The sequence below is a fragment of the Saccopteryx leptura genome, chromosome 1 (genome assembly GCF_036850995.1).
Source record: "Saccopteryx leptura isolate mSacLep1 chromosome 1, mSacLep1_pri_phased_curated, whole genome shotgun sequence".
NCBI classification, from domain to species: Eukaryota; Metazoa; Chordata; class Mammalia; order Chiroptera; family Emballonuridae; genus Saccopteryx; species Saccopteryx leptura.
In genome coordinates, this window is record NC_089503.1 from 34303333 (window position 1) to 34447511 (window position 144179).

General features: G+C 38.5%; 2 protein-coding genes and 1 pseudogene across 4 annotated transcripts; all 3 read right to left on the bottom strand.

Annotated features, from left to right (window-relative positions):
• Positions 1-7685: 7685 nt before the first annotated feature.
• On the bottom strand, positions 7686-71895 carry BBOX1 (gamma-butyrobetaine hydroxylase 1). Of its 3 annotated transcripts, none has more exons than XM_066360550.1 (8): positions 71757-71895; positions 61630-61883; positions 59977-60091; positions 34453-34651; positions 19324-19429; positions 13620-13816; positions 9602-9768; positions 7686-8252 (listed from the first exon to the last, which is right to left on the bottom strand). In XM_066360550.1, exons 2-8 carry the CDS (start codon positions 61846-61848, stop codon positions 8092-8094), a joined length of 1164 nt encoding a protein of 387 aa, XP_066216647.1. In that variant the 5' UTR covers positions 61849-61883; positions 71757-71895; the 3' UTR covers positions 7686-8091. The 3 variants fall into 3 exon arrangements, with proteins under 3 accessions (XP_066216647.1, XP_066216646.1, XP_066216645.1); XM_066360549.1 differs by lacking the exon at positions 71757-71895 and adding an exon at positions 71312-71423; XM_066360548.1 differs by lacking the exon at positions 71757-71895 and having other exon boundaries at positions 61630-62006.
• Positions 71896-117960: 46065 nt separating this feature from the next.
• On the bottom strand, positions 117961-120236 carry FIBIN (fin bud initiation factor homolog). The gene has a single exon (XM_066364155.1). The coding sequence runs from the start codon at positions 119777-119779 to the stop codon at positions 119144-119146; it is 636 nt and encodes a 211-aa protein (XP_066220252.1). The 5' UTR covers positions 119780-120236; the 3' UTR covers positions 117961-119143.
• Positions 120237-121897: 1661 nt separating this feature from the next.
• Positions 121898-121998, bottom strand: LOC136390314 (U6 spliceosomal RNA; annotated as a pseudogene).
• Between the last annotated feature and the right edge of the window lie 22181 nt (positions 121999-144179).

Genomic DNA, 144179 nt, shown 5'->3' on the forward strand with positions numbered 1-144179 from the left:
TTTTCTCTGTAAGCTACAGCTTTTTTTGCAATTCAAGATTTTAGGTTTTCGGCCTGACCTGTGGTGGCGCAGTGGATAAAGCGTCAACCTGGAAATGCTGAGGTTGCTGGTTCGAAACCCTGGGCTTGCCTGGTCAAGGCACATATGGGAGTTGATGCTTCCAGCTCCTCCCCCCTTCTCTCTGTCTCTCTCTCCTCTCTCTCTGTCTCTCTCACTCTCCTCTCTAAAAATGAATAAATAAAATAAAATAAAAAAGATTTTAGGTTTTCATCTTATTGTAAAATTTTCAACATTTAGTTTAACATAATGAAATAGAATGTCTTCTTGGGCATCATCTTTGTGAAAAATATAATTTATATAATGCAGTAAATTTACTAATACAATAAAAGATATTGCATCAGAATTTGTATAAATAGAACATATTAAAACACTTATTTTAATCATAAAATTTGCACAAATCATTTAAATTCTATTCAGGTAAAAATTTATGTTTGTAGCTCTTGCGTTTCTGTAATTGTTGAGGACAATCTCGTTTGATGCTCCAGCAGTAGTCTGCTCATCACTAACAGCTCCAAGATTTTTGGGAAACTTATCAAGGTGACTGTTCAGGAAGTGAATCTTAATGCTCATGTCACGGAAAGCCGACAGCATCCTTTGAACCAGAAGTTCATAATTTTTTGCTTTTCTGTTGCCAAGGAAGTTCTTTGTAACTGCCACAAAAGACTGCCATGCTGCTTTCTCCTCCTTATTCATCTTTCTGGCAAATTCTTCATCACATATGAGGGTTTGAATTTGAGGTCCATCGAATACACCTGCTTTTATCTTCTCGAAAGACAAGGCAGGAAAAGCAGAAATATTGATAATATGTTGAAAGCATTCACTTTCTCTATTCAAAGCCTGAACAAACTGCTTCATTAAGCCAAGTTTGATGTGAAGTGGGGGAAAAATGATTCTGTCTTGATTAACTACAGGTTCATTCACAATATTTTGTATCCCTACTTCCAGATCTTCACATTTTGGCCACTCCTTCTGTGTCCAGTGTTTCTCCCGAGCTTAGCTATCCCACAAACACAGAAAGCAAGGATACTTTGTGAAAACTCTCTGTTGTCCTAGAAGGAAATTTACCTTTTTAAGATCCACACAAATGATCCAGTTATGCTTCTCATACTTCAGAAAGTCGAGGACAATTTTTATGTCATTCCTACTAAGTCATTCAATTCAGGTTGGCTAAACTGCTGAGGGGTTAATGACTGCTTGACATCAGAAGAAGACCCTTCAGATTCTACAACCATTTCCTCATGCATCTTATCAAAATACACTTGATCACTATGTTCACTTTCTTTGTCCTTAGAAGAAATAAAACCATTGAAAACTGGAACTGGGAGTATCTCAGAGTGTGGGATAGGTTATATTGCTGAAGGAATATTAGGATATGCGATCATATGCCATTTTTTCTTGTCAATGACCTTTGTATGGATCAGACAGAAATAACAGTCACTGCTGTGGTCCTTAGGTTCACTCCAAACCATGGGAATACCAAAAAGCATTCCTTTGCGTTTTCCTTTTGTCCAGTCATGAAGCATTTCCTCACAATTATGACACACAATATGAGGAGCCCAATTCTTGTCCTGATCACCAAGGGGAACTTGAAAATAGGCAATATATGCACATGTCACAAATGATGAAATATTGCACCTTTGATGTTGAAGTGTGTAACAGCCACATATATAACAGAAGGTGTCAGAACTATTCTTACATTTACACCTACTCAAAGAAGCCATGATTCAATCTTAAAACAATATAAGAGGGTGTTTTATCAGATAATAATTTTTTACATTTAGAAACAACTACAATTATGTAAAAGTGATGTTTGTAAAACATTATTTGCCTTGTGGTTATGTTCAATCCAAAAGTCGTTGCCCTTTAACTCCAATTTAAAAACCAATGCATCCCATTAACTGTAACAAAAAAATTAAAATTGCATAAAAACTAGAGCATGCACCAAAAAACAGATTTCAGATTTGGAATCAGTGATGCAGAAATATATAGAAACAGTTCTACAACCTCATGCAACAGAAAATGAAAGAAAAATTGTTCCCCAGTGATTTGAGAACTTTTGCGCTGATTTAGATTTTCATGTTTATTAGACATCCAAAGGACTTTTGTGCCCTTTTCTTTTTCCCTGAATCAATTCTGGGATCTCTTTACAGGGAAATCAAAGTACAGCCATTGGTCAGAAATTTGGAAGCAGCCGGGAGCCACACATAATTCTGCATGAAATTAGAATCCTCACAGTGTGGAAAAGTAGAAACAAAGAGAACTGTACTGAAAACTAAAACTCATGTTTGCATTTTGGCTCTGTCACTCACTCTACATGGCCATGGGAAGTAACCTCTCCTCTCTCATTCTGTTTGCTTGTTCATAAAAGGATATGCATTTTCTAAACTTCAGAGTACCACCTTCAAAATAGTATCACCTGTACTATAGAAACATTTTTCTTTCAACAGTTACTTAAGTTTAATGTGGAAAGAATCTTTATATCATTAGCACCAATGAAAACCAAACCATCACTTAATATAAATAGAAAGTCATAAATATAAAATATATAAAAATTAAAAAGTTTATCCCTGATACTCCAAAATTCAATTCCTTGTATATTGCGTTCTGTATTTTGTCTTTTTTCTTTTCATTTTACAATCTTGGAAATTTCTATTTTTATTTTCTCAAGCTCAGAAATTCTTTCATTAGCTATATTTACTCTACCAATGAGCCCATCAGAGACATTATTCATTTCTGTTATAGTGTTTTTGATCTCTTGAATTTATTTTTGATTCTTTCTTAGAATTCTCATCTCTCTGCTCATATTATCCAGCTGTTCTTGCATGTTGTCTACTTTTTTCATTAAAGCCCTTAGCTATGAATCACAGTGGGTTTTTTTTTGTGTGTGTGTGTATGTGTATGTGTTTTTCTGAAGTTAGAAATAGGGAGGCAGTCAGACAGACTCCTGCATGCGCCTGACCGGGATCCACCCGGCATGCCCACCAGGGGGCGATGCTCTGCCCATCTGGGGCGTTGCTCTTTTGCAGCCAGAGCCATTCTAGCGCCTGAGGCAGAGACCATGGAGCCATCCTCAGCACCCAGGCCAACTTTGCTCCAATGGAGCCTTGGCTGAGGGAGGGGAAGAGAGAGACAGAGAAAAAGGAGAGGGAGAGGGGTGGAGAAGCAGATGGGTGCTTCTCCTGTGTGCCCTGGCCGGGAATCAAACCCAGGACTTCCACACGCCAAGCTGATATTCTACTGCTGAGCCAACCGTCCAGGGCTGAATCACAGTTTTTATAAAAAATTATTATTATCATTCTTTAAATTTATTGGTCTGATAATTCCAACATACCTGCCTTATCTGGCTGGTTCTGAAGCTAGTTCAGGCCCTTCAAACTGTTTTTTGTCTTTTAGTATGCCTTGTAATTTCTTTGTTAAAATGTGGGCATGTTGCATTAGGTAAATAGGTCTTTAATGATGTAGTGGTAAGATGTGGGAGGAAGGGGGAGTATTCTCTGGTGCTATGATGAAGTCTCAGTCTTACAGTGAACCTGTGTCTCTGGGCTGTGAACTTGCCCAGAGCATCTCAGTTTCACCCCCTTAGGTGAGAAAGGGTGGCTGGAGGGGTTTGGAGTTGGGTATTTTTCTACTTCCAGGCAGGATAGCCTCTGATAAAATAGTTTCTGCTGGGAACAGGCCTTAATAAAAACAGAATAATCTGGCGCATTTCAAATGGTCTCTCTTCCCCTTCCCTTGCTGGAAACGCAAGAGATTTTTCCTCTGATATTCACTATGAGGACTTGTTAGAGTTCCTGGAGATAAAACACAAAAATGTGAAGGCCTCCCTGAAACAGGCCCCCTGGACTTTTAATCTTTTAGGCTCACCCACACTGAGCCATTAGCGATTTGTCAGTTATTGATCAGGTTTCCCTACCTGGTGCTGGTTCCTATGGAGATTTCTGCTCTGGGAAGTTGTGATTCTCTGTGTTTGCCTGTTTGTCTCTAGAGTTTGGGGGTGGCGCTTTGCCCTGAGAGCTCACTTGTCTGATGAATCTGAGAAGAGTTACTGACTTTGCAGTTTGTTCAGTGTTTTACTTGTTCTCAGGATGGATTGAAGACTTTGAAGCTCCTTACATTGAAGGTCTGCAAACCAAAGGTTTCTTGCTAAAGGATAAAGACTACCTCCTCAGCTTGAGGGTGTATCCTGACTCCTCTAAGTTAAGCACACAAATCCATTTCCTATAACCATAATTTGTTTATAAGAGCGTATTTGATACAATGCTGGTTGAGGAGGCGTTAGAGAAAGCCATAGGGTTTAAAAGAAGGTTTCTCTGCTTTTAAGAAAGACACAAGAAAGGTAAGTCTTTATTTTATCTGTTTTATCAGTTTGAGAATAAAGCACTTACATAAAGGAAGACAGACCCAAGAACCCTATGGGGATGTGGCACTGGGGACATACAATGTGAGGAGATGGCATGTATTCTGGACTTTGTTTTGCAAGAGAAAAGATTTCCTTATTGTTAGATTCAGAGTTTCTGTTAATGGAAGCCAAAAATATCATTATCGTATATCACCTCTCATCAAACAACTCAAAAGTCACTTCCCTGAGCCCCACTCGCCCGAGATTAGTCCTGTCTTCTTATTTGGTGATCTTGCAGCTTCTTGGACTTTTCAACGGTTAAATTTACCACAGTTAGCAATTTATTGCTGTAATCATTCTATCCGTGCCCGATATTCCTACCAGACCATTAGTGTTACGAAGTCCCTCAAGTCTGCCTCCCACTCCGGAGTCCTGAACAGTGTCTGGCACATGGCAGGTATGCATGGGTATTGCTAGAATGAATGGATAAATATAAAAATGCATATGTAAGGCTCATGGAAAGCCTGAGGAAAGGGTGCTTAAGCCTGGGAGTACCAGGGAAGGATTCACAGGGGAGATGAAACTTAAGCTGAATATTGAAGGAAGAGAAGGAGTTTTCCAGGCAGCTGGAAAAATATATGCGGAGACCCAGAGGTATGCTCTAAGCCATTTAGTCCAACCAAATCTCATTTTTATTGCAAGAGCTTACAGTTCAAATTTACTCTTAAATGATATATATTTTTTTGAGGATGACAGAAAGGGGTATTTTTATTTATAAAATGTCTCCTGTTTCTTAGTTTAAATTCCTGGGAAGAACAATGGTCCTCAGGGTCATTCAGTTTTTCCATAGAATTCCATCTGTTGCATAAAGTCACTCTACCTACCTAACAGATATTTATTTATTCACTGTTAAACTGGTCAGCCAAGGGGAGAAATAGAGACCAATGAAGATAACTTGTGACATGTCATTCTGGTGACCTGTGGAGTTCTTCCAATTAAACAGCCAAGAAGTTAAAATGCTCCAAAGCAAATCAGAGAAATGGAACAGACAGTGAGTCCACACTGCCAAATAGGGGTAAATTCTAATCCAAGTTACATCAGATCTATTACGAGTTTAGGAGAAAGTCAAATCTTTAGACTATTATATCCAGGAAACCTAATCGTGCTTAGTCCCCACCAGCTGTCGTAGCCCATAATATGTCATGTACTATACAACACTCCAGAAACTGTTGCAACTGTATCCAATCCCTCTGTCATTCCTTTCCAGGGCAGAAATCATTTTCAACAGAGAAGGAAACAGTCAGTCCATGGGGTGCTGGCTTGGGATGCTGTCTTCTAATGACAAAATATTATACAATGTATGAGAGGTCTAGCTGATTTTGAATGTAAGCCACTGCTGATTCTTTATGTATAGAGTGTAACTGATTCCGCAAAATAGGCCAATATAATTAGCTTATCACCATACCATGAAGCTTATAACCTTGGTCACAATCAGAAAGTGTCTCCAGGAAAGCAATTAATGATTTCATCCATCTACACACTTTCCAACCAGACATCTCTAATCCAGGTCTTTGTCCTGGAGTGTATATATATCCAACTGCCAAATGAAATAGCTCAGAGGCAATGCAAGTTCAGTCTATTCAAAACTGGATTCGTTTTGTTGCCCACAGGCTTGCGTCTGCTATTGTGGTTTCTTTCCTTGGGCATGGAATCATCGTTAATTTTTCCTAACTAGGAACCTGGGAAACATCCTAGACATCTCTCTTCTTCACGTGCAATGGGTCATCAGGTCTTCCAGATTTAGCTTTCAAAATATCTCTCCATTCCCTTTCCCAGCATTCTAAATTCAATCTTCTTAATTCTTTACCTGGCTTTCTGCAGTAGATTTATAACCTCATAAGTGGATTTATGGCCTCTAGTCTTTCTCATTTATAATTCCCTCCACAATAATGTAGCCAGATGGATCTTTTAAAAATGAATATCTGATCAAGGCGCTTTCTTGCTTGAAAACTTTTAAATGGCTCCTCATTGCTTTCAAGATTAAATATCAACTCTTTAGTGCAACACGCATTTCAACATTTCACGACTTGGCTCCCACCTCTGTCTCCAGCTCTGTGTATCTCAGCTTACCTTAATCCACTCTCTCGCCCTGCAACCTCTGTTGTTACAGCTAATAATATTAACATCTATTGAGCACTTACCCTAAGTTGAGAACAACACAAAAGGCTTTAAATTAATATTTTTTAAAGCTCTCTGATGATATGTATCATCTGGGAAGCTTGCTAAAAATACAATTCCTGATTCCTCTTCCAGATCCATTGAATCATTATGTTCAGGGAATGGGCCTGGGAAGTTGTAATGAAAAGAAACACACAAACAAAAACATCACGGTGACTCTTGTTATTTGAGAAGTTTGCTTCAACAATGCTTTACATAAAGTTTTCATCTAATTCTCATAAAGTTTAATGAGATAAGAATGGTTATCAGTCTCGTTTACAGATAGAAAAACTGAGGCTTAAGGGGACAGGTAATTTATCCAAAGACAGATAGTTAACTGATTGTCGTTATTATGACTTGAACCTAGGTATCCAGTTCCAGAATTTATGCCACTGTTAAAGTCTACTCTCTCACTTGTGTGTCAACATTTGTGCTGTGTTAACTCAATTCTCTGTGCCTCTTCTACCCTTTGATTTGGAAAGCCATTTTTTCATCTTTTCTGGGAAAACTATTATTATAAACCTTTATTCAACTCAGTTTTCAGTATCCTCCCCAGTCTGGCTTGGCTGTTTTCCTATGAACTCTTCTGTTGATATAACTTATTATCTGTATCCTTATCTGTTTCCCTACCAGACTATAAGCAGGCACATCTGAAGTCTTTCTGTGTCCTTGGTCTAGCAGAGTACCTGACATATGCCAGGTGTGATAAATATCTGCTGAATGAATAAAAAAGTATAATAAGTCACTTTAGCTTGGGGTCACTAAGTATTTGGGGTTTAGATGCTGTGAATTGGTGGGGCTAGAGTCACTCCAGAAAAGGGTTTGTTTCTAGTTATTGAATGGTGCCTCTTAGAACAAATCTCTATTGGGTTTGGAGTCATAATTTATGTTTGAAGGAAATGTTGAGATCACCAGATCCATGAGGTCTGGAAATTTAGGTAATAGAATTCTTTTACAAAAGTGAATAAAATAAATCTCTGAAACTATGGAACCTTTTCTCAGGCATGCTAAAGGTGGTCATGTGCAGTCATGAAAAATGAGACCCTATAGACAATGAAGCAAAAACATGTTTTTTTTTTTTTTTTTTATGAGATAAGTTTTATTTGAAACAAAAGCTTTATTTGAAGCAAAACCTTTCTTTAAAAAAGGTGTTATTTGGAGAAAGGCTTTATTTGATACAAAACTATTTGTAGGCATTCTGGAGACTCATATATGGGTAAAAGAAATTAGATCATACATGTGCTAGAACAGAAGGAATGCTTTGTTTGGAAGAGAGAACCCTGCTATGAACATCTAAAGAGTTGGCATTAGAGATGATTACAAAGAAAAGCAACCTCTTATGAGAAAGGTGACACATTCAATGTTAAAGAAGTTAATACGTAAATGACATGGATTGTGGTCTGTGAAGGCAAAATCCTTACCATGCCTTACCATATACCCTCATTGGAATCTTACTGAAATTACAGATGGAAGATTCAGTTTCTATTCTGGACACTCTGCCTTAAGATGCGAAGCCTTGACATTACCACATCCCAATCGGCATAAGCTCCTTCTAGGTGGCGGGATATCTCCGTTCCTGCTTCGTAGCTACATCGGCCATGAAGTAAGCGCCAGTTATCAAAAGTAATCACATCGCCTGGATAAAAGATTTTGTTCCATATGAATAATAATGTTTTTAATATTTGAAGATCTACAAAATGCAAAATATCCTTGCTGCTTAGTTCACATCAAGATACAGCATGCTGATTTCTTTACACAAAACCTGTACATTCTCTTTTCACACAAATCAGGTCACTGGGTGCAGACAGCTCTAGACACTTTGACATTTAAACTGCATAGCGTGGCAGGCTCTTGTAGACACTTTTATAGTTCTTACTTAAACTATAATCTCTGTGTAAAACTTTTTAATTGTTCTTCCAGATTGTTACCTACCTCTTACCTGGAAATGTTTATTTCCAGTTTAATGGCATCAAATAATTATAAAGATAGTGATGTTCTGAGTTTGTCTTCTCTGTTTTTTGTATTTGATGCCCATTATTTCTAAGCCTTATAAAATTCTAAGAAGAGAGTCATCTCATCTTTTCATACATACAAAAAACAGGCTCCAAGAAATTGAGGAATTTACCCGAAGCTATGGTGCCGTTAAATGGTAAAGCGTGGATTCCAACTCCTATATATTTTGTATTTTTTTCCCATGGTATTTCCATTTTACATATTACTGCTCTTAAAATCAGGCTGGCATGACTGTATAACTGTGGGTTTATGGAGATTTCTAGCATTACTTTATTACACCGTGATCAATTCAAAAACAATCACAAGTGAAAAGAATCTTCCACTTAGTCAAATCACTGGCAGAGGGAAATTATGCTTTTTATTTTAAATGTCAAAAGCTTCCATTTTGATGTCACTTGACTGAGTCAAGAAGGTCCAGGAGAAACACAATGCTTTCTGCTCCTTTATTTCAACTAGCTGCAATACTTCAGACACCGCTTTAGTTCAGGTAGCTCTGCAGTCTGCCAGATCAGATAAGCTTCATGACTAAACATTACTCTACAGTATAGAGTGAGAATCATGAGGGGAATTTTATTTGTTTACCAGGATAGAAGAATTAAGTACAAGCCTCAGTTTATATGGATTGGCTATCAGGATAGAAAATATAAGTCATCAATCTTGATATCAGACATGTGATTTCATTTGGCCAACAGCTTGTCTTTCAAGTATCTTTTAGGTAGGAGGTTATTAGATCTTGGTGTGCTTTACAAATACCTAGGAATTTGTTAAAAATGAATATTTTAAAGTCTGGAGAGTCAACACAGCAGGAGTGGGGGCTGGGAGACTGCTCTTTAAGCACGTTGGCTGCTCACCAAGATTCTACTGTAAGGGTTCCACATTCCATGCTTGAGAAAACTCTTATGTATTGCTCTTAATGGTTAAGGTTGAAGAAAATACATCCTTTCAGTTGTTTGAGAAAACATGTTCACTGACCTGGATTCATCTTAAAAGTAAACTTGGATTCTTTAGAGTTCATGAGGTCAACAAACTCCTTCAGAGCAGCATAAAAAGGCTGAACTTTCTCAACAGGTACATCGAATATCGTGTCTCTTGTTGCATTATTGAAGTTGATGCGAACCACTTGGCCTTTATCATCTAATCTATATTTTAAAAGAGAAAAAGTAAAATATATAAATCATCACAAAGTATCTATTTACATTTCTAAGGGTCTATTTGCCTTGGAAGATATTTCTGAAATACGGTATTAAAGAAGCCAAACACATGTACGGAAGATATTAATGTTGTCTGTGGTACAATGTGTTTATTTCTTTTTCCATTTATTCATTTAGTAGGTAGTTTTAAAATCTTACCTCCTAAGTGCCAGAATGCTTCAAATTAATTTAAAATAAACATCACTGAAGACCCCAGTTAAAAATGTTTAGAAAAAAATGCATTTATTTTTCATTCCTTAAAATACAGTGGCACCTCGACACATGAGTTTATTCATTTCATGACTGAGCTCGTGACTCAATTTGCTCGTGTGTCAAATTGAATTTCCCCATTTAAATTAATGGGAATGCAATTAATCTGTTCCAGCCTCCAAAAACCACATGAATTTTTTGTTTTACATACTTTTAAATAAGAAAATGTACTTATAAATAACAAATACATACATATATATATGCACATAATAAGAGAGAATGTAAAGAAATAAACTAGTTTATGAACTGTACAGTATTTACCTTCAAGGTCAGGCAAAGATGCTGGAGAGGGAGAGGATACATTAGCATAACAATGGCCCTTCCCAAGCAGGAAGGTAATTAGCAATTTCACAGACAGCTGCCCAGTATCATTTTTAACAATAAAAGTGAGCAAACTCAAAAAACACAAATTTTACAAACTCATTTGACCAACACTCATGATTCAAATATCCGCTCCTGACTTAAAGCAAAAAATCTCATGAGTGACTGCTCATCTCTCAAATTGCTCATGATTTAAAGTGCTCATGTGTCAAGGTACCATTGTAGTAGCTTTTACATAGGAAAGTATTTTTACCTGATAAGTTTATAAGGATTTTAAAGTATGATTTTATTGGAGCATTATTGAAAAGAAAGATCAGTTTTTTTAAAAAGTCTGAAATATACTTTTCTAATACAACTCCTAGTTGACAGATGGAAAAACTGAAACATGGAAATAAGAAGTGTCTAGCCTGAGGGACATTCTTTGGATTTTTCTGGCTATGATACACTTTGTGCCATTCTCCATGTTACTGATGAGGATGTCCTGACTTTGGAACTTCTTGGGGGTCTTTCATGTCAGCCACCCTGGCAATCAGTTCTTTTTTCACTAACATCGTAATTCCTTGATGAGAAGGGTTATGCTAGTTATGAGCTCTCTCTTTTAGAATTCATGCGTGTATCCTCATATATCCATGAAACAAACTTTGCGATTCATTAATGTAATGAAATCAGAATTGTGTGTCTCATGGTACATTGTATTAAGTTTTTATTTCCAAGAGTTCACCTATATAAGGAAAAATAATTTTCTGTGTGTGTGTATAACATGGTCTCTGTCTCTTTTCACCTGGTATTTACTTCCTATCTGAGAAAACAAAAGACAAATTCAATATTTAGCAATCTTAACAATGATGTGAGGGGAAATAGAAAGGAAATTAGTTGTAATGCCCAGAGAAGACATTTTGATGATTGAAAAGTGTCAGAGGAAATGACTGGCCAGCATCTTGAAGAGCAACCTAACATTCAAAATTGAATCTTTGTAAGAAGGAAATTGTATGTGCGACAACAGAATGAAAGGAAGGTCCCCTGCAGGGTTACATGCTGATGAAAGGTAAAAAGCCCTGTTTCTTTAAGAGGGAAAGCCAATGGCTTAACAATGAGTAACCAGACTCTACATGAACTTACCCCCCACTTGCCTGTCTGTCTTAATACTCTGCGTTCCCCTGGCCCTTTGCTTCCTTGGTTACCAGATGTGTTCTGAAGCCTTCATAGGTCCTTTGCTCTAGCTGTTTCAGGAAACTGATTATCTTCTGGGCAATCTTCTCATCCCTTTAAGTTTTTGCTCAAAGGTCACCTACTCAGTAAAGCTTTTCCTTGCCACATTATTTTTTTTAATTTTTATTTATTGATTTTAGATTGATTTTAGTGAGAGAAGAGAGAGAGTGTAAGAGAGAGAGTAAGAGAGAGAGAGATAGGAACATCAACCTGTTCCTGTACGTGCTCTGACCAGGAATTGAACTGGCAACCACTGTGCTTCAGGATGATGTTCTAACCCAGGGGTCCCCAAACTACAGCCCACGGGCTGCAAACTACAGCCCACGGGCTGCATGCGGCCCCCTGAGGCCATTTATCCGGCCCCGTCGCACTCCCGAAAAGGGCACCTCTTTCATCGGTGGTCAGTGAGAGGAGCACATTGACCATCTCATTAACCAAAAGCAGGCCCATAATTCCCATTGAAATACTGGTCAGTTTGTTGATTTAAATTTACTTGTTCTTTATTTTAAATATTGTATTTGTTCCCGTTTTGTTTTTTTACTTTAAAATAAGATATGTGCAGTGTGCATAGGGATTTGTTCATAGTTATTTTTATAGTCCGGCCCTCCAATGGTCTGAGGGATAGTGAACTGGCCCCCTGTGTAAAAAGTTTGGGGACCCCTGTTCTAACCAATTGAGCTACCTGGCCAGGGCTTCCACATTATTTAATGATGAAAGTTCTATTCTTCTTAAGTCTTTGGTCCTACAGATTCTCCTTATCTTGCCCTACCTTTTTTTTTCTCGAGTACTTAAAAATATTTTAATGTTCGTTGTCATTTACTCATTTGTTTTAAAATGTTTAATTCTCCTTTTTCCTGTTAGACTGTATGCTACATGGGGGCAAGGATCTTGGTTTCGTTCACTAATGTCTACCAAACATCAAGAAGAGTAGCTGGCCTCAATAAATATTTGTTGATTGAGGAGATGAAGTCTCTATTTGTATATCAGACAGCTAAGCTAGTATAGTGGACATTTGATTATTTATTAAATGAGTTTATTTCACATTATTTGGCTATTTCTCATAAAAAATATAAACTCAATTTTAAAATTGGAAATACCTAAAACTTCATCATTGAGATCTGATTAAATGAACCATGTCCTAGAAACACAATATAAGATAATTTTCAAATAAAATGAATTTGTGGTCTTGGTAGACACTTAAAAACTTATGCTCAAATAATGTCAAATGAAAAGAGAACACAAAATATTCTATGCAGGAGACATAAGATTTTTGTTGGCATCAATTTGGGGAGCCATCCTTATTTCATTCTTAGCCCATGTGGTGTTTAGATGAGGTTGTCCTTGCTCGAGAGATGGATGGATATGTGACCCAGGAATGGCTAATCAGAATTGCTTAAATTTCTGTCCATGGTGACTGCTTGAAGGATATTTGGACACAAATTGGGCAGTGAGTCATTTAGCTTTGTTGTAGCTATTGGGAAATAAGAGCTTTCTCTGTGCTGTGATTACCAGCTCTAAGGATAATGAAAACTTGGAACTTCCACTGATTATCTTTGAAAATGAAGCCAACACAAAGGATGGCAAAACTAAGAGGTGAAGAAAAAAGAGATCACTTTCAGATTAATACTGTTTAACTGCTGGGTCTATCGAATGCATTAGATTCTTTTCCTTTTGGCTGAAAGTGTTCTGACTAGTGCAATCATACTGATTATAAGTATGTAGGACTTATGTTTTAAAAGGTAAGTAAAAATTATGTGAACACAAGTCGTAGTTATTTCTCTTATATTATGTACAGAAATTTTATAAAATTTGATTAAAAATTTTTTTTATGATGGATTCTTTCTCCTGCATCTTTCCTTCTAAAATTGGATTAAGAAGTTAATAAAAGGGAAAGCCCTGGAGTTAACTGAAGCTTTCTGCTGTTTAATTAAGCCTTAGATTAACAAAGCCTTTGCTGCCAGCGGTTTTATTGCGATGCGAAAATTGTAGGTAATACTTACTCAATAATTTTGTGCTTGGATTGTACAGAGAAATCGCAGTAGTCCACGCCGATGTCTGTGAAGTCCACAAAGGTGGAGGACAGAATCTCAAACGCCCGAGGGTCTTTTTCCTTGAGCTTGTGGCATACATTAAATCCATCTACAATTTCCGTATCACCCCCAGTGACTGTTTGTTTTATGCAGTGCAAAATCTGAACCTATAAGAAGAAATAGAGAAATACGCTTTAAAATAATATGTGCTTACATATTTTGACATTGTATTAAAGAAAGCTACTGAAAGACACACACACACACACACACACTAAAATCAACATTTTTTATCTGTCTTTGTGTCAGCAGAGAAAAACTTGCTTGCTTGCCATCAATATTTTATAGTTCAAACAACATTACAGGTGAAGACATGGACACAGGCACATTAATGTTCATTGGTAAACAAAAGGCACTGATGATAACAGCTGCAGGAAGCTAGTGCTTTATGTTGGAGTGTTTATGCATGTTATGTTGGCTTTACAAAAAAGGTGGGATTTGATCTTGATCTGGGTTAAGGAGGATGGATAAAACTTTGAATATGTAGAATAGAATGGAGAGGGAGAATCAGATGCCAGTGATGGTGGGTATTCAAAACATGCACACTTTACTTGTCTGCAGTAGAGGGTCATAACTGGAAATAGTAGATAGAGTTGGAAGGTTAATTTGGAGCCTCATCATGGACAGTCTTGAATGTTAGATGAAGGATATTGGACTTTGTATTGGCTCAGAGGAGAATCATTGAAGGCTTTTGAATATGGAAGTAAAGACTGAATTGAGGAAAGCAGTCCAATGGTGTTACATGGTATACATTATTTAAGGTGGGAACTAGTGAGAGAGTTCACGTGTAAGGATAAGTGAGCCATGAGGCAGCTGGGGCTATGAGGATGGATAAACCCAAGAAACATTGGGAATGAGATTTCAAAAAGATAGTATTAGTTATTTTTACTAAAATTTAGAAGAAAACCTTTCACATTATTTCATTCTGAAAAGCAAAACAGTAAAATATTAAAACTACTTTTTTTTGTTTGTGTAGAGTTTCTTTTTTGGGGGAGGGGGTTATGTGACTCCTTTTGGAGCATGGGTGGGTTATTTTTATTACCTAAATTTAGACCCTGAATTTCTGCTTAGTGAAACTAACATTATTCAGCTGTTAAAATTTTATTCTTACTGAATGGGATAAAAATAAAAACCGGCCCTGGCCAGATGGCTCAGTGGTAGAGCGTCGGCCTGGCGTGCAGGAGTCCCGGGTTCAATTCCCGGCCAGGGCACACAGGAGAAGCACTCACTTGCTTCTCCACCTCTCCCCCTCTTCTTCCTCTCTTTCTCTCTCTTCCCCTCCCATAGCCAAGGCTCCATTGGAGCAAAGTTGGCCCGGGTGCTGAGGATGACTCTATGGCCTCTGCCTCAGGCGCTAGAATGGCTCTGGTTGCAACAGAGCGAAGCTCCAGATGGGCAGAGCATCGCCCCCTGGTGGGCATGCCGGGTGGATCCTGGTCAGGCGCATGCAGGAGTCTGTCAGACTGCCTCCCCGTTTCCAACTTCAGAAAAATACAAAAATAAAATAAAATAAAATAAAAACCAATGTCTAACATTTTTTATAGGAAGAAAGACGCAAATAGGATCAAATACCCAGACCAGGGGTATACAGTTATGACTGGGAAAAATATCTTAGCTAGCTTATCTCCATAGGTTGCTTAGAATAGTGCTGTCCATTTGAACTTTCTATATTCATGGAAACACAGTCACTGGTCCCACATGGCTACTATGTACTTGAGATGGGGTTAGTATGACCAGAGAGCTGAATTTTAGATTTTTATTTAATCTTAATTAATTTGTTATTTATTTCTTATTTTTCTTTTTTTTTTACTCTAGTTTATACTAAAATTTAAAGATTCATTTGTGGCCTGTGACTGCTCTATGAAATAGTTCACAAATCCTGCCACTCTCCTAAAATTGCATGCCTTTTCCCAATGTTTTAAATCTGATACATACTTGCTCTCACATTATGACTGTGTAATTTACATTTATTAAGTCCTCACTATAGTTTTTAGAATTTTATACTTTCAGCTCCATTTTATAGGTGAAGAAACTGACACCCAGAGCTGAAAAAAAATGAGCCAGCGAGGAAACCTCAGTGAAAACATGGTGACACTGGGATTCACACTTGGATCTATTTGCCTCAAAATCCTCACATAGCAAATTCCGTTCCTACAAAGAGAGAAATATCTTTCCAGCACTCCTAATCATTCAATATCTTGTGGTGTGTGTCTATGTGCTTTTCAGTCTTAAACTTCCATTTTAGATAGATGATGCCTTATTTCAGCGGGTCTCAACCTGTAGGTCGTGACCCCGGCGGGGGTCGAACGAACAAAACACAGGGGTCGCCTAAAGCCATTGGAAATATATATAGAACTGGTCTAAATGAATAATAGTTCAGTCTTTAAATTGATGCCTTTTTTTGTTTGCTTTTAAATTAAAAAGATCTTGTGCCTATGCTGACCAAGTCATTGTAGAAAAGCATCTCTCATCACCAGGCCAATGAGGGGTGAAGCAGCATGATTAGAAAGCACATGAGGAGGTGGCGGAGGGGAACAAAGAAGGACAAGCAGGTGGTGAGAGAGAGGGATTGGACTCCGGGTGATGGGCACACACTACATTCAAGAGTTCAGATGCTGTAGGAGATGTTTATCTGAAACATGTACTCTTACTGATCAATGTCACCTTGTTACTAAATAAAAAAGAAAGAAAGAAAGAAAGAAAGAAAGAAAGAAAGAAAGAAAGAAAGAAAGATGAAATGAAAATCTCAACTTCAAATCTCCCAAACTCCAAGAAGGCAAAACAATAGTATAACTTTGAGAAAATCAGAGGGTTCTTTAAATCCTTTTAGAGTTTGCCATAATGAAGTCATAGAATATTTCAAATATAAATCTTGAAAAAAAGGTCAACTGATGTCTTTTACATATGGCAAAGCCAAGTAATAATATACTCTTCTGGAATGTTTACATTTTAATATCATCTTATGAAAGAAAAAAGCGATGGAGCCAGACAACACTTCCACTGTTAATTTAAAAAGAAAATATACACCTGATGTGTATAAAACTCAATTTCAGTCAGAACCAAAAAACATTTCCTTTCTAAATGTTACTTTAGGGTAGCGTGTGACTTCTGGACCAGACAAGGAAGTCCATGAAACAACATCTGTGTTTCATTAAAGCTGTGTCTCCTTGTCCCAGCCCGGTATGACCCAAATTGATCAATCTGAATTCTCAACAGGTAACTAATCCAGATCATGTCATCTATATTAAAATAATGTTGACTGATTCTGTTTGTCATAAAAAACACTTGAACACAGGGACAAAAAACCCTCAGTGATTCAAAATGGAAACTTACACAGTGTCTATATTTTAATTCTTCTTCTACTGGAATCTAGATATTTCAGGAATCATCTTTTATTTTTAAAAATATCCTATTGGGTCATTTAACTTTGAGTGTTTTATTTGCTGATGGACACAAGTACAACTTTGTGGCATTTCTTTGCTTCTTTAAAGTCTCTATTGCATAAAAGGTGCTGGGTTAAGTCTTGAGATATAGAGAAGCCTAAGATTAAGTTTCTGTATTTAAAGAGTTTATAATGTATAAAAATATCTATAAATTATCATCACATTTTACAGGTTATGAAAATGAGAAAGTTCAACTCGAGAGCCATATGGTGCAGTGAAAGATGAAGGGCAGAGCTCAAGTGTAAGTTCTCTATTAATCAGATGTCACCCTGTGAAAGTATTTAACCTTGCTGTGTGTCATTTCCTCATCTGACATAAAAAGCACATGGTCCATACTGTCTACCTTACAGGAACCTACCAGATAAAGTAATATAAGAAAAAGATGCTTTGAAAGAATATAAAATGCTATGGAAATGTCAAGCATTATATTATACTTTAGGAATATTTATGATGTCATTTAATCACTTTTCCATAGGCTTTTTATTTTAACCCAGAAACAAAACCTAAACTCATAAAAAAAAAACAGCAGATAATTTAAAAATTCAAATAGAAGCTTTAGTTTTCTAGTCTAATTTTTTAAAACTTTATTCCATCTAACTTCTCCAACTTATCTTGAGCAGATGTACTGAGCTGATTAGTTTGGCTTTTAACTCAAGTGTTTTAGAAAATTTTTGGACCGCAATGAAAACAAATCACAGTGTGTGTCTCTTCCTGTCTCCAAAACCCCACCCGAAAAGGTGACCATAGTGGTCATTTCAGTATCATTTAGTCCAAAGAAATCATGTGGTGTTTTACAATCAACCAAAGAGCTTAAAATGTGAAGTCATTTTCTAGACTAGCTTAGTTAATACTGGTGAGGACAAAAAGTAACAATAAGGGCACAGAGAAAGTGTGTTCTGTCAACATGATGAAAAAACGTACTCATATTGATTTTCACTCATGTTACCTTCATTAACTAAGAGGCTGCTCCAAATTTCTACTTCCATTTGCCTTTAAAGAAATAGATTTCTTTGTAATAGCTTATTTAGTACCATTTAGCTAAAAAAATTGGAACAAAATATTTGTGCAAAAGTAGTTTCCTGATCATTTATCTCTTGGTTTAGCAACATAATGCTTTTGTAAAAATATGACTCATTTAGTAAAGTGACAATTTAGTAATAATATAGTGCAAAAGGGTCCCAGACATTTTCCTGGGGGATTTGCGGCTCCATGCTGAACATCTCCCTCCTGGATGAGGAATGTGATAGAGGGAAGGGCAGATGGTTTCTAAAACTAGTCAAGGTTATTCTGCTCCTGGCATTTACACCCCTTGGTACTCTATCCTTGCAACTTCTCCCATAAAATGTAAACTTTACTTCTTCACCTCTTGAACCTGGGCTAAAGTTATGATTTGCTTTAACCAAAAAGCTTTGCAGAAGAGCCATTGTGTTGGCCGAAGTCTTGAGAGGCCTTGTGTATTTTGGCTTGCTTTCTGGAAACTCTACCCGCTGCCATGTGCATAAGCCTGGGCCAGCCAGCTGGAGAATGATATGATAGAGCAAGTGGAGCAGGAGCAGACCATCTCAACCACCACCTCGGTCAACCACCCCAGCCGAGTCAGCAGCAACGGAACTGCCCAGATGAACACAGTCCAAACTATAAAGGCAAGAACTGTCCAGACGAATGCAGCACAAATTATAAAAACATGACCTAATACGTGGCTATTCTTTAAAGCCACTAGGTTATGAAGTGAGTCTTTTTGTGTGGGTTTTTTTTTTTTTTTTTTTTTTTGTGATAGCTAACTAATATGAATAATGGCCAAATGACTTTGTGGGGGAAACCCTACAATATGTTCACCCATTTTATTTTTTCTTTGAACTCTCTTGGGAATGGTAAATGTATAAAAAGACCCCAAGATGTACTGCAGTGGGAAAATGTCTTGGCAAAGCAAAAAAAAAAAAAAAAAAAAAGCTAATAGTTTCAGGAAGAATCAAAAAAAACTGTTAAAAAATATAGATAAAATCTTTTATCTCTTAGGAATGTGAAGGTATTCAGGACTTAAGTGCAGAGATTTTATGAGTTTGGAGAAAGAAGATTTACATAAGACAGACCGGTTATATATCACAATCATCTGGGCTCAGAATAGAGGAGGTTGGTCGTCGGCCTCCTTGTGGACATGTTGAGGCTCACCTTACCCCAGGTGGGTGACGGAGGGCTGGGTAATCAGTGTGAAAGCTCAGCTTCCCAGTTGTGTAAGCCACATTGTTTGCGTTGATTTTGTCTTGCACCTGCCAAGTATGTCTGTAAAATTCAAGAAACATGTTAAACGGGCTATCACTAAACCAGGGGAAATGTATTCAAATGGACTTGAGACATGGGGGAAAGGGACATTTTTCATTTTATTAAATATTAACCAAAATGATGATGAGCAAGGAAAGAGAGTTTGACCTTTCTTTGTCTAAAGAAACCATTGCTGAACTACCATCTCCTCACTGCTCTTCTCCTCTCCAAAGTAAGAGTACATTTGCCTATTCTACAGAATTTATAAAGAGGTATATGTGGAATTTAAGGGTGTTTTTAATAGCTTTGTGCTTTTTTAATAAATGATTTATTGATGTAAAATTGACATAACATAGAACAAACCATTTTAAAGTGAACAATTCAGTGGCATTTAATAGCTTTATAATGTTGGTGACCACCACCTGTATCTATCAATATCTAGTTTCAAAAACATTTCCGTCATTCTAAACTCTAAACTAAACATTAAGAAGTGCCTTCTCATCCTGCATGGTAGAGTTCAACACATTCCCCTGTCCTTCGTGTTTCTGGAGAATTGGCAGCTAAATGCAGAGGCTTGGACAGACACCATATTTTCTCTTTGGCAAGACTCTAGATGGCTTCATCTTCTTTTATTACAAGAACCAGAATGTCTAGATGTCTTTCTTTTTGTAACGTTTGTACACTTTTAATAAGATTCATCTTTTTCTCCACTACTATTTGGTTATCCCATATAATAGCTTATATAAGGATGAGAAAAATGTTTGATTCTTTCCCTTTATTTACCATTTTGCAATATAAAGAATTCGTTTTCTACCAATTGAAGATGAATAATTACTTTTTGTAAAATAACATCATTGATAAACTGTATTAAAACTAAATAGAGGTAATGGTTTTACAATATTGTCAATGTACTAAATGGCACAGAATTGTACATGCTAAAATGGTTAATTTTATGTTATGTCAACTTTACCTCTATTACCAAAAAAATAGCTGGGCTAAAAGTAAAAAAAAAAAAAAAAGGCGTTAATAGAAAAACTAGGAATTAATTACTTGCAACCCTGTGACAAGAAAATAAAGCATTATTTAGATTTTGTAAAGCTTTTCCCTCAGAAGATTAAGACAATGGGTAATTGGAAGGAAACAATGCTCCTAAATGACCCCAAGGTAGTATGAAAAAATGTCACTGTGTACGCATGTCATTTTATTGCTGTTTCCATGTCTATTTGATTTACATTCACATTTACTAAATCATTCTTCAATCAATATATTTTGAACACCTATTCTATTCCAGGCATTGTTTTACAATAGAGGAACAACAAGGACAAACAAATGACCGAACATACTATCACACAGAATTGTGATAGAAAAATAAAGCAAGGTGAGGGGACAAGGGCTGAGGGCCGGAAGAATGTCAGAGCAGAAATGATGCTCTGGGAAGTGTTCCAGGAAAAGCTAGAATTTTTCACGGAAATCTTAATAAAATCAGGGAAGGAGGAGTATAAATTTTTGAAAACACAGGAATCTGAAAGGGAAAGGTTAGGTTTTCTCCTCATTCTCTAGGGTTGAAAATAAAGCTACTTAGTTTGCTCCTTTTTTTCTCATTTAAAACCAGGTTGGAAAGACTGGTATATCTTTCAGTCAAGGTTAAAGGACTATCTATCCACTTGTGGCCATGAGCTGCAAAGAGACCTATTGAAAAGTGGAGGAGTATATAAAGTCCTCTGCAATTTCTTTCAGATATAAGTCAAGCAATCCATTATATACATGTTCTTTATGAAATTCATGCCACTGCATGACCCCTATATAATACAGATTCAAGATATTGACGACATCAACTTTGCAAAAATTATCAACATGTAGGAAACAGATTTAAGGAGACAAAAAAACTGATTTCATCAAGTTACAGAATATATAATATCTCCTAAGAAGATGATGCTGTTGACACTGTCAGTGGGAAATGACTATATTCAAATTTTCTTTATTTTCTTTTTAGAAGTGATGATAGTTTTGCATTGATCCACACCTACATTGTCTTTCTTGGTTCTTCCTATGATCAAGGATAAACTAACTGAGTTTTGCTGCGGCCAAGTGCTGGCTGAGATTCAAGGTGCAAGCTTTAGCCAGGGAACAACTCTCTTCTTTGTTTGACATTAACTGGCTTCCACAGGGAAAGGGCCTGTGACTTGGCTTCATTAGAGCAATTCTCCAACCCTCTGAGCTAACTGGCAGGGGATGATAAACATTTTTTAGCCCTAAAGTTTCTTAGACACAGTATTGGATACGTAGTCTCAAAGTCTGTGCTCATACATAATGATACATCCTGGGAAAGGAGCTCGCTGATTCCAATCACAAAGCATTCTCCTAATGGGTTTAGCAAAAGTCTGGAGAGATCCTAGAAATGTCCTTTGGTCTACCTTTCCTTGTAGAACTGAATCATGCCAAGAAGGCTGCTGCTGATTGTCTATGACTCTCAGCTTTCACTTATTCTTTTCAAATCCACATCTCCAATGAAACACAGCAGAAAGAAATGCAAACACAATCCATCAGCCTGTGTAGAAACAATATTTTAGAGGTCCACGTGTGGAGCTTAAGCGACAGGAGGGTGTCTTTACACACACTTTCTATTAGAGACATATTCTAAGTTCCAAGTAAGGCAACAACTCTAGCACATTATCAAGAATTCTCATGACTAAAGTAGAGGTGCAGAGCTACTGTGTTCCCCCATGTATAAGACGACTTTAATTTGGGGACCCGAAATTTGGAAAAAAAATGTATCACATAAAGTTATTGCACTCAAGTTTTATTCATCATAAAATTCATACAACTCCTCATCACTGTCAAAATTCCCATCCATTAGCTTGTCCTCATCTGTGTCTGATGACGAATCACTGTCTTCAACAATGAGCGCAAAAACAAGCGTGAAAAAGCAGGAAATGCAAGTAAAAAAATCTGCAACCACTGTATAAGACACACCCAGTTTTTAGACCCTAAATTTTTTGAAAAATAGTGCATCTTATACATGGGAAAATATGGTAGATTCTTCTGAAACTGAAGAGATGAGATCAGCATAGCATCTCCAACCAATGGTATAGATTTGCTTGGTATTGTGTTACAAATAATTCTGAGTTTGCCAAAGATGCTGTTTTAAACAAAGCTAAACAAACAAAGGTGCTATTTTAAACCACTGAGCTAAAAGTATAAGGTGTGAATTCTCAAAATTTGATTAGAATGTTTTCTTATATTTTTCTCTTTTTGAAATTTTTATTAAAATAATTATTTTTGGAGAATATTTCATGAGCTTGGTATAAAAGCTAATTTACTAGATCCATCCTAATCCAGATGGCCAGTCATAGATATCATAATATTTCATAATATTAATAGTGTTTGATGACAAATTTAAAAGCTTCAGTTTATAAGACGCTTAAATATTGTTTTTGTTAGATTTGTCCTTTATAACCTTGATGATAGATTTTATGCTCTTTTGGTTAGTAGCTCACTTTTGGAAAATTATGCTGGATTTATTTGCAATCTTTTTTTCATTTTTAAAGTACTACATATTTTGTTTAAGTCTTTATTTTCAGATGTTATTTATTGATTTTTAAGGAGAGGGAAGAGTGGGGAGAAGCAGGAAGTATCAACTCATAGTAGTTGCTTTCGGCAAACCTAGGGGTTTAAACCAGCAAGCTCAGCATTTGAGGTCAACACTTTATCCATTGTGCCATCACAGGTCAGGCTTAAAGTACTACTTATGTGAAAAGATTTTTTACCCCTGCCACCTGGATTTATTATCACCATCAGCTACCCAGTGCTGACCTGCTGCAAGCTCTTCTTGTCTGGTTATGGAAGAATACTGTCTTTTGAGTATCATTATTCCAATGGATTAAAAACATAACGTTTATATATTATTTTTATTTTTAAAAATTTAACATGCATAACAATCTTCTGGCTAAAATAAAAAAATTATAGTTACTTATCCAAAAGAATATCATATTGTGTATTATTTGTAAATATGGTTGTGATACTTCCACATACAACTTCTCAGATACAGTCACTCATTAGAACTCCATATATTTATTTGTTCATTATTATTTATTAGAAACATACTATGGGCCAGGAACTGAGAGTACAGAAGAGAAGAGAATAAACATGTACCTCATGAAACTTATGATCTATGAGGAAGACAAATTAGTATGACTTATTTTTTCAAAGCTAAAGTACAAGGTGTTATGAGAGTAAAGATTAAATAGAGAACTGAATATTGAAGAGGATTTGCTTAGAAGAGTAAAGGTCATTGCAGGCAGAAGAAATAGCTTGTCAGAAGGCCCAAGGAAGGACAGAACGTGGTCCCACAGAAAGAGTGAAAGAAAGTCAGTCTGGGCTGGAGTGGAGGAGGTTTGCTATATGTCTGCTCTTGGTTCCCCTTCAGATTTCTGCTTCCCTTATTGTCCCATGGCATTACAGAAAATATCTCATTACACTAGGGAACTGAGCCCAAACATATTCTTTATCTGATAGCAATTAACCCTCTATCAAAAGTGGTTTTTGAATGATAATACGGACTCTATAATAGGAAGTTGTGTTATTTTTTTGATGATCTGACTTTCATCCTGGCATGAGCTCTGTATTTTAGATCTCCTTCAGTCATGACTACTTTAGCCATCCATTAGGTTTGTGTTACTTCTAGGGGACGAGATATGTGTAAGGCCAGTCGTTGCGGCCATCGCCACCACCAGGCAGGTGCCCGTTCCCATTGAATTCAGATAGATGGTAATGAAACTGTGGAGCCAATAATTGGTGGGCCATTCCTTTATTCTAGCCTCGCACCTGGCAGGTGAGTAAAAACACACAAGGCTCCAACCCACTCATTCAGTGCTTATAAAGCTACTATTATATCCGAGTTTTCCTAGAATTAAAGGCCCCCCCATCAGTCTTAGTCACCTCTGGTTCCCCATCTGCACATCTTCTCCCTTCTTATCTCTGAACAAACTGGCTTCTCTTTCAGCACCCTGCCATCTTGGCTGCTTCTTCTTCTCCTTCTTCCTTCCTCACAAACTTTTCTTGTTGCAAAAACCCCTCCTCCAGCAACATTAGAATAACAATGGTTCTTCCCAAGCAGGAAGGTAATTAGCAGTTTCACCTAGCAGCGCCATTCACCTGGGCAGCAGCCATTTTTAACAACAAAAGTGAGCAAACTTAGAAAATACAGATTTTAAAAACTCATTTGCCCAACAGTATGGTTATTTGTAAACAATCCCTGGCAAAATTCCTAAGGTTGTGTTTAAAACGTCATTATCTTTTATTTCTACTTGTATTATGGACCTACATCGACACTGCATTTATTCTTAAATAAGAAGTTCATACTGTTTTTAGCTGAGAATTAATATTCCTAGACACAAACTAGAAAGGCAGAAGTAACATTTCTTATATGTTCCTACTCAATCCATTAAAGTAATATGGAAATCTCCATGAGATATAAAAACATCAGGTAAACAGGGAATATTCCAAGGTTATGATGCTGACATAGTTTGTAATTTCTCTGATTTCTTCCTGCAAGACATCGGAAGTACAGATACAAGAACTCAGGTACAATATCTAATCAAAATTAGGTGACAAGATATATCCATGATCCCTCCTATATCACACACAAAAAATGAGCCAGTATAGCTAGACCTTCCAAAGTCATAATACATGGTATCAGCTGTGTAGGAGAAAGCAGAGGGAAGCAATTAGGTGCTTGCTGGAGCTGAAACATTTCCAAATTGCTTGCAGGTATTTATTGGAAAGTGCAACAGGGCAATTTGGAGTTGCAGTTAAATCTGAGAGGTGATTTTCACATTCCAATGGAGCTGAGTATAGGAAGTTTATCGGAAGGAACTGGAATAGTCTGGATCCCATAAACTCTTACAAATTTCCCTGAAAAACTCCCTTCCATGATTATGTGTCCTTCTGAGGAAAAAAAATCCCCCCCAAAATTCCAAATTGATCATTATAGAGAAAAAGAATAAGAAGGTCCAGATGAAAGTGAAGAAGAGGAACCAGGAAGTCAAAAATGTTATCAGCCAAAGCTCTGAAATAAAGCTTAGAGCCATACGTTACAAAAGGTTTATGAATTATTTTTTCCTTTAATAGGAAAACAAATTTCACATAAAAATCAGCTACATAAAATGATCAAGGTTTAGCTTTATGGTTATTTAAAGAATAAATAGCAAAACAACATGCCTACAAACAAAATATGCCAGAAAATGAGCTCCTAAAAGATAATATATATATATATTTCTAAGTTGTTTCTTATTTATAGCTACATCTAATGAACCAAAAGATTTTAATAAATGATACAATATAGGAAAAAAATAATCTATATGAGAATTAGAAACTCATAATAGGGTGACATATTTAGGACAATATTTTTTTTAAATCATTAAAAAATAAAGACTAAACTAGAAGGGATGCAAGCTGAAATAAGCATAACAGAGGGTGCCTTTAGATATCTGGGAGATAAAAGGGAGAAAAATTTAAATGTCTCCAAAAAGAAGAGATAAGAAGGATTTTGAGGAAGTAACAGGCAAATAGGCAAAGATGATTTTATGTATGTACTTTAGGAGTCCTTAAAAGAAGAGGCACATGGCGAAGAACAGAATAAAGACTAGAAATTGCAATTAAAATATTCTTAAAATGAAACAAGAAAAAAGATTTGAAATTGCATACTTAAAGACCAAATTATATGCTCTCTTAAAAGTCACCCCAGAACAATCAACAAAATATAGTCTGTAAAATTATAGGTCTTTAAAAAAAAAAAAATATATATATATATTTTGGTCATCCAGGTAAAAAATATCAAATTACTTAAAAGGAAAAGAAAACTAAGTAACCAATAAAACCACAGTGCATATTAAAGATGTTGTGAGCCAAGAATTTTATATTTAGCTAACTTGATTTTCAAGTCTAAAGGCCTTAAACTGCTGTCAACATGCAAGAATTCAGAGAATATTGTTCCCATGAGTCCTTCCTGAGGAATTTCCAAGAGAATGAGTTTCAGACAAGGAAAGTGTGTAGTGATACACAGACATAGCACTGGTGCTGATTACTAAATTTGTACTTACTAATGGAACTAATTGTAGAAAAGAAGAAAAACAGATACCAAAAGACTGAAAAGTTGGGCAACCACACTGTATTGCTAAGTGACGCACACTTGGATGATGAAACTTGAAACAAGCAGCCTGACCAGGCAGTGGCACAGCGAATAGAGCATGAGACTGAGACACAGAGGACTTAGGTTTGAAACCCAGAGGTTGCCGGCTAGAGCACGGGCCCATCAGCTTGAGCGCGAGGTCACTGGCTTGAGTGTGGGATCATAAACATGACATTATGGTTTCTGGTTTGAGCCCACAGGTTGCTGGCTTGAAGCCCAAGCTTGCTGGCTGGGGCCCAAGGTCCCCGACTTGAGCAAGGTGCCACTCGCTCTGCTGGAGCCCCTCTCCCCCATCAAGGCACATGTGAGAAAAAAAATCAAAGAACTAAGTGATGTAATTCAGAATTGATGCTTCTCATCTCTTCCTTCTTGCCTGTCCGTCCCTATCTGCCCCCTCTCTGTCTCTCTCTGTCTCTGTCACAAAAAAAAGAAAGAAAGAAAGAAAGAAAAGAAACTTTAAACAAACAAAAATAAGGTGAATAATATAACATTCAGAAGAGCCATGACATTTGGGGACAAAAGAAAGGTTTGTGACTGGTGAGATATTGGGTGGGTCTGGAGTGGCTGGCAGTGTTCCCTTTCTTGTCCTGTATGGTACTCAAAAGCATTTGTCCTGCTATAAGTTATTGAGCTACAATTTGTTTTATGTGATTTTTATATATCTGTATTATATTTCACCATGAGAAGTGTTTTTAAAGTGTATTTTTAAATGTTAATGATACTCCCAATAATGACAATAAAGATAGGTAATTATAGAAAGATAACAACCCCTAAAAACATAAAGAAAAATGTTATATAACAAATAGCTTCAAGTCCCAAAGGCCTGCATTATGAAACTTAGAATGCAGTGCATTGCAAAAATAATTATATGAACATTCCACATTAAGTATATTTAGTAGTATTTTGGGAGAGTGGGAGATCAAATTGTGCTTAATTTATTTCATCTGAACAAGAATTGGATACTAGTTTAGATTACTGATGTAAAAGATTGAAGTATAAACTTTTCTCTTATGACAAATTAGCTGATTCTTTGTCAATTGTCATTTTCCCTTGCCATAGACATTTGGCTATAATTGAACTTAATAGAGAGGAAGGGAATTAATATCCTGGTATTGTTATAATTAAGTTTACAAAATTTGTATATAATCCGGTCAAATTATTCCCTAGCATCTAAGTTATACATGAGAAGATGCCACATTTGATAGTCAACAGTATAATGGCATTAGGAACTACAGGGAAAATGTTAGACCACAACAAACTGCTACAGTATTATAATGCAAAGGGATGTTGCAGACTTCTGAGTCAAGTAAACCTGGGTTTGCAGCCTCATTGTTCTGCCTCAGTTTCCTTATCTTTAAAATTGGGATAATGATTCTTATAAGAATCATGAAGATTGAAGATAACGACAGTAAAACCTTTAGCTCAATATTTAGCACATAAAAAGTGCTAATGAAAAACATTGTTTCCCCATCCCAAGAATCACAGCTGCTTGCCCTCGCTACGCAGGATAAAAGCAAGGAGGCAATGAAGTTCAGAAGGCTTGTGGAGAAGCAACGGCCTTATTCAAGTATCTTATAAATTTTCTCTAATGATTTCTAGAGGAGCATGAGATGCAGAAATTATTTTTCCTTTCATTCATGAGATGACCTCATATTCAAGTGGTTTTGTTGGCAGCAGCTTTAATTACTACGAAACCTAATATTACAAAGGGAACCCCAGGGACTGGCTCTTGGCTGATAACATCAGCTGGGGTTCACAATGGCCCAAAGAACATAGCTGGTAATTCTGCTTAGGAAACCCTAATACTCAGAAGAATACACATTTTAAAGACCCCTGCCCCAAGTCAAACACTATGGTTAGCACTAAATCTTAAAACAACTCATTAAGAAATCCCAGTGTGACTTTTGTACAAAGTAGGATGGAATTACAACTAAATTCAGAACTCAGACAAGTTTTCTTTGCTTTCTTCCCAAGTCTGAATTGCTTTTAGGTTGTTTTATTTTTTTCCATTGCTCAGAAGCCATTTTTATTCAAGATGAGTTGTGTGGTTTTCTCAAGCAAGTTCTTGGCTAGAGCTTCAACAAAATGGGTAGACTTGTTTTGTTTTGTTTTTCTTTCCCTGTTCAGTCCCCACACTTCACAACTGTTTTCTGGTAACATGTATACCAAGAAAGGAGCTGCTTCAGAGTCAGCCTGGGAGGCAGTGTGAATGGCAGTAGCAATTTCTGAGGGGCTGGATGCCAAGGAATAATAATATTTTTCACTCGCACACTCTCCGTCTCTAATCTGACCTAATGTGTGAAAAGCTGCTGGCCTGGCTTGCACAAACGCCAGCAGAAATTGAGTGAATGACGCAAAGGAAGTATACTTGAACTCCTCAGAAGCCGGTCAATTTTGTTAATTTTTAACCAGCCTGGCTGGGGTATTTGACATAGAGCTCGGTATAAATATTTCCAGCTTGACAATACTTTATTAATTGCACAGAGCCTGTGTACAAGGCACTCATGTGGATGCAAAGCTGGGCAATAGTAGCAGAAATTTTTATTTTTATGTTTCCAGCAAATTTTTATCCAAAGGCCTCAAAGGGCATGGCAGGTATTCAAGCACTCTTATAGAAAGAGACCAGCAAGTGCTCAGTTGAGGAGAGTCAGAGAGTTCCGGGAAATTAAGTGAAAAGTTTGGATCAACTTCTCACTTACAAATAGCCAATGGTGAAGCCATGATTAAGCTCTGTTTCCGTTGATCCTATGGGCATTCAGTAGTGGTGCAGGGACACTTTGGGACATGGGTCCTCAATTCTTTTTGAAACTAAGTGTTCCACAGTATGTATAAAATATTTATATTTTGTCTACAATTTGTAGCCTTAGACATTTTATTCAGAAATTATACAGCTTCCATGCTTGTTTCCACAAGATAAAATTTAATTATCACCAGATCCATAAATTCCTTTTCTTTTACCCCTTTTCCTCATCATTTTTAATATCCATATATTCCCGGTACTAGTGTTTCAGAAAAACATACTTTTTTACATTTTCACCTCATTATTCTTATTATTCTTATCATTGCTATACGTATGTTAAGGCAACTTGCTCATGCCAGAAAATATAACGTTCTTAGAAAGAACCTCTGGGCTCCATTCTGGAAAGAAGCCAGTCCAGCTAGCTAAGGCCGGAGTCTGTCATCTCTTCTGACTGACTTTCTAATGAAGGGTGACTCAGCGTTGGTCATGAGGTTAATTTTCTAACTAAGGACTGGTAAATATCAATGATGCTAAGGAAAAATTTTTGATGTTCAGACCAATGGAAGAAAGTCCTCAATATCTTAGGATACTTTCCTTTTCATTAAAATTTTCTGAGGGATAAGTACGTGTTAGGCACTGAGCTAGTACTGTTTTCAATTGGGATAAATTGTATCATAAGATTCAGATAATTTCTTCAATACAGAAATCTATTTTTATTGATTTTTTTTTTTTGATGAGGGTCACAGACATGAAATGAGACATTTGGCTCCATTCTATAAAAACTACATTGCTCTATATCAAAGGTTTAAATCCCTCTAAAGTAGTTACCATTTTACATACTGTTTTACAAGTGTATATATTTGATAACATTGACAATGGAAGTTTCTTTACCAACGCTTATACTTTTCTCCCAAGAATGCTTTCATTGTCAAAGAATTAGGTAACTGAGCACTTCAAATGGTGGTGTGAGAGAAGTATGGTCTCGATGTGCACTGACAAAGTGACAAGCATCTGGGGGAACACAGACGTGGATAATGACATGCACTTTTGTCCTCATAGCTATTACCATTTTTTGATTTATTAGTTGAACATAACTTTATAATTATAAAATGCTTTAATAATTATTTCATTCATCTGTTGCTTTATAGTCCTTTAAAAGCATCTAGCCATGAGTTTATTCATTAAACATTTCTCTTTGGCCACTAGATACTGAGACTGCACAGAATGCTAGAACCTACTGTTTTCGTTTATCCAACCAACCATTTAACAATTGAGATGACAGCCAAAAGCCAAAAACAGATACAATACTTCTTATTTTAGACCCATGCAATTTGAATTCTCCAAATACAACCCTATTTGAATGGAAAAGTGCCAGGTGGGTATTAGTTCCAACAGGGCGTGTGTAAGGCAGCACCACACTATTACTGGCCGTGGTATCTAAGCAAGAGTGGAAATGGGGCTTCCTGAGAAATCTCACCCACTTTCCTTTCTCTTTCTCTCTCCTAGTTTTGGCAGTTCCTCTTCTCCATTGTTCATTGCATTCATTATTCATTATGTACCTGCCTCACCAACCAATTATTTTTCAAACAAGAGTAAGACACTTTGCCAGTGGAGAAACAAAGACATGAAAGAGAGGGACCTTAACGAGGCAGCCAGGGGTTCTGTTGTGAAGATAAGTCATGTCCAGGCATTAGCATGTACAGACGAACGTGATAAAGGCCATTTAGTGTGCATAGTTGTGAGACCTCAGAGGCTGTAAAGCACCCAATTTCTTTGCCAGCTGAGACTTGCCTTCTCTTGAAAGACCCCTTCCCCTCAACCAGAGGTTTGTAACCATTGCTGCACATTAGAATCAGCTACAGAGTTTTCCAAAGTCCTGTTACTCGGGCCAAATTCAAGTCCTATTTTAAAAAAAAATCTCTGGAGCCTGACCTGTGGTGACACAGTGGATAAATCCTCGGCCTAGAACACTGAGGTCGCCGGTTCAAAACCCTACACTTGTCTGGTCAAGGCACATATGGGAGTTGATGCTTCCTGCTCCTCCCTCCTTTCTCTCTCTCTCTTTCCCTCCCTTTCCTCACTAAAATGAATAAAAATAAATAAATAAATAAAAATATTTTTAAAAATCCCTGGAGAATGGACCCAAATATCAGTATTTTTAAAAACTGGCTATTCTAATGTGCTGCCTAGATTGACCATTGTTCTAAGTATTCCCTTTTCTTTTAAATCTCATGTCACTCCAACTTTAATATCACTTTCCCACGTTCCCATGAAAAGGAGCCGAAGAGAAAAATAACTTCAGGGAAAATATTCACTTTTCTCATTTTCTTAACAACAATAGAAAAAAATCCACAAATAAGCAAACCAACAAAAAATAAAGCAACGACAGCAAAACTGTCCTCTTCTGAAGTTTATAAGACAAAAAATGAAAACATACTCCCCCCCCCCCCCAGAAAAAGGGAAAGATCTTGATAATCAGTGGTAGGAATAGCAGTAAGGCTGCAAGAAAGGCATTCGTGGCCTGTGGCGTAGTTTGAGAGATCGGGGAAAGAAATGTGATCACATGATGAAGGGGAGACTGGGGTGGGGGGTGTTAATCTTCTCTGGTTGGATGCACAGGTCTTGGACAAAGGTCCAGAATAGTAGTCAGGAGTCTAATTTATTTTGATAATAAATCTTTAGTATTTATTTACTCCAATAAATTTTATATTAGGCAAGGGGCCAAATTATGTTTTTATATACAATTTGTAACAACAGAAAAGAACAAAACGCAAGTCATAAATTAGGACTCTACAACAAAGAGCCCCCATTTGGCCACTGTTAAGAAATTGTGGAATGTGTTGGCATAGATACAAAAAGTCTTCTGTCAGCAAATAAAAGCTAGCAACAATGTGGAAGAGATTTGTTTTGAAATGTTCTGTTTACATCCTGTGTCTAATAGCATCTTTTCCATGGTTTTCCTTTATATTATTGATAGTGACATAGATTAGGAAGCCCAGGGATACAAAAGAGCCAGATTTCAACTCTGATTCTTTTGTTACCTACCCATGGGGATGTGGGTTATTGTTTCATCTATTTCAGAAAGTGGTGAACATGAAATAAATAACAGAGTAATACAGTTGAGGCTCTTAGTATTATTTCAAGGCTTTTCTTCCTTTTTTGTTTGCCTGTTGTAACTTCTGTGATCAGGCCATTCAAATTCTTACAATGTAAGGAAGGTAGGGAAGGTACAAACTGTATATAGCATTCTTAGAGTGAAGGTAGGAGTTGGGTCATCCAAGTCTATATATGACAGCGTCTTCTGCAATGAATTAACTTGCTGAAATCATTGGGGGCAAGTGATTGAATATTTTCAATCCTCCGTTTGTGAACAAATAAAGTCTTGCTTTAGATTAGGGGTGGTGACCCTGGTCAGTTTGCTCAGTGGTGGAGCATCAGCCTGTCATGTGGATGTCCGGGTTTGATTCTCAGTCAGGGTACACAAGAGAAGTGCTCATCTGCTTCTCCATCCCTCCCCTTCTCCCTTCTCTCTTTCTATTGCTCTCTTCCCTTCCTGCAGCCATGACTTGGTTGGAACAAGTTGGCCCTGGTTGCTGAGGATGGTACCATGGTCTCAACTCAGGTGCTAAAATAGCTTGGTTGCTGAGCAACGACTCAAGATGGGCAGAGCATTGCCCCATAGGGGGCTTATGAGATGGATCCTGATCAGGGCACATGTGGGAGTCTGTCTCTCTGTCTCCCTGCTTCTTACTTAAGAAAAAAAATATTAGGGGTTGCAAACTCAAAGACTAGGAGGGCCCTTGTAGGTCTGTGTTGGAAAAGGACTTTGACAAACTGGAGAAGGAGCATATGCTTTTTTCAAGGGGCAGCCTCTACTTTGGTCCAGCAAGTTGTTGGCATTCAGAAATTTAGGTTCAGTTGTTGCCAGATTTGATTTTTCAAGAAAAGTCAGATTTATATTTAATGTAAAGATCTTCCAGGTTTTAAGTACTAATGGTTAATTTCATTTTCTATCAATATCATGTGGGCCAAAAAAACCACATCTGAATGCAGTCATTGTGCTGCCAGATTGCAACTTTTGGATTTTGAAGGTTCTTTTCCCTTCCAATGCCCTGTACTCTATGAGCCCATGAATAATTGTCTGCATTTCGAATGAGAGGCTCACCAGACAAGTTAGAAATAGAGCTATGCCCTCACTTCCAGATCACTGTTTCCTGTCGTTAGTGTTTCGCCATTCATAATTAGTTTTACCTCCCAGGCAATTCTTACGCAAACAGCTTCTTGTTCCAAAGTTAAAATCAATTATATTTCCTTTTACTTGCATAGACTTAATTTTCTGCATGTTAATTTTTATCTTTTAAAAAAAACACATCTGCTGGCTAGTTTCAAAGCCCCGGGGCACAATTTTATTTTTCACCAACTCTTGGGAGATTAAACATTAATGGATTTTAACCTTGGTAAAGCCGGCTGAATATTTTATAGAAATCTTGAAGAAACACAGTCTTCCATCCCACCTTTTCTGCACTGAATTGTGTCCCTCTCAAATTTATACAATGAAGCCTTCACATACCCCTAATGTGACTATATTGGGAGACAGGACCTGTAAGGAGGTACTTAAGATTAAGTCAGAAGTGTGGGACCTATAAGACTGATGAGAAGAGAAAGGGGGAATAAGAGTGTGGGCACACAGAGAAAAGGCCATATAAAGAGACGGTGGTAAAGTAGCCCTCCGCAAGCCAGGACGAGAGGTCTCCTCAGAAACCAACTCCGCCGGGACCTTCATCTTGAACTTCTGGCCCTTTGAACTGTGAAGAAGTAAATTTCAGTGGTTTCAGCCACCCAATCTATGGTATTCTCTGATGGCAGCTCTAGTGAACTAATGCACACCTATAACTAGCCTGATGTCTTTGGGATCTAATAATTTTTGGGCTCTTAACCTTCTAAAAAATTTCAGTCATTCTCAGAGAAATCTCCCTTTTAGACTCATCTTCCCATCTGACTTCTTGTTCAAGATAGTATGGAAATTTCTGTATCTCCAACCAAAAGAGTACCCCTTCTGAGAAATATATTATATTTTATAGATAATGGCAGGACAGAAACCACTTGGTAACTCACCCATAAAATGTGAGATAAAGAAAACCAATCCTTTTCCCCAGTCTTAGGACTTCTCCTCGTTTGTTGGATGCTCCCGTGAGCCGCACTATGCCCACTCTCTTGAGGCTGGAGAGCCACTTGTATGCATGTTCATCATTTCTTAAAACATCTTCAAAGTCCATAGTAGGTAGCTGGAGTTCTGAGCCCCAGTACTGGCATTCTGTGAATTAGAAAATGAAGAAACCAGATGCAATTACATTGTTTCATATAGAGTGATAACCTCAGAGAAGGGACTACCAGTTCTATGAAGTTGACCTTTGACTTATCATGAAATTTATTAAATTTCAGTCATATTATAAATGCCCAAGTTACCAGATTCTTCCCTGGAGCCATGCTAATCCACTTACATGCCTCCTTGTTTACTACTGTGCTTGATCCATGGCAGGTATGTATTATATCACATCTGCTGAGAGAACGTAGCTTAGTTTATGGATAGCTCTTGTTCTGCATGTCCTGAGGGCTCCTCTGCCTGGACACTGCTTAGAAATGACCCTGAACACTATGTGTTTTTACAGCCGAGTCATATTGCTCAACTCCAAATAGACGATAAAATCAGAATGGTGGACTAGAACATCGTATGTCTAATCCTGGGGCGTGAGGGAGTATTTGCCATGGTAGGTACAGTTTCTTCTTTCTTATTTCATCTGATAAGAAGCTTTCGCTGGGGCTGAATGGTGCTTTGGAGTCAGTAAAAGCTGGCCACGGGGAAGAGAAGATGAAAGGTGTGGTCCCAGGGTGCATAAGATAGACACCTTGGGGACAAAGCCAATCGGCTCTCTGATTTGTTTATGATTAAATGCTCATAAAAACGCACACTTGAAGAAAAACAGAGAGGAAAACAAACATAAAAAAATAATTTTGATTGCAAACCAGGATCTTCCAAAGGAGGTGGAACACAGAGGAAATGTTAATTTTGCCAAGGAGAATAACTCAGCTATTACAGCTCTGTTCAGGAAAATCTTAACTCTAGCTAATGCATTTGATTTCTTTCATTTTTGGGAATGCGTTTACCTTAGAAGGGCAAACCTTCCTAACAGGTGACAGATCTCACTGTCATCTAAGCGATGCCTCACTTGTCTAACTGGGAATATGCATCATGTTACAGGAGGCAACCCTAACACCCCTCCCTTCCTATTTAAGAATGAGGAATGAGTCAGTGCCCCCTTATAGTAGTTGGAGAATAGAAATTATTCCCTCTGGTGTCAACATGGCTATTTCTGAAGAAACTGGAATTTCTTAGGAGGCAGATAGTGGCTGTAGTAGTCAAAAGACACAGGCAGGGGCAGGAAGCCACCTCCTGCTCTTCTTACAGCTAGTGGCACAAGGACATTTGCAGAGGAGAGTAGGTGTGTTTATGTGGGAAGACCAATCAGTCTATACATGCATATTTTGCCCAAGTTACTGGGTTATTAAGCATAACAGCTTGCATAATGAGGCAGAACTTTTGGGGCCTAAATTGCAAACTATAAATTAGGCCTTTCTGGTTGCTGAATTAATTCTTTTGCACTACATTAATAAGATTCTTCAATAATTAACACATTCCACAGGCCAAAATGACTTACTGTGCGTTCTCACAAAGTCAGGTTTGCATCCAGCCACTGGTTCCTAATTTCTCCTTTTAACACCTCTCTCTCTTTGGGACTAACCAGAACTGATACAAAACTAAGCAGGAAGAACAACAACAGTATTACCTGTTTGTTTCTTTTTTAAAGCATTGCTTATCAAGTGCTTCTTACATTTGAGAAAAACTTAGAATTTTTTTTTTAAGTGAAAGGAGGAGAGACAGAGAGATAGATTCCTGCACACATCCCCACTGGGATCTACCTGGCAAACCCCCCTACCAGCAATGCTCTGCCCTTCTGAGGCTGTTGCTCAACCGAGCTATTTTTAGCACCTGAGGTGAACGCTCTGCAGAGCCATCCTCATCACCCAGGGCCAAGTTGCTCGAACCAGTTGAGCCATGGCTGCAGGAGGGGAAGAGAGAAAGAGAGAGAGCGAGAAAGAGAGAAAGGGGCGGGGGTGGGTGGAGAAGCAGATGGTCGCTTCTCCTGTGTGCCCTGACTGGAACCTGGGACACCCGTAGGCTGGGCTGATGCTCTACCACTGAACAAACCAGATAAGGCCAAACTTAGAATTGAATGTCAACCAAATCACTTTGGCAAAGCTCAGCACATGGGCCCAAACAAGTAGCTAAAGGAATAACAGACAATGAAGTCTGAAAGTTTTGAGATAATGATCACACTTGTTTTCTTTTTTTTTTGGGGGGGGGGGGAGTTTAACATACAGGTTCTTGGTATTCCCTGATTATATAAGCTACTTGCCAATTGTTTTTTTTTGTTTATCTTTTCAGTAAACCTAATATTTTACCATGTCGCAAGGCCCTGCAATAGGCAGTACGTTTTAAAGACCTCATAGTTTATGGGAGAATTAGACCTGGGAACTGCCAATTGCAACACAATATGATAGATACTATAGCGTTTGGGATACTATGACGGTTTGGGACACTGTGAAGGTATCAGACCTTCTGACCCTTTAGCTTCTGTTCCTTCTAAGGTGCCAGCTACTCTTTTACATGCACGAAATTCCTCAGGTCTGTGTCTCATGCCTCAGCTATGTCTTCTAAAATCAAACTAGTTTTATAGGAAAGAGCCTCTTCTCGAAGGAGTGATCTACATGGCTTTGTTTGGAATGTCCAATTATGTGGTTGTTTGCTTTCCTATCCCAATCGCTCTTTCCATTTAAGATCTTCAGATTGTGATATCTGATACCAATTAAGGAAGTCTGCAGGAAGAAGGTGACAAATGTTATAAATAATGCTTATGGGCGGCCTAACTAGAAAAACCATTTGGCTTCCAGTTAGGAGAAATATTTCCTGGGCAAAATAATCAGTGTCAGGGACATAAATAACAAATCACCACCTCCTCTTTCTAAAGCTTACCCTAAGTAGACTCTATCTAGAAACTTTAAAAAATATTTAAAGCAAACAAAAAGTATTTAAAACAGCTTTAAGCTTACTGACCCCAAATGAAAAAAGCAGAGGCCCATAGGGTGCAGGAGGTGGGTATGATGTTTGAGACTCATCTTCACATTGGCTTTAGGACTTCCCATTGTCATTAGTTCTTCCTGTTGAACAAAAAGATTGTCTAAACTACAACCGAGGATCCTCCTAGTTCTCGGACACTGTGATGACCTGGTTGAGGACCATTTTTTTTTCATTCCTGTACGGACTGATCGATGAATTAGTATTGTCTACATGGCCATATAGCAAATGTGGATCTTCATTACAGAGAGTTAAATTATTTATCGATGAACCTTCAGTGTAATATTTAGAAGAAAATCTTATGTCCTGCTGAGAACAAACCAGCTTGGAGAGGAAAGATGGTTTAGACCAGGGGTCCCCAAACTTTTTACACAGGGGGCCAGTTCACTGTCCCTCAGACCATTGGAGGGCCAGACTATAAAAAAAAACTATGAACAAACCCCTATGCACACTGCACATATCTTATTTTAAAGTAAAAAAAAAACCAAAACGGGAACAAATACAATATTTAAAATAAAGAACAAGTAAATTTAAATCAACAAACTGACCAGTATTTCAATGGGAACTATGCTCCTCTCACTGACCACCAATGAAAGAGGTGCCCCTTCCGGAAGTGCAGCGGGGGCCGGATAAATGGCCTCAGGGGGCCGCATGTGGCCCGCGGGCCATAGTTTGGGGACCCCTGGTTTAGACTGTAGTATTGTCAAATAGACCATCTGGAAGTGGATGGAAATATTCAGTGTCTGGACTCAGAGGCGGATTTAACGGCGGGCTCACTGGGCACGCGCCCTGGGCCCCATCTTCTGAAGGGCCCTGCAAAACCCCAACTTTACACTTTTTTCTAATGAAGGGGCCCAATATTTCCTTCTGTACCCTGGGCCTCTACTGACCTTAATCCGCCCCTGTCTGTACTGTCCAGCACCATGATTACTAGCAACAACACGTGCCTATAGAAACTTGATGTGTGGCAAGTGAAACTAAGGCACTAAATTTTTCATGTAACATTAACTAATTTAAACTTAAATAGTCACATGTGACTGGCACCATAAGAGACAGGACAGGAATACAGTAAAGAGCACCAAGGCAAAGAGGCCTGGGTTTGAATGGTTTCCCTGCACCTTAGTAGTAGTTTCTTGATCTCTTTTCTGAGCCTCTGTCTCATAATTTATAAAATAGCCATAATGATATTTACTTTGCAGGTCTTATATTGACAATGCAGTGCGAATGCCCAAGGAGCCTCTCACAGTGCCTGGCACGTAGTAGACTAACAATGATAACAATAATATTAGCTAATATTTGCTGAGTTCCTTCTAGGTGTCAGGAACGGTGCTAGGTGTCTCCTATGTGTCACTTCTTTCAACACCCACAGTAAATAGATACGATAGATGCTTTCAGTATTTTCATGTTCCGGAGAAGGGAACAAAGATCTGAGTTCTCTAGCTAATGATTTGCAGAGCTAGTTAGTCAAATCCGGGCGACTCATTCCTAAGTCTGTAATTGTAAAAACTACCCATAAAATAAACATTTGATGCCTTGAGACACTGTTATCACATGTATTTTTATGTTCTAGGTCTAGGTCTGAATGTCCATAGCTGATTCTGTCCCTTCTGAAAGAAATCTACTAGATAAATGAGAAAGGAGAGCAAATTGCAATCAGGAATGCTTTGTCTGAACTTGTCCAAGCACGGGTGCTTAAAGATAAGCCTTGGCTACTCATCAGGATTTTAAATGCAGAAAAAACCCCAACAGAGCATTTTAAGTCAGTTCCATTGCACAACCCTCAACATTATTGCTTTTCACCCTTCGTGAAATGCACTGAGCTTTAAAAATCAGCTAGCTTCGCTAATTTATGCCATTACTTTTCTGTGATCCCTGTTGGTTTAGCTTTAACATGAGGCCATTATTACTTTCCAGAGAGTTCTGGTGACTGTGGCAAGGAAATATAATAAAAGGAGACTGAAAAAACATTTTGACTTGATGTAAATGTTTTTCAAACATTGAGTTTGTATTTTGACTACTCGGTGGACTCAAGAAGCATCTGCTTAGGGCCCACACTAAACCCAGCTGTGGACGTTTATAGCAGTGAGTTTGTTTCTACATGAGTCACTTTCCCATTATAGAATAACGCGTGCACACACACAATGTGCTCTCCAGCACGCAAGTGCACACACATAATAAAATACCCTCTGTTTTCAAAATACAGAATGAGTTAGATTCTTCCAATCAATGTCAGAAGCGGATTAAAGTCAGTTGAGGCCCTGGGTGCAGAAGAAAATATTGGGCCCCTTAAGGAAAAGAGAGAGACAGAAAATAAAAAAATACATGTTAACCATATTTTTAAATAAATAAAAAAATATTTTGTGCTATTAATGTTAAAATTGCACATATGAAACCAAACTTGGTGTCATTAGAAAAGAGTGAAGTTGGGGTTTTGTGGGGCCCTTCAGAAGTCGGGGCCCTGGGAGCGCGCCCAGTCGGGTCCCCAGGAGTGCGCCCAGTGTGCCTGCCGGTAAATCCACCTCTGATAAATGTTATACTTTACATGTGTAAAAGTAGCCATATTCACACAAAGACACTCTAATATACAGCAAGGCTAGCAATACCAGAGAGAGCACAGTATGTACTATAAATAATTCATAATCACAGGGTTTTGCTTGTAGACTGCGGTTATGAAGGTTTTTCAGTTCTGCAAAGTTTACAATTTTCTAACAATAGCTTTCATTCTGGTATGCCCTGCCAGGAGCACTGCAGGAATCAGCAACCGAAGGCCATAGCCCACTGCAGAACTTACGTCCTAGTATGAGCCACTCACACTCGGTAATGCTGAGTGTGACTTTCAGAGACAGATCTGTGACTAACCCGTTTCCAAATCTATCATACCTTTCGAATAGAAGCCAGTCTAAATTTCACGAGAGAGCCATTGCATTTTATTAAATTCACCAGTAAAATCGTTTTCGTGATATCTGCACAGAACCCTTAACATGGAAAATATCATTTATTTTCTTATTTATTTATTTATTTACTTATTTATTTATGTATGTGTTATTTTTTAAGTGAGAGGAGGGGAGATAGAGAGACACACTCCCACATATGCCCCAACCAGGATCTACCCTGCAACCCCATCGGGGGCCGACTCTTGAATCAACCAAGCTATCCTCTGCACCTGGGCTGATGCTCAGACCAACCAAACTATCCTTAGTGCCCAGGGCTGAAGCTTGAATGAATAAAGCCACTGGTTGTAAGCAGGGAAGTGAGCAAATCCAGGACTTCCTCACCCCAGGCTGATACTCTATCCACTCAGCCAACCGGCCAGGGCCTGAAAATATAATTTAAAAGCATTTTGTTTTTAAGTCTCCCTCAACCGCAAACCATTAACTACTGAGGACCCAAAAGGAAATGCATTTGACTAGAGTAAATCATTTGTCAGGTAAATACATTAAAAGCAAATTTAAATTTCACACTTGGGTCTGAATACATAAACAGTATGGAAAATGACGGAATATATAAGGCATGAACCTCCCTGTCTAATTTAACTTAGGGCTTCTACTAATAAATACTTCCTTGAACATGTGCTTCACACATCATAAAGTTTAGGAACAGGCTACATGCTGGCTTTCAAGAAACCATTGCTACAAGGTTTCCTTCTTGGCTTTAAGAATCACATTCCTGGATCCTAAGTTGTATTTCAAAAAGGGAAAAGACACAAAGAAGCTCTTTTGTTCCAGATTCATGAGTGGGGCGTGCTGAGTTGCAATGTGTTATTCCAAGAGTTTAGGGCCTTCTGTCCACCTGCACTGAACTGCTGTGTTGGCTCTGAAATAGCTAATTGGATGTGCTGGAGGCCAGCCAATCTCTTACTATCTTTTCCTATAAATACCTCCTAGGTGTCCAGCCAAAAGAAAAAACTAACCCTTAGTAGAGAAAAGACACCTGAGTGGAAATTAGGCTTTGATTCTTTTCTCTGCATGAAGGGGATCTAGCTAGCCCTCTCTGGATGCACTTTTAGTTCTTGTCTAATGAACTCAACGTGTCTTTCAAGATTCTGGTTTGATTCTTGGTTTCAATATTCTAGATTGAGCTTTTCTGACCCTAATTTGATTACTTAAATGCAAGCATTCTATCAAGGAGGTGTACCGGAGGCACTATTAGATGGTGTGGAAGGAGGACGGGGAAGGCAGCCTCTGGAAGGTGTTTTCATGAATGGGTGACTGCTTTTGGCAACAGGGGCTCATGGCAACAGGATAACACGTTCTTCACAGTTGTCCACAGGGGCAAGGAAGTGGAATGCACAGGCCTATCCACATCCCTCACTGGCTAAGGGCTGGTCCTCAGGCATTCACTCAGTCCTGGGTCTTTCTGACCTTCTGTGCGCCCTGGCCAGGTATGCTCCCTCAGGCAGAGAAAGCTCTTCAACGGAGTGGCAATGAGCAAGAGGAAGCTGCTGGCAAGAACGGGCAGAGGGCTGTGTGTGTGTGTGGGGGGGGCTGTAGTAAGGCACCCACAGCTGCTACCTTCAGGAGCTGCAGGATGGGTTAGGCAGCTGTGTTCTCTGGTCTGCCAGCCGGGATACACATAACCCTTACAGCGTTGCCACAATATGCTGAAATGATCTTTCACTTATTCAACACATATTTTTTTAAAGCGTTGCCAGGCAAAAGAGCTCTCATGAGTGCATAAAAATAGATGCGATTGCTGCCCCTTGTGCAGGAAACAGTGAATAAACAAGAAAGGAAACAATCACCCAAAAGTAAACATGGTAGCCAGTGCTGTGGGGGTAACAGAGGGGCTCTATTGATAGATGGTTATAGAAGGACTACTGAAGGGATGCTATTTAAGCCAGACCCTGAGTGGTGAGAGAAGCCAGTCATGCCAAGAGCAAGGGAGCAAGAAGATGAGTGTCTAGGAGGGAGGGACGATGCGAAGAAGGGGAGTCTCTTAGCTTATTGGAGGAACAACTCAGAGTACTGCAGTAGAGCACACAAGAGAACAGGGTTTGGAGCAGATGAAGTGGGAAGGTCAGCAAGAGTGGGTCAGGTAGGACCTCACCTCTTCTTCCCCCGGACTGCAGGCTCTCACACACTGTGGAGCCCTTGCCATTTGACTTTAGCTCCTTGCCGCTATTGCCTGTTTCTCTCCCTCCCCCGGTATCTATCCCAGGGCTGGCACCCAGTGGGCTTTCAGAAGATGAATATTTCCTATATTCTGAGCAAATTTTTGTTTCTTAATGATAGCTAGAGGTCACAAGCAACCCTTGAAATATGAGATTGTATCTGAGCACACTTTAGTATTTTAAAAGATGAAGAAATACAGAAAATCTTTTGTTTGGTGTTAATTCCCACCAAACTTGAAAAGTCTTTCTGAGAATGTATAAAAATTGCTTCTCAACAAGTTTAAGTTGCTTGACAGATGAGAAACACATTTCCATTTTGAACTATTGGATACCCAGTATGTTCTACCTGCTCAGCCCTATGACAAGATGGACCATCTGGCTGGTGAAAACAAGAACCCGTGATACACGATGCGACCCTAAATGGCAGTGTGTGATGAATACTTGGTAAAAGTGAGAGCTAGCCCTGGCCGGTTGGCTCAGTGGTAGAGCGTCGGCCTGACGTGCAAGGGGTCCCGGGTTCGATTCCTGGCCAGGGCACACAGGAGAAGTGCCCATTTGCTTCTCCCCCCCTCCCCCCCTCCTTCCTCTCTGTCTCTCTCTTCCCCTCCCGCAGTGAGGCTCCATTGGAGCAAAGATGGCCCAGGCGCTGGGGATGGCTCCTTGGCCTCTGCCCCAGGCGCTAGAGTGGCTCTGGTCGCAATAGAGCAACGCCCCAGAGGGGCAGAGCGTCGCCCCCTGGTGGGCGTGCCGGGTGGATCCCGGTTGGGCGCATGCGGGAGTCTGTCTGACTGTCTCTCCCCGTTTCCAGCTTCGGAAAAATACCAAAAAAAAAAAAAAAAAAAAAGTGAGAGCTAACATTTATTGAGCACGAAGGCCGCCAGGCATTCTTGTAAGCACTTTATATATAACAGGGGTCAACAACTAAAGTGAAGCAACTACAAGATGACGCTTCTTATCTCTCTCCCCTCCTTTCTGTCCGTCTCTACAATAATTAAAAAAAAATAACAGGTTCTTTTATTGCTACTGTACTATAGATGAGAAGATAGGCACAAAGATATTAGATAATTTGCCCTAATTACACCCGGCTAATACATGTCAGAACTGGGCTACTCACACAAATAATTTGCCTTCACATATTAAAAAAAAAGTTCCTGTTGAAGGAAAAGAAGCACCAAAGGATGTCAGGAAAGGAAATTATTATCTCCGACTTCCTTAGAGTTGGCAGGGAAAACAGAAAATTCAGTTTTACCTTCGGTCTTTACTATAGTTATCCAATGTTATACATGAAAAGGTTACAGAACACCCTCTTGATCACTTTCAATTATGTTTTATTTATTTATTTATTTATTTATTTATTTATTTATTTATTTATTTTGTATTTTTCTGAAGCTGGAAACGGGGAGGCAGTCAGACAGACTCCCGCGTGCGCCCGACCAGGATCCACCCGGCACGCCCACCAAGGGGTGATGCTCTGCCCATCCGGGGCATCACTCTGTGGTGACCAGAGCCACTCTAGCGCCTGAGGCAGAGGCCAAGGAGCCATCCCCAGCGCCCGGGCCATCTTTTGCTCCAATGGAGGGAGGGGAAGAGAGAGACAGAGAGGAAGGAGAGGGGGAGGGGTGGAGAAGCAAATGGGCGCTTCTCCTGTGTGCCCTGGCCAGGAATCGAACCCGGGACCCCTTGCACGCCAGGCCGACGCTCTACCACTGAGCCAACCGGCCAGCGCCCACTTTCAATTATGAATCAGACACAGTTACTACAGGTGAGATCTGCCCCATGCCTGTATCACTACTATATTTTCATTCATGTAGCACAAATGTATGTAATTAACTATTTTCTTGGCAGTCTCAACTCTGTTGACTCATATTAACTTTTCACTCACCCAAGTCTTTGTTTCCAAAGCTAATTCATTGAGAGGGCATCAAACACATACAGAGATGGAGATGTTGGTCCAAACTGGATAAGGACATTGCATCAGTTAGTAACTCCAGATTCGAAGGCAACAGACCTGGATTAAATATGAATTCTGATACTTCTCATCTGCATGACCCTCAGAAAGGGATACATTCTCTCAATACAAATTCTTCATCTGGGAATTACAGGATGAAAACAACATGCAGGGTTGTTGTCAAAGTTAAATGGGATGATATCCATGAAGAACTCACCATACTGTACTTGATTGAATATGCACTTGATCCAGAGCATCTGAACGTGGCTGCAGGAAAACCCACTATGATGACTGACCTTATTGCACGCCTATGAGTCTCTAGTTAACTCTTATACTCCCTGGCTGGCATTCCTCACGTTCTCTATCATCAAATCTCCCACACTTCCTCCTCTGACTCATGCTCAGCTGACAACTTTGCTGCTTATCTTAGTAAAACAAAACAAAACAAAACAAAAAACAAGCTCAGAAAAGAACTTCTATATACCACCACCACCACATTCACCAACCTGCCTGTGTCTGTTTCCTTATCAGCTTTTAATATAGCATAAATATATTTGTAAATTTATTGGTTACTTTCTCTATCAAGATATAAACTCCTTAGGGATCAGGCCTTTCTCTGTTTTGTTTACTAACTTCCTCCCCAGCACCTAGGACAGTGCCCGGCACAGAGCAGACACTCATTAAGTATGTGCTGAATAAATTCATGATGAATGGTAGATGCTCAATAAATGGTTACTAATCTATTTTCCTGGATCCCAACTGCCCGGTGGGGAAGATGGTCAAAGCACAGACATTGACCATTCATTGCCATAACTGCAGTGACATCGAGAGAGGAGCCCACACAAACTGCTGTGACCACACCGGAGAGGGGGAGGATGACTGGTATTTAGTAGAACACATGATCCTTAGTCAAATCTTGGCTCTGCTAGTTCTTGTCTCTTTGATTGTGAACTAATTACTTCATTTCTATCAGCTTCATTTTCCTCATGTATAAATTGTTTGTAATAATAATGCTGCCTTTGCGAAGAAGTTGCTAGGATTAAGTAGAGAAATAAACATTAAGCACTGAGCTCAGTGCTTGGCACATAGCAATTCTTCAAAAAACATAAAGAAGATTGGTGATGGAGTAGGAGAAGAGACAGAGGAAAAAGAGGGCAGATGGTGCTGGTAGTTCAGAGGATTGTGGTGAAGGAAGTGAGACGTGACTGGATTCTGGATTATTTTGATGATAGAGCTAACAGATTTTCTTGAGACATTGGATGTGCAGGGGGATTCAATGCAGCCAGAGAGATGGGGTTGCCATCGACTGAGATGAAACAGATTGAGTGCAGAGCAGGATTATCTAAAACCACTTTCCTCTGTTTTTTTTTCCTTATTGCTCCAAGTAACGTATTTTATAAATCCCCCCCTTTTTTTTGGCTATCCATCATATATTTTGCTTGATCACTTTATTCTAGTTTAGAAATTTCCATTATGCCCTATTGAAGTTTGAGCTTAGAGGCTCTGGTTCCTTCTGGTATGAGCATATTGTTCTCATTAGATACCTCTCCTTTCTCTTCTTTATTGGCATGTGTGGTCATGAGACTGTGCCTAGTTTGGGTCTGAAATTTATTTCATCCCAGTATTTGACTCATACACATAATAATATATCTTCTTATTGCTGGTATTTTTATCTGTAACACAACCGCTGTCTCCCAAGTTTGCTGACCATTCTAAGCTTCAGTAAACATTTCTAAATTGCAGATTGAAATTAGGCTTTTCATTGCTTTATTAAATTCTTAATTCTATTTAAATCAATTTATCTGCCAGGAAGGTAAAATTCTGGCCCAGACTTCAAACCAATGTTTGAATGAGTAAAATCCTTTTCAGGGCAATCTTTCACCTCAGAAATCAGAAATATAACATGATTATTATTCCCATGAGGGAAATTCAAGCATGAGATTCTATCATGCCCCTGCTGTTCCTCTCTCCTCATGTTCTTACCCGAGTACTCTTTACTATGCCTCTGCTCCTACGTTCAAGGCTCTAGAAAATGGAGAGGAAGGCAGAGGGAAAGGACCTAACAAGTTTTGAGTATCTACAGTGTCCAATACTTACATTTCATCTTTTATTATTTACATCATAAATCTGAGAGCATTGCCTCTTTTACATATAGAAAAAGTGAGGCTCAGATCATTTAGGAAACTAAATCAGGTTCACAGAGTAGAGGGTCAAAGCCAGCTGTGCGGACTGCAAAGCCTGTTCTTTCATAACACGGCAATTCCCAGGTGAGGAGCTTTCTGAACATACCACACTCTGTCATTTTCTCTCCTAACGGATGTTAACCATTTCTCTCTCTTTTTTAAAATGTATATGCTTCCATTATTATATTACAGCCTTGCATTTGAGTGTTACCATTGAAATGATGTCTGTTTTCTTGGCTCTCTTGCTTACCTGTAGTTTATGGTTTGGCTCAGGGATACATAAAAGGGTAGAGTCTTTGGGAAGGTGCTTCACTGAGCTGTGAGTTGGACCTTGCAGGATAAACAGGGGAAGTGTGGCCATACAGAAGAAATAGAATAAGGCTTATTCCAATGGAATATCGCTTATTCAATAAGCGATCTGGGAAACAAGGGGAGCTGAAATAATAGTAGGAATTTACATGCTTTGGGGAAGGGGAGGAGTTGCACCAGGTTGTGGGTAGATTGGAAAGCCCCAGCGAAGACTCTGGACTTTATTGTGACAATGAGACACAGAGCAAGGGGGAAGAGAGATGATGGTAGGTGTCAGGAAGATTACCCTACAGAGCTGTGCAAGCTGGGTGTGCACACCTGGGCCATGCTATTTCAGCAACCAGACAGGAGATGAAAAAGGCTCCATCTAAATGGTTAGCAAGAGAGACAACCTACGCAATCTTTTCACCCTATAACTTGCTGAGTATCAGCCTTCTCTGCGCAAACACGATGTGTATGAAATCTTAACAGCCAATGAGAGAAAATGAGAAAGAAATTTTACTAATAGGATTCAGCACTTTTTTTTTTTTATAAACAGATTTACCACTCAAAAGGGTCAAGAAGCCTTGCAGAATTGGCTGGTCTCTATGGTTATTTAGACCTGCCCTCAGGGAAACTCGTAAAGATTAAGTTAATATGAAGAGTGTGACTTTGCTCTTTACTCAACATTACACTACTGGAGAAGATAAGTAGATAGGATTTCTACTTATGATTTGGAGGCATAGAAAGGTTGAATAACTTGCTCAAGATTTACAGACTTAGTAACATCTACTGTCAAGAACACTCTAACTTTCTATGCCACACTGTTCTCTTAAGAGCAAAGTTATAGACTGAGAATAATGTAGAATTTTGTGAAAAACTTCATGCATTGAATAAAACAGAGGTTATTATTTATCTTGTTTGTCCAACTAGAAATAAAGATAGTCAACAGAATGTATAAATAGCAAAAATTTCTTTTTAAATAGAAGGTAGCTTGTCTTAAAGTTTTTTTTTTTTTTAATTCATTGATTTTAGAAAAAGGAAAGGAGAGAGAGAGAGAGAGAGAGAGAGAGAGAGAGAGAGAGAGAGAAACATCGATCTGTTCCTGCATATGTCCTGACTGGGAATTGAACTGGCAACTTCTGTGTATCATCAGGACAATGTTCTAACCACCTGAGCTTTCCAGCCAGGGCAACATCAAAAAAATTTTTTTAATCAATTATTTTGGCCCTGTCTGGGTAGCTCAGTTCCTGATGTGCCAAGGCTGCAGGTTCAATCCCCACTCAGGGCTCATACAAAAATCAACCAATGAAAGCATAAATAAATGGAACAATAAATCAATCTCTCTCTCTCTCTCTCTCTCTCTCTCTCACTCTCTCTCTCTCTCACTCTCTCTCGCTCTATCGCTCTCCCTTGCCACTTGCTCAGTAAAATCAATCAATCAATAAAAAAGTTTAAAAAATTAATTTTTTTTACATGGATAGAAAAAATTTTTATTGAAAAAAAATTTTTTTTATTATTATTATTTTTGCCAGTGGCACCTTTGAAAGTTTGGGACTGAAAATTAAAAAAGAAATTTAAATAGATGAAGATATTTATTTAACCTAAACTAAAGTTGTGTAGTTCTATGTTCCGTCATATTGAAGAAGCAAAGTAAAACCAGAAGTGAGAAGTAATAGTTTTTTAACCAATTGTCCTCTTTTTTATTTTTTTGTCTGATAAATCTCCTGTGTAGGCACTAGCAAAAACGGCAGGCTAAATATACAACGTATGTGTAGGTTTGGTAAAGATGAAGCCAGTGTATAAAGTGATCCAACTTCACTTCTTGAAATTACCACACTTTTGAGTTTTCTAAATTTATAAACGCTAAATTTGGAATCTAACCACCCATGTTATAAAACCAATTTCTGGTCTGCAAGAAAAAGTAAGCCTGGTTTCTGAGAAATTGAAGCTTTTCACTTATGGAAGAAAGCTCATTCTACTTTTACTCTGTTTGGAAAAACATAAAAAAATAACAAAAAAATTACTTTATTGTAACTACAGAAAAATTATTTTTTGAAGAGTAAAAAAAGTTTGCATATTTTTCTTAACTTTTGATGTGTACTGATAAAGAGATGAAAAAAAATGGACTGTCATAATGCTTCCTTGAAATAGATTTTATTTAGATTCTCAAAAATATCCTCAAAGTTTTTCAAGGCTTTTAAACACACCAGCTTTTAAAAACTAAAATTAAAAACACATGTCCAAGGTATTATTTATTTAAATATTTTTATATTAATTTATTATTTTTGAAATTTGAGATAAACTAGGTACATAACATTTTATTAGTTTTAGGTGTAGGGCATAATAATTTGATCTTTGTATATACTACAAAGTGACCACAACAATGAATCTAGTTACCATCCATCACCAAACAATTGACCCCCTTCACTAATTTCTCCCATCCACCATTTCTTATCCCTTTTGACAACCACCAATCTATTCTTTGGATCTATAAATTTTATTTTTCTTATTTATTTATTTTTTAGATTCTACATGTAAGTGAAATGATACAGTACTTGTCTTTCCCTGTCTGACTTATTTCACTTGGCATAATACCCTCTGGGTCCATTCACTTCTTTTTTAGCTGCATAGTTTTCCAGCGTGTGTGTATGTGTGTGTGTGTGTGTGTGTGTGTGTGTGTGTGTGTGTACCACATCTTCTTTATCCATTTATCATCAATGAACACTTATTATTTCCATATCTTGGCTATTATAAATAATATTGCATTAAATATAAGGTTTCATTATATCTTTTTTAAATTAATGTTTTTATTTCTTTTTTGGTAAGAGGAGGGGAGATAGTGAGGCAGACTCCCACATACACCCCAATGTCGATCCACCTGGCAACCCTATCTGGGGTCAATATTCGAATACTGAGCTATTTTTAGCACTTGAGGCTGTCACACTCAGACCAACTAAGGTATTCTCAGCATCTAGGGCCATGCTGGAACCAATTAAGCCACTGACTGTATGAAAGGAAGAGGGAAAGAAAGAGAGTGAGACGAAGAAAGAAGCAGATGGTCACTTCTCCTGTGTGTCCTGATCGGGAATTGAACCTGGATGTCCATATGCTCTATCCACTGAGCCACTGGCCAGAGCTGGTTTTCATTAAAAAAGTGCGAAACTGGAATATCTGGATCATATTGTAGTTACAGTTATAATTTTTTGAGAAAACTTTATACTGTATAAATAGTGGCTGCACTAATTTGCATTCTTACCAAAGGTGTAGGAGAGTTCCTTTTTCTACATATCTTCTCAGAAAAGTATGTGTCCTTTTGATAATAGCCATCCTAACAGGTGTGAGATATCTCACTGTGGTTTTGATTTTCATTTCCCTGATAAATAGTTAAACGTGCCTTTTGGACATCTGTATGTCGTTTTTTGGGGAAAAAAAGCCTATTTAGATCTCTGTCCATTTTTAAATTGGATTATCTTTTATTATTGAGTTGAGTTCTTTATATATTTTGAATATTAACCCTCTGTGAAATATGAGACTTGCAAATATGTTCTTGCATTCAATAGGTTGTCTTTACACTCTAATGATAGTTTCCTTTGCTGTGTAGAGTTTTTTGTTTGATGGAATCCCATTTGCTTATTTTTGCTTTTGTTGCCTTTGCTTTTGCAATCAGATCCAAAAATTTAATAAGACTGATGACAAGAAGCTTACCACCCATATTTTCTACTAGGAATTTTATGGTTTTAGGTCTTACATTCATGTCTTTAGTCAATTTTCCATTAATATTTGTATATGGTTTAATACAGTGGTATAATTTTATTCTTTTCATGTGGTTGTCCAGTTTAAGAAATTATCCTCTTTGCATATTCTTGGTTCCTTTGCCATAAATTAAATTTCCATATTAATGTGGATTTATTTTTGGACTCTCTATTTTGTTCCATTGAACTATATGTCTAATTTTATGTGCATATCATACTATTCTGGTTAATATAACTTTGTTGTGTAGTTTGAAATCTGGGAGCCCTATACCTGCAACTTTGTGCTCAAGAGTGCTTCAGCTATTTGGGCTCCTTGGTGGTTTCATACAAATTTTAAAATTATCTGTTCTAGTTCTGTGAAAAAAATGCCATTGGAATTTTTTATAAAAAAATTTTATTGATTGATTTTAGAGAAATGAGGGGATGGGGAGCGAGAAGCATCAACTCATAGTTGTCTTGACTAGACAAGCCTGGGGGTTTTGAACCAGTGACCTCAGTGTCCCAGGTCAATGCTTTATCTACTGAGCCACCACAGGTCAGGCTCCACTGGAATTTCAATAAGGATTTCATTGAACCTGTAGATTGCTTTACGTAGTATGGACATTTTATAAATATTGGTTCTTCAAATATATAAGCATGGAATATCTTTATTTGTGGATTCTTCAAATTTTTCATCAGTGTCTTACAGTTTTCAATGTACAGGTCTATCACCATCTTGGTTAAATTTATTCCTAGGCATTTTATCTTTTTTTGTAAAATGGGACTGTTTTCTTAACTTCTTTTCAGATAATTCATTATTAGTGTATGAAAATATAACAAATCTCTGTACGTTAATTTTGTATCCTGCAACATTACTGAATTCATTTATTAGTTTAACAGTTTTTTGGTGGAGTCTTTCTATATAGTGTATCATATCATCTGCAAATAGTGACAGTTTTACTTCTTCCTTTCAAATTTGGATATCTTTTATTTCTTCTTTAAAGATTTCTTTTAGTTATTGCTTAATTCCTGTGGTAAGGACTTACTATGTTAAATAGCAGTGGTAACAGTGGGCATCCTTGCCTTATTCCTGATCTTAGAGGAAGAACTGTCAGCCTTTTACTATCTAGTATAACATTAGCTAGGTTTGGCATATATGGACTTTATTTTATATTGAGGTATATTCCCTGTATACTCACTTTTCAAGTATTTTTGTCACAAGTTTATATTGAACTTTGTCAAATGCTCTTTAATTTTTCACATCTAAGATGATCATATGATTTCTGTCTTTCATTTTGTTAAGGTGGTGTGTCATGTTGATTAATTTGTGGATGTTGAACTGTTCTTGCACTCTTAGAATAAATCCCACTTGATCATACTGTATGATACTTTTAATGTAGTATTGAACTTGGGTTGCTAACATTTTGTTGAGGATATTTATATCTAGTTCATCAGAGTGGTTAACATGTAATTTTTTTTGTACTGTCCTTGTCTTGTAATACTGGCTTTGTAAAACAAATTTGGAAGTTTCTCCCTCTTTAATTTTATGAAATAGTTTGTGTAGGATAAGTTTTAAATCATTGAATGTTTGTTAGCATTCACCAATGAAGCCATCTGGTACTGGACTTTTGTTGAAAGTCTTTTGATTAATAATTCAATCTTCTTACTAGTAATTGGTCTAGTAGTCAGATTTTTTATTTATAATTCAGTCTTGATAGGTTGTATGTTTCCATGAATTTATCCATTTCTTCTAGGTGGTCAAGTTGGTAGGTAATTCTGGTGGTCTCTTAGAATCTTTTTTATTTCTTTGGTAACTTTGTATTTCAACTGTATCTTCTCGGTCATTTCTAATTTTATTTATTTGAGTCTTCTTTTTTTTATTGATCTAGGTAAAGGCTTCTTATTTTTGTTTATCTTTTTTAAGAATCAGCTCTTAATTTCATTGACCTTTTATTTTTGTCTCTATTTTATTTATCTCCACTCTGATTTCTATTATTTCTTTTCTTCTACTAATTTTGCACTTTTTTCGTTCTTCTTTTTCTAGTTCCATTTGGTGTAAAGTTAGATTGTTTCTATGTGATTTTTTTTTTGAGGTAGACCTGTATAGTTATGAACTATCCTCTTAAAACTGCTTTTGTTTCATCCTACAGATTTTAGAATGTTGTTTTTCTATTTTCATTTTTCTCAAGGTATTTTTAAAAAATTTCCCTTTGAATTTTTTGTCGACCCATTGGTTGTTTTGTAGAATGCTATTTATCTCCAAATATTTGTGATTTTTCTAGTTTTTCTTCAAAATGATTTCTAGTTTTATGTCATTGTATCAGAAAAGATGCTTGATATGATTTCAGTTTTCTTAAATTTCTTGAGATTTGCTTTGTATTGTAACATGTGATCTATCCTAGAGAATATTCCATGGGCACTCGAGAAGCATGTGTATTCTGCTACTTTTGAATATAACATTCTATATATATATATAACTTCATCTAGTATAATGTGTCAATAAAAGCCACTGTTTTCTTATTGACTTTCTGTCTGGATGACTTGTCCATTGATGCAAGTCATGTATTAAAGTCTCCTACTGTTATATTGCTATTTTCCTTTTAGATCCCTTAATATTTGCTTTATATATTTAGAGGCTCTTAGATACATATAAATATTTATAAATATTGTATCTTCTTGTTGAATTGACATTTTAATCATAATGTAATTCCCTTCTTTGTTTTTTTATTACAGTCTTTGCATACAGTCTACTTTGTGTGAGATCTCCTCGGGGCCTCTAGATGTGTGGTAAACTTAAAGTCTATGCCTCAGACTGATGCTTCAGGGAAAGTAAATAGGCATTTTTATAGGAAAACTGAAGATCTGTTGTCTATGATGTGCCCTGAGGGTAGTAAGCTGCCAAAAACTGTCTCTTTGATTGTTTTATGCTCAGTAACAGTTCTTTCTGGCCAGAGAACCAGCTACTCAAGAGACACCCCCTGTGTGCACTGCACATGCCTGCTGGCTTCAGCAGTGTCACAGGGGATCCCGGGGTCAGTGAAAGCCCAAAGGCTGCAGTGGAACTGTGGGAGAATGCATGGTGGGGTCAGCTGACTGGCTGCAACTGATACAAGAATAGCAGGGGGTTGAGACAAGCCCACCATTGTAATCAAGGTGGAGTAAGAGAGCAAAAATGGTGCCCACCACCACCTCTGTCCTCAGAGAAAGTATCAGTAGACCCCTGTGCCTCTGACAGATGCTTTAAGATTAGCAACTAAATCTCTTCATGGATAGTCCAGGTGGTTTTAAAATTGGTGTTTTTTAAACTGCTGCTTTGGCACTAGGTCCCATGATAAGTCCACAGCTGAGCTCTATAAGAGTGACTTACCATTTCTTACAACTTTTTGAGTCTCCTGGACATAAGTCCAGTTGATTTTCAAGGCCAAATATTGCTGGGGCTTGTCTCTTTGGTGCAGGTCCTAAGGATTAGGGTATCTGGCGTGGAGCACAAATCCCTCATTCATCAGGGAGACTGTCCACATGTGTGAGATCCCTTCTGACTGTGGGTGGCCCCAGGGGGTGGGGATTTTGCCAAGACCATGTCTTTGCCTTTCTTACTTGCCTCCATGTGGTTCTTTCATCCTTTATTGTGGACGAGCTGTTCTGCTAGTTTTCAGGTTCTTTCAGAGGAAACTGATATATGTAGCTATAGATTTTGTGTGCCCGTGGGAGAAGGTGATTCAGGATGTTTCCTTGCTGCTACTTTAAAGCATTAACGTTTTAGAAACACCAACTTTTCAATGTCCTGTTTAGTACTAACATTGGATGAAACTATTATACTTTGTTTTATGAAGGTATTAAGTAAAAGATTTAAAAAAATATATAATCACTTAAGAATTTTTAAAGAATAGAGGTAGTGTATAGTCTTTTTTGTTTTTTGATATTTCTCTAATATATCCTATTGTAAAATAGTCCTATCTTTAGAGTTTATCTTTTATCTGTGACCATGTGGTATCTGTTTTCTAGTTGAAAATATGAATGGTGATAAGAAAGGCAAAAGGAAGAAGATCTTATGTAGAGTTTCCAAGTGAAATCAAACTCTAGACAGATGACTGTTTAGATTAGGTGCACCTGCTAAGGACACTAAAGGACACTACTGGGCAAATCTCAGGCTGGGAATCTTCCATCTTGGGCTACTGACAGAACAAGGGTGGCCCCAACTCATGTAGGGTTATTGAAACTTTTACTATTATGCCCAGGTGTACCAAGTTCAGCGCAGAAATTGAATACAACAATAAATTATGTACAATTTAGAAAAGAACAGGACACATTAGAAGACAACAATATAACCCAGAAGAAAAAGGAAGCAAAATATGCATGTATGAACTCATAGACATTTAAAATACCCATATTCATTTTATCAAAACCTCAAAGATAGTTCCCTGAAAGTTAGCAGGTCCATTTATATATATCAGGCAAAACAGAATAGACTTGTTTCTTAAACACATGAAGACTTTGAGTTGTTCTCCAACCTCTGCATCAGTGGGCGAGCCTGGATGGCTTCAGGGAAGGAATCTTTATTTGGTCCTTCTTTGGGAAGGAAATATATTTGGATATGGGACGTGGTGGTTTGATTGCTCTCATGTAGCTGTTTTAACAGAGCTATTCTGAAGCCATTCTGACCTGGTTGCCTTGATAGAGTTGGGACATTTTAAGGCAGCCTGAAAGAAACAACCTCCTTGGCCTTTATATAATTACCAAGCGATATGTGAAACAAATACCCTCTCCCCATCCCTACCTAACATTGCAGACTCCTGCCTCTGGGGCTTCAAGAATGGGTGAAGCGTAGAACAAGGTTTGCAGATAGGAGTAAACTATCACACAGAAGTTTGGCATATTTATTGTGTATATTACCTGCTAATTAAAACAACAGTGATTTTTGCTTTTCTGCATCAAAATAGCCTCTGCACTGAAACACTCTGTTCTTTGCACTATAATATAAATAACCTTCAAAGAAACACGTGGCCCTCTGCATGATAGGGGAGCTCTGTTAATTTTTTAAATTTATTTAGGTTTTTCACCATGGATGAGCCACAAAGATTTTAGAGGGCTCTGACAGTTATTTCAGAATTTTCACTACCTCTTGTGGCATTAGTCCTTTTGAAACAAAAGAGAGGGAATGGTGGTAATTTGGTGAAACAGACAGGAGAAGATTTGCTCTACTATGTTAGGGCTATTCAGTGCAGTTTTTTTTTTTTTTTCCATTCCAGTCCTATTGATTGCATTACAGGAATTATGGATATTGATGTTACAGAAATTAGTGTGTAATTATCTCAGTTTCACATGGAAGCTAAAATATAATTACCTAAAAAAGAAACTTCACATTTCCAATGTGTTATTGAAGTTTTCAATTTTCATCCATGTGTTTGGACTTGTACACGTTAGTTTTCATCAATCAGTTTTTAACTTGGTAGAGATTAAAGAATGGGGCCACCAACCTCCTAGCCTAAGGGTCAATATATATTTCTCTTGAATACAAATCCTGTCCCCATCCTCTGTGCTACTGCCCTAGTTGAAGCCTTCAATGTCTTTTACTGGATCACTTCTAGGCCATGGTTTAGTCACCCTGCTCCCAGTCACTCCCCACCCTGGGCCACTCAACACAGATGGCAGGACCACGAACTTCCTACAACACAGATCCAATCACAACTCTGTCTTTTGTAAAATATAAACCAACCAAGAACCAAAGTGGTACACTAGAGGAGGGGAGAATGGAGTGAGAGAAAAATGAAGCTAAGGAGACATTTACAAACTTATAGGCATTTGAGAAATTACATGCATTTGGCCAAAATCAGAAAGATACACCTCTGAAATGTAAAACACATTCTAAAAAAACAAAACAAAACAAAGCAGTCTTCTTATTAAATTGATGAAGATCTTAAACTTATTTCTCTGGTTTTCTAGAATAAGCCTGAGAACTAAGGGAAGGGAATATTTGCCTGAGGTCCATGTTGAGAAAACTTCCTTGCCTAAGGCGTTAGGACTGAGACTCTTAGGAGGGCACTAAAGTCACTTCCTGGTTTGGCCCCTTCCTTCTCTGTGGCCTAACAGTTAACTTCACCAGCATTAACCTAAATGAAGGCCTAAACCGGCCCTGTTACTTTACACTTCTGTGACTTTACACGGGCCTTTTTCTCTACCGAGAGTTTCCTTACTTTCAATGTTTGCCTGACAAACTGATTCTTCTAAATCCAGCTCAAGCATGGCCTCCTTTTGGAAGACCATTTCCTCCTTGTATCTTTTGATTCCTTCCTCTGGGTTATAATTAACCTTCTATGCATGCCTTAATGTACTTGAAATATCTGTTATGTGTGTGTGTGTGTGTGTGTGTGTGTGTGTGTATCTGTTTTCATGGCTAATGTACCCTCCTAAACTTGATAAAACCCCGAGGACAGAATTCATGTCTTTTCTGAACTTGGTGTTTTCCTTGAAGAGTTTCCAGCACAAAATAGGTGGCCAATCTATGTGCCACTACCCAGAAAATGATGAGGGAATGATTATTATCCATGCTTTCCTTCCAGCTGTGTCTGTCCCATGTCAAGACCCTTTTCCGGCTGATTATCATCTGTCTCTTCATTTTGGAGTGCAACGTCTAGTGCCAAGGGAAGATCAAGGCAAAGCAGTCTGCATCTTGAGGCCAGATTTTAAAAGGCTTTCTTTCCTCCCTCTTGGGAAAGAGCAGAAGAGGAAAAATTGCCACTGAGGACTAAAAACAAAACACAATCCTTTCACAAACGTAACCAAGTTTGTTGATATGTTCCGGAGCACAAATGTTTTGAAAATATGCACCGGCAGTGAAATAAGGTGTCAAATGCTGCAGGCAAAAGACCATGGAAACAATGTGGCAAAATGGCCCATTAATTTCTTCTTTAACCCACCAACTGCACAGCTTGAGAATATATTTTAAAAATCTGATCTTGTTTGAAACCATTAAAATATTTTCCAGTGTCTGAATAGCAGCCAGTTCTCCTTATATTATTCATGATTGCACTTTGTCAGGGTGACCAGATTTTTCCACTACTTAACTGTAGTATCATTTCCATTTTGCTACTGCCTGATAGTATTGAGCAATGTGAGCCATAAACTGCGCTCCTCAAGAAATATTAAAGGGAGGAGAATGGCTGTATCCTTTTATAATGCTTAAAAGCTTTGCTGTAATAATAAAAGATAGGCTTTTATTCCCTGAAACAGTCAGAAGAAGAGCCCGAAGGAAATGAAAGTAAAATCCAACAGGATTACAAAATTAGGGCAAGTTTAAAGAAAAATATTTTGATTACTAGAAGAAATTTAAAATTAATAAAAAATAATAATAATACATTCGTGATTCTGCTATTTGACCCAGTTGCTACTCAGTTATGTAACCGGAGAGTCCTTGCAGTATCGAGCAACGCACTCACTTGGGGAAGGCAGGAAAAACATACATCCTTGAATACTCATATGGACTCCACCAACCGGCTGGGCTAGAGAAAGAGGGAAATGGATTTCTAGTGGTTTAGGCAGAAGGTGCTAGAATGAAATCTTGCCACTTATTGGAATGGTGAGACTAAGGGAATGGAGGAACTTTGTTCCTGACAAGACTGGCCTCTGCTTGAGCTGAAAGGGGACCGTGTCATACTCTATTGATAACCATTGGATAAGGTGAAGCTGTGTGCTTCAAGTGATTAATTAGTCACATCTCTATTCCAATAAACTGTGACAGTTTAGCATTTAAAACCACAGAGAGTTACCGCACACATTTGGGAATTTCAGAATTAAAAGGAATAAGGTAGTATCTCTATCTTGGGATATGCCCCAAAATGCCAGATGTTAGTAAATATGCAGGAATCATCATGTTTGTAGAAATTGCCTTTGACCCACATAGTCTTATGATACAAACCTTCAAAATACACAAAGGGTGAATTATTAACACTTCCTACTTCTCTCCAGTGCTGTGGCTTGAGCCGTAATCATTGCGCATCTCCTAAAAGTCATACTTTAAAAAGAGCTTTCTACCTATACTAAGTATTTTATTTTATCTCTTTGTCCAAAGATGAAGTCTTTTTTTCCACTGAACCCATTTATTGCAGATTTTCTGTACATTTATGTGGTCACAGATTCCCTTGAGACCCACATAAACTCACCCCAAGAAAATCTGCTGAGCTCACTCACACACACACATGCATATACCTAATGCTATACAGGTATTGATCGAATTATGACCTATGCAACTTACGACTATTCAACTTTACGACCACAATCACTAGCCTCGACTGCTCCATGTCTGGCAGCGCAAGCGTTGCCCAGCCGGGCGTATGACAGTGCTGGCCAATAAAATGTTTCATACATGTTTATATATTTTGATATGTTTTGTAATTGGGAAAATGTTTCCTATGGTATTTTTTACACCTGTATTTTGTATTTTTGTATGCACCTGTATTTTGTAATTTTGTATGTTTTGCAAATATTAAACCAGTTGTACTGGTAATGCAGTGTTTTACTTAAACCTGATGAATGTAAAAATAAAAAATAAAATGGTATAGAGATGATACAAATGGCATAAAATGAACAAAGAAAATTATAATATATAACAATAATGAAAGAACATTATGATAAAATATGACTTAAAGATTTTTATAACATCATTTCACAGTACTGTACATATAGCCTACTCAACTTACGACCAAATCGTGTTACGGCCAGTCTGTCAGAACCAATCATGGTCGTAAGTCAATCACTAGCTGTATGTCACTTCATGGGGTTCATGGATCACACAGTTGAATCTGTGGACACCAAGCTAGGAATTCCTGCTTTGTTGATTTGGTGTTATTCTGGCCTCAGTTCAGATTATTAAGAAGGGCAACTCTGGCTTGTTCCACAACTTTGCAGCAAACACTTTCCACAGTGTCTGTGGTATGTCAGGTTTCATGGTATACGACAAGGATACCAGTTTGTTGTATTTCTTTTCTTCCTGTCTCTTTAGGATGTCTAGAACTGATCTCTATTTCTTTTCATCACTCTTCAAATGATCTGTGTTGGTAAATCATTAAACATTTGACACAAATTACCATACTATTTTAACGAAAGCACAAGGGTTTGAGTTTGCTTCTGAGCAAATTTCTTACTATATGAGTTTTTAAGGACATTGAAGACCATGGCAAAGTTACCTGGCACAAATAATTCTCTTTGGAGTTTTTCTCTGGCCTGCTGTGAAAAGCATCTTTTCTTCAGCCAATCAGTTTCAAATTCACTGCAATGTTCATTTGGCCACGTGATAAGGACCTTATAACACAGAAAGCAAATGTCACCCATGTATATGTTATACTTCTACATATTTCAGTTATGATCATCTTGGGAGGAATATTGATGTCTAACTTCAAGTCGTCCCAGAAAATTTGGAAACCACAGGTTTAGAGAATATAGAACAAGAATGTCAGATCTTGCATCCTTGTCATATACCATGAAACAAGCAGACCACACACACTGTGGAAGTGTTTGCTGCCAATTCGTGGAGCAAGCCAGAGTTGTTCCTCTTAGTTGTTCCTCTTAATAATTAGACCTAAGAATAACACCAAATCAACAAAGCAGGAATTCCTAACTGGCATGCACAGTTACAGTTACCCTGTTTCTGAATGTTAGTTATTTAAGAAAATAAGGAAATCCTTTCTCGCTCTCTCTCTCTATTCTTTTTTTTTTTTTTTTTTTGCCTACATATGCACAGTCATGGAATAAGCTTTTGGAAAACAATGACACTGAAAGTCAAGGGGATCCATCTGAGTTCTGAGGCCCCTTAAACATTACAGAAGTAATAAATAAAACCTGGCTAGATCTGACATTTTTGTTCTATATTCTCTAATCCCGTGGTTTCCAAACTTTATGGGACGACTCGAAGTTAGATATCAATATTCCTCCCAAAATGATCAGAAATAGTAATTATATGACTAGGCAGAGAATAATAGCACAAGAATAACACCATTTTGAGTGCAAATTGTATAATGAGCACTACAAACGTAGCTCATTAGTCCTCATGTAACTCTAAGGAGAAGGTACTACTATCTTTTACATTATTTCAGGGGAGGAATTAAGAGTCAATTCTATTTCTATGGTCACACAGCTAGCAAGCAGTGAGCCCTGGGAATAAAGGCCTCGAGTAGAGATGGAGACAACAGTGGAGAGGGGGTAGCCTTGCTGGTCACAGCTGCTCTTCTGGAAACTGTCCTAGGAAATGTGGAAGAGAGAAACACAGGGTAGTGGCACATCTAGTGTGTGCTTTTGAGAGCTATGCTTTTGGGAATCCCAGAATAAGCCTTGAACTTCTACTTACTAATTTGACTATACACACACACACACACACACACACACACACACACACACACACACACATATATAGTTTGTTTGTTTGAAAGCTTACTATATGCCAAGCACTATAGAAACATTTTACCTGTATTATCTCATTGAATCCATACATTATCTTTCTGAAAATATTCTGTTGGAATTTCTATTTTCAGATGAGTTAACTGAAGCCCAGAAGCATTCTTTTTATTATACATAGAAACAGGTTGATTGTGTCTTCAAGGCTGTCACTCACTGAAGGAATAATGAGCAACACTATAGATTCTATTAAAAATTGTAGCAGTCGTACAAATAGCAGTAATAACAACTGTTCATATCCTGAGCCTACTTAACTTTGCAAGCAAGTACTATACAAAACTGATAGTAAATACGATCAAATGAAAAAACAATTGATTATTTAAATGATTGGAGACTAATCCTTTAAATATCTTAAAAGAAAAGAAAAAAAATAATTTGGAAATAATTACCCGTTTTTTGTCAAACGACAACTCTTTAATGCCAATGTTCACATCAAGTGATTCCAAGAGAAATTTCCGTGCTTTTGCAGAATCCAGGTAGCAGTCGGGGCACTGACAATTGTCCCTCAGCCACACGGCGGGGTAGAATGACTCTGTGCCGTCGTGCCAGAGAATCTGCATGAGGTGAGCCCCATCCAGGATTTCTGCCCTCTGGATGGCACAGTGCATGTTTCTGGTCCTCGCAGGTAAATCTGCTCAGCTACCTGTGATGACAAATCAGTGTTAAAAGGAACCTCAGCTAGATCAGGTCTGAACTTGACCTCTAAGAGTCTGAACAATTCAAGTGGACTCTGGCTTCAGCTGTTTGCCCATCTGCCAGTTTGTGGTTTGACTTACCAAAGCTGGGACCTTTGTTCTGCTGAGAGTATTTCACATGCTGTAAACAGGGACAGGTGACTTAAAGTCAATAAGAGGAACATGCTGCATCAGTATCCAAATGAAAAGAATTCCATGTGTTTCTCACAGACATTTAATTTTTTTTTTTTGTATTTTTCTGAAGTGAGAAGCAGAGAGGCAGAGAGACAGACACCCACACGCGCCCAACTGGGATCCACCTGACATGCCCACCAAGGGGCAATTCTCTGCCCATCTGGGCCATTGCTCTGTTGCAACCAGAGCCATTCCAACGACTGAGGTAGAAGCCATGGAGCTGTCCTCAGCGCCGGGGCAAACTTTGCTCCAGTGGAGCCTTGGCTACAGGAGGGGAAGAGAGAGAGAGAAAGTAGAAGGGGAAGGGTGGAGAAGCAAATGGGCGCTTCTCCTGTGTGCCCGGGCTGGAAATAGAACCCGGGACTTCCACATGGTAGGCCGACGCTTTACAGCTGAGCTAGCTGGCCAGGGCTCTCACAGAAATTTTTGAGAATAAGTTCAGCACCAATGACATGTACATCTTTATAATTATGTTTGTATTAAAACTCTGAAATTCTTTTAACAGAAAAAAATGCTCCACAAATTGAAAGCATAGCAATCATAATAGCTATTTTAACTGATGCCCAATTGCACATGCCTACTGAAAAAAAAAATGTGTCTCTCACACAAAATTATTAAACTTATTCTAAAATGGGGAGTACTAATGCAATATTTTTATTTTAAGAGATACTGTAATCCAGTACATTGTACTATTTCTATTCTATCATTTATTTTTTTACTTAGTAGTGCATTTTCTCAATGTGATACAAAAGTTTCTAGGCTCTGTGAGGAACTTGTTAAGTTTGTTTTCTGAGATTCTTTGTTTTAAGAGAGTGCACCTTGATGTTTTAGTTACTTTAAACCTTTATTGAAGACTTTCAGGACTTAACTTGAGAATGAATCACTTCTTTAAATTAAGAAGCCCAACACAGTGGAAAACAGGCAGTTCCGACAGAACAGGAAGTTAGGTGAAAGAGAGGCTCCAGGGGGTATGGACTGAGCACCTCAGGGTGGATTCTGATTCCAATCATGACTATACAGTTGACCTGCAGAAACTGTATCAATGTCATAAATCTCACTTTCTTTATACAGTATTTTTCAAGACTAAACTTACATGGAAGAAATATAATTTATATGGAAGAAGAACTTCTTAACTTCTTCCACATTATAATTAGCTCAACATTCATAGAAGGTGACATGTATGACCTAGCAATTCCTCTTCTGGGAACTTATCCAAAGAAACCCAAAACACCAATTCAAAAGAATTTGTGCACCCTTCTGTTCATTGCAACAGTGTTTGCTACTGCTAAGATTTGGAAGCAGCGGAAGTGCCTACCAGTTGATAAGTCAATAAAAAGACTGTGGCACATTTACATAATGGTATACTACTCAGCCATAAAAAAGAAGAAAATCTTATTCCTTGCAACAGGTTGGATGGACCTGGAAAATATTATGTTAAGTGAAATAAACAAGTATATGATTTCACTTATATGTGGAATCTAATGAACAAAATGAACTGCCAAACAAATGAGAGACAGACTCATAGATAGAGGAAAAACTGATGGACACAGATGACAGTGTGTTGATTACCCAGGGTGGGGGGAGGAAGGTAGATGAGGTTATGGGAGGTTAAATGGTGATGGATGGAGATTTGACTTGGGAGTGTGAGCACACAACATGGTGTATAGAAGATATAGTGTAGAATTGTGCACCTGAAACCTGTTAACTAGTGTTTCCCCAATAAATTAAATAAAAAAAAGAATATATCATGAAGATCCCCCCAAAAAAACCCCCAAAACAAAACAAATAAGAACAGACAGTAACATGTGACAATGGAAACAAACTTCTATGTACCAGCCACTGTAATTGTCAGTGGAAGTTTCAGGGACAGATAGGACAAATAGCTCTCTTTTTTTTGAACTTATAGATAAGAAAACTTTATACATCATTAAAAGAACTTAAAACAATACTTTCCATAACATTAAAATAAAGCAGCTCTTAGGTGACTGTTTTACATATACTTCCTCAAATCATTAGCGTGAATATGTAGTCAGGTTATAAAACAAAGCCAAGACATAAAAAAGAAAAAGACTGCTATCTTCATTCAGCAAAACCCCTCTAAAGTTATCTAATGATGGAAAGAAAATACAATTTATTACGATTCATGATTATTCTTGGGAACTCCCATCAATTTTCTCTTAATAATTTATATAGCAACATGACAACACTATTACCTAAAAAAATCATCAAAGATATAATTTAGTTCAAACCTGGCTGTTTATCTCTTAGATTCAAAAAGAGGCCCCTGGTCAGTCCATGTATCAATTTCTCCGTGAATGAGTAAGGAATTTAGTTTTCTTGATGGAAGGGGAGTCTGGCAAGTTTTCTCATAAGAATGGGTTCAAAGGACAGTGATGATTCCAGCGAGTCTGGGATAATATAACTAGTTCAGGAAATGACATCTAACACACGTGGACAAAATGGAAAACTGTAGTAAATTTTTATCTAAGTCAGATGTTGGCATATATTTTTGTAGAAGGGCAGATTGTACATATTTCAGGCTTTGCAGGCTACATTCAGTCCCTATTGCATATTCTCATTTTATTTTTCCAACCACTATGAGAATGTAAAAACTATTCTTACCTCCCGCGCTGGAGGAAAAGAGGCTCTAGGCTATCTCTGCTGGTAGGTTCCCTATCCTTGTTCAAGTTATCTAAGTCATGCTCTTACTACAGTGGAATATAACCATACTTAAATATAGCAAAGTGTTCTCTTTTTCTTCCTCATAGATGCAAGGGGAAACTTATTCAAATATATACTAAGTATCTTCTTTGTGTCTACTGCACTAGAGAGTACAGAGATCGCCATAAAGTTTTAGACCTCAGGGAAAAGTAAGATAATTATAAAAGTCAACAAAAAAATTAGACCAGACACAATGGCAGTTTTAGTTGTCTGAGAGGCTCCAGGGTACCTCCTAAGAAAAAAAATGGCTGTTTGAATAAGTCTTAAAGTATCTGTGATCAGTGTTGCTGAATGCATATTAATTCTATCTTATTTTTTCCCCTCATTATTCAATACAGGCATTGTCTAGAGAAATTAGCTATACATCACAGCTTCTTTTGCAGACAAGATTAATGTGTGATATAATACTGGCCAATGAAATCGATTTGGAAGTTGCTGGATGAACACATTTTTTTAAAAGAAGTAGACTTAGGGCCCCATGATGTGTTTGTTGCCTTCTTCCTGCCTAGAATATAGATGTGGTACTGGCAATAGAGCATTCATTTTGCAAACATGAGGCAAGAAGCAGAAGGCTAAAATCTAAAAGTACCCTGGGATCTTCATGGTTCTGTGAAATCATATTACCAATACTGGAAGTCATGTCTGGACTTGTTTTTACACAAGAAAAATAAACTCCATATGTATGCAAACCTCAATATGCCAGCTTTCTCCAGCTTTTCTGGGTACAGATAGGTTGAGTCACAAGCAGAAAAAAATTGTGAAAGTTGTTCCAAGGACAGGGGACAGAATGAGCCAAGGAACTAATTTCAAAGTGTGGAGGTGAACAATAGAAAATATTTGGTTTAGCTGGAGCAAAAGGCTATGAGAGAGAATACAGGTTAAAAGAAATTAGAAGGTATGTTGTTACCAGATCAAGAAGCACTGTGCTCAAAGGAGCTTGGGTTTTACTCTGTTATAAATGGAAAATTTAAAACATTATTTTTTCAGGCAGGAGATTGACAACGGAGATAATTCTGAGAGCGTTACTGTGTATTGGAATTAGGCAGAAACACTAGAGGTAAAGAAAATGAAGATTGTTTTGTATTAGCCAGGTTAAGAGTAAATGAGGATGGTCAAGTGGAAGTGTAGAAGGAATGATGGGGAGAGAGATGTGAACCGTGCTGCAAAGTTATTTTGCATATTGTCCCTCCGTTCTTGTCTCCATAGATTTTTCTTTGGCTCTCTTATTAATAACCATTTCATGAAAGAGAATGACTTTAATTCACTGATTCTACATGAAAACAGTTCTTGTGTGAGCTTGCTTAAAAAGAGCAATTACTATAATCTATTAAAGATGATCAAGAAATGCATACAGAATACAATTGCTCACACGGACAGCCACATGAACATGTGGACATGTTTACCGGGCACGGAGTTATACCAGGAATTCTTCTGGTACAGGGCTGTGCTTCTTCAGTGAGTGGAGAGCAGACACAGAGGGAAGATAAATATCACCGGGGATGATGGAGAACCCAGAGGCAAAGGAGGAATAGAATAAAATTATTTACATATAGACTCTTTGGTTTATGTCATTATTTTTTTAGTACTTGACCTATTTATAAACTGATGATTAATCACTTGATGAAATTACTTGTTCAAAATCAAAGGTAAAAAATATCTCAAAATATCAACCTATGCAAAAGAAACATATGTAGCTTTCAAGCTTACCTTCTTTACTGTATTTACCTTTTAAAGTACATTTTACTAAATAGCAAAGGGGATATGAGGTACAGCATAGGGAATAGTCAGTAATATTGTAAAAACTACATATTACATAGTTATTAGGTGCCAGTGGGTACTGGAAATATTGGGGAACACTTTGTAAAGCATATGACTGTCTAACCACTATACTGTACACCTGAAACTAACACACAACAATATTGAATGTAAACTGTAATTAAAAAATAAAATTTAAAAAACACATTTACAAATTGGTCCTGGCCTGATTTTTCAGTTATTGCAGACTATAATCAACCGCCCTCCCATCCTGTCTCTCTCTAAAGCTACTCAGTTTTTTAGACTATTTTTCATAAAATGCGACATCTAGATTCTGCACCTTTCCACTTTACAAGTGTTTTCAAAATGGGGCGGGCACAGCATTGTATAACATACCACAGATGTAATATTTTTAGTATTAAAAAAACAGAAAAACTAGTACTTTCTATGGAGGAAGAGTAAAGAATATCTAGAAGGTTTTTTGATTATTGATTTTTTTTTATTCTCTGTGTTTTAAAGAATAGTGGTAACTGTTTATGGGATCTTATGAAAGAGCAATTGGTTTGGTTCTAAAATAAGAATATTTGTATTAATCATATTTATAGTAAGGTTCCGGTAATAGTAATAGTAGATGTAGTAATTTACATTTACTGAATGCCATTCATAGTTCTAAATGCTTCATGTACAGTAACTCATTGAATCTTCATTAACCCAATGGAATATCTGCTTCAGTCACCCAGACAAGAAGCAAAGAAAGAGGTTAGGGGATATTAGCATACAGATGATAGTAAAAGCCATCTTAAAATTTTCAAGGAATAAGAAAGTTAAGAAAAAAAAATCCTTCTTATATATTTTTATCATTCAAATTTCACATATACAATATATTGGTGTATATTCTGAACTCAACTCATTTTCAGTACTGTGTTCATTAATAGGTTTGAAAATGTTTTTGGTTGAAGGTATTTTTATAAAACTTGAAATCAGATACATTGATTCTTACTGAATACATATTCAAAAGGCGCATTTGACAGAGAGTCAAAGAGGGGGATAGATAGGGACAGACAGACAGGAAAGGAGAGAGATGAGAAACATCAATCATCAGTTTTCCGTTGTGGCACTTTAGTTGTTCAGTGATTGCTTTCTCATATGTGCCTTGACCATGGGCCTTCAGCAGACCGAGTAACCCCTTGCTCAAGCCAGCAACCTTGGGTCCAAGCTGGTGAGCTTTGCTCAAACCAGATGAGCCCGCACTCAAGCTGGCGACCTCGGGGTCTCAAACCTGGGTCCTCCGCATCCCAGTCCGAGGCTCTATCCACTGCGCCACCGCCTGGTCAGGCTAAAAGGCGCATTTTTCACTACAATAAATATTGTTCTTGAACTTAAAGATGACACTGTGCCCATGTCCTACTAATTGTCGAAGTGATCACACAAACCTATAGACATCTACACCAACAGACACTAAATATAACCCAAACTTCCCATGTAAGCTTTATGTCTCCTTTTTTCTCCTTTTTGTTTTTTCTCCTCTTTCTACCTAGTATTATATATTTGAACTGCAGAGTGAGAAGCACTTTTCCAGACATTAGGGGAACCCAAGACTCTTCCCCCAACCTTCCTGACCATAGATATCCTTAAGAGGGTATTTCAAGACCGGTGGCCTTGTTGGGACTGTGGCTGCTGGGAGGCTGCCTAGGGCACGTGAGAGTGTGGGAGAACTGGAAAGACATGGCTGTTGCTGAAGCTGCTTGTTTGAGTATCTGTAAAGGAACTTGGTGGGTCATTTCTACTCTTGACAATCTCTTTCTCAGCTTTATGACAAATACACATGGCAATCCAAACAAAAGCCTGGAGCAGTAGGAAAACAGTTACCTTCTTAAACTTTTCTTAGCTATGTACAAGTCTATTGGGGCAAATGGGATGAAAATATTTTTAAAAAGTCAAGAATCATCAGCATTTTAAAGCAAATTCTTTCTGAAAATTTATAAGCCTTATATAAGTATAATTTACTAATATCTGTTTTTTTTTAATTTAGTGTACTTGACTTGTTAAAATTGTGCCCTTCTCAAGCATCATAGTCATTTAGTTATTTGATAAACTATTGTATTTCCCTGGAGAAAAACAAAAGAAAAAAGTAAATACCTGTCTTTCTCTCTCTCCCTCCTCCCCTCTGCACGCTATCTATGTGTCTATTGATCTTTCTATATAGGCTTCTACTTACTAAACAATTATAATTTAGTGTATGATATATCATATTGGTTTGGGGGGTGAAAGTAGTTTTTCCTGGCCTGAAAAACAGAGCTTGGATTAGAGGAGGTTTCTGTGTGATGAAATAGAGTTCTTTTTATTTTATCTTACCACTAGGGTGTGTGTGTGTGTGTATTCTCCATTCTCCCCTAGATCATTTACCCTGTTTTTCCCCTTCAGAATTATGGGAGTTTGTTTGGAACTCCTGTTTGGCACTATCGAATTATTTGTTTTAAATATTATCTTACTTCAGCAATGGGTGTGGTCTCTTATCTTTTTTGATATTTTTAAAAATTGTGATGAGTTCAAATTTTGTCACCTGGTTTTCTCCAGCACTATTTGGAAAGTCAAGAAAGTAGCTCTGAGAGTTATTTTGTGCCATAATCTTTGAAATGATAAATAAAAATAAACTTAGAACTCTAGGACCAGAAAGAAACAACCTGCTCTATCACTGGTTCAAGGCAAGGAACATGGAAGCTCAAAGAAGTTGGGTGTGACTTGTCCAAGCGCACACTGCTTGTGAGTGGGAGAGGTTGTCTCAAAACAGGTTTGCCAGTCTAATGTACACATATAAAGTGAATATTTTCTAATTCTAATAAAGAGGAGTGCAGATATTTCTCAAATGCTAATTACAGCTAATTTGAATCATAGGTTTAGATGAGATTCTCAGGAAGTTGATACAAATACTTCATAGTGACTATACACAAAATGAAAGTTAATAGAGACTAGTAATATACACCTGAGAAAGTGACTCACCTAGATTACTCACCACTCAAAGGTTGTTATTTCTTGACTGTGTTTTTAGTGGAAGACAAGAATAAACTCATGTTATCAGATGTCAGTATCATGTTACCAAATGTCAGTTAATTTTCATCTTTCCTTCCTTAGGTAAGTCATCAGATCTGCTATTATACAGCAGGATCCACCTCTAATGTGTTTGACCTTCTGCTTCTAGTTGGTAGGATCAGAAAATGATCAAAATGCAAGAAACAAGCATATTGCATGGGTGTATGTATATAAGGTGTATATATAAAACCATTTACTCAGCACTTATTATGTTCTAGCCACTCTGCTAGTGCTTTCTCCTTGTTAACCTTATTTAATCTTCCTGAAAACCCTATGAGGTTGGTACCATCACTTCCATTTTATTGATAATCTTGAGCTTAAAGAGGTGAAGTAACTGACTCGAAAGCAGTGGAAATTGGAATTCTTGATGACTGCATAGTACTGCATCATGTAGAATCTATGGCTGAGTCATTTTCCAGGTGATAATTTCTATTCCTCAAAAATGGACTATTAAAATAGTAGCTAAAATCTCAAGATTGTTAGCTGTTAGTTGACATCACCGTACTCATCATGGGAGGGAGAAGAGAGAAAGTTGCCTCCTGAACATAACACCAAAAGAACTTAAAACTCTTTTATATTTTAAACTTTAAATCATAAAACAATTAATTTCCACTTGGTAAAGGTTGACCAGATTTAATTAATAGTGTCTCAACTTTAATATCGTTTGAATATATCCACGCTCTATTTATTATGCTTGCTGCATAAGGCCCTTCAATTTTGAGATTGCTTTCTTTCCCAAACTTGATTTAATAAGCAGCTGAGCTACTTAATAATTCACAAATATATTCTCAGGTGAATAATAAGTTTTATAGAGCGATTAGAAAAACCAGTTCATTTTCCTGAGAGAGTTCATTCTACTTGCTATCTTGTTTAAAGTGTCAAATTTTATGCAAGCACTTTCTTCCTAAATTGTAAAATGGAAAGCTGGAGTTTCACTTTGGTGGAATTACCACATTCAGATTGTAAGTCAACTCATCAAGGCATTTGTTTACTGATGTAATGCAGAATACTGATGCTAGATTTTTAAAGAAGATTTCTAATTCTTTGAAACAGAACATATATTCATTATGAGAAAGTTTATATTTTCAATAATGTCAATGCAAAATACTTGTCATATTGTTCCCTGAGCTACATTCAGGGAGCAAAACAGTTAAAAGTGTACACAATAACCTTTCTTGAACCAGTATTCTAAAGATGCTTGTTACACCCAGCTTTTCGGGCTTAACAAAGAACCAAGGTCTAATATGCACTCACCTTCCTTTGGGCTGGTTGTGGATCATTCAATGAACATTCCCAACCAGAACCCTCCCTCCTCTACTACCCAGTCTGCTTCTTAAGACAGTATTTTCTCTGTCCGCTCTGTCTGCTCTCTGGATCAGTTTAGGGATTGCAAGTAATTTGACTGCAAGACTAAGCCAAACGTAGTAATTGGGAAAGAGAAGCTGCCAAGAAGTAATCAGAGCCACCGCCGTCCAAAATCAAGTCCATTCCAAATGCCCGTGGGACCATCCCCACGGCAGCCCACATGGTTATGAGATCTATGTGACTGAATTTCCCATTGGATGCTCCCCCACTGCCAATCCAAAACCTGAATCCACAAGTTCTTCAAATAAAGGAAAGTTGAGCTCAACCATACCTGTATTCAGATGTGCTTTAAGCGCCAAACTACGCACAATATACCAAAGAAAGAGAGGGAGCCTCCTGGTGCCCGTCAAGTCCCAGATGGATCCGCCTGTTCCCCTATGTCTGATGGAATGCTATTACTTGGAAACCTTTCTTTCTGCTCCTGGCAGCCCCGCGGCTGCCCTGCCCCCAGACACAGCTAACATTTGCAAATGAGGAAGGATGTCACAATCTGAAAGTGTAGCAACTCCTGAAAGGAGCATGGTGGTTTAAGTGAGAGAGCGAGTGAGCGAGAGAGAGAGAGATAGAGAAGAGAGAGAGAGAGAGAGAGAGAGAGAGAAGAGAGAAAGAGCTTTTATGGCCTAAAGGGGAAGCAGTTAGGAAGAAAAGAAAATACTTTTGCTATAACTATAAGTGCCTGAAACCACAAAGCTCTGGGACTCAATGAAAAGCATTACCTTGGTTTAGAACCTCTTGAGAGAAGGAAGAGCAGGTCTCGCCTGTCTTGTGTCCTGTCCCTGAGCCAGCAGCAGCAAGAGAAGCAAGTGGAGGAGTTCTGCTGCCTGTCCCACCTGTTTGCAGTGACAGCTCTTTTATTGCAAAACTCACTTGGAGGAAAGGCATTGAGGTGCGCATTTAACAGGGAGGAGCTACCGGCTCTCACCAGAGCATGAGGTGAGGTGGTGTCTACCTGGCCATGGGATATTCCATAGGAGCCCCTGTAGCAGCAGCCTGGTGAGTTGTTGGAGTGGAAGAGGATGGTAGGAAGGCTGAGTCTGATGCCCTCCTTTCCCTGCCACTTTGGCAGTAATAGACAGCAGCTGCTGGAGAGCATTAGACTTTTCTGAAGGCACCTGGTTGCCCAATGATTTGATTCACAAACAACCCTTAAGGCAACAAAAGGGAAAGGCCAGAGTGGGCAGCATGCCAGGGACCCAGAGTCTGGCTGCCAGGCATTCGGGTGAGAAGTACCCAGTGCAAGGGGAGGGCAAGTCTCAAGTCCTGGTTCCTAACAGGGTCCAGATTCCATTTAAAGAAAGTCTGCAGGTGGCAATTGTGTTGCATGAGCCCTCTACCTTCCTCCCACCACCGTCAGAAGCAGCCTCAGCTTGCAACTTGTTGCTTCTTGCCTGAAGGGCATTCAAGGCTGTGAGACTCAGACAGGCAGGGCAGGATCCATAGAGCTGACTGTAGACAGAGAAAGTGCAGCCCAATCTGCAGTGGCCTCCTCTACGGGTTGTTGGTGGCCTCCTCTACGGTTTGTTGGTGGCCTCCTCTATGGTTTGTTGCTCCTACCAACTCTCCCCCTCAAGACTACGGTGTCCCCTCCTCCCCCACTGATGCCCTGTCAGCTTCTTTTACAGTAAAATTTAAATTGTGTCCCTTCCTGAGTGTGGTCTCCTCATCCACCTTCCTCTTTCCTTCCTCCGACTCCAGTTCCAATTACTGATACCCAGTGTCCAGTGACAGTAACAGCAGGTTTCGTTTCCCATGTAGGGCAGGAGGTGTGTGTTTGCGGGGTGCTCTCATAAACACGGGCAGCTTTCTCAACTCCCAGTGACTGAGTGTACAGGTATGCCAGTAGCAAGCAATTAAATATATTCAAACATTCTGATGATATAATAAAAATACATGTGGGTCAAATAAGTTTCTAAATATGATATATAGGTTTGCTCACTTATAGTTTGCATTGGGTGTGGGGGACAGGCTGTAAGCAGGCAGGATGGTTATAGCCTAAGGCTTAGTTTTAAAACTAAGCCTTTCCCACCCTAAGTGACTTTGTATCAGAGACTTCCTTGTTTGTATATTGGATTAAAGGTTTGATTTCTACACTATAAAATGGGGTAGACTGGGAGCTTGCTCCTTCTCAGTTCCTGAGATTAGCATTAGAAAGGAGAGCAGTGGCCCTGGCCAGTTGGCTCAGCGGTAGAGCATTGGCCTGGCGTGTGGGGGACCTGGGTTCGATTCCTGGCCAGGGCACATAGGAGAAGCACCCATTTGCTTCTCCACTCCCCCCTCCTTCCTCTCTGTCTCTCTCTTCCCCTCCTACAGCCAAGGCTCCATTGGAGCAAGAGATGGCCCGGGTGCTGGGGATGGCTCCTTGGCCTCTGCCCCAGGTGCTAGAGTGGCTCTGGTCACGGCAGAGCGACGCCCCGAAGGGGCAGAGCGTCGCCCCTGGTGGGTGTGCCGGGTGGATCCCGGTCGGGCGCATGCGGGAGTCTGTCTGACTGTCTCTCCCAGTTTCCAGCTTCAGAAAAAAAAAAGAAAAAAAAAAAAAAGAAAGGAGAGCAGAGAAAGGCCACGTGGAGGAGAGCAGAAGCAGCCAAGATGCCGGAGTGCTGAAGGAGAAGCCAGTTTGTACAGAGTTTGTGCAGAGAGAAGGAGATGGGGAACAGGGGTGAATAAGGCTGATGAGGTAGAAACCTTTGATTCTAGGAACCTCGGATAAGTCAATGGCTTTGGGAGCCCTGAATGGAAAGGGAAGTGTTTTCCCACTGTGTGTATTTCTTGCCTGCCGGGTGCAAGCTAGGATTAAAAGGTAATGGCCCACCAGTTCTTGGCTTTGTTGTTTCATTACTGTCTGTCCGAATCAAATGTGAACCTGCACAGGCCAGGTGGCTGTGATGGTGGCTGTGGCTACTGGCATTACAATACACTCAACTAATTTTTATTTCACACCTTGTGCTTGGTAGTAATTATTGGGATAAACTGGGTAAATTATGTTCAAGCTTTAAGAAAGTTCTTGAAAAAAATGTGTTGCATATACAAGGTTTCAAAAAGACAAGTAAAATAAAACAAAACAAAAACAAAAACAACAAAAAACAAACCTAGCTGTTTAGCAAATAAGTTTGTAAAATCTGTATTGTCTGGGTTTGCTCACTTTTATTGTTAAAAATGGCCGCCACCCAGGTATGTGATCTGTGAAACTGCTATTTACCTTCCTGCTTGGAAAGGACCATTGTTATGCTAATATTGCTGGAGGAAGGGTTTGTGGCACCAAGAAAAGTTTGTGTAGAAGAAGAAGAAAGAGGAATGAGAAGGCAGCCAAGATGGCAGGGTGCTGAAGGAGAAGCCAGTTTTGCAGAGTAAGAAGCCATGTTGGCAGATGGGCAACCAGAAGTGACTAAGGTTGGTGGGGGCCTTTGATTCTAGGAAAACCAGGATGTGTCAGTAGCTCTGTGAGCCCTGAGTGGGTGGGTTTTGGAGCCCTGTGTGTTTTTACTTGCCTGCTGGGTGCGAGGCTAGAATAAAGGAATGGCCCATCAATTATTGGCTCCACAGTTTCATTACTGTCTGCCCGAATTTAATGGGAACCTGCACGTGCCTGGCTGTGATGACCGCGACTACCGGCCATACACTGGCTATCGTTAAAGTTTAACAACCTGCACATAAAGAATTAATTCCCGCACTGAAAACAAACAGCAAATGAACAAATCCTACTCTGGAGTGTGAGCAGCCTCTTTAAGATTGAAAAAGAAAATAGGAGCAGTTCACTGAAGATTCTCTCTCTCCCGTGTTAACCTTTTAGTCTCTAGCTTGCTTTCTCATCTGGCCTCTCGGTATACTAGCCTGGCAGTAGCAATATTAATATTCTGGATTTCGGATGAAGAAAGTGAGACTGCAGAGGTTCATGAACTACAGAAGATCAGAAAAAGGACCAGAGCAAGAAATGTTGAAATGATGCCCATGTATTCCTTTTTTCTTTTTTAGATTTAAGAAAAGTTTATTCTTAAAATGAATTCCATGTTAAGGACAACTCACTGAACTTAAGGATAGCCAAAGCGTTAGACATTAGAAACGTGTGAAAACTCAAGTGTTCACTTTAAACAGAAATGGAATGATGCCCTCGTTATCAGCGAGCAGTCACGGATGCAAGATGCTATGGATTACTTGAAAGCCTTCTTCCGTAAGATCTGAAGAGCAGGATTTCATGAGATTGAGCAAGATTTTACTCATAGATTTTTAAAAAATTTATTTTAAGATTATATGACATATGATATTGTATTAGTCTCAGGTATACAACATAGTGATTAAACATTTATGTACCTCATGAAGTGATCACTGGGATAAATCTAGTAACCATCTGTCACCCTACACAGTTATTATACTATCGATGATATTTTCTATGCTGTACATGACATCCCAGTGACTAATTTTATGACTGGTGGTTTGTAGCTTTTAATCCCCTCCACCTATTTTGCTCATTCCCCCAGCCCCTTCCCTTCTGGTAACCATCACTTTGTATCTATGAGTTTGTTTCTGTTTTGTTTCGTTTTTTAGATTCCAAGTGTAAGTGAAATCAAAGGGTACTTGCCTTCTCTGTCTGACTTATTTCACTGAGCATGCTATCCTCTAGGTCTATCCATCACTTGGAGATTAGATGGTGGGTGGTGTTTCCTGAAGATGAAGTCATTGGAGCCTGGTGATGTCACTGGCAGCAACCTTATACTGTTATTTTTAGCATATGCCGGTGCTTAGGGAGCTGTCTTCTATATAAGGAAATATTACAGATGGCAGGACGATGGAGCTTCAGTGAAATCTAGTACCTATGAAAAGATTCTGCTGCTTGCACCATTTCCTATTTTGAAGAAGAAAAACTAGTAAGATTTGCCAAGGACACTTCTCATAAAACAGTCAATAGTAGCATTCTTTTTTCTGATTACATTTTGGTAATTTTATAAAGGTTTTAAAAATGTCATAGCATTTAAACACAAAAGTCATTTTAATGACTCTAAAAAGACAATTTGATATATACTTCTATATAAAAAAGAAAACCAAAATGGCCCCTAATCCCACTGCCCTCATATTACTAAGAAAATTATAGAAAGATATTAAAAAATATGTACTTCTTTTTTCCCCTTCTTTTGAATTTCTTTTCCCAAAAGCAATTACTATTAATAACTTTTTTGGCCTCTACTGAAGTATTTACTATACATGTGTGTAACCCAGTGGTGTGCTGGTAAACACCGAACAACCAGCTCTCTGTGCCCATGTGTTTTTAATTCTCAGGTAATAAGGAAAGGGCTTTTATTACTCATGGTGACAGGACCCATGAGCAAGGAAGGAGTCCAGTCCAGAATTTCCAAAAAAGATTCAGCTAGATATGTAGAAAGCACAGTTGGCATGGAGTAGGAGGATATCTTGAGTCTTTCCAATGACAAAAATATTACGATAATGTAAATGTTAGTAATCACTTTACTAACTAAAGTCAATTGCTAAGCTGTGAAGTTTTAGTCATTCAGTCTCCTTGAATTTAGTAATTTCTGAGTAAATAATATGCTATCAATAAATGGTGATTTTGGCCCTGGCCGGTTGGCTCAGTGGTAGAGCGTCGGCCTGGCGTGCAGGAGTCCCGGGTTCGATTCCCGGCCAGGGCACACAGGAGAGGCACTCATTTGCTTCTCCACCCCTCCACCCCTCCCCCTCTCCTTCCTCTCTGTCTCTCTCTTCTCCTCCCGCAGCGAGGCTCCATTGGAGCAGAGATGGCCCGGGCGCTGGGGATGGCTCTGTGGCCTCTGCCTTAGGCGCTAGAATGGCTCTGGATGCAATGGAGCAACGCCCCAGAGAAGCAGGGCATCGCCCCCTGGTGGGCATGCCGGGTGGATCCCGGTTGGGAGCATGCTGGAGTCTGTCTGACTGCCTCCCCGTTTCCAGCTTCGAAAAAATGAAAAAAAAAAAGGTGATTTTTAATATTATTTTACTTGGGCTCAAAAGAGAGTGGTAATAAGCCAGTTTAATCTTGAAAATAATTTGTCTTGGGTATTTAAATATTTAATATATAAACTATTACATCTTCTCTTAGTGGAACATGACTTGCATGAAAGCTTTGGAACTTCTGTATTTAGTCCCATTCTTAGAACAGTCAGTAGAGACCTCTACCTGTTGCCTGTTTTAGGGAGCTGCACTCTAGCCCTCTTTTATCTGGACTGCTTCCCTTAGTGATTTATCTACGTTACCGAGGGACCCACTCAGAGCCTGCATTATCCCCTGCTCTACATAATGCGCTGCCATACAGACCCTGAAATTTCAGACCTTTAAAGACTTGTGTCTGCTTCTAGGTCTGTGAGTTTTTCCTTCTCTTCCTCCAAGTCCCTGAGGTAGCACTGCGCTGCTGTTCTCTATACTCTTGTATACCTCTAGTCCCAAGAGATGGTCCAGGGGCAGCTCTATGTGTATGTGCGTTGCATAGATAGATGAAGCTTAGGAAAATGCTCTGGAGTGCCCAGATGATCTCCCTCTCACTATAGGATGAAACATGAAATGGGACGAAAAGTAGCAAGAGCTGTGGGCCTGAAGCTTCTGAATGGGGGCTAAAGTCTAGGGATTGGTTCTCCTTTTTCTGCCAAATTTTTATATGGGACAACAAGGAACATGGGAATTCTAAATTCAAACTTGATCCTTTAGGATATGATGAAGGTATGTTTTTCAAGGTTGGGTTATAAATTATATTTCACTCAACAGGTTGTTATAAGCAGTGCTGTGTTGCTGGCAGTTGTTTAACAAGAAACTCTCTAAAAAATGACTCAGTTGTAGTGTTTGTTATTGTGACAGTGTAAATGATCCTACCATGGCCAATTTCAGGCTACCAGTGCAACATTGCTGAATGTGAATTTAAGATGAAGTGCATACTGTTGGCTCTCCTGAGCCGACAACAGCTGGATCTAACACATCATTGGTTACAACTTTAAATGCGGTCATGTGCCACTTAACCACTGGGATATGTTCTGAGAAATTATTGTTAAGTGATTGTGCAAGCATCATAGAATGCACTTGCACAAAACTAGTTGACTTAGCCTACAGCACATCTAAACTATATGGTATAGCATTTTGCTCCTAGACTACAAGCCTATACAGCATGTTACTGTGTAAAACAACACAAGATTAAATCAAGTATAAGGGAAAATGATGCAATCAAGAGAGGCAGTAAACAGGAGATGTAGGAGGCTACAGCCAGCATAACCAGCATAGTTTTATAGCAAACTATTTTAATAAGTAGAAAAAGTACACACCCAAGTAACAATAAAAGTATAGTATAGTAAAACCAGTAACATAGTCATTTATTATTTTCAAGTATGCATTTTATGCATTTTTATGAGCTACACTTTCATATGACTGACAGCACAGTAGGTTTGTTTAAACCAGCATCACCATAAACACTTGAGTAATGCATTGTATTATGACATTGTAACAGCTGCGATGTCACTAGGTGACACGTATTTTTTTCATCTCCAATATAATCTTATGGGACCATTATGGTATATGCAGTCTATTGTTGAATGAAACGTTATATGGTGCATGCCTATGTTTAGATGTGATATAGGAGTCTCAATTTGTACTTTCATCCTTGGACTCAAATGTTAATGTTAATGAACCATCCTAGTGCATACGAAAATGCTGATATGTAGTGGACTTTTCACAAATACCTCTTGAATACAAGGCCCTATTATTGTATAACTTTAGGTAAGCCATTCATCTGTAAATTAATCTGTACTTTACAGAGTTATTAATCAAATGACACAGTTCATGTGAAAGCATCTAGCACAATTCTTGGGCACTTTATATACAATCAATAAGTGTGGAAAGAACGAATAACATACATTCAATTAACTCTAATATCTTTTTCATTATCAAATTTTGGGAAAATTCAAGTTTTTTAGTTTAAGCTGTACTTAGGTATTTGCAATTTTTTGCATTTGTCTGTGGGTCAAGACAAATGCCCATTTCTTCTAGGGTTTTTCTTGGAGAACCTTTTGTGACAGACATCTCATTTTCATACAGTTCCCAAGGGAGCAGTGCTCACACAATGTTACTCATTTTAGAAAGTTTGGTCAAATTCCATTTGGCTGCAGGTCTGTTATCTGAGCCCAGGGAAGGAAAGGCAGTGGTTTATGCTCTAATTTTGTTCTCAGCTGTATTTCGTATCCTGAGATAGTGGAGAGAAAATGGCTTTAAATTAGTACTTGAAAATTAGTCATTCCATATGTTACCCTTGGTGAGGAAGGTATTAAGTTATTAATATGAACACATGAGAAAGAGGAAGTACAAATGATTCAGCAGTGGTATTCTTCCTCTCATTTTCTTGGCTAATTCAATAAAGCTTAATGATGAGTGATAATTTCTACTTGGAATAGTTGTCACTCATGAACTGATTTTATTGGTTGGTAATTGATACACTTAGTATAAACATTTTCTTTCTCCAGTAATTCCTCATAGAAGATATTTTACTTCTCCTGTGGATGTTTTCTTCCTTCCAAAGTGTTTCAATGTTGCTACCACGAGCTCAATGACCACTTTTTCCCTCCTCAATATTTTTTCAGTTAGATAGACATTTTTTTCTCTCCACAGTGCCACAAATAGCTTTTAGTTTTCCCTATTTTCTACAAAAAAATAATGTTGTTTGAGCTCTGTTTCTATAAACGCAAAACCCCTAGGAAATAAATCTTTGGTAAGCATAGTAAAGACTTTGGGAATCTTCCTTTATACTATCAAAAAAAAAAAAACAAAACAAAAAAAACAGTTCTTTCTCCAAAAGATCTCCACAAAGGAGTATCCCATATCAGAACACTCAAGTATTGAAAACTCATCTGAACAGGCTGCTGAATGAAAACACAGATTCATCAAAATGAACATCAACTCAATGGCAGAGCTCAGGAAAATCATCAGCAAATGCAAATGTATAACTTATGGTTTGGGAGAAACTTAGATATCTTCTGATTCAACAATCTTATTGTATAGATGTTGAATCTGGAATACTTCCAACAGAAAGAAAAACCAGATACCACCAAGGGACATTCTAGAGATTTTCATGTCTCTATTAGTGAGAATGCACTGGTTTATAGTGTGTAAATATACTGCTTACAAAAATTAGGGGATATTTTATAGCTTTATATTCACTTTTGAAATATTCCCCAATTTTTGTGAGCAGTATAGATAACTGCAAAAGCTTGGTAACTTAAGACGACTGAGGGGTATTTCTTGCACATAGGACACACCATTCATGTGTGGGCAGTGGGATCTGCTCCATGAGCTTGGGGATTAAGACTGATAGAGCTTCTATCACCTGCATCTTCACCCAATGCTGTGCCATAGGGAAATTAAGCATGGCTAATTTAAAGATCCCATCTGCAAGTGTCACATATCACTTCCACTCATTTGATTAGTCAAACAAGTCAAATGGACATGTATTCCTGCAAGGAGGTAAGAAATTGCTGTTCAACTGTGCGCTATTGGAAGGGGAAACTGGAATATTTTTGAATAGTCCCAATGTCTGCAATTCTTTTTTTTCTTTTATTTTTTTTTTATGTCTGCAATTCTTATGACTCTTACTGTCATTGACAATTTTCTAATGTGTGAACTCAGAGACACAGATAGTAAACTTGAAATAGGCTAAGGCATAATAAGACTTTAGAATAAGATGTTTTGAGAGTTCAATGATAGAAAATTCATTCTAGAGAATTATCATGGGATTGAGTGGCTGAAATGTTTCTTTCTTCTCTCACTTGGCTGAATTAGTAAGACCCAAGCCATTACAGGATAAATGATGTTAAGATATATAAGGAAAAGACAGTAAGAAAGCGAGGAAATATTGAAAAACAGGAGTTAGAATAGAAAAGCTGCACCCCTCCATCACCACCCAAGGATTTGGCATACAGATGGCTGATGTATGAGTGTCTACTAGTATGTGTGATTCAATAATGTTAGAGACCCAAAGACAGCTTTGCTTGCTTACAAAGACAGTTTTATGTCAAAAGGCAGCCTCAGTAAGTGTTATCAACCCTGGAAACTGGCAGAGATGGACATGTTCTGAATCTGCATGGCTTATATTTTATTGTGGTAAATTCACCCAAGAAACATTACTGGAAAAAACTTCTACAGTGGTACCTTGAGATACAAGTTTAATTCGTTCTGTAACTGAGCTCGTAAGTCAGTCAACTCATATATCAAACAAATTTCTCCCATTTAAAAATAACTGAAATAGATTTAATCTATTCCAGCCCTGTGAAACATCCCCAAACCATCCTAAATTATAAAAAAAGATGTTTTTAATTAAGAAACACATATGTATTCTTTACCAATGCATAATATACTTTACCTCGGTCTCGTCTCTGGTTCGAATCCTTTGAAGTGCCTGTCTGCAACAACATCAGGCCATATGAAATAAAAAAAAAAGTGTTATTTAGTACTGTATTCTTACCTAGGAGACAGATGACTGTGGCTAACGGAGGTGAATAGTGGAGGAGGAGGGAGAGAGAAAGGGATGCAGGCACAGTAGACATGTAAACTAAAACTGCATTTTCTTAACCCTCAATGTAAACGAAAACTGCATTTTCTTTACTTTAAACAAAACTAAAACTGCACTTTCTTTTCTTAAAATGAAACGACAAAAACTTAATTGTAAAAAAATGCACTTACTTAACTTTAAAGTTAACCTAAACTTAACATTACATATTTTTCATTTAATAACCACCTGTTTTTGCCTTTTTGGCTGCACTTTCGGCACTTTCACTTGCAGGACTTTTGAATAAAAATCAATCCAAAGAGATTTTGCCTTTTTTTTTTTTTTTTATAAATTTTTGTTAATCTTAATGGGGTGACATTAATAAATCAGGGTACATATGTTCAAAGAAAACATGTCCAGGATATCTTGTCATTCAATTATGTTGCATACCCATCACTCAAAGTCAGATTGTCCTCTGTCACCTTCTATCTAGTTTTCTTTGTGCCCCTCCCCCTCCCCTTCCCCTCTCCCTTCCTAACCCCCACTAACCACCACACTCTTGTCTATGTCTCTTAGTCTCGTTTTTATGTCTCATCTATGTATGGAATCATGCAGTTCTTGTTTTTTTCTGATTTACTTATTTCACTCCGTATAATGTTATCAAGATCCAACCATTTTGTTGTAAATGATCCGATGTCATCATTTCTTATGGCTGAGTAGTATTGCATTGTGTATATGTGCCACATCTTCTTTATCCAGTCATCTATTGAAGGGCTTTTTGGTTGTTTCCATGGCTTGGCCACTGTGAACAATGCTGCAATGAACATGGGGCTGCATGTGTCTTTACGTATCAATGTTTCTGAGGTTTTGGGGTATATACCCAGTAGAGGGATTGCTGGGTCATAAGGCAGTTCTATTTTCAGTTTTTTGAGGAACCACCATACTTTCTTCCATAATGGTTATACTACTTTACATTCCCACCAACAGTGGATGAGGGTTCCTTTTTCTCCACAGCCTCTCCAACATTTGCTATTACCTGTCTTGTTAATAATAGCTAATCTAACAGGTATGTAGTGGTATCTCATTGTAGTTTTGATTTGCGTTTCTCTAATAACTAATGAAGATGAGCATCTTTTCATATTTCTGTTGGCCATTTATATTTCTTCCTGGGAGAAGTGTCTGTTCATGTCCTCTTCCCATTTTTTTATTGGGTTGTTTGTTTGTTGTTGAGTTTTATGAGTTCTTTGTATATTTTGGATATTAGGCCCTTATCGGAGCTGTTGTTTGAAAACATCATTTCCCATTTAGTTGGCTGTCTGTTTATATTGTTGTCAGTTTCTCTTGCTGAGCAAAAACTTCTTAGTCTGATGTAGTCGCATTCATTTATCTTTGCCTTCACTTCTCTTGCCTTTCGAGTCAAATTCATAAAATGCTCTTTAAAACCCAGGTCCATGAGTTGAGTACCTATGTCTTCTTCTATGTACTTTATTGTTTCAGGTCAATATTTAGGTCTTTGATCCATTTTGAATTAATTTTAGTACAAGGGGACAAACTGTAGTCGAGTTTCATTCTTTTGCATGTGGTTTTCCAGTTTTCCCAGCACCATTTGTTGAAGAGGCTTTCTTTTCTCCATTGTGTGTTGTTGGCCCCTTTATCAAAAATTACTTGACCATATATATGTGGTTTTATTTCTGGACTTTCTATTCTGTTCCATTGGTCTGAGTGTCTATTTTTATGCCAATACCAAGCTGTTTTGATAGTCATGGCTCTCTAATACAGTTTGAAGTCAGGTATTGTAATGCCCCCACCTTCATTTATTTCCTTAGGATTGCTTTGGATATTCGGGGTTTTTTATAGTTCTATATACATCTGATGATTTTTTGTTCCATTTCTTTAAAAAATGTCATTGGAATTTTGATGGGAATTGCATTAAATTTGTATATTGCTTTGGGTAATATGGCCATTTTGATTATATTTATTCTTCCTATTCAAGAACAAGAAATATTTTTTCATCTCATTGTATGTTTTTCGATTTCCCTTAACAACGCTTTGTAGTTTTTGTTATATAGGTCCTTTACATTCTTTGTTATGTTTATTCCTAGGTATTTTATTTTATTTTTTGTTGCAATCATGAAGGGGATTATTTTTTTGAGTTCAGTTTCTAATGTTTCATTGTTTGCATATAGAAAGGCTATGGACTTTTGTATATTAATTTTGTATCTTGCGACTTTACTGTATTGGTTTATGGTTTCTAACAATCTTTTTGTGAAGTCTTTGGGGTTTTCGATGTATAGGATTATATCATCTGCAAAAAGTGATACCTTTACTTCTTTTTTTCTGATATGGATTCCTTTTATTTCTTTAACTTGTCTGATTGCTCTGGCTAGAACTTCTAGCACCACGTTAAATAAGAGTGGAGAGAGTGGACAACCCTGTCTTGTTCCTGATTTAAGGGGGAAAGTCCTCAGTTTTATGCCATTTAATGTGATGTTAGCTGATGGTTTATCATATATGGCCCTTATCATGTTGAGATATTTTCCTTCTATACCCATTTTGTTGAGTGTCTTAAACATAAAGTTGTGTTGTATTTTATCGAATGCCTTTTCTGCATCTATTGATAAGATCATGTGTTTATTTTCTTTGTTTTGTTGATATGGTGTATTACATTAACCGTTTTATGTATATTGTACCATCCTTGAGATTCTGGAATGAATCCCACTTGATCATGATGTATTATTTTTTTAATATGTTGTTGTATTCGATTTGCTAGTATTTTGTTTAGTATTTTAGCATCTGTATTCATTAGAGATATTGGTCTGTAGTTTTCTTTCTTTGTGCCGTCCTTGCCAGGTTTTGGTATGAGGGTTATGTTGGCCTCATAAAATGTGTTTGGCAATATTGCTTCTTCTTCAATTTTTTGGAAGACTTTGAGTAGAATAGGAACCAAGTCTTCTTTGAATGTTTGATATAATTCACTAGTATAACTGTCTGGGCCTGGACTTTTATTTTTGGGGAGTTTTAATAGTTTTTTAAAATAGTTTTTTCTATTTCCTCCCTGCTAATTGGTCTGTTTAGGCTTTCTGCTTCTTCATGACTCAGTCTAGGAAGGTTATATTGTTCTAGGAATTTCTTTCTTTCTTCTAGATTATTGAACTGGTGGCATATAGTTTTTTGTAGTATTCTATAATATTTGTATATCTATGATATCTGTGGTGATTTCTCCTCTTCCATTTTGGATTTTGTTTATATGAGTTCTTTCTCTTTTTTCCTTGGTGAGTTTTGCCAAGAGTTTGTCAATTTTGTTGATCTTTTCAAAGAACCAACTCCTTGTTTTATTAATTTTTTCTATAGTTTTTCTGTTCTCTATTTCATTTATTTCTGCTCTGATTTTTATTGTTTCCTTTCTTCAGTTGCTTTAGGGTTGTCTTTGTTCTTCTTTTGCCAGTTTCTAAAGGTGTGAAGTTAAGTAGTTTACTTGGGCTCTCTCTTGTTTGTTCATATAGGCCTGAAGTGATATGAACTTCCCTCTTATTACTGCTTTTGCTGCATCCCATAGATTCTGATATGTCGTATTGTCATTTTCATTTGTCTGTATATATCTTTTGATCTCAGTGCTTATTTCTTCTTTGACCCATTCATTTTTTAAAAGTATGTTGTTCAGTTTCCACATTTTTGTGCGTTTTTCCCCCTCTTTTTTGCAGTTAAATTCTAGTTTCAAGGCTTTATGATCAGAAAATATGCTTGGTACAATTTAGATTTTTCTGAATTTGCTGATGTTATTTTTGTGGCCCAACATGTGATTAATTCTTGAGAATGTTCCATGTACACTAGAGAAAAATGTATACTCTGTTGCTTTGGGATGAAATGTCCTGTAGATGTCTATTATATCCAGGTGCTCTAGTGTTTTGTTTAAGGCCAATATATCTTTATTGATTTTCTGTTTGGATGAACGGCCATCAGCGGTGTATTGAGGTCTCCAAGTATGATTGTAAATTTGTCAGTTTTTGTTTTTAGGTCAATAAGTCACTGTCTTATATATTTTGGTGCTCCTTGGTTTGGTGCATATATATTAAAAATTGTTATGTCTTCTTGATTCAGTGTCCCCTTAATCATTATGATGACCATTTTTGTCTCTGAGTACTTTTGCTGTCTTGTAGTCAGCATTATTAGATATGAATATTACTACTCCTGCTTTTTTGGATGTTATTTGCTTTGAGCATTGTTTTCTAGCCTTTCACTTTGAATTTGTTTTTATCCTGTTGCTTAGATGTGTTTCTTGTAGGCAGCATACAGTTGGATTTTCTTTTTTAATCCATTCTGCTACTCTGTGTCTTTTTATTGGTGAGTTTAATCCATTTACATTTAGTGTAATTATTGATACTTGTGGGTTCCCTATTGCCATTTTATAAATTGCTTTCTGTTAGTTTTGTATCTTGTTTGATTCTTCTCTTTTGTTTTTCTATTATTTGTTTTTGTTTGGTTGTATTCCATACTGTTTTCCTCTATTGCTACCTTTTTTAAGTCATATGCTTCTGTGGTGGTTTTTTCAAGGGTGGTTACGATTAAGTAATGAAAAGGGTACCTACCATGTTCATTGTAGTACACTATCTTATGAGTGCTTCTGCAGTCCATCATCCTTTGCTACTGTTAATCTCCATCCTCTCCTCCTTTTTTTTTTTGTTGTCACAATTTAAATTTGGTTTTATTTTATTTTATTTATTTTATTTATTATTATTTTTTTCTGAAGCTGGAAACGGGGAGAGACACCATCCCCAGCGCCCAGGCCATCTTTGCTCCAATGGAGCCTTGGCTGTGGGAGGGAAAGAGAGAGACAGAGAGGAAGGGGGGGTGGAGAAGCAAATGGGCGCTTCTCCTATGTGCCCTGGCCGGGAATCGAACCCGGGTCCCCCGCACGCCAGGCCGACTCTCTACCGCTGAGCCAACCGACCAGGACCTAAATTTGGTTTTATTGTGTTCTTGGTGGGGCTTTTACTTGTAGTTTGTTTTATTTTGTTCTTTCTATCTGGTTGGAAAACTCCCTTTAGTATTTCCTGGAGTGGGGGTTTTCTGATGATAAATTTCCTCATCTTTTCTGTATCTGTGAATGTTTTTATTTCTCCTTCATATTTGAAGGATAGCTTTCATAGGTATAGTATTCTTGGCTGAAAGTTCCTCTCTTTCAGAACTTTAAATATTGCGGTCCACTCTCTTCTAATTTGTAGAGTTTGCTGAGAAATCAGATGATAATCTAATAGGCCTTCCTTTATATATTGTATTTTTATTTTCCCTGGCTGCCTTAAGGATTTTTTCTTTGTTGTTGGTTTGTGCCAATTTTATTATGATGTGCCTTGGAGTAGGTTTGCTGGGGTTAAGAAAACTCAGTGTACTGTTTGCTTCTTGAATTTGAGGCATTAGTTCTTTCCACAGGCTTCGGAAGTTCTTGTCTATTATTTGTTTGAATATGTTCTCTATTCCATTTTCTCTCTTTTCTCCCTCTGATATACCTATTATTCTTATGTTAGTCTTTTTGATGGAGTGAGACAGTTCCTGTAGGGCTTTCTCTCTTTTTTTTTAAATTTTTGAGTCCCTCTCTTCTTCTCTCTCTTGTGCCTCAAGTTGCTTGTCTTCTTTGTCACTAACCCTACCTTCTCTGTGGTCTGTTCTATTAGTTAAGCTTGTTACCTCATTTTTCAGTTCATGAATTGAGTTTTTTATCTCTGCTTGATTTGTTTTTATAGTTTCAATTTCCTTTGTAATATATTCTTTGTGTTCATTAAGTTCTTTTCTGAGCTCCCTAAATTGCCTCTCTGTGTTTTCTTGTATATCTCTGAGTATTTTTAGGATTTCTATTTTAAATTCTCTGTCATTAGGCTCCAAGGTTTCCAATATATTAAATTTTTTCTCCATAGATTTTTCCTCATCTATCTGTGCTACATCTCTGTCTTTTGTATCCATGATATTTGATTTCCTTTTCCGTAATGGCATCTGAGGGTGGTTTTGTTGAAGGCACTTTGCTTTCAGTGTATGGGACTTCCAGAAACTCCAACGATAGATTTTTCTGTCCCTGGTTGAAGAACTTGTTGAAATTTTGGGGAATTTATCGATAGCGCTCCTCACGGTGCCATTTCTCTGATGTCCTGCCTGCCTTTTAAAATGTTATGGAAATGTGACAAACAAGTGTCATTAAAAAGTTCTGAAGCACGATCAGTTGAAACTCTTTCTGGGTGTTTCTTTTCAGTGAAACTTGCAAGCTTCTCCCACATTGCCAGCATGTCTTTAATTGCACTTGTAGAAATCACTTCCTCCAACTCTACCTCCTCCTCACTACCAATCTCTTGCAGAAGCTCCGTATGTTGCATCATCTGTAGCTTCTTCAACTCCTCAGTTGAGAGTTCCTCCTCATGATCCTTGACCAGCTCATTTATGTCACCCTCATCTACCTCCAGACCCATCGACTTTCTGAGGGACACAATCTCCTCCAACGCTTCTACCTCAGTTTTGTCTCTGGTTTGAATCCTTCGAAGTCCCTGTCTGCAACGACATTAGGCCATAACTTTTTTCATGCCAAGTTCAAGGTTCTTCTTGTAACCTCTTGCCATGCCAAGTCAATAATGCGTAAACATATCACAATGTTGTAGTGATCTTTCCAAAACTCTTGCAGGGTTAGATTTGTATTCTTAGTCACCTCAAAGCAGCGGTGGAACAAGTGCTTTGTGTAAAGTTTTTTAAAGTTGGAAATGACCTGCTAATCCATAGGTTGCAAGATTGAAGTTGTGTTGGGTGGGAGGTAGAGGACTTTCATGAATTTGAACTCATCGAGAATGTCATCTTCAAGACCAGGTAGGTGGGCTGGAGCATTTCAAGGTTTAGTAATGCTTTCATCAGGAGTTTATTTTCTTGAAGATATTTCTTCACTGCAGGGTCAGAGATGAGATTTACCCATTCAATAAAAAACTGCCATGTAAACCATGCCCTAGCATTGGCATGCCACATAACCTGCAGTTTTTCTTTAAGAATCTGTGAGTCTTAAAGGCTTGAGGATTTTTGGAATGCTACACTAGCCATGGCTTTACTTTACAGTCACCGCTAGCATTTGCACACAATGCAAGGGTCAGACGGTCCTTCATGGGTTTATGGCCTGGCAGCTTCTTCTCCTCTGCAGTAATAAAAGTCCTCTGGGGCATTTTTTCCAAAACAATCCTGTTTCATCACAGTTGAACACTTGTTGGGAGATGTAGCCTTCCTTTGCGATAAGCGCAGCAAAACATGCGATTTACTCCTCAGCTGCCTTAACAAGAGCACTCACAGCTTCACCATGTCTCACCACCAAGTGGATGCCAGATCTCTTCTTGAAATTTTTAAACCAGCCGTGACTTGCATTAAACATATCTTCTGCTGCCTCTTTTGAGGTTGATGGTTCTTTCTTCTTCAAGTCGCTATAAATAAGAAGTGCCTTTTTGCATATTACAGTCTCCGTCACTGTATCTCCTGCCTGCTCTTTCTCTTTCACCCATACCAGCAGAAGCTTCTCTATTTCTTCATGGATATTTGTCCTTAATTGGGACTGAAGTGTTTGTAGTTTCTTTCACTAGATTTGCATTTTTGATGGCTTCCTTTTGTTTGAGGATGGTACAAATTATAGATGTATTGCAGTCGTACAGCCAGTTCAATCACTCGTACACCACTTACATGTTTTTCTATTGTTTCTTGTTTTACTTTTATCAACATCATTCTCTTCTTCTTCTCACCACTGTTCTTTATAGTCACTTTCTTTGGCCCCATGATAGCACACAAAAAAATTAGTAAAAAATGCAAAAATGATGCAAGAATGAGTACAGCGCGTGAGATTCGACTTGATTCTGCAGGTAACAGGTGAGAAAGAACAAGATGCTGGTGTTGTGCTGCTGATACTGGACCTTGTGCGCCAATGCGCCAACTAGTGGCAACTTCCCGAATCATGACTTGTATCTTGGAATTTTGCTCAGATCTCGAACAAAAATACAGGCCGAGTCGCAGCTCATATCTTAAAATATCATATGTTGGTCTGCTCATATCTCAAGGTACCACTGTACTCACCAGTCAGGAAACCTTCTGGAAAAAACAAAACTCCTGTCTCAACCATCTTTTACTCTCCAAAGAGCAGTTCTTGCCTTCTTCATTGGTAATCTTATCTTCAAAGTATGATGAAAAAGATGCTATTAACTTCCCTTCTTGGTATGATCCATTTTCTGCACAAAGAAAGTACATCAGTGATATTTGTTCCACTGATTGCAAAGCACAACATCTTCTCATTAATATTTAGTCTTTTCTATACTCTTTTCAAATGCAAATGTCCTTTGCAAGAAGTCCTTTGACACTACTGTTTACTGTACATTTCTTATACAGCAGCCACTTTAATTAGTGCTTTATGCTTTATTTTGTTTACTCTTCACAAACCCAAGGAGATAGATACTTATTACTCCTACCTTACAGTTGAGAAGACTGAAGCTCAAGGAAGTTTAGTAACACCCTACCCCACCAAGTTTCTTAAGCTAGTCATTAGCAAAGCTTGGATTCAAATGCAGTTCTAACTTCAAAACACAAGCTTCTTATCACTATGTAACAATGAATAGACTCAAAGTAACTGCTATATTCATTCATTCAACAAGCAGGTTTAAGAGGCCACTAGGATCTCTTCAAGATTTCTCTCAAGGTTCTATTATTCCATTGAGGAACACAGACAATAAGTAAATAAATAGGTGGAATAATTTCATATAGTGGAAAATACCGTAAAAAAATATTAATGGAGGTAATGAGATGAGGAGAAATTTGAATGAAACAATAATAGTCATGCCGGTCAGGGAAAGCTGTTTTACAAACAATTTTATGGAGGAAATGCTCAAGCTGAGGCCTGAATGATGAAACAGAACCAGTCTTTGAGAGATGGTGAAAAACATTCAAGGCAGAGAGAACAGAGGAGTGGGGAGAAGATCTGAACATTCCAGAAAGGAGGAAGAGCACTGCAAAATGTCTGAGATAAAAGTCAGCAAAGTGACCTTGAGAACAAGTCACTGCAGATGCACATAGTGGAAAGGGGAGAACGGGAGGAAATGACATTAGACAGATGAGCAGGCATCATATCACTTAAAGCAGAACAGGAAGAGAGCAACATCTACTGTTGGATGTGAGTAAAAAGATACAGACAAAAAAGTTGAGGATTCTCAGCAGACAGAAGCTTTTCTCTTTGTATTTCTTTCCAGGCTCAGCCCTGCTCCCAGTTATTTTTAACCTTTACCCCAACCTCAGACTGGGTAATACATACTACAGCTTTGGTATTAGATATGCACATCATTGCATTTCTTCAAACACCTGTTGAACACAAGACATAAGACTGTCTATATAGTATTGACTGTAGTTAGGCCAAACACACATTGTTACAAACAGCTTGGACTCACCCACCTCCACTTCTTTCAGAAGTTGTTGTTTAGAGCAGGGGTCCCCAAGCTATGGCCCGTGGGCCACATGCGGCCCCGTGAGGCCATTTATCCTGCCCCCACCGCACTTCCGGAAGGGGCACCTCTTTCATTGTTACCCAGTGAGAGGAGCACATTGACCATCTCATTAGCCAAAAGCAGGCCCATAGTTCCCATTGAAGTACTGGTCAGTTTGTTGATTTAAATTTACTTGTTTTTTATTTTAAATATTGTATTTGTTCCTGTTTTATTATTATTATTTTTTTACTTTAAAATAAGATATATGCAGTGTGCATAGGGATTTGTTCATAGTTTTTTTTTATAGTTCAACCCTCCAATGGTCTGAGGGACAGTGAACTAGCCCCCTGTGTAAAAAGTTTGGGGATGCCTGATTTAGAGTTTTACATTTAGAAAGATGTGTAACAAAGTGATGGTGGCTGAAATAAACTATACCAGCTGGAAATGGGACTGAATGAATGTTACTTGTGGATTTGAGGACACACACTGATAAACTGATGGCTTCCTAATGTAATAAATAGTTCCTAAATCAAAACTTTAACATTTGTTGAAATTCCATAGCCCCCACCTCAAATTAATGGGTTTCCTCTGAATCTTATGGCAAAGATTCAAGTGATCGTGAAGATGGAATATGTCTTTTATTCTTTGGCTAAATTCTAGGAGACTTAGTGGGACCCAAGAAAACTTTCCTTGCTGTTTTCACTTTTTTAATTGAGCTGCAATTGAGATGTAGCATTATATTAGTTTTAGATGTACAACATAATAATTTGATATTTGTATATATTGCAAAAGAATCATCACAATAAGTCTAGTTAACATCCACCACTACATGCAGTTACAAATTTTACTTTTCCTGTGATGAATACTTTTAAGACTTGCTCTCTTAGCAACTTTCAAATAGCTTTGCTGTTTTCTTGTGAGTGAAAACAGCATGAATCTTCTCTGCCAGCTATCAAGTTACTTCAACACATAATTCTGTTTTCTGACTTTTTAACAAATGAAGTACTCCCCAGGCTGTTGGAATACCTCAACAAAAGACTTAAACATATGCCAGGGCAAATAGATTTAGGATTTGATAATACACTGTGAAATATGAATTAAGAATGTGTCTGGAAGAAAAATATATGCTATAGTGGAATCTCTTCACAAACATGGTCCAATGTGTGTGATTTGTGGGCAAACTTGCATTTGGGAAAGCATATTAATATCCTTTGCTCACTTGAAACTAGATCTTAAATCTCACATTCTTTTCTTATTTAGATGTATTTACAATACTTTTTATTTGTTCTTAGCTTTATATGGCTCTATAACATTCTTTGTTTTTCTTTCATGATCATTTCTCCAATTAGCTCATAAGGTTCTGACTGCATTTTTGGCATAACAAAGGTAATCCTTACTCACTGCATATTTTGAACAGTATGTGAATTGAGTTAACACACCCTTTATGTAAATTATTTGGAAAACAATGATTTGTGAGTTTATTATTTGTCTAGCCAAATCTGAATTATTCAAAATACTCTTTTTTTTCTATTGTTCTTATGTCATCTTGAATATCAAAAGCCACTTTAAAACCCTTTATCTAGACATATATGCTTAATTTACCAATGTAAGAATGAATCATAATTTTGAAACACTTTGAGATAGATAAGTTGAAGATATGAAAGCATCTAAGTGGAAAGTTGTTTTATTGTTCTAATAAATTACTTAAAAGGCTTAGCCTGGTCCTTTAGTGGCTTTAAAAAAATTGGTAAACACAGAGCTCTAATGCTGAAAGCCTCCTCCTAAGAGAACTACAAATGGAAATCTGGAACTCATTTGTTTTATAGTACATTAGCACAACTTGGTTACTTTAATGAGTCCAGTCACATATATGGAGCATAAAATTTTCTTTGTTTGTCTTCCCTTTGAATTAATGAGGATTATCGTTATTGACTGCTTTATTTATAAATAATGTTTAAAATATTTTTTTATTTATAACTTCCAATATTTGATATATTATTAGGTTAAATATTGGTGATAAATGACAGGCACACAAGAATTGTGACATATTATGTAACAACAGTATACTTACTTCTTTTTCCAGGCGATTGTAAGAAATCATCAAATGGAGAATATGGCTGCATAATTCTGGATAGTGAAGACTTTTATAAGTACCACTTTCTTTTATTATAAAATCTCACATGACCATACAATTTTAAACAATACAGAACTATGTAAACTTCAGAACTAAAGTTTTCTCTTTAATCCTCTGTCCCCAAATTAATTTCTTAGGGAGAGAATCATGGTAACAGTTTGGAGAATATCTTTCAAGTTTTCTAATCTTTATATAGACTTGGATAACGGTAGGTCTACACAAACACCCACCTACAAACACACATTTACATAGGCATGACATTTTTTTTAAGTTCATATGTGTATACAAGAAATGACTTGCTCATTTACTTATATTGTGAAAACCTTTCCAAGTGTGCACACGTAGTAAGTAATACCTTACTATTTTAAACCTCTGATATTGAAACAATGTGATTAAGTATTTTACTTTTAGTTTGATAAAACTGGAAAAGATTAAGGCCCCTCTTTAGGTGGTCATTAAAGATCAGGCCCTCTTATATCCAGCAGGTAGGAATGTACATAGTGACTATAGTTACAAAGACTTCCCTGGGAATTTAGGCAGTATATGATGAAGTTTTAATATACAACCCCTTTGGCCAATAAATTTCACTTCTAGTTTTCTAGGTTATAGAAATACTTTCTCAAATGCATAACAATATATGCAAGGAGATACTCATTGCAGATCTCTCTTTCTCTCTCTTTTATTTATTTACTTTGGGGCCTGAAAATGGTCATTCTCAAGGGCTTTGGAGATTGGCTTTTATCCCCCTACTCTGCTCTGAAGCATTTATTTGTCCTTCTATTATTTTTTCTTATCTCACCCCTCCACCCTTCCTTTTTGACAGCCATCAACTTGTTCTCTGTATCTATATGTGTTCTATTTTGTTTTTTTATTCACCTTTCTATTTTAGATTTACATATAAGTGAAATCATATGGCATTCATCTCTCTCTCTCTCCCTCTCTCTCTCTCTGATTTATTTCACTTAGCATAAGCACTCTCTGAATTAAAATTTTTGTAAAGGTGAACAACCTAATGCTTATTAATATAGTGAACTAGCTAAATGAACTCACATTGTTCCAGACCGGGCTTGACTGCAGTTCATGAGTTGAGTTCATGTCTGCTCCAATTGTCTTCTGTCCTTTGGACCAGTGAACACTGAAGCATGTGATTCGCGGAGTGAAAGGCAGACATGCGAAAGGTCAGCCAATCTATGTAAGCACTATTTAAGTTCTTGCTGCGTCAGATCTGCCATTATCTCACACGCCAAATCAAGTCCCATAGCCAAGCCCGACATGAATAGAGAAGACTCATGCCATTTTCCTCCCCTCTATGAGGAGGTCAAGGGAGAGGGAGTGACCATTTGAAAATAATCTAATTATAGCTAATAATAGAAACTATTTTCGAATGACTTCAAAAGTTTCCAGTAAATTTTAGGGACAAAGAAGTTCAATCCAATCTAGTTGTACTTAAAACTTCAATGTCATTTTCAATTTACTGCTATGTCCAACTCTTTTGCATTCAATTTCAGCTTGACCCAGGGCCAGCACACCTGCAAAGATCTCTCTCCTCTCTCTTCCTCTCTTAGTCTTTCCAATATAGAAGAAGACAGAATAGGACATCTTAGTACTTTTTATCTCCCCATTAGCATTGGGTCCTAAGAGTCAATTTTAAGGAAATGGGTAAAGTTGCATTCAGGTTCATATTACTCTGCATATATAAAACTGAGAGATTTGTTCAAGAGCAGCCATGCTGCTAGGGAAATTGTTATGCCTGCAAGGTATAATTTGAATATCTTGGAAAGGTCCTTTCTTGGCTAAAAATGTGCACTTTTTAAATTCTAAACTGATGGAAGCCCAGGGATAAGCATTTTCCCACAAGGACTAAACCAAGAGAACATCTTAATCTCTTGCATTATCAGTTCAGTTTTCTGGCACCCTGTGTCCTGTTGGGCTAGAATTTGGTGCATAACTGGAAACATCCTGAGATGCAAGTTTCAAGGATATCCCTTCCACCACATATAATATCAGTAACAGTCTTCCCAGTAGAAACATTCTAAATCATGATGAGGAAATTATAATTTTGTTAGATATATTGTGAATGACATTACTGACTCTGAGCTAGACTTCTGGCTCCTTATCATGAGGGGGATAATAAGGTTATTAGATTCAAAGATCCACATTCCAATACTCATCTGCTATTTCCTAGCTGTGACCTTAGGCGGTTAAACTCTTAACAGTGTCTTCCTCTGGAAACTGGGAAGATTAATAACTACTTGATAACATATTGAGGTTAAATAACTTAATATATATATATATATATATATATATATATATATATAAAGCTTTAAGCACATAGTAGGTACTACTATTATTTAGAAAATTATGAAACCTGATAATGGACTGATTTAGTATAATACAATACATGCTTGGCTAGAGAGTATCTGCTACTGTCTCCTAGTCACTTAGTTAGACTCTGCAGGAACATGATTTTGTTTGAAAAGCACTCTGCAGGAACTCAATTTTGTATAAAAGTTCGAAAGTTGTAATTTTGATGAACCTGCAAATAATTTTGATTATTTTTAAATGTATTAGACTCTAGTTGACTATCTGGCAGAAATAAAAAAATAAGTAAAAGAAAAATGCTATAGTTTGTGAAGCAAGGTCCAGGAAAGCTGGTTTTGGATGACAACCAACATAAACTGCTTTTCAATGTTAAGATTGTTTCCACTTTTCATTATTTTCCTGGATTATTTATTCCAATACACACACACACACACACACACACACACACTACCTCAGTCAATGTGGTTTCTTTCACATAGTTACTCATTGAAGGGTAGACAGTACATTGTGTAATATAGTTATTTATTGGGCATGCATGGATTCAGGCATAATGGGAGAATATGTTATATCACACAGCTTTGCTTGGGATATGAGGTTTATAGTCTAGCAAAATAAGTACATTAGTCTAGGGAGTCCATGTGCATCACCATCACAGAACTTGTTGATCATGGCTTACAATTATCATGTGATATCCCAAAGTAATTTCTAATCATTGGCATTGGTCTTCCCAGGAAGTAATCTGCTCCAAAAGAAAGAGCATGAAAGTTGGAGCCCATGGTAAGAGTCACCAGATTCACTCTTGTCACATATGTCAGTCTCACTTACAGTGACTTAGTTTTCTCTAAGGTAATCTGTGATTTAGTTTTCTCTAAGGTAATCTGAGTACAAATAATGACTATCATTTCAAATCCAGACTGTCCAACTCCCCAGTGTGTTCTTCCATGTTCTTTCCCACACATAATGATGGGAATCTAGAGCAGTGTCTTTCAAGATTGTCTATAATCTTCAGATAACATCACAGGGGTATACTCTTTTGGAGACTGGCACAAAATTTCTGACGGCCCGACAGTTGAAAACCACTGATTTAGAGGATTATGGAGCCACAAAATGGTAGGAGTTTAGGTCACTGAATGACCACATAAGCCAGCTAGCTACTCCATTGATTCAAATGATGCTACTAGGCCTCTTGTGTGAATAAGTGAACTTTTATTGTGTTAAGACTCTGAAAGTTTGGGAGCTATTTGTCACTGTAGTTTAATCAAACTAATACATGATCAGATAGACATAGTTCCAAATCTGATATTTAATTTTTATTAGATATATAGAGTTGAGCTATTCATTTATCCTCTCTGAGATTGTTCTTTTGTGTGTTAAATAGACACACAAAATAATTAAGATTCATCACACATCATAATTAAGATTTTAGATAAGGTATATAAACCACCAAAGTTAAAGTTCTGAGATCATTTTTTCTCCTTTGGTTTTGGACCCAGGAGCACAGTATTAGATTAATCATCGCCTTTAGTCATGAAGCACTCCTATCACTGACTCATGATTGATTGTACTTGTTCTGTTGTTTTAAATTATTTGTTTTTTTATAATTATTATTATTTTTTATTTTCAATAACACAACTCAATATAAGAACTGGAATACTGAGTAAAATTCTTCTTTGCCCACTCTACTATGCGGTAGTTCTCATATACTGAGCATAGCTAGATGTCAAACTATGGAAGACTCATGTTCTTGGGTTATAGGGCTTTTCATCTGTATATAGGAGCCCTCAGGTTACGACACAGTGACACAGTTTGATTCTTTTTTTTTTTTTTTACAGAGACAGAGAAAGAGTCAGAGAGAGGGATAGATAGGGACAGACAGACAGGAACGGAGAGAGATGAGAAGCATCATTATTAGTTTTTTGTTGCGACACCTTAGTTGTTCATTGATTGCTTTCTCATATGTGCCTTGACCATGGGCCTTCAGCAGACCGAGTAACCCCTTGCTCGAGTCAGTGACCTTGGGTCCAAGCTGGTGAGCTTTGCTCAAACCAGATGAGCCCACGCTCAAGCTGGCGACCTTGAGGTCTCAAACCTGGGTCCTCTGCATCCTAGTCTGATGCTCTATCCACTGCACCACCGCTTGGTCAGGCCACAGTTTGATTCTTACAACAGTGATGTAACCAAAATTTTGGTGTAGGTCAAAACACACCCTAATCTGAGTCACTTACCTATCCTAACACAGTTGTAAAATCATAATTCAGAACATCAAAACACAACTAAGCCACAGAAAAAGGAAAAAGACATAAATATATTGTACTGTACATTGTACTGTAGTAACAGAAAAAAATGAGTAAGCTGAAACACTCAAGTCTCTATTTTTTTAAGTTTTTATGAGAGTGAACTTTGTAAACTCGAAAGGTCATATGTTGAGACTGTCGTAACCCGAGGACCCCCTGCAATAAAGGATGCTCAAACTCCTCTGCCATTGTGATTGGAGTCCAGAGTAAAATAGCAACATGACATAGCAAAACTTTTAGTGCAGCCTTATTCTGCTAGTTGAGTCTTCTTGGAGAGTAGCACCAACCTCTCACTTGCCTGAAGTGGTCAGGGTTCCAATCTCACATATGTATGGTGATGTGAGTGGCAGGCTTTGCCACATGACATACTTCACATATTTGTGGGAGCATCATTTCTTCTTTAGGCCTAAACAAGGGACTGGGATCTAAGCCTCTTGGTTAACTAGGATTGATGGTCCTAAGTATTTGATCAATGCTGGTTTCCATGGAGCTTTGCAGGAGGCCAGCTTCTCTGCTGAGAGATAATCCTGCTGTGGCTTGGCCTTGGAAAGTTCACCTTTACCTCTTAGTCTTGTTCAGTTTGAATTCTTTCCCACATTTGGTATTGACAAACATTATTATGATCATTTGTATTATTTTGCAAATCTAAAATTGTATCTTATGTTGTAATTTGTATTCTCCAGGTATCCGATGGAACTAAATCTTATTGTATTGTCAAATGTATTTTCTTTACCTGAAAATGCTCATTCTTTTGACCATTTGGTATTGCTTTATTAGTACTTTCCTTATGATGTTTAAAAGTTCTTTAGATATTATTAGTAATCCTTTTTTGGTTATGAATGTTTAAAATGTCTTCTTCCAGTTCATAACATGTGTTTTCATTTTCTTTAATATTTCTTCTGATTAGCAAGTTGTCTTAATTTTAACCCAGTTAAATTCATTCATGCTTCAATTTATATGGGCATATTTTGTGTTTCAACACAAAATCCTTCTGTACCTTCAGTTCAGAAAAAAACTTTACTTATATTTTTCACTAAAATGTTTACTTTTGCCATTACATCTTTAATCCATCTGGAATTAATTTTTGTGGGGCAGGCAGAAGTCCAATTTTATTTTTTCCTATATGGATAAGCAATTTGTGATGGTCTTTCTATTACATCATTTGTATTTTCTGGGACTTGAGTTGGATATTCTACCTCAGTTAAAATCATGCAGGATAGAGAACAGGCCACATTTCTTAGACAGACGAAGTCTTCCCATGGTGGAGTGGTGGGGCTGGGGATTCTTTCCTCACCAACCTCACCAATGCTTTTTTTTCTTTTTAGTGAAGCTATAAACCTTGTTTCTTACATTGTTCTTTTTTTTTTTTTAAATAAGAGGAGGGGAGATACAGAGACAGACACCTGTCCATGCTCAGATCAGGATCTACCCAGCAACCCCCACTTGGGTCCATGCTCTGCCCATCTGGAGCCATGCTCACAACTGAACTATTTTTAGCACCTGAGGTAAAGCTCCACAGAGCCTGGATGTACTGGAGCCAATTGAGCCATAGCTGCTGGAAGGGAAGGGAAGGGGGGTGGAGAGGCAGATGTTCACTTCTCCTGTGTGTGCTGATGGGAAATTGAACCTAGGACTTTCACATGCCAAGTTGACGCTCTACTGCTCAGCTAACCAGCCAGGGTGACATTTTTCATAGTGGCACAATTATTTGATTTACTTTGCTCTAAATTATTTTTCAAAGAAGTTCTCTCAGGGCAATATTCCTGTACTACACATGTATTGTTGCCCCCCAAAGCTTTCTTCCCTGATTGCAGTCAATGACAGAAGGTGAAACGTGTGCGCTGCGTGTCGTGTCTCCCTTCGTGGGGGTTCTATGCAGACCATTCAAGGGTCACTTAAAGAAAGTACAGGTTGGAATGTTCTGCAGAGTTGGGGAGGGGCACCTGGATCAAGATGGAAAAGCTGCTGAGATGTACTGTCTGCATGGCACATATGTGCCCAGTACAAGTGTGGGCTGGTGCTCGGGCAGGCTATGGCCTCATTGATGAAATCCAGAACTCTGTAGTTAGCAAGAACTAGTGGCTCCCAATGGCAGTTCTCTCCAGGGGGAGAGGTTTACTTCCAGGAATAAATAAACATACTACTTGACAAAGTTAGCATAAATTCTTTCTTCTTCATCTTTTTTTAAAAATGTTTTTGTAAACATTTGAGCCATAGAAATACTGGCATTTAAAAAAAAATCAGTCTATTCTCACTATTTTAAAATTATATCTGACTAAATAAGTTGCTTAAGAAGAGTTTCCCAGGATACAACTACAATCTCTCATCTTTATTTAGTTGACTTTTGTACAATTAATGAGTGGAATTGATCTAGTGCTAGATATGGGAGGTACTATAGAAACCCAGAAACAGAAAGAAAACATGTTTTTTCCCCCCAAGCTTCAGAAGGAAAACCCAATCCGGGCTGTCATCTGTGATTCTTATTCCGCACACATTCCTCCCTCTGATTCTGCAAACCAATGTTGCTGTTGAGTCAGTCTGTGGTTATCCAGAGGCCCAAATGATACTGCCGTCCGCTGAGCCACCTCGCAATGACACATCACCTACAAACATAAGCAGTTGCTTTGGAAAAACATTTCCCTTGCAAATTTTCGACAGAACTCCTAGTAATGTAGCGAGACACATAATTTGTCTAACAAGTCTTTAAATGAAGAGTTGCTGAAATCTTATCTGTCAAGATTCCAGAATGTAATCTTGTGAGCACAATTTTCTGAATGGCGGTGAAATAGTCTAGTTTTACAGTTGTTATGGGTCTGAGAAAAGTCTGCTTAATTCATTTCAATTCCATTTTCAACTATAGTTACTGGATATCTAACACAACATAGGTCCATTATGCGGACTTTATTGAGTATCTACTAAGTACACAATACTGTGCGAGGGGAAGTGAAGAAAAGGCATTTTTGCTGCTTCCACGAGGAAATTAAAAACTTCTTGACGGTAAACAATAAAAATTCCTCTGGCTACTTTAAACAAATGGATTTAGTGGAAATATTTCAGGGAGAATTAGATTCACAGAATTATTTTTTCTTGTCATTTATAAGCAAATAGTCATATAAAAAATTCATACAGCCACTAATTACTTAAATGTACATTTGTCATTGTAAATTTGACCTTATCTCCATATATTTATTTTTATAAAATGCATAACAAAATAAACAAGTTTCTAAAGACAGTCCTGTCTGTATGCCTCCTTGTTTATGCTTTTTAGAAGCTAGTTAAAAAAATTGAGGAAACATCGGTCATGGTGGATAAATATTATTATCATTGAAATAACATAAGAAATATTATTGAAGAGTTTACGAACATGTTGTGGAAATTAGTCTTTTATTGTTTTCATCTGTGAAAAATCTGTTGATTTTTACTATATATTAAGCATTTACATTTAATTTGTCTTAGAGCTAATAAGATAGTTAGATATGAACACCTGAACATGTTGAAACAGTCAGTATGCTATAGCTGGTAGTTTTAATAAATCCCTTCGTTGGCAATGAACTTGTGTTAGAGAACTCTGATTCCTACTGCAAAAGGATTAGCCAGCCAAATCTTCAAATTTAACATATTTATTAAAAATGTCCTCAAGTACAATAAAAGCATTATAACATTATAAAAAATAGTAGGGAGACAAGGTTTAAGAATAATTGAAGCCAATATATAATAACATAATATTTAATAATATTAATACTTAATGATAAAATATATTACATAATAATTTATTATATAATTACATATAGTAAGATATAATGTATTATATATTATAGACCTTATATTTATTATATATATGTATTTATAAAATACACATATTAATTCACATATATTATTCCAGAGACTCAAAATGCAAAAAGCTTGGACCATTTGGCAAATATTTCTAGCAGGAACTAAAGTTCTGTATGTTGGTGTTATTATAATGACTGCTACTTTATCCTCCCTGGTGGTAAGAATGACTTCCCCTCAAAGTCCCCAAAGCATCTGATTGGTTGAGATTTGGTCACAGACCTAACCTGGTTGAACCAGAGTCTGGTTTATAATTGGAGGTATACATGTGCAAGCCAAGGATTACCCTTCCCAAAACTTTAAATACAGTTAGGGAAAGGTAATTCTCTGCCTCCCAAATCGGAGGACTATGGGCATGAAGAATAATGCTGGGAACTGCCTACTGCAGGGAAGGTGGACATTGTTATGTTACATAGAGATGAAGGAGACCAAGGGCCAAGTAAGGGACATTGAATCTGCAGACAAATTAGAACACCATTGTGGTTGATGATAGATGGAGTAACAACGAAGTGCGGTCCAAGAACACACCCAATGAAAGAACACAGAAAGTGAAATAAGATAGCCACATAAAAGTTAAACTATGAAATGAACACTTTAGGTTTGATTGGTCAAAGATAGGCAAAATTACATGAAAGAGACAGAGTACTGTTCAGGCCAGTGAGACAGAACTGAAACCTGATTAAAGGCATTACCTTATCTAGAGAAAGAATGTGCCATTCAGAAGGGATGCTGGCCAGCAAAGGAGAAGCAGAGAGACAAGCCAGAGAAGGGAGTGCCCTTATTAGATGGTGTAAACATCTGTTTCTCACAGGCAGATGCGTCCTTATCCTGGAAGCAAGCACACTGGTGTCATGAAACATACCAATCGCCAAAGTTGACTTGGGAGATCTGCTTTTTGGCTTATCAAGGTACTTTCAGAAAAATTGGCTTCTACATGGCTTATCTATAGGGGGAGAGAATGTGCAGCAGAAGGAGATTGTCTAACAATCCTATTTCTTTGGTTGTATACCTTGATTTATCTCTACAAATCAGCACATATTTTCATCCCAAATTTTATCAACTCTGGTAAACTACTAAGGCCAAATTGCTAATAATGTATTTGTGAGAAGTGGGTTGCAAGGAAGAGAAGGTAACTGAAGCTAGACTGACTGCAAGGGATTAAAGCATGAAAGTGTCTTGATAATAAATTGTTTTATGCTCAGTATAATGTCTTATAATTTTCAGAGCATTTTTACTTTTACTGTCTCATTTGACTATTTTTTAAGGGAAGCAAAGATTTCAAAACCCACTTGATAGTAGGGATACTAGTGTAAAGCCAGCAGCGGCGGCCTCGGTCACAGCCACCTGGCCGGTAGAGGTTCCCATTTAATTCAGACAGATCATAATCAAACAACGGAGCCAAGAAATGGTGGGCCATTTTCCTTTATTCTAGATTTGTACCAGACGAGTAAAAACAAACACACGGGGCACCAAAACCCACTCACATGTTCTCCTGTTCCACAACCAGGAGAATCTTTCCAGTTTTTCCTAGAATCAAAGGCTCCCACCTTTGTCCCCCTTCATCTTCCCGCCATCTTGCTCCCTGCCTCCTCTGCAACCAGGTGGCCTCTCTCTCTTGCAACAACATGGTCTCCTCCCGTCTCTGCAACAATATGGTCTCCTCCTCCCCAAAATGACCTCCTAGATCCTCCTTTTAAAACTTTTCCCTGGGAAAACCTCTCCTCCTGCACACATTAGCATAACCAAGTCCCTTCCCAATCAGGAAGGTAATTAATATTATCACCTGGGCAATGGCCATTCACGTGGGCAGCGCCATCATTAACAAAGTGCGCATAAAAATTAAAGTTTACAAACTTATTTGCCCAACAACTAGCATGTGATGTACAGGTGGGAAGTATTTCTTCTACCATCTTAGTGTTTCTCCGTGGTCTACACTCTACAATTTCTTCAGCATTGTGCTGATCACAATTGGGTTGCAAATGGTGAGTGAGAATGTTCTGGCCCTCAAAGAGCAGGCAGTGCTACAAAGCGGTACACTTACATAACTTATTTTGTATTTAAACTTTAAGAGGGCTCAATACGGCCATTCACTAATCCAATCTAAGCATTATAAAACCAACATTTATAAAATAATGACAGCACAAGAAAAAAACTAGTATTATTTAATTCTAGAACAACCTCCCATATATATGTTACACACACATCAAAATTGACATCAACTCCATTGTTGCCTAATTGTTTTCCTTTTTATTCTTTTCTCTTTCTGATCTTCATTTTCTTTCCTTTATTTGTTGGCTTTAGAAGAAGGCTCTTGGCTGCTCCCTTACCAAATCACTCACAGCCTTGGAACAAACAGCAAGTCTACAGCACCCTGGCTCTGGGGTCACTCAACTTTGGATCTCCTCTGCTTTCCTTTTTCCCAGCAAGATCTTTCCATGTTTCTTGCTGACTGTCTCTTTTAAAAACTTTTTCTTTTTCTTTCTCTGTGTAAAGTGATTTCCAAATGAACTCCATGCTTAGGAAACACAACAGTCTTTTAAAGTTGTCCTTACATTTAGAAAGAGGTATTTCTTCACATTGATGAGAAAGAAAAATTTTCCCTTTAATGTTGACTTATGGCAGAGGCATGGAACAGATTGCACATCCTATTTTTTTTGAGTAATTTAAAACATGTTATTGAATTTATTGCGATGTCACTGGTTAATGAAATAATACTGGTTTCAGGTGCACATTTCTATAGTACATCATCTGTATATTGCATTGTGGGTTCACTGCCCCCAGCCAAGTCTCCCTCTGTTATCATCTATCCCCTTCTACCCTCCTCCAATTCTACCCTGAGATCTGCTGGGTTCCCTCCCCTTACCTGCTTAATTACTTAATAGCTTGGTCCTCAGAAGGTTGCTCTAAAAACATTTTGAAAAATACCTTAATCTCTGAATCACAGAAAATTTAAAATAATAATGTCACTTTTAAGAAAATGGTTAATTGAATAGTAACTAGAAAGAAAATATTCCTTCTCTTGCTTGACTTCTGAACATAACATATAGAAATTATTATTATGTTTTTAATCAAGAAAAGTCTTCTCTTCCCTGACTTTCCTCACCAGGTCTAATCCCCCTATTACAAACTGTTATAGAAATATTTACTTTTTTTTTTCTCTCAGTTATCTCATCTCATATAGTTGCAACCATTCATTCACTGAATCAACAAATAGGTATTGAGCATTCTGTTATATGTCAGGCAATGTTCTAGGCTTAAAGGTTATAGCAGGAAACTGTACAAACAAGGTACCTGCCCCTAGAAATATTCTGCTGTTGGGTGAGACAGAAGACAGAAAACTAAGATTTGGAAAGGCGGAAAAAAGACATAAGGCCTCTATTAGCCTATGATGTCCCTTTAAATGAATTAGAATAAGGCGTCCCTCTGGGGAGATGAATAAAGAAGAAACAAACCAAAAACAATATTCTCCATCTGTATGGATGCTTCCCCTTGGGTTGGTGAACAGACTGCAACCTGTATGTGAAGAAAACGAAGCCCCTTGTTCCAGGCTGATACAATCCTGGCCCAGGGAATGAGGCTAATATTGCTTTGATGGATGGTACATACTTCTCAGGAGTGAAGGATGACTTTGAGAGGGTATTTGAGTATGAGCAATTGCAGGGAAACATAAATAAAGGTTATTTTTGAGTTCTTCATTTTCAATTCAAGAGCTTCTTTTTCTTATAAGCAATGGTACTTCAGCTTGAGGTTTTATACCTACAATTCTTTATTTTAGGATCTGTCAATTCTACCCTGAGATCTGCTGGGTTTACAGTGATGACTAGCAAGCATCCAACAGTGATTATTTTTCCTTCATTTAAACCACCAAGTGAAAAATGAAAGCACCAATCAACCAGATGTTTTGTCTACATCATGCCAAATTATTAGTTAGACTAAATCAACACTTTTCATCTCCTTTAATTGTCTTGCTAAAGTGTAGGAGGATCTCTAATCAACAGAAAGGCCAAAACTACAGCTGTTTGTCTGTTAAAATCAAGGAGATAAATTTAGCCAGTTGACAAATGTTTTCACTTTTCAACCAGATGTTGGAGCATTATAACTATAATAATATATAAAATGTATGACTGTGCATCGGATTGCCCCAGCTCTTTAGTATCTGTATGATCTAATAGGTTAAACAAACTTTTGTAATACAAATCTTCCTAAAATTCTATTTTCTTCATGCTTTGAATCCTATAATACACTCATGACCTTGGGGAAGAATCTTAGCCTAATATTCAATATACTCAACTGAACTACTATTTCCCTCTTATCCCACTCCTTGAGTTTCACATATTCTAGGCCAGGGTTTTGCAACCTTGGCACTATTAACATTGTGGGTCAGATAATTCTTTGTCATGGGGGCTGTCCTCTGCACTGGAGGAATGCTTAATAACATCCCTGGTCTCTACCTCTTTCTTTTCATGTCGTACTCCATCTCTTGATTCATGTGGCTGTTCCACTTTGATAACCTCTTTGTTGGGAAGTGGGGTGAATAATGTCAGTGCAGTTATTTCCTTTCTACTAAGAGCCAGGAGGCAGATAGGAGGAGAAGAGGCCAAACAGGCAAGGGGAAAAGGAACAGTATGGACTTATTTTGATCCCATCATCTTAATGGGACAAAGACTACTTATAATATGTCACTTTACACATTATGAAATAGTCTACTACCCATCCAAGATCATACATCAAGCTGGAGTCTCTCATTCAGTGCTCCTCAAAATCCTATGAAATAAGGATTATTATATCCATTTTACAGAGAAGAAAGCTGAAGCCCAAGAAGTGTCAGTCATTTGCTACAGAGAGCCTAGCCCTAGATAACAAAGGGAGCAGTCATGATTCAGTGCCAGGTGGGCTGTGTTCAAGAGTTCTAATACTATTTCAAAGGGTATAATGACTCAGGAGACGTTATTCTTGAGGCGCTTTGCTTTGGTTTCATCTTTCTGTTATTCAAAGATGGATCACCTGAGAGGAAAAAGCCAAATGGATTCCCATTTTCCCTGCGAGTTTCTATTCCAGGGTTTTCATTCCCCTTTAATGACTTTCTCAGGCCTTCCTCTTGAGAGTGAGACTTCTAGGGCTGAGCTCAGCCCAAACATGAAACTTTTGGGAAAGAGTTAGGAAAGTCTGTTCAGCTGTTTTTGTAGAGAGAGAGAGAGAGAGAGAAAAAATAGATATAAAGTACCTTTTCTCCTAGTCCGCAAAATAACTTAGTGTTTAGATTTTCAAATTCACACGTTGCCAGAACTTTATGAGAAAGTCCAGAATTAGTTGCAAATGAACTTGAATGGAAGATTCTCCCCTCCTGTTCCCTTACTGAGCAGAGCAGTGGTTGTGAAGGAGACTTCCATCCAATGGTTGGTGAACTTGTGATGGAATGGGCTGCTGATGCCTGCCCAGAATGCTGGTCAGCCATGGAAGCTTTTGGTTCTCAATTGGGTTTTCTCTATTCATTCTTTCTTTGACCCTCTCCCCCATAAATTCTTTTCTGGGTTTGCTAATCAATTGATAAAACTCACTAATTAGTGCTGAGTCGAGCACTCAACCAGGGGTTCATTCATTCTTCCATTCAAATATATTCATTGAATTCCTGCACAGTGCTAGATGTGGTGCTTGAAATTTTAGGTACATTATTTATTTACCTCAACAACCCTAGGAGTATATGTGATCATCACCAATATACATAAAAGTTACCCAACATATGGTCAGAATATGTTAACTGCCCTTGAACATTAATATTGGGAGTGTAAAACTAAAATTCACCCTAAAGATCTGTCTGTTTGCAAAGCCCATGCTATTCACCACTGTAAATCATTGCTTCTTGCAGTCGAATACAGCTGGGAGAACTTTTCTCTGCTTATTGTTTATGTTACAGAAGGAAGGATTGGAAGAACTGGGGACATGGAGACTGGCCAAAGAAACTGTCAGGTCTTTGATTAAGTTGAAGTGGAAAAGGGATAGATGAGATTATGGAGCCCTGACCAGTGGAAGCAACATGGTGAGAGATTTCACTTCAACTTTCCAACAAATGAGTTCACTCCCCTCAAGTGAAGGGAGAGCCCCACAATTTGAGTGACTTTACTAGGGAAGATTCAGGCAGGTATTGAACAGGTGAATAGGATGAGCTTGGCCCTCTGGGTGGAGATTCTGTGACTCCCTAGCTTTCAAGTCATGAATTTCTATGACTCAGAAGAAGTTTCTTCAGCTGTTTAGACCTCAGATTCCCCATTTCGGAAGTTTACTTCTAACTTTATTGTTCTCAGACTGTGTAGCTCTCAGAGCCAAATAATATGTAGGGATGTAATTAAAAGTAGTTTTATTGGCCCTGGTCAGTTGGCTCAGTGGTAGAGCGTTGGCCTGGTGTGCAGGAGTCCAGGGTTTGATTCCCGGCCAGGGCACACAGGAGAAGCGCCCATCTGCTTCTCTACCCCTCCCCCTCTCCTTCCTCTCTGTCTCTCTTCCTCTCCTGCAGCCAGTGCTCCATTGGAGCAAGGATGGCCCGGGTGCTGAGGATGGCTCTGTGGCCTCTGCCTCAGGTGCTAGAATGGCTTTGATGGCAACAGAGCAATGCCCCAGATGGGTGGAACATCACCCCCTGGTGGGCGTGCCGGGTGGATCCCGGTCTGGAGCATGCAGGAGTCTGTCTGACTGCCTCCCCATTTCTAACTTCAGAGAAATACAAAAAAAAAAAAAAAGTAGTTTTATTACTACTTTGGCCTGATGGACTTTAACATAATGTTGATATTTTGGGTTTCATGCTCAGGTTGGCTAGCTTAATCTTGGAAACTTAAGCCTGGAGTCAAGGTCTTCTTTGTTAATTCTCTCTCTCTCTCTCTCTCTCTCTCTCTCTCTAGTTGAACCCAAAGTTTGCCTTATTTAGCTCCCTCGGTCACTGAGGAATTATGTTCTCCAAATATTTCTGATCTCCTGATTTAAAAATTTGGCCCTTCCAGAATTAGCATTCTATTAGGTGATGGGATGGGCCAGATTGGGAGAGAATGGTAGCCAGAGATGGGACTGTGACAAGGATGGAAATCAGCAGAAAAGCAACAGGGAAGAACAAGCACAGCTAACATTCCAGAAAGTTAGGTGAACAATTTCCAAGTAACCCTTGCAAGGGAGTGTTGCAAGAATCACCTATGTTAAATATGTATTGTGTGCTGTGTTAAATATGTATGACCCGCTCAGAATAGTGTGCTGGCCACAGAATAAGTAGCATGAAAATGTTGTCATTTTTTTCCTGATTATTATTATGATCCTATAAATCTAGTAGAACGATTGTATATAGTTGGCACTTAGTAAATATTTGTGGTATGAACAGAAACGTGAATGAACAGCTCCTTTGAAAAATTGTTTTTGAACAGTAATTGAGGAGCAAAGTGGCGGCTGCACAGTTGGTTAATGGTAAGATTTTTACGGAGGAAACAGGAGAGCCCTGTCAACTCTGACATCCCGTTAACATTATGTTGTTATTTTAACTGTCGGTCCAGATTTTTCACTACTCTTCCTTTTCATGATGAAACTCTTGGAAATTTAGAGGGTCTATGGAAAATGTGATTATGGGATAAGTATTTATCATTAAGAGGGCCTTTGCCAACTTCTAAGCCTGAATGAGTTTTTGTTTGAGCCAAACAGTTAAAAATTGTTCTATTTCTGAAGTTTCCCAAGTGAACAAAATGCCTCTAATTAGAAAAAAAAATATTGCTTATTCATTCCTTATATGTATCGCTAAGGATATGCATGTACTAGTAGTGTTCACTGGGCCGAACCGTCTGCTTTTCTGCTGAAGAGGAAGCAGAGCCAAGTCTTTTCTGGGCATATGTTACAGGGATCACGGTGCCCTATCCTGAGCCTTTGGCTAACTGACCCTACGCCTCTTTCCTTGCATCCTAGGTTGAGGCTGTACGGAGCGAAACAGGCTAACTAGAGAATTACCAAACTGTTTCTCACTTTGGGATAGCTGCAAAGCTCCATGACAGTGTCCCTAGGTACTATCAGTGATGCCTACTTCCATCCGAGCTGAAACTGGGCTTGGATCAGTCCAGTCTACCAGCACTGGGAAGCTCGTGACCAAAAGACCATAAAGAACTTCCAGGCAGTTGAGGACATCAAATCCTACCTTGAGAGTCTGGGGTTATATAAAGAGGCCCATGCTGTCACCCTAAGGCTTTCCATATTGAGATCACCACAAATGGTGTCTCTGGCCTTTAGTCTTACAGGCCTGAAAATCCAACTTTTCCAGGGTACTCAGGTCCAACTATGTATTCAGTGCTCAGTGAATATTAGAAAGCATTATTCCTATATTTTCTCACTCAGTAGGCCAAGTGCCAAGTTTCAAGAGTTCTCTCACTGTAACCACGTAGATACTGAAATTCCTGAGTTTCTTTCACGGATGCCATCTCCATGCTCAAGGCATAAAGCAAAGGCATGGTTAACATTTGGGAAAAGAGGGTAAACAAGTTTTCTAATTGTTAATTTCTGCTGCAATATCCACTCTTTTGGCCCAAATAAGGAGGAATGTTGCAGGATAAACACATTCATAGGAACTTCTCTTATATGAATGGAAACAAATGTGTCTTCGGCTTCTGAGGTGCCTTTCTATAATGGGGAGGTTGACACTGGTTCGTAGACATAGATAGGATGTCTCAGTCTTATTTGAAACCCATCTTTTCATTTCAACCTAAGCACACACATGGTATCCCTTCTTAAGGGAAGGTCTTCAATGAGATACACATGGGTGGATGGCGTGAGAATAGTGGCACTGACTTCTTCTTGGTGTTCGATGGCGTGAGAATAGCGGCACTGACTTCTTCTTGGTGTTAGATGGCGTGAGAATAGCGGCACTGACTTCTTCTTGGTGTTCGATGGCGTGAGAATAGCGGCACTGACTTCTTCTTGGGGTTCGATGGCGTGAGAATAGCGGCACTGACTTCTTCTTGGTGTTAGATGGCGTGAGAATAGCGGCACTGACTTCTTCTTGGGGTTCGATGGCGTGAGAATAGCGGCACTGACTTCTTCTTGGGGTTAGATGGCGTGAGAATAGCGGCACTGACTTCTTCTTGGTGTTATGGTAAGTCCTCTCCGTGCACGCTATGTCATAATTTCCACTGTGCAGTGGAGGAAACTGAGGCTCCAAGTGTTACACAGTTTGCTTAGGTTCTGCAGTTAATAAGTTGCAGAGGCATGATGTGAATTCTGCTTCTACTTCCTCTGCTCCTAACAGCAAGAGAGAGAGAGAGAGAGAGAGAGAGAGAGAGAGAGAGAGAGAGAGAGAGAGAGAGAGAGAGAGAGAGAGAGAGAGAGAGAGCCAAGCAAGAAAGAGGAGAGAAAGAGCTTGGTTAAGGCAAGAGGGAGGGGGAAACCAGGGCAGGAGAAAACTGACATTTGAAGGGTGGACAAACAACTACCTCAGAGCAAAGCGCACCTGCTAGGTTTGCTGCTCTTTATAATTTAATCCATAGTAGACTCTTGTGGAAAATGTTAGTGGTTTGACTCAATGGGACTGTCAGCAAAGCATACATTCAAAAAGTTGAAGGAAGCACCCATGTTTGCTTCATCTTGGAATGAGAACTGTGCAAAGATCAAAGCAAGAGAAGACGTTCAGGAAACACATTTCCTTAACTGCATGCAGAAGGAAACTTTTCACAACTGGAAAATGCGAGCCATTACTGCCAACACCGGAGCATGGAGGCTTTACCTCATTAATCATAGCTGTCAGGTTTCTTTCTGTAAACAGCAAGCTGTTGACATACAAAATATCTTCTGTTTTTTCATGGAAAAACAAGAAAAGGAGGTGGTGAAATGTACAAGTCGTCGAAGTATTGCTTGTTAGTGTCAAACAGGATGTTCTGTGACCTTACCGAATACAAGGCAATGCAAAATTTTGAAGTCATTGTTTCCAAGAGAAAAGTTTTTATATTTAGAGTTAGTTTATCTACTGAAAGCTCCTATGAAGAAAAACAGAGTAAATAGAAATGCAATGATGGGGCTAAAGATCATTAATAAGGGAAGATTTTTAAACTTTCTGAGGATTACAATGATTTTTCTGTGCTAGTCAATCATGTGAGGCATTCTTGTTGTTTAGTGTAAATCTCCACCTTCACAGGTCTGTCCATCCCAGCCCATCAAGTAGGGTAGACAGAGCTTGGGCTGGTGGGTGAGAGGTGGGGCGTTAAGTCAGAGGGGTCAGCTGGGGTCAGGAGAGCAGCCAAATCTGATTTGTCAATATCTAGCTCCCTTGGTGGGAAAGAAGGTAGGCAGAAATCTGAGGAAGGCTCCACACTCACAAATCTGAAGGGGAAGGAAATGAAGTGGAAACAAGAATTAAAGAAATGGATCAATGCACAATGTTCGGAAGAAGGGCACTCATTATTTTGGGACAAAAAGCAACAAGGGGACACATTAATAAGAATCAAGGTCAGTTCCTGCTGCCCTGCCGGATCTCTCAATTGGTTACCATCATCCTAAAGCAGGGGTCGGGAACCTTTTTGGCTGAGAGAGCCATGAACGCCACATATTTTAAAATGTAATTCCGTGAGAGACATACAATGACCTATGTATGTTATGCATTATCCAATAAAAATTTGGTGTTGTCCTGGAGGACAGGTGTGATTGGCTCCAGCCACCTGCAACCATGAACATGAGCGGTAGGAAATGAATGGATTGTAATACATGAGAATGTTTTATATTTTTAACGTTATTATTATTTTTATTAAAGATTTGTCTGTGAGCCAGATGCAGCCATCAAAAGAGCTACATCTGGCTCGTGAGCCATAGGTTCCCAACTCCTGTCCTAAAGTGTATAGGTTGCTGGTTTGATCCCCAGTCAGGTCACATACAGGAACAGATCGATGTTTCTGCCTTTGTCTTTCTCTCTCCCTTCCTCTCTGTTTCTCAAATCAATAAAATAAACATTAAAAAAAAAAGACGGTTTCTGCTGTGTTCACCACTACTACCTTAAACCAAGCCTCTGTCATCTCTCATCGGTGTGACCTAGTAGCCACTTAGCCCCGTGGCCTTCCTGCTTCCCCTCTTGCAGCCCCACTCTCGGAGTGTGTAACTCATATCACATCCCTCCTCTCTGTACATGCCCAGGGCATTGAAATTAGAACATTATTCGAATGGAAATTAGATAATTAAAATTTAAGTAATATCTAAATATTATTTATTAATATCCAAATATATTGATTAAGCAATATCCAAATGTATTGTATACTCTCCTTAGACATCCAGGGCATTGAAATTGGAATAATATCCAAATTTCTCATGAGGGCCATCTAGTTTCTATAATAGCTGGTCCCAGTTCTCTCTAACTTCAAGCTCTTTAATTTCTTCTCTGATTTATTGTACAATAGTTACACTGGCTTCCCGCCCCCACCCCCTCTCCCCGCTTTGTGAGAACATCAATTTGTCTCTGCTTGAAGGATTTTTCTTCTTGCTGTTTTTTCTTTTTTTTTCTCCGAGAACACTCTTTCTCCTAATTTTAAGATTCTCGGCTTTTTATTCAAGATTTAAGGCTCAGTTCAAAAATGTCCTACTTACTCAGGGAAGGCTTCCTTAGCCATTTTATCTAAAATAGTATGTATCACGGCTTAACATTCTATTATATATATTTTAGTTTATTTGTTATCTCTTCCTCCATTAGAATGGTCTTAATGAATTCATTAAATATTCACATTCAAATATAAGATTAAGGGGGTCATGGATTTTTTTTCTGAACTCTGTATCATGGAGCAGTGCCTGATACATAGTAGGCATTTAATTACTATTTTTTGAATGGATGAATAAATAAACGAGTGACAAGCAGACCTGCAAGGAAAGTGATGCCTGGATAAGAAATCTTTATATCTGGATTTAGTCCTGACTAACTTTTCTAGTTGTAAATGTTAGACTGCAGTCTTCAAATAGTGAGTACCATAAGCTGTCCTGACAGCTCAGTGTCTATAAAGATATATTATGATCATATGTGCTAATACGTGTGAAAGTGCTTGGAAAATATAATATTTAGCAAAAAGCCAGTTGCTCTTGGGCAAAAAATCAGCCTAACACATGCAGGTGTGAGAAATTTATACTTCACCCAACATATAATAAAGCAGAGAAAAAAGTTCTTTGAGAGAAATTGAGTTTGAATTTTTCCAATTCAGAGAACCATATAAGAAAAATATTCATTTCACAGGCCATTTATTATAAATCCTAGAATAGGAAGGGTGTAAGGAAATATGTCTGGTCTCCTGCCTTCAGAAAGGAAAAGCCTTCTCAGGGGTTACAGGGACAGGACAAAAGCCAGACTGCCGCTTTTGACTTGATTCTTGTCTAGCTGTGGGACCTTGGGTAAGGCACCGAACCTCTGTGCCTCAGTTTCCTCATCCAAAAAGTTCAGAAAATATGACATCTATTTAAAATATAATCCTGGGAAGAATATATAAAATAATGTACAGAAAAGACTTTGAACATGCCTGTTCAATAAATATCAACTATTATTATCTTCATTTTGCAAGAAAATGACTGAATTTTAGAACATTTAAGGATCTTTTTCAATGTTGCATAGCTGATATGTGGGGGAGGGGCAAGATCTAGAACCCAGAACTTCTGCTCTGGTTAGATTTAAGCATTTAAAAGAAATACTTAAGCAAGTAAGCATATTTAACACCTAAAATAGACAGTGGGTCCAAAACAATGTACTATTGTAATCTTTTTTCTAAAGAATAAAATATGTACACAGATATGTATGAAAAGTACTGAAAGAATATACTCCAGAATGGAAGTAGTTTGTGTATGGAGGGGGCTTTGAGGATATGAACAATTTTCTTTTCTTTGCATTTTGCTGTTTGCCATGTTATTAGAATTTAGCAGGTATGGATTATATAACCAGAAAAAATATTATTTCAGAGGCAAAAACAACAATAATAACATCAGCAATGACATGCTATATCTCTTGAATGTATGATTACAGAAATCCTTATTTATATTATTTACAATGCTTTACATTTTCCAGACAATTTAGACTCTCACTGAGCTTCCATAGAGCTTTGTCCTTGTGGCAATCCCCCATGCTTCCAGACTCTAATTCTGTGGGGTTTTTTTGTTTTTGTTTTTTACAGAGACAGAGAGAGAGTCAGAGAGAGGGACAGATAGGGACAGACAGACAGGAACGGAGAGAGATGAGAAGCATCAATCATTTTTGTTGCGACACCTTAGTTGTTCATTGATTGCTTTCTCATATGTGCCTTGACCGTGGGCTTCAGCAGACAGAGTAACCCCTTGCTCGAGCCAGCAACCTTGGGTCCAAGCTGGTGAGCTTTTTGCTCAAAGCAGATGAACCTGCACTCAAGCCGGCAACCTCGGGGTCTCGAACCTGGGTCTTCTGCATCCCAGTCCGATGCTCTATCCACAGCGCCACCTCCTGGTCAGGCTAATTCTGTATTTATGTGTCAATTTCTTTGCATGTGTATAGACTATTTCTCTCTGGGGTATCTCATATGGTGGATCTTTAAACATGTTTGGTGAATGGCAGAGCCATTAGGATTCTGACTCAGAAAATAATATTCCTAAAAATCACCCCAATTCCAAAATTACAAAGATGATTCTCATTCTCTCTACTAATGAATTATTGCTATGCATTTGTTTTTATTTCTAACCAAGACTTAAGTTGTTTTTTTTTACATTAACACATTTATAAACCATTTAGCATTTATATTTTATACCCAAGTACTCCTTATTAAGAAGACTTTAATAATCATTCTCCAAAAACTACCCTAAGGAAATCTGACCATACTACCCTTTAATAGGTTGATTTCATATTTTTAAGTGATTTTGATTTTCATGGACATTTTTATTACTTGTTAAAATAGTTTATAATCTAAGTTTCAGGCTTTTCTCAGAAAGTTTTGAGCCTGTTTCCTTAGCAGAGTTATAAACGGGAGTTTAAAAGGCAATGAAAAATATGTGCACCATGGGATAGCTTCTTGGGGCCACCATCCTTAACACACCTACACCTGCCGGCTTCTGCAGGCTCCTATGAGCGTTGTTGCAGAGGCTAACACAGCCTGGTGCTTTTCATCAACAGACTCTACATAAACAGGTAGCGATCTTGAAATTAGAAATGCTTCAAAGTAGGCATATGGAAGTTTTCACCTGGTGAGATTGGGAGCATAAGGATTAATGGTATTAAATAATGAATCATACCGGAGAAATATCACTGAGGAATTCCATAAACAGAAGAACCACTCCGCTTCTGACTGACAGCAGTCAGATGTCTCCAGTGTCGTCGGAGGTGGGCTGACTGGCTGCAAGGGGACAGCATTTGGTGTGGACAGCTGGCAGCCCCATGGCCCTTCTACTCTATACATTCTTCTTCTTCTGTTTTTTTTCTATATACTATTAGATAACCTTTAATTTAAATTGTGAGAACATAGTGAAGTACAAAAGACAACACACAGTTTTAACCTTGAGAAAACTACCTAGGATTTCTGAGCCTAAGGTATAAAAATAATGATAATAATAATAATAACAATAATAACAAGTGACATTTATGGAGGCTTTACTCTCTGTCAGATACTATTCTAATCATTTGGCAGATACTAATCCCTTTTGTAAAATGCCTCCCTGACCCAGCTTATTGTTAAGACTAAGGAAAATAACTCAATACAGGGCCTGACCAATAATATGAGTTTTCAGAAATGTTAGCTATATTGTTGTTATAAATAATAATAATAATAATTGCACCTTTCTCCAACTAAAACTCTAAAAAGCTTTACAATTTTTTTAGTTAGATGAGGTCCCAAGGCTTTGTCCTATCTCATAATTACCTACAACCTAATTCAGTGCCTGACATACAAACTGATTGACAAATATTTATAAAAATAACAAATATCCTAAATTGTATGGATGTTCTCATCAGTAGAATTAGCAGAGAATAAAGTACATAGTTTTCATCAGATTCTCAAAGTATTTCATGGGCTAAAAAACCACTACTTTGAAAAAGAATTTGTCATTGTATGAGTAACGAATTCTTAATAAGAATAACCGGGAAGCAGGATGGAAAGTTTTGAGTGGCGCTGGTTCCCCACCTGGAAGTCCCCGTTTGCCCTCTGGGGCCATTGACAAGAGATGTTGTGGGATTACTGGCTGTTCATCTAGACTTGAATGGATGATTCACTATCAGATCATTTCATTCTGGTTTTGTAGGAATTGTAGAATGTTAGCACTGGCGAGGACCTCATCCATGATCGATTTCAGTGTTTTCAAATGAGTAGCAGCTGTGGCACCCTCTCCTCCCTGTACTCCTGAAAGACTCTCTAACTGGGGACAGCACTCTTCACATCTGTGTCTTTCAAATCGTCCTTCACGTAGTACGGTATGCAATCATTACCAATTGATTCAAATCAGCATGTGTGAGGAAACCAGTTTTCCATCCATAGCACATATCTGATATCCTTCTATTTCAGCTGGGAAAATCTAGGAGATGACATCGAATATGTCCATGGATTAGACTTGAGCACTGTGGAATGAGGATATGAAATCTTTGATACAGGAAAGGTTGTGACTACAAATCACAATCATTTAAGTACCAAACACCATCTCCTTTGTTTCTGCTGTTATTTTTCCCCTCATCTTTCATAGAAAAAATAAGAAAATGCTTTTAAACAATCATTTACTTTCTTACCACACACCAATATAGAGGTAGTTAAAAGCAAGCTCTGGGTGATGAAATTACAAATGATAAGATTAAGTATTATTCCATATATATATATATTTTATTTTAAACAATCAGCTAGCTATCCAAAGGCTCAGGCCTCAGGCCACTCTGCTAGTCTATCAGTGTTCTTGAAAAGAGCAGTGTGGAAAAGTTCTGTACTTAAATCTAAGACACCTGGAGCTATTACAACAGCTGAAGAGCAGTCATTTCCTGGGCCTCAGTTTCCCCTATGGTACGACAAGGACATTGGACAATTTGTAGGAAAAGAAAACTAGATTCCTTGTGTATAGAAGAGAAAAGAATGCCTCATTGTTGAAAAGTAGATTAAGAATATTTATTGTTGTGTGTGTGTGTGTGTACATGTGATAAGAAAACAGACTTAAATGAGGATGAGAATAGGCCAGGGAAAGACATGGAATAAAGCACTTTTTTAACTTTTTAAACCATTAACTATTAATAAATAACATAGACTTGGCTTCTGAGTTACTAAGCATCACTGTAGTCCCTAAAACTTTGAGTGGAACTGTCCCTCTGAGTTATGAGGGCATATACGGTATGAGTCCTGACATAGAGTTTGCCAGTTGATTCTACGGAGGGAAATGGAAAAAAAAATGGAATTTTTAGGCAGGTCAGCAGAGATCAAGTTCTGGTATGGCCTAGACTTTTTGTTTTTCTTTTGAAGATTGTAAGGATGGCCAGGGAAAGGAGGATTGCCAAATATGTAGCTATCCCTCTGCCTTTAATATATGCTTTTAAGTAAACTGGCTTAAATCCCATCCTTTCTTTTCCTTTGGCATTGGCCCCTCTTTGCAATATGATAGTTAGAGATAGAAATTAGAAAATAAGCCAGTATTATCCGAGAACATATTTATTGTCTGAATAATAAAACTTGGTTAAGGAATTAGTAGAATTCGCCCTACCTGAAGTACAAGTTTCCCATAAGCAAACAGAAGCAAAACCCCCAAACAAGAAATAATACACTGTTAACCTAAATCATAGGCATATGGGGGTGTGTTCAAACAATCAATTTACTTCTTTGTAATGGACCGTAGCACTGATGACCCAGACATATAATGAGAGATGTAGCAAATCAACATATCGACTTGTGTGCACAACCACCACAAAGCTTAGACTTCTTAAATGCGGTCGCTTTAATTTACACACACCCACAGAGGCACTTCAGACATCTCCTTGCAAAGGATGATTTGCATATAGTTTCCAGCCAATACTCTTACAAACTCCCCCTGCCCCCCCCCCCCCCCCCCCCCGCTCCAAAGAAAACCCTAAAAACAAAACCTTACAGATCATGGTAATAAATAAGAGAGAAAAGTTGAAGAAGAAACAGGCAATGTTCATCTGCCGGCAGGCAGGCAGTGTTGCACCTCGGCCCTCATCTGAAAAACAAGCAAATTTGACAGCTTTCAGGGCCGGGAGAGGAGGCTGAATGCCAAAAGGAGCTACGCACTCTGCTTTCTGGGTCTCTCCACAAAATCTCCAGGATGGGGAGCTCAACATTGCATTAACTTGTGTCCTTTTAGATGTGGCTGGAACAGGTGTCTCTGCAGAGTTAGTTATTAAGCCCTTAAGAAAGTTGGGAGGCATGGCTTGAAGCTGTTCTTTTCAAGTGACAAATCGACAGCATTCACATAAATAATGTACAAAACAAAACCACTCCACTCCCACTTCTTTCCCTTTACAGAGGACTTCAGATCATTCTCCAAGTGCAAATCTGGATATAAAAAATAATCACCGTAAGGGAAATGCTAGCCCTGTCTTCTGTTCCCCACCCTCCTCAGCAGAGCAGGTTCGGTACCCTCTCCTGGCTGGGTGCCCCATCACCTACACTTTCAGATAATCGTTTTTCAGCCGACCTAGTCGGGTTCCGTGGCTCCTGATGGTGAGGGCCAGCAGCTCGTATCTGTCCCTGAGCCCCGCAGAGATGGCGAGGGTTTCCTTCAGCAGGGACTTGGTGTGGACCAGCATCCCCAAGAAGTCCTCGTTGAGCCTGCTCTCCTGCCGGCTGTCCTGCTCCTGGCCCTGCTTGAACTTGCTTTCCAGCTCAGCGAGGGCCTTGTCCGAGTTGGAGTAAGCATCCCCGATCTGGTGGGACTCCCGGCGCAAGTACTTCCCGTAGCTCTCTTCCCCGTCCAGGTCATAGGAGATGCTCTTACTGATGCCCTCCAGGACCCGCCCAGCGTCCTCCACCTGGCGGCCCAGCACCGTGAACTGCTCGCGCAGGGTGAGGCTCAGCAGACGGCTGGCCTGGCTCCCCTCCCCTTGCGAGCAACGCCGGTGGTCACTCACCCTGAAGAGCAGCTGGCACTTCTCCGGGTCATCGTTCTCCTCATAGTCCCCATCGGGCACGAAGTAGTGGTGCAGTGTCCCATTGGACATCTCCGGGTAGAGAGGGCCATCGAAGTAGCCCTGACACAGGTGACAGAAGAATCCCATCCAGAGGAACTTCAGGAACACCATCCTGGATACTCAGGATGACAGGGGACCCCTGGAGAAGACTTTTCGCCCAGGCACAAGGGAGGGGGTCCCCCTTGAGAGTCAGCACCTCCCTGAGACGGCGTCAGCCTCAGTCCCAGCCGGCTTGCTGCACCCTGGCCCCCACTCCTCAGCAGGCTTCATGTGGCACCAGAACCTGGGTAGCAAGGTCAGCAGCGCAGGATGCACCAGGCTCTGTGCTCCTGGGCTACGTGCTGGGGCTGGGCGGCTGCAACTCAGCAGGCTCCTTCCCGGAGGGATCCCAGGACTTGGGCAGGACGCTGGCTCTGTTGCTTGGAGCCCCAGCTCACTCTCCGGAGTTTCCCCTTGCTGCTGGGAGATGGAGCCTGCAGCTGGAGAGAAAGGCTGGCTCTTGCCCTCTGGTACTATTTCAACTCCTGGACTGGGTGGGAATGCGGAGCTTTTCCTTTGGCTAATGATATCCTGAGGATCTCTCTGCTCTCAAATTACAGCTGGTTTCGTCACTTGGAAGCCAGGGAACAAGTTTGGAAAGAAACCTCTCACCAGGTCTCTGTTATTAAAGGTACAGGGTCTCTTTTTCAAGATTGGAAGGGAGACCTTAAAATGTAGAATTTGAGTTGAAGGAGAAAATGAGGACAGGGTAAGAATTCCCACAACAGAAAGTCTGCTTTGCTCTTAATGTACTGGGAAGAAGAAGGGTGATTACCCTGGAGAAATGACATTTCACATTTTTAATAAGGATCAGTTAGATTGGATTCGATGAGTACGACTCTCATTAAATGTTTTGAAGGCAAATTTGAAGTATAAGAAGTGGCTGTTTGATTTGAACATGGTTAATTAAAATTGATACTAAAAATACTTTGATGCAATAGGAAATAGAAAACTGATTAATGCATGGTTGCAAGTATATATAAAAATAAAAAGCTAAAATGGAACTATGCCAGGTTAATAAGTAAAAGGACAACTGAGGTAATTGTTCAGTTTTGTGAAAAACCATCCATGCTAAGCTTCTGCATTATATCTTTAACTTGACACCTTTATAGGTGTTACCTCTTTTAGGATACTTATACGTTTTTGAAGAATATAAGGCTGGTACTATTTTCCCATTTTCCAGGTGGTGAAATAAAGGGACATTATGTTAAGCAAATTGTTTATAGTCACAAAGTTATATTGTAGTTAAGATTGTAGTTGAGCCAACATTTATTAAGTCACAGGGTCTGTTAATTCAATTTAGGGGGAAAAAGTATTTTTTTTTAACTCGGCCATTATAGTTTTTGATATATTAATTGATCAGCAAATAACCATCCTTCAGAGTGTCTCACTTATTCAACAAATGTTTACTGAGCACTTCCTATATACCACAGTCTATTAGAGTATTGCAAATAGAGCAATGAACAAAAATAGAGACAAATCCCTGCCCTCCTGGAGCTTAGGTCCTGGGAAATAGAGAGAGGATTAAATTGATATAAATAAGACACATAGCATGTTGGGTAGCAGTGGGGTTGTGGAGAGAAGGCAGGAAACGGAGAAGAAAGCAAGAAGCAGCATTTTATTTCCCTGGTTATTTTCTCTTTCTGACTTCAAAAATAACTGAAACACTCATATGATTTGCCCGTGTTTAGACTTCTTTCCCTCTCCAAGTCTTAGGGGTCTGGTGCCATTCAGAGTCACAGTGCCATGCCACTTGGGGATCGCCACATTTATTACTCTCACTTTCACTAACAGGAAGCCAGAATCCTGGGTAGACATGAGAGGTCTGGTTAAGTAACTGGATATTTTGTTAATGTGCTGTCACATGCATAGATTTTTGAGACATGTTGACTGCACATTTTTTTCAATGTTAACTAATTAATTTCCCAATAACATAAAATATGGTTCATATGTATTTTTATATGCATTATCCGCATTTTACAGATAAACAAATTGACAGGTTGAATAACATAGCTAAGACAGAGTAAATTAGAGTTTCAAACTCAGGTGGTTTGACTCCTTATTCCATGTTCAAAATAATTGTGCTATATTGAACCAGATTAATCATTAACCATATGGTAACCTGCAGCCTTTATGAGAACCTGAAACAAATTTTTATGTCTTCTTTGTCCAATAACAGGCATTATATTGAAAAATATGGAAGGCTTAATGAACTTGCATGCCATCCTTGCACAGGGGACACATTAATCTTCTCTGTATCATTTTAGTATATGGGCTGCTGAATTGAGCACTTGACTGCACACTTTAATTCTTATCCACATATTTGGCACGACTAAAACCCAGACCACATGTGTTTTCTCACTGTCGATGCTCACTGAAGACTAGGGTTTACTTTCACAGTGCAGGTGTGCCCTGCTATCCGAAAGTACAGTGTTGTGGGAAGCCTTTCGTGAACCAAAATGGCAGAAAGCAATGGCTGTTAATTTGTAAAGGAAAAATTTGGGGCCATTCCCAGACCCAAAATATAACCTACCAAATCATACCCAATAACACATAAACCTTAAACTAACATTAATATACAGTAAAAGCAGGAACAATGTGTTTCACAGCCTGTATAGAGTAGAATAAGGTATATACAGTGTGCACAATGCCTCTTTAACTGGCTCAATGCAAAGCCAGCACTGAACACTATTTTCACTTTTTGCCTTTTTTTTTTTTTGTTTTTGGTAAAAGCAAAACTATTCTTTGGATTTCTTTTGCTTAGCAAAAACAGGAACAATGTCAGTCTTTTGTAAAAGTGAAGTGGTGCAGGGTGAACTTTTGTAAAGTAGGGCATGCATATATTCCAGTAGAAAACTACAACCTTCTCTGGTTGAGAAATTGAACTGTCGGACTTCACAACTGCACCATTTCTTTCCATGGGATAATCACAGATGACAACAGATGGACTTAAACTGGCTGCTCGGCAAAGAAGGGAAGAGAACTTTCTTCTAATTCACTTCATTTCCTGCACAACCCCTCCCTGACTCGCTCACCAGTTCTATTAAGTACACCTGCGTTAAGCACTTACTGCTGCTGGTCCCCTACTGCATGCAGGCTGCAGAGTTAAGCAATCTATAGATACAAAGATGTGCAAAAAGAAGTTTCAGTCTACAGAGAGCTGGCTCGCTGGTTGGACACATGTGTATATACACACACATAATCAGATTAAGAATGCTAAGAGTGTTTACTTTTTCCTGCAGTTACCTCATCTAAAAACACGAACCCCATGTTTTGGTGCAAGTAACTGAAAGTCCAATTCAATCAGATTAAAGGCAAAAGGAATTCATTGACTTGCCCAAAATCTACGACTAGATTTTCAGCCTATGGCTGGTCCAGAATCTAGTTTTTCTGCCACCATGTTTTGGTTCTACTTCCTCAGCCTATATTCCTTGTTGGGCAGTCTCTTTCATCAGTGTTTCTGAGGTGGCTATCAGTGTCCTCCAGAATGACACACTTCCTTGTTCCTGTATGGCAGGAATGACAGGGTAGATTTCTTGGTAGCTCAAAGGCAGGCCCTACAACTCAGCTTTGGTGGCCACAGTTGGCCTGGTTTCAATCATTAATCCATCCTCGAACCAGGTTGATTGTAGTCAGAGGTTTGGAATATGCGACTGGGCTCAATAAAGGCCCCATTCTGCATGCAAACTGCATGGCTGGGATACTCAGGGTCCTGTTTAGAAAGGGAACAGTATGAGAATAGATTCTGGGGAAGTACCTACATATGCTCCCTGTACCCCATGGCTTTGTCTTCATTAACTGCTTCTGAGAGATACTGACACCCATTGGTTGTTTGATGCTAGTAAGTATTTAACAAGTGGATCTATGGGGAAAAAGAAGCCAAAAACAAAACAACATGAAAAAAAGTTCTTTTGTAGTAATTTCTGATTTCCATGTTGTAAATACTCTCACCACCGCTGATGCCACCGAATATGGAATGCGGGACATGTGCAATGGTACACCTGTATAGAGCATTTCCATCATACAGTGCAGATGATTCCAAGAGTATAGAAAATAGTAAAATGTAGTAAAATAATAAGAAGTGATGCTCTGGCCTGTTGACTCAGCAGTAGAGTGTCAGACTGGCATGTGGAAGTCCCAGGTTCAATTCCCCACCAGGGCACACAGGAGAAGCGACCATCTGCTTCTCCACCTCTCTCCCCTTCCCTTTCTCTTTCTCTCTCTTCCCTTCCCGCAGCCATGGCTCATATGGTTTGAACAAGTTGGCCCTGAGCGCTGAGGATGGCTCCATGGCTTCGCCTCGGTCGCTGAAATAGCTTGTTCCAAGCAATGGAGCAGCAGCCCCAGACAGGCAGAGCATCTCCTGGTAGGTGCCTTGCTGAGTGGATCCCATTCAGGGCACATGTGGGAGTTTGTCTCTCTGCCTCCTTGCCTTCCTGCCTGTCATTTAATTTTAAAGAGGGAAAAGGAAAAGAAGTGATGAGTTTCACAAATATAACTTCTTTATTTTAATTGATTTAATTTTATGTTTAAACAACAATTTTTAATAATGACTGTGTTTAACAAACTGACTTGCAAAATTCCTGAAAACCTAACAATTGGCTCTAGGCACCAGCATGATATAGCCTTTTGTACTAAACATTTCATCTTGTACACTTTAAAAAGGTATCTATTTGCAGGTTCCTCATATGGGTTTAACTTCACCTTGGTCTGCTCTACTAGAGTCAGAATTAAGGTGTGTTTCTGAGGGTCAGACTAAAATAAATGGAGCCAGAGGAACTATACAAGCACAGATATATGACAGGACTTTGAAGAGTAAAGAGAAGAAGCACCCTCTGCTGATAGAAACAACAGATGAGTCTAGGGCTAAAAACTAGAGACAGAGTCCAAGGGCAGAAACTGGGTAAGCATAAGAATAAAGGAGGACCTTGGGAACAGTGGCTGAGTTGTGTACGAAGGAGGTGAGCTCGGTTGCCCAGTGCCAGCTCTGCAGTCCTTGCCAGGCAGTGCTAGCAGGGTTGGCTAGCTTAAAACTACCTTACCTGTTATACTTGTCCATGCGCTTTAAAATCTTGTTCCTTTGGTTCAGTTACCACAGGAACCTCTCACTCCTAACATCCCCCTAAATCTGTCAGAAAGAATCCATGGATCATGGCAGAAAAGAAAAAAGAACAAAGAGGGTTAACCTGGACCAGAGTAGGGCCCTGGGGGGGGGGGGGAGGAAAAGAAAAAAAGGAAAAGATGAAGAGAAGGACAATATTTAGCACATTGGAGATTATTTTTTATTAATGAACAGGTAATCAGTAGCATTTATTGAACAGCCATTGTTTACATAGGGTGGGAAGGAAGAGAGAGAGAAAGAGATATAAATGAGAAAGAAAGGAAAGAGGGAAGTAGGGAAAGAAATAAGGTAACAAGCAAGGAAGAAGAGATGGAAGGAAGAAAAGAAGAAAGTGGAATAAATTTTGATTATCTAGTCTGCTATTTATTTGTCAGATTGACTTAGTGAAGTGGTTATTATTATTTGCTATAGGAATATTGGTTAGGGTCAGAGGAGAAACAATTAACAAGAGCAATTACAAAGTTCTCATTAGCTATAGGCAATAAAACATACCTATGAAAATATTCGAATGCTTACAAGGAAATAACTGTACTGTGGGAAGTGTGTAATCAGTTCTCCCAATCTTTCTCTGTTAGAAGAAGCTATGATACTCTGTGGTAGCAAATATCACTAAAATGCTCACACCAAATTCAAGTCTACTGCAAGCCACGCTGTTTCAGGAACTCTCCTTCATACCTTAACTGCAATGTCATTTCCTCTCCTGTCTTAACTTCAATGTCATTTCTTCCAAAAGCGACTCCTTGATTTTGATTTTTAATACTTCCTCCCTGTCGTTGCACTTTATATCACTCTGTTCTTTTCCTCAGGACACTTCCTACTATTTATAATTGTACTTTGATTTAAGTATTTGTTTGTTTTAGGTTTGTCTCCACAGCTTGAATTATACACTACGTGAAGCTAGAAGCTGTGTTCCCATCTATCACCCCGCTGTCTGGATCAAAGAAGGTCCTTAAGGAATATTTGGCAGCACCCTTGGTTAAGTCGGTCACTTCCTGTTTAGTGTCTCATCAAGATGATTTTGTAGTTAGTGCTCAGTGGTACAAATCCTTTTATGTTTTATAATGTTAATTGCATTTTATTGGGATATCTGTTAACCTGGTGTATCTCCCCACTTGACTGTGAGTTCAAGGGTGGGAATGTGTTTTATTTACCTTTATATTCTTTGTGATTAGCACAGAGCCAAAGCAGATAGCCAAGTATTTGTTAGCTGTTTTGATAAGCAAACTGTAGAATGTAAAGAATGCTCCTAGTTAATGATGGTCAGATAATCTCTCTGAGTCCATGTTTTGGCTGCAAATCACCCAGTGACATCTCATACTTAATCTGGATGATCCCAGCAGAAGAGAAGGGAAAGAGCCTCATGAATTCCAATATTCAGAACATTCAGATGAAAGTATCGCTCCAGAGGCTGACTTTTGACCCATTATAAGTAAACTGTGCAGCAGTCTGTACATATAGTCCTAGAATGTTCTGGTCTGTAAACTGCAGCAGCAGCAGACCACCCTGCAGGGTAACCGGCAATTTGCCTGGTAAAAAAAAAAAAATGTTTATTTCTATGCTATTGGAATTACCCACCCTGGTTTATGATGCAGCTAGGTTAAACAAAAGGCAGACCTTATTTATTTCCCCTTTTGAGTAGTTTTCATTTCTTTTCTTTTTTTGTCATTTTAATTATCAGCTCTAATAGAATTGGAAGAGGTAGGAAAGGCTGAGAAACAGAATACGAGAGAATATAAGTCTCCCTTTCATTGCCCAAGCACTTTGCTCAGCAACCACATGGCAAAACAAGTTGTAGAAGCAGCTCCACAGTCTGTTGAGGTTGTAATGGACACGGGGTGAAATAGTCTGCAAATGGAAATATACGGTGAGGATTATAGGAGAGGGATCTGCAAAAACCTGTGAGGAAGTACAAGCTCATGTCTAAATGGAAACAAGACAAGTGTCCTGGGATTTTTGGGTGACGAGCCACTGACTAAAGTTACTGAGGAGACGTGGGGCTGAGCCCGTCCTTCTTCAAGTCACTCTGCTGCTTCTGGTCGATACAGTTTATAAAGGAGTCCACAGAATGGCCAACAGAGGCCCCTCTGAGATCAGCTGGAATGGGAAGTGGAGGGATGGCACAGGGTTAATGATAGTACTGTTTTCTTTGTCAGAAAACAGAAACATCTTCCATGATTGTGTTTCTTAGTTTTTAGTTTAGTTTTTTTTTTTTTTTTCAAGATCTTGGAGATTTAAAAATTGTCCCACAGTGAAAAAAATGCTTGGTTATGTTTTGAATCCAAATCCAACTTTTTATTCTAAAGAAATGCAGTTTGGAAGATGATAATACAGGCTATTTTGAAGATGAGTCAAAACAGGCTTGCCTTTATTGCCTTTGGGAGAAGTCTCAATCCGTTTCAGAAAGCGGTTTCCCAATCCAAGTTCCAGGGTGGACCCAGTTCACTCAGCTTCTTATTTTGCAGTTTTGTTTTTGCTGCCTCTTGACACCCAAACTTTACTTCTCCCTTCCTTTGCCTCCTCCTCCTTTGGCCCTCGCTGCTGATGACCCTCATGATCCTAAATGTCAAACCCATGGAGGTTGAAGAATAAGCTTTATTTACATGTTTGCCATAAAACAATGCACTTAAATATACTCTTTAGATGTTGAATCTTAATTTAGACATACTCTTGTTTAAAACTGGGATGCTCTTCATTCTGACCAATTCAGCAAAGGTGCTCAACAAGGATTTGTTGATAGAAGTATGAAGCAAATGGTTATAAGTGAGGTTACCAGTTTAAAATTGACCATGTGTTTTGAACTGTAAACATGAGAGGACTAATGGTATAGACATAATTCATTAGTGTGGTTCAGACTTTTGAACAGTGGTTACACATCATGTAGCTAAAGATTATTTAGACAAGAAAGACATTCATTTACCGATGAACATTTCCTGCAAAGTTTTTGTTGATGACCAACGACTCCTGATGTGTAAGGAGTGAGTCTGAATCCCATCCTGCTATACATCCCACATGCTGTTGCAGCTCTGTGAAGAATGCGCAGCAAATAAAACAATGTGAATCGCTCAAAAAGGAAAATAGGATAAATATAGTTATATAAAAATGTATGTAAAAATCATTATAGTCACATTAAATGAATTGGAAGAACACTTGTATTACATTTTGATAAGAAATATTTAATAGTCTTAGTGTGTATTGTGTTTATAGAACTCAATAAGAAAAGCACTAGGCCCTGGATGGTGGCTCAGTGGATAAAGCATCAGCCCGGCTTATGAACATTTGGGGTTGGATTCTCAGTCAGGGCTCAAAGGAGAAGCAGCCATTTGCTTCTCCTCTCCTCCCTCTCGCCCTTCTCTCCCTCTTCTGCTCCTGCATCCAGTGGCTTAGTTGGTTGGAGGCTGGCCCCTGGGTGCTGAGGATGAGTCTGTTGGAGTGCATCAGCCTTAGGTGCTAAAAATAACTCGGTACTTGAGCATCAGCCCCAGATGGGTTTACCAGGAGGATCTTGGTCGGGGTGCATGTGGGAATCTGCTTCACTATCTACCCTCCTCTCACTTAAAAATAAGTGACCTTACTAGGCAGTTTTTAGTAGAGAAAATTACATACCAATTAAACATGTAAAGTATATAACCTTACAAGTAATGACAAGCCCAAAATAAAAATAATAATGAAATGTTTGTCTTAATATTTCAGTATAAAATAATTATATTTCTTAATGCTATAATGGCACAGAAAAAGAAGCATTCTTATATATTGAAAGTGGTGATATTAATGAGCTTGACCTTTCTGCAAAACAACATTATTATTTGCATTGGAAGATTTAAATCTTTTCATAACATTGGACGTAATAATTTTATTCCTAGAATATATACCAGAGCCAGAAACAGAAATGCATAGAAAGATTTATGAGTAAAGCTGTTCATTGCAGCACTTCTTCTAGGAATAGAAAGCTAGAAACAAACAAGATGCCCCAAATAAGAAAAAAGCTTAATACATGATGCATCCACATGTTAGAAATATTTTGCATCTTTTGAATATTAAATTTAAGGATATTTTAATAAAGTGACAAACCATTACTACCTAATACCCTATGAAAAATGGTTAATAAAATAACAATAACAACAAAACCAACAATACAAAGCCAAGATGGTAATAAGACAAAAAGTAGTGTGCTTCCTTTGATGGAGTTTTTATAGTAGTCCTCCCTTACCCACAAGAGATATGTTCCATGAGCCACAAGGGATGCCTGAAACCATGGATAAGATTGAAGCCTAGATATGCTATGTTTTTTCCTATACATACCTAGCAATGATAAAGTTTAATTTATAAGTTAAGCACAGCAAGAGATTAACAACTACTAACAACTAATAATCAAATGTGACAATCACTGCAATGCGCTATAATAAAAGCTATGTGAATGTGGTCTCTCAAAATATCTTATTCTACTGTACTCACCCTTTTTTTGTGATGGCGTGGGATGATACAATGCCTACATGACGAGATAAAGTGAGGTGAATGACATAGGTACTGTGACATTGTGTTAAGGTGCTTTAAAGGCTTGCTTGAACACAGACACAGTGATACCAGGATAGTTGATGTAATAACTTAGCAGGTTAATAAATGACATGGATATGCTGAACAAATCCTGAGGGGATGAAGGGGACAGCACACGATTTTTATCATGCTACTAGATTTAAAACTTAGGAATTGTTTATTTCTATAATTTTTCATTTACTATTTTCAGACCACTGTTTGACCATTTCTGGTAACAGAAATTAAGGGAAGTGAAATCGTGCATAAAGGGTAGACTACTGTATAGGAAATAGCCATGTCTTTCTTTAATTTGGTACACATTCATCCCATTTTCCACCATAGGATAGAGTATACATTTTAGGAGGGAGAAAAAAAGAAATAGTTCAAAGAGGTAGGAAAACTTGGGCCCCATTCTGGAAGCCCTTGTCACACGAAGCCCCTGACTTCACATGCTTTACGCAGATGCTTCCCTGGCATCCCGACTCTGGGTCAGCAGGCGGCGGACTTCTATTTGTCTCCGTCTTGAAAACCCCTTGGCTCTGAAGCCAGATAACCAAGCCTTTGGATTCAGGAGACTCTGAGAGATTCCTTCCATTGCTGAAATAAAATCAGCATGTTCCATTCTAGTGGACTCTGGGGTTACATTTCTACATGTTCATGGATTGGAATTTTTATTGCCAGTGTTATGGATTGGGCTGGAGGGCAGAGTGAGGGGGGACGCAATCCTCACGGGCTGCAGAGCGTTCCTCTGTGACAAAGCCTCTCTGTACAAGGCTGAGTAGAGAGTGTCTAACCAGAAATCCTAAAATCCAGGAATGATAGCCAAGTTAAATAACCCAAGACAAGTGAATTTTAACTTTTTTCCTTTCTGCTTCCAGGTCCCTTGTATAGGCCTCATGCACTCACCTAAATGGAAGGGATTTCTATAAGGCAGCCTAATAGAAATTTGTAGCCTAATTTATATCCTGTAATGCAGGGGTCCCCAAACTACGGCCAGCGGGCCACATGCGGCCCCCTGAGGCCATTTATCCGGCCCCTGCCGCACTTCTGGAAGGGGCACCTCTTTCATTGGTGGTCAGTGAGAGGAGCATAGTTCCCATTGAAATACTGGTCAGTTTGTTGATTTAAATTTACTTGTTCTTTATTTTAAATATTGTATTTGTTCCTGTTTTGTTTTTTTTTTACTTTAAAATAAGATATGTGCAGTGTGCATAGGGATTTGTTCATAGTTTTTTTTATAGTCCGGCCCTCCAACGGTCTGAGGGACAGTGAACTGGCCCCCTATGTAAAAAGTTTGGGGACCCCTGCTGTAATGTATACTAAAAAATATTCCACGCTATTAGATCCTTAGCATGTGTTTTTCAATTTCATTTCCTTGCATAGAAATGAAGGCGTCCTTTAGGGATATTTAAACCAAGGTTGAAGATGTGTGGCTGTTCATAAATGTAAAGAAAATGGGGGAGGAAAGTATCATATCCCATTCTCAGAGATGACAAATAAAAGAGGGAAGGTTTTAATAAAGTTTAGCAACAAAATTTTGTCTTGGTCTTAAGACATCATGAAAAACATCTTCTGGAATATTTTTTTAAGCAAAGCTGTGAAAAAGAAACATAAAGCTTGGGTTTTTAAGAAAGTTTAAAAATAGCATGTACTACCAGGGAGGTCTGTCAAGTTACCAAGTAACTGATGGTGTTTAGAGACTCTTAACAGTATATAAAGATAGAAAATCATTTTTTTTTTCTCCAAAAGCAGACCAGTGTCTGGTACAAACTGACAGCATTTATAATTTATAAATAGTGGAAAAAACATGTGACTAATATAACACTGTTATGGCAGCACAATAATACAGCAGGATTGAAGATGTTGAATAAAAAAAGAACACAAAATAAGAATGTTCCCAGTGTTTTCTTAGAGATTTTTATTAGCACTATAGGGACACTGAGCCACTTCCTTGTGGACTATGTCACTGGGTCAATGTATGTTTGCATAAAATGAGCCTGAGGCTTTCTGCCTAGGATAAGCCATCTTCTTCTCTTCTCCTTCCAAATAGTTTATTGATAATGGCTTTATCTGAAAAGCAGGAGCCAAATGGAAAAAGACAAAATGATCCCTAGAGAAGAAAAATATTCTTGTCAGAAATAATATAAATATGTTTAAAAATAACTAAAATGATAGAGCATTAAAGATTTGCTTTCCACTTATTGGATGCTTTTTTAGCAACCTTCAATTAAAGGAACATATTTCTTATTTTGAACCTCCTGGGCCCTCCTTGGCTCAGGTATGGCTGCATTCCAAAGCTGCTTGAAGAGAAGAAAGGGATTAGCTCTGGAATGGTGAAGTCACTGTGGTCTGTGCTGTGGAATTCACTGTGGGTGCCGGGCTCAAACAGCTGAAAGGAAGGAGAAAAAGTCAACATTCAGATGTTAGGTTGATATGAAACCAAACATCAGGCTATTGGGATATATCTGTATTTTAGATGTTTGGTAATGTGTAGGCAAAATGTTTCTGTGTTTTGTTCTTACTATAGATATTTTAGTATTTGGGGATCCCGGTTTTATTTTATTTTATTTTTTTAAAGACAGACAGGCAGGGACAGATGGACAGATAAGAAGAAAAAAAGATGAGAATCATCAACTTGTTATTCAGGCACTTTAGTTGTTTGTTGATTGCCTTCTCATACATGCCTTGACTGGGGGACTCCAGATGAATCAGTGACCCTTTGCTCAAGCCAGAAACCTTAGGCTTAAGCCAGCGACCTTTGGGCTCAAGCCAGCGACCATGGGGTCATGTCTGTGATCCCACATTCAAGCCAGCAACCCCATGCTCAAGCCAGATGAGCCTGCACATAAGCCAGCAATCTTGGGGTTTAGAACCTGGGTCCTCAGTGTCCCAGGTCAACACTATCCACTTTGCTACCACCTGGTCAGGCAGGATCCTGACTTTAGAATCTGAAACGTGGACAGTTTTGTGGCACTTTAGTTTGAGCCAGAAAGACTATTGATTTGAAAATGCCATCCCAAGTAGCAAAATACAGAATATTTCAAATTTTATGAACTCAAATATTACAGGTAAATTAAGACATTATATACTATATATCTATATCTATATGTGTGTGTGTGTGTATGTTATGTCATATTGATTTGTGCTTCTGGCCAAGATGGAATAACACAGATTGAATATACCCTCCAACCTGAAGTAATTAAAACACCTGACATAGTACATTAAACAAGAGTTTTCAAGACATTGAGCATCAGGCAAAGGAGGACAATGATCCCTGAAAGATAAGAAATCAGAGGTTGGTCAGATAAGTTTGTAAATATAATGTATATGTTTGCTTGCTTTGGGTGTGGGAGACAGGCTGTAGGCTGGTGAGTCCTTATAGTGTAAAGCTTGGTTTTAAGACTAAGCCTTTCCCACCCTCTTAATACTAAGATCTTCTCAAAACTGACCTTTTCCTCATACTTGTGACTTTTGCATGATGTGGGGTGGTGCACTCTTAGGAGGAATCCCATTTATGCTTCAGATGAGTGGCTTTGTATCAGAGACTTCCTTATTTGTATTTATTCATTTTAGAGAAGAGAAACAGAGAGATAGAGGGAGAGCTGGAGAGAGAGAGGGAGAGGGAAAGAGAGAGAGAGAGAGAGAGAGAGAGAGAAGGGAGGGAGGAGCAGGAAGCATCAACTCCCATATGTGCCTTGATCGGACAAGCCCAGAGTTTTGAACCGGCGACCTCAGCATTCCAGGTCGATGCTTGATCCACTGCGCCACCACAGGTCAGGCTAACTTCCTTATTTGTATATTGGCTTAAAGGCTTTAATTTCTACACTATAAAATGAGGCAGACCGGGGGCACTCTCTCTTGGTTCCTGCAATTGCATTGCAGAGGCCTCCCTGATCCCTTACCCTCTATGGGAAAAGCAGGTTTTCTGATTTTCTCTTGGCCTTTCTTGTGGCTTGCTTGTCTTGGTGAGACACCAATAAACAGAATGGCCCACCATCCTCTGACTCTGTCATTTCTTTACTGTCTGCCTGAATTCAATGAGAACCTGCATGTGAATAGCCATAATGGTGGCTCCTGGCCATACACCAGACATGGTATAGGGAAAGGCAATCCAGCCCAGCTGGAACCTAGTGGCCTCCCTGAATTAAAAAATGGGGCTGGACGTTGAGGGAAGTTAGGTTGGCTGGAGCTCACAGAGCAAAGTAGCAGAGAGGATACAACTGCATAGACAAAGACCATAAATCTGCAGAAGATTTCCCTCACATCTTCAGATGAATATTCATAAGCACATGAATGTAAGGAAATTCCCAGAAGTAGACAAAGATCCACTCAAAGGAATTAGAAGAAACAGGCTTCAGAACTTATGCAAGGCTAGAAAGAGGTCCAGTTCCAACCAGGCAGAGTAGAAAACTTTATAATTCACTACATGTTGGGTAGATTACTCAAAAGAATTTTTATCCAGTAGTGAGAAAAGTATTAATCATATTCTAAATGCTGTTCTGATCCAGGCTATAAAATCTTATAAACAAAACCTGAAAAGATCAACTAATTTCCAAGTAATGTACCTATATTCCAAAACAAAACTCAAAAATGTCAATAAAAAAAGGAAGAAAACGGTGGCAGAGTAGGTGGAAGTTACATTCACCTCCTTCCAGGCCTGAACTGGAATTATGACTACATTATAGAACAATTGACCTGAATAGCTAATGGAAGATGAGCTGAACAGAAGTCTTATAACCAAGGATTTACTTAAGAAGCTACATTAAGACTGGCAGGGGCCTTGGCCGGTTGGCTCAGCAGTAGAGCGTCGGCCTGGCGTGCGGGGGACCTGGGTTCGATTCCCGGACAGGGTACATAGGAGAAGTGCCCATTTGCTTCTCCACCTCCACCCCTCCTTCCTCTCTGTCTCTCTCTTCCCCTCCCGCAGCCAAGGCTCCATTGGAGCGGAGATGGCCCGGGGCTGGGGATGACTCCTTGGCCTCTGCCCCAGGTGCTAGAGTGGCTCTGGTCGCCAGAGCAACGCCCCAGAGGGGCAGAGCATCGCCCCCTGGTGGGCAGAGCGTCGCCCCTGGTGGGCGTGCCGGGTGGATCCCGGTTGGGCGCATGCGGGAGTCTGTCTGACTGTCTCTCCCCATTTCCAGCTTCAGAAAAAAAAAAAAAAAAAAAAGACTGGCAGGAAGAGAGGAGACACAAAATGGGTTGACCCCATACCCATATGCTATCACTGAGACTCCAGAAGGGTATCTTGGATGCAAAGGTCCCCTTTAATGGATGTGTGGTCTCAAGCCCACACTGAACCTCTCAGCCTGAAGCAACAGAGCTGAGAAGAGGCACTTACATAACATCTGGCTATGAAAATCAATGGGGATTCTGTTTGCCAGGGAGAAACTAGAGCCTGTAGTAACCTAGGAGTGCTCTTAAAGGGCCAGCACACAAACTTTTTATGTAGCCACTCGCCTTGGGCTCCAGAAGAGGGAGAACAGCTTGGATCAGATTAGAGTCTTATGAGGACATACTGGTCGGTGTGGCTCCTAGAAGAGAGTTAAAAGGGCAGCAACCAAGGTCCTTATGCTGAGTCCCTTTGACACACCTCCCACAGATGCCATCTTTCCTGCGTGGAACACTCCCCTTCTAACTTTATTGGCCTGAGGGACTGAACAAGAACAAGCCTCACTCTCCTGATTCCCTTGTTGCTCCACCTTGCAGAGCTCAAGCCCCATGGAAGAAGAGTCTGCTGCCTGAGCCTGTGACATAGACTTTCTTGAAGGAATCTTGAAGACAAACTTAGGGAGAATCAGAGTTGTGTGACTCGGAGGCATAGACCATTTCCTGTCTCCCCCACAATGCGCCAGAACAATGAAGCTGTGTGTAGTGCTCTGCCTTGCCACTGTGGGCAGGAGTACCTGTGCATGGCAGCTTGCCTAATGCAGGCCAGAATAGCTGCTTCATCTGCTTACCCAATTCAGCCAAGCCACTGCACATCTGGCATGCCCGAGAAACAACACTGCCTCCCCTCCCCGTATACCCTATGGCCCAGAATAGCTGTGGTGTGCGTGTGTGTGTGTGTGTGTGTCCCCAAAACACCATTCATACTGCAGGCCAGAGTAGCAACATCTTACCCCCCCCCCATAGGAGAGCCACTAGCCCCACCAGGGGAGAGCCACTACTTCCACTTTTCTAAATCCTGGTGGCCCTGCCCTGCTGAGCTTGTGCTCTACAGTTTAGTCAGCCGGCTATGGCCAGCCTATTTCCCCATGCAGAAGACTTTCCCTGAAGTCCAGACAGTCTCTGGGAAACACTGAGTTGTGTAGTTCTTGGGTGGGGCCATTTCCCACCCCCACCCCGCCACTCAGAACACCAGAGCAGCACCACCATTCCTTCACACAGCCAAATCTTGATTCATTTAGGTCTGATTAACACTGCTGGCCTTATCCTGATGATTCCCTGAATCCCTGCCCACCACAAAGGTCCACATGCACATGGTGGATGGCAGCTGATCTTGGTGTACCCTAAGCTATATAAGGAGCCTCAAATCCAGCATTATTGCCAAGTCTGAATCTATATCAATCTGATGAACACTACTCTTCTTACCTGGTGACTCACAGAGAACCTCCTTCATACAACTCATTTATGGCCAAAGGCTCTTTTAGGGATTGAGCCTAACAGGCAGCTAACAGGTGAAGGCAGATCTCAGAAAGCCTTGGGTCTTTTGTTGAACTTCCCCAGGCTCAGTGCTAGAGGAAACCTGTGTTGGTGAGCAGTTAGGCCCCTCCCATGCATACCCATGCCTAGCAGAGGGAGCCACATATTGTGGATCACGTTGTAGCTCCAAACCTGTAGCCCAAGGCCTGTCTCTTGCAGTGCCTGACATCAACCATCACTGGAATCCCTCCCAAGGGGCCCTAGAACCATCACAATCAGTAGTTTAGACCACATTAGAGAGCAATACAATTAGTTACACACAAAGGGAAATCTTGGTTGCCACCAGAAACTGTTGGGGTGAATTCAGCTTTTTGGAGTCACTCCCCGCACAGCAACTCATATACTGTGCTCAGGGTTAATTCTCATAGCCAGCCGGAGGGGCAGCCCCACACATGGACAGGCCGACTGCAATAAAGACTAAACTACAACAGGAAGACTCACATGACATGCAAGAGGCATTTTTGGAACACCTAGCTCAAGCCATCAGGGAGACTGCATCTTTGATCCTATAAGATACCTACTACTTAAAACCACCATAACAAGGCATAGTAGATTTACCAAATACACAGAAACAAATACAGAGAGGGTGCCAAAAGGGCGAAACAAATAAATATATCCCAAATGAAAGAACAGGAAAAATTCTCAGAAAAAGAATTAAATGAAATGGAGATGAGCAAGTTACCAGATACACATTCCAAAACAATGGTTATAAAAATAATTAAGGAACTTAGTGAGAACTTCAATAGCCTAGAAAAAGATATAGAAGCCATAAAAAAGAAAAGTTAGAAGTGAAAACTATAATAGGTGAAATGAAGAATATACTAGAAGAAATAAACAGTAGGCTAGATAAAGCAGAGGACTTAATTAGTGATATGGAGACAAGGTTTCAGAAAACACCCAATCAGAGCAGTAAAAAGAGAAAAGAATTTTTAAAAATGAACATAGACTAAAGGACCTGTGGGACAGCATGAAGCATAACAACATCTATATCGTAAGAGAACCAGAAGAAGAAAGAGAGCCAAAAATTGAGAACCTATTTGAAGAAATAAATGGCTGAAAATTTCCCTAACCTGGTGAAAGAAAAAGACACACAAGTTCAGGAAGTGCAGAGAGTCCCAAACAAGACCCAGACCAAGAGACATCATAATTACAATGGCAAAGGTAAAGACAAACAGAGAATTTAAAAAGCAATAAGGGCAAGACAGTTATCTACAAAAGAGCTTTTAGTAGATTGTTAGCTGATTTCTCAACAAACATTTCAGGGCAGAAGGGATTGACATGAAATATTCAAAGTGATGAAAACTAAAGACCTACACCATGACTACTTTACCCAGGAAGGCTATCATTTAAGATTGACAAAGAAATTAAGAGCTTCCCAAACAAGAGAAATTAAAGTTTATTACCAGCAAACCAGTATTACAAAAAATGTTAAAGGGTTTTCTTTAAGAAGAAGTAGAAGAGGAAACAATTATAAAAAAATAGTGATAAATACATACGTATTAATAATCACTTTAAATATAAGTGGATTATATGCTCCAATTAAAATATGTAGGGTAGCGCCTGACCAGACGGTGGCGCAGTGGATAGAGCATCGGACAGGGATGGGGAGGACCCAGGTTTGAGACCCCAAGGTCGCCAGCGTGAGCATAGGCTCATCTAGTTTGAGCAAAAGCACACCAGCTTGGACCCAAGGTTCGAGCAAGGGGTTACTCGGTCTGCTGTAGCCCCATGGTCAAGGCACATATGAGAAAGCAATCAGTGAACAACTAAGGTGTTGCAACGAAAAACTAATGATTGATGCTTCTCATCTCTCTCCATTCCTGTCTGTCCCTATCTATCCCTCTCTCTGACTCTCTCTCTGTCTCTGTAAAAAAAAAAAAGTAGAGTAGCTGAATGGATAAAAAAGCAAGATTCATATATATTTTATATATGGTATATGCTGTCCTCAGGAGACTCACCTTAAAATGAAAGATACACACAGATTGAAAGTAAAGGGATAAAAAAGGATATATTATGCAAATAAAAACAACAACAAAAAAGGCTGAGTATAATACTATATCAGACAAAATGAACTTTAAAACAAAGGTTATAATAAGAGAAAAATATGGACATTGCATAATGATAAATAGAGTAATCCAAAAACAGGATATAACCCTTGTAAACATTTATTCACCCACAATAGGAGCACCTAAATATATAAAGCAAATCTTGATAGACATAAAAGGAAAGACTGACAGCAATACAGTCATAGTAGGGTATTTTAACACAACATTGACATCAATGGATAAATCTTTCAGACAAAAAATGAACAAAGAAATAGTGCCTTAAATGACAGATTAGATTAGCTGTTTTTCATTGATATCTTTAGAGCAGGGGTCCCCAAACTTTTTACACAGGGGGCCAGTTCGCTGTCCCTCAGACCATTGGAGGGCCGGACTATAAAAAAAACTATGAACAAATCCTTATGCACACTGCACATATCTTATTTTAAAGTAAAAAAACAAAACGGGAACAAATACAATATTTAAAATAAAGAACAAGTAAATTTAAATTAAAAAAACTGACCAATATTTCAATGGGAACTATGCTCCTCTCACTGACCACCAATGAAAGAGGTACCCTTCCAGAAGTGCAGCGGGGGCCGGATAAATGGCCTAAGGGGGCCGCATGTGGCCCGCGGGCCGTAGTTTGGGGACCCCTGCTTTAGAGCATTTTACCTCAATGCAGCAGAATATACATTCTTTTCAATTGCACATGGAACATTTTGTAAGATAGACCACATGTTAGAACACAAAACAAGTCTCAATAAATTTAAGAAGGTTGAAATCATATCAAATATCTTCTCTGATCACAGTGGTATGAAACTAGAAATTAATTACAAAAAATAAACTGAAAAACACATAAACACATGTATGCTAAATAACATGTTACTAAACAAGAAATCAGTTAGCAATGAGATCAAGGAAAAGAATAGAAAGTTATCTTGGAAAAAATGAAAATGAGCACACAACAACTCAAAATATTTGGGACCCAGTGAAAGCAGTCCTGAGAGGACAATTCATAGCAATACAGGCCTACCTCAAGAAGCAAGAACAATCTCAAATAAACAAATTAAACTTTTATTTGAAGGAATTAGAAAAAGAACAACAAAACAAAGCTCAAAGTGAGTGAATGAAAATAATAAAGATTAGAGTGGAAATACATGATATAAAGACTAAAAAAAAAAAAAAATACAGATGACCTGTGAAGCCAAGAGCTGATTATTTGAAAAGATAAGATTGAAAACCCTTTAATCAGACCCATAACAAAAAAGAGAAGACACAAATAAAATCAGAAATGAAAGAAGAAAAATAACAACTGACACCACAGAAATACAAATGATTAAAAAAATATTACAAGTAACTATATGTCAACAAATTGGAAAATCTGGACCAAAGGGATAAATTCCTAGAAATATAAAATCTTCCAAAACTGAATAAGGAAGAATCAGAAGATCTGAACAGAACATCTTTAAATTACTGAAAGAAAGAACCTGTCAACCAAGAATACTGTATTCAGCACAAACATCTTTCAAAAAATGAGGCTCTGGAAGTGCAGCCTAGAAATAAGATTATTCTTGCCATGAAAGTTAAGTCATGGAATTCACAAATATATCACATGGTAAATTTAGAAGTATGGTGTTGCTAGAATGACAGACCAGACATGTTTAAATAGAATTGTAAATAATGTCATTCCCAAATCTTGCCTCACAGTGGCCAAGTACTGAGGCCCACAAAATGTAACCTTAATAAGAATTATGTTGCCCTTTGTGAGAGAATTCCTGACAAACTCTTTGGTCTGGGAAATTATAATTTTAATGTCATTCCTTTGTCAACCAATGGTCATTGGGATCAATTCAATGCCAACAGGAATCCCCAATTTTGGGTATGGAAAAAAGGGAAACTTTGCTCAGTGCAAAAGGCTCAACAATGATACAGCGTGCCTGGGGTGAGGCCTCTCTTTAGCTGGGCAGCTCTGCTCCATGACAGTCTGCTCCACTCTGCTGTGGTGAGAGGTCTTTAGTAATTCAGCTCTAGCTCTAGTCAGTCTTCAGACATTGGTCTTTAGTGGAAAGTGCACTCTCCAAGCAGTGGGGAGTTGGCTTATACAGGCAGAAGTCCTTACCCCTGGTCCTTGATTGGTATGTCCTCATGCAAATGAAAACTGATTTCTCACAGTTTGATTGGTCCAAAGACACTGTCCTGATTGGTCAGAATAGAGCTGTTTTGGTTAGAGCTGTGCGCTGTAATTGGATGGGGAAAGTCTCAGTCCTGTCAGTTGAAACTGAATTTCTCTGGCTGAGATGACAGAACACAGTGCAGCTAGGCAGTTAAGCACAGAGGCAGATAGCTTCGTGCAGAGACTTCTTTGTGAAGTGCAGTTTGCATGAGAGGTTCTTGTACAGAAATGGCTGCTAGGCTCTATTTTTTTTTTTTTTTTTTGAACGCTTGTTAGTAGATGTCTTTTTCCTTTCATGGTTCATACCTTCTACATGCTGAGGTGACTACAGGGCATGTATTAAGCTGGAGCTTCCTTGTTACTTTGAGAGACTGCAATGAGCAGAAACCCACTGCCAAGCCATTTGGATACTTAGCATGAATAAAAAATAAAATTTTAATTTTCTTAAATACTGAGATTTTGCAGTTTTTTGTTTTTTGGGTTTTTTTTTTTGTATTTTTCTGAAGCTGGAAACGGGGAGAGACAGTCAGACAGACTCCCGCATGCGCCAGACCGGGATCCACCCAGCACGCCCACCAGGGGCGAAGCTCTGCCCACCAGGGGGCGATGCTCTGCCCCTCTGGGGCGTTGCTCTGCCGCGACCAGAGCCACTCTAGCGCCTGGGGCAGAGGCCAAGGAGCCATCCCCAGCGCCCGGGCCATCTTTGCGCCAATGGAGCCTAGGCTGCGGGAGGGGAAGAGAGAGACAGAGAGGAAGGAGAGGAGGGGGGTGGAGAAGCAAATGGGCGCTTCTCCTATGTGCCCTGGCCGGGAATCGAACCCGGGTCCCTCGCACGCCAGGCCGACATTCTACCGCTGAGCCAACCGGCCAGGGCTTGTTTTTTTTGTTTTTTGTTTGTTTTTTTTTACCAAACCATAAACTGTTCTATTGTGAAATATTTGAAAGGGGAAAATGTCTGCCTCAATCTTGGTTTTTATCTAGTGCTATCTATGAAAATGTCAAATTATTAGTTTATTTGTTCTGGGAAGCCTATAAACTCAGGTATCTAGTTAGCACACCCTACATGCAAGGTGAGTTACCTATAATTATTTTGAATATTTAAATTTACTGGGTTAAATGAAATGGAGGCATTCATCTCTATTTAGGGAGTTACCAGACAAAAGATTATTGGAGAAGCCACACTCTTAAGTACTGCACAGTTTTCACCAAATTGTCCTTGGCTGGTTCTATGAAGAACTGTCACAGTTTTTATAGACACACCCTCAATCCTCTACCTCCTTTCAGATTACCACACTTAGGACAAGACCAGGGCAAGTACTGCCACATCTAACTTGTATGTGGGTCAGTCTTGTATTTCAATCTCAAATCTCTTACTGTGTTTTTCTTTTGAAATTAGAATCTTAGAGGTCAACCTATTTACACCAGTTTCTCCATATATTCCCTCATTTCTACCATGTGTTGTCTACACTATTAAACCAAAGATCTTAAGGTGAAATCAAATTACTCTCCAGGACTGATGTCCTAGTACAGAGATGGCAATTATATGGAATTTTATTATCAATCTATCACAATGTGCCATCTCTCTTAGCCTTATCTCTTTCTCAATGGGGCCTCAGAAAGTTACCACCAGTAAATTAACATATTTATCATGTTTATAATTCAGTTTTTATTGAACATCTGTTAAATGCCAGACATTACTTTAGGCACTGGATAGAAACTGGAAATTATAAAAAGTATGAACTTTAATTTCAAAGATAAAATAAGACAATGCATATAAAGACCCTTTGTGAACTCTTAAGTTCTATTTGAAGATAGAGAAAGATTAGAAAATAGTTTCTGTATCCCTCTATTTCAAATTTGCTCTTTTAGTAACATTATTTTTGTAAAGTATGGTCCCTGATTTCTGATATTTTAGTTTTCAGTAAAACAGAGGCAGAAAGTTGTACAGGTTCAGAAATTTAACAGATCTGTTTTAAAAATAAAAATACTCTCTGATATTTACATGACAGTGGCTAACTTATTTAAATTTGGGGGGCTCTAGTTCCTTATTTTGGAGAGGCACTAATGCAGCACAGGTCCATAATGATTCTTGAGAGGATGAAATAAGAAAATATTTGTAAAACATATTGCATTGCTATTTAGTACATGATTAGCTCTCAGTAATATCGGCTTTTACTATCACCCTAAATTCTAATAAGAAGCATTTTTTTCTCTACAAAATTCAGTAAAACTGCTAGAATTTTGGGGAAAAAGTAGCTTATAAACATTTTTATTTTCCTTAAATTACCCCTTGTACAGAAATACTGCTAACCAATAATTAAGTATTGGCATCACCTTGGAATGGTTAAAATATAGAATTCCAGAATGCTCTCTATATTCACTCAGTCAAGATCCCCAGGTAACTGAGATGAACATTAGCTTTGAAGAAGCTTGAATTGGGTGGAGGGGTGCATGGGAGGTGCTTCTTGACTGATCCGATTCATTTCATTCCTACTCATGCTTCAGCTTTTGACGTATTATGAATTTGCTGTAACATTTGACTCTTCAGTTTTCCTTACTGTTTGGAAAAACAATAAAGAGCAAAAACAAAGTAGAGTATCAGAGACTAGAATGGGCTCTAATTTGTAGAGAATCATTTAGTCTTAAGTTTCAACCTGTATCTGGTATGTGTGTGATTTATCTTATTAAATTTTAGTCCACGTAACAATTGCTTAAGGTAGTAGGCATTACTGTTTTAATATTATAAGAAATGAAACAGTCTCAGTGAGATTCTAAATGCTTTAAAAGGATGCTGAACCAATAAGTGGGAAAGGTAGATTTGAATCTAGGTTTGTTTCTCTCCAAATTATGTGTTTTTTCCCCAATACACTATTGTGTAATGCTTCGGTTGCATTGAATTTTTTCTCTGTAGGTGATTAATTAAAAGGTTGGGTTTTTCTCTTTTTCAACAGATTGGAAATATGGTGTCTCCATCTGCCTGAGAGTATTTATCCTGCTACATTAGTACCCCCTCTTTTTTTTTTCTTTATTGGGTCTTAAAATGGTACACATTTTGCAATTGAGAATTATTGAGCCAACATATGGTTCCAATTGAACAATTCTAATATATCATTTTGAAAAAAGGAAGGAAAAAGAAAACACAATCTAACCTTTGTACTTCTGCTAAGGAGTAAAAATGTGTTTTAATAAAACTCTATGAAGTGAAAGGTCTAGAGTTAAGTAGAGACACATTTATATTTGTTTACTTTCACCTTAACTGTTGATCATGCCTAACAACCAGAGAACTTTAGACACAGCTTTCATTCAGTTACTTTTATGATTTCCCTGAAGTTTGAGGCACTATTTACCAGAATTACAGACTATAGCTTACTGTGTCTACCTATAGCCTGTGGTGGCGCAGGAGTTGCCAGCTTGAGTTAAAGCTTTGTTCCAAAAAGATCATAAGGATTTAACACACCACTCCCATTTTACTGAAAGAAAGATTCATATCCTTGGGTAGGTCTTGCCTCTGAAATGTTTGAGTTGGCAATCATTGAATTCCAATTAGATTGTGGTATGCACACCCAAACCAGTTTGGTAAAACCTGATGTAGTAAGTTGAAGGCAATGGTTAAGGTAGGTTATGGGAGAATTTTAACTCTTCAAGAAGATTTGGAAAAGGAGAGGAGCCTCTGCATGTGACTATAATGATAATTAATGTCATAATTTGTGTATGAATCATAGTACTTTCATACATGCTAATGCATCCTTTGATCTTTTGAGATAGGTATTATCAATATATTACTATACAGGTATGGGAAATTCAGTTCAGGGAAGTTGTGACTTGCCTTAGTAATAGTTGATAACTGATGCTGCAGACAACATGTGACACTCTCTCTTTTTATTTTGAGACTTTTGCTTG

What these genes read in the sequence shown, in the direction of transcription:
- BBOX1 (XM_066360550.1), bottom strand. Translation starts at nt 61,848, where the DNA reads ATGCACTGTGCCATCCAGAGGGCAGAAATCCTGGATGGGGCTCACCTC. An exon ending in AAGAGAATTATTTGTGCCAG is followed by an intron (nt 34,652 to 59,976) that starts GTAACTTTGCCA and finishes TCTAATTCACAG; the next exon opens with AATGCCAGTACTGGGGCTCA. An exon ending in TACTTTTAAGATGAATCCAG is followed by an intron (nt 8,253 to 9,601) that starts GTCAGTGAACAT and finishes TCTTTTATCCAG; the next exon opens with GCGATGTGATTACTTTTGAT.
- FIBIN (XM_066364155.1), bottom strand. Translation starts at nt 119,779, where the DNA reads ATGGTGTTCCTGAAGTTCCTCTGGATGGGATTCTTCTGTCACCTGTGT.